This window comes from Sesamum indicum, linkage group LG9 (assembly GCF_026168435.1).
Source record: "Sesamum indicum cultivar Baizhima isolate 11 linkage group LG9, ASM2616843v1, whole genome shotgun sequence".
Lineage (NCBI taxonomy): Eukaryota > Viridiplantae > Streptophyta > Magnoliopsida > Lamiales > Pedaliaceae > Sesamum > Sesamum indicum.
Window position 1 is genome coordinate 3,004,001 of NC_142665.1, and position 137,570 is coordinate 3,141,570.

Consider the following 137,570-nt stretch of genomic DNA (forward strand, 5'->3'; position numbering starts at 1 on the left):
ACTAATAAAGGTTTAAGAAAAATTAGGAGAGAGAGAGAGAGAGGGGATTGATTCTTGATTTGATCATCACAAGCTTATTAGTTATGAGCCGATGATGTATGATATTACACCTAATCCCTTTCATTACATCCATCACAACCTTATTGTTATCTTATTGTGCATGAACATTACAACTAATCCCTTTCAATATTTTCAAATGGTGGGTTTAACATTTTAAATCTATACCAATAATAATTATTTGTGGACTCTTTTCACAGTTCATATGGAGCACTATTTGATGTAGGTAATATTTCATAGTAATCGTAAACGATAAGATTGAACGATTTATAAGTGCCAATATCTTATTTCTAACAATATGTCGTAAGCTGTATACAAAATTAAAGCAGTTAATATCTCACACAATGATGCATCAGTCAAGTCACAAGCTAATTATTATTCAAATTCTTAACTCTAATTCACGTGATTCCAAGAAAAAAAATAAAAAAGGAAAAACCCTTACATGAGTGATTATTGGTCAGCCTCACCCTCGACGTGAGACAATGGTGAGAACCTCTGGCACTTAATTAGTGGCTTCAAACAAGCCCTCTCTACTATCCATCCCACTATATAAGTAGTATAGTTTCTTTAGAACTGTACAAAAGCAAAGCACAGCACAAAGGGCCGAAAGCCAAACACATACATAACGCACACAAAAGACAAACATCAGAATGCCGATTTCAAGAATAGCGGTGGGAACTCCGGCGGAGTTCACTCAGCCGGACGCCGTCAAGGCCGCGGTGGCTGAGTTCATCTCAATGCTCATTTTCGTGTTTGCTGGTGAAGGCTCCGGCATGGCTTTTGGTAAGCTAGTCATGACTGTAACATGATCAACTTAACATGAACTGAGAGGAAATAAATGAGAATATTTAACTTGATGATTGCTTTGCTTCATTTTTCATCAACAACAGCGCAGCTAACTGCTGGTGGACCAAGCACGCCTGCTGGCCTCATTTCGGCATCCATAGCACACGCTTTCGCCCTCTTTGTGGCCGTTTCGATTGCAGCTAACATCTCCGGTGGCCACGTGAACCCGGCCGTCACCTTTGGTGCCTTTGTAGGTGGTCACATTTCATTGTTCAGAAGCATTCTCTACTGGATTGCTCAGTTGCTTGGATCAGTTGTTGCATGCTTGCTACTCAAGTTTGCCACCGGTGGACTGGTAAGATCAAAACTATGGAAATTTCTTATTCACTCTCTTACGCATGACAAGTATAATACATTTGCATCAGGGTCAGGCCATACCGGGTCTAGAACTCAATTTCCTGAAAACTGTATAGACTACAATCCTGACTAACAATTTTTGGTCACCCTAACTGCAGGAAACATCAGCATTCGCGCTTTCATCAGGCGTCACAGAGTGGAACGCCCTGGTCTTCGAAATAGTGATGACCTTTGGGCTAGTGTACACAGTTTACGCCACGGCAGTAGATCCCAAGAAAGGCGACATAGGGATCATTGCCCCCATCGCCATCGGCTTCATCGTCGGGGCCAACATCTTGGCTGGTGGGGCGTTTGACGGGGCATCCATGAACCCGGCGGTGTCCTTCGGCCCTGCCGTCGTCAGTTGGACGTGGAACAGCCACTGGGTGTACTGGGTCGGCCCATTTGTGGGCGCAGGAATTGCTGCTCTTGTCTATGAAGTCCTCTTCATCAACCAGAATGGTCATGAACAGCTCCCCACTACAGATTACTAAGGGATCGATATATGTATTTGTCTTTTCCTTACATTTACAGTGTTTGTTCCCATTTGCTGACGGTGGCTAAGGCCACTGGCTTTCGTCGTTTATTGTCTGTTTTATCAGTTGTCTTGCTTATATGGAATCAATTCTGCCTTAAATTTCAGCCTGTCAGTTTGGAAGTATTTTTAGTTAAGTATAACATAATCCGATTAATTTAAACATGGATTAATGTTGGATTACTAATTGCAAACTCGATAGTGGAAGTTAGGTGGGCCAGTTAATTAGGGATGTTTGCGTACACAGAAAATTGTGAGTAAACAATAGTAAAACTTGATAATATTTGAAGATTAAAAAAGTCGAGTTGAAGTGTTTGGAAAAAATAACTTTTAAGGATAAATATACTGCACTCTTATAAAATTTGCTATAATTACACATAAAATTCATAAAATTTAAAAAATTACTAGTAGCCCTAATGTTTATTTATGACTAACCCAACAAAGAAGCAGGGTCCTGAACCAATGAGCTGGGCATCGCTAGATCAAGAGCAAAATAGGTGAACTAATCAAGAAGAACCAGATCCCTAGCTGGATCAATGTGGGGCATGTGGCTTAACTAGGGAAAGACATGCGGACAGCTAAAGCAGCAGACGTGGAATTATGTTGGTTCGCTTTTAGTCCTAAGCATTTTTGTTGGCACAAGTTTTGTCATAAGAATAGTGTCAACCAACCCCCATGTAATGTGTATCCTAGAAAATTGGCGAAAAAAGAAAAAGACAAAAGATTCTCCGAGCTATTTTTGTGGCAGTAATAATTATTCAAGAGTTATATCACATGGGATACATACTGACTATAAAAAGTAATTCAAGGGGTACGATGTATCTCGAAGAGGTAAGAAGAAGAGAACAGTGAATTCAGCATCAGCAACCAAATTTGGTTTCCTGGGGTGGCGGTCTGTTGGCTGTTGCTGGTAAGTAAATGTGTTTAAAAGAATTATGATTAATTACACCTTCGTCCGCTATATGAACACAAGAAACAGACATTATCCTTTAAGGAAAAACATTATCCTTTTCGCATTTTTAAATACCTATTGGTACACTGAATTTCGGGCTTACCGTACATTTTTATGATATCAGAATGAACTTCAATCCTCAGTTTGGCTTCTTCTTTTGTTGTTTACCCAGCTTCGACCGCCGTTGCTTGAACAAATGAAGGTAGAGTTTCATCCACAAAAATGGATAGCTGAAAAGCAAAGCCTGCAACAGAAAGTCGAAATGATCAATTCTATAGAATTAAATGAAAGAAAAAGATGCTTAAACAAGATGCAAATCTACCACCGGAATAAATTGCTTTCCATGGGACAAAAGGTGTTGTAACATAAAATTTTCAATAGGATTCAGAGGGTGTTGGGGTGAGCTTATAAGGCTTTCCAAAAAGTTTGTCACAAAATATTTGGTAATTTTTTCTTTTTTTTTTTTTTTAAAAAAAAAGGATTTCAACCTCCAAAAATAAGATAAAATAAGATGTTGTGAGCTTATAAGTTCTAAAAAAAAGTCAGAAGCTCCCAACTTATTTTTAAGATCTTAATAAGTTTTTTCAAACAAATTACAAATTTGTCATTACTAACATCTTATAAACGCCATCATTTTATTTTATTGAAACACTTCAGGAAGATGTTATAAGCTCCAAAAACATCTTGTGATCTCTTAAAATAGCTTCACCAAACACCCTCTTAGTAGTACTTCAGGAGTTGGTAGGTCTCACAATTGAGGACATTGAATACATACCTTTACGAACTTGTCATAGCTGAAAGGGAGGGTATCCGCGTAGAGGTTTTCCTTCTTTATAAACGGGAGCGCTTGGTACATGAGCCACACTACATTGTAATAGTGTAGATGGATAACCATTTTAGTTCAGATAGTTTGGAAAAAGGACCATTTAATATGAGTCATGAGTTGTTAAAAAGGCTTACTTTCTCCAGGAAAAAGTCCAATAGGGTACAACACAATGAAAGCATTGTACCTAACAAAAACAAAATGATAATGCAACTGTAATTAATCAGATATTGACAAGAGCATCTTTTGCCAACCATGTATATTAGTAACTAGACTCCATGATCAATCAGAAATTGTACCTGATAAAAGTCATCCAATTTGGAGAACATCCCAGGCAATTCAACGCATAATGTGAATACCTGATTATCTACTCCGGGACACATTATATGAAAAGTCATAATGTGGCGTAAAGGATGGTCGAGAAAGATAATGGACAGATCAGGAAAATCAAAACAAGTAAATGCAGATAAGAGAAAGGCAAACATATAAAGGCTCAGAACTCCCAGAATACCACTTGAAGTTCAGAGACAGCAGACTGCGAGATTAGGATCAGTAAGCCAACGCACTGGGCATAACTAACAAGAAAAATCTCAGAACGTCAAGAATCAGGCTCGTCAGACGTAAAGCCTCAATTTTGCATGGTCATTGAAACGAGAAGCTAAAGAATCAAGACATTTTTTCTCCATCCCTTTAAAACTATAGTGTTTATGAACATGTTAAGTTGACTTCTGGAAGAAATTCATCACCGACCTTATGGATCATTCTTCAACAATAGACTTGTAGATAGTGGTACATGGAGAAAGCTTTAAATGGTAAAATATGTGAGGAAGAGCGAACAAATAGACAATCAATAAGATAGGGAAATTCTAAAAGATTTTAGTGGTTGGAATTGAAAGACTTCTTGGATAAACTTCCGGGCATCCAGCAGTCACATGATTCAGTATAAATTAGTCATCATGAAGCATTGGTCTCACCTTTTTAAGTTATATCATATCGTAAATCAAGATTCCTGACAAAGGCTTATTTACCACCCTCCCTGTCCACACTCGAACTCGAAAGCAATCTTTTGATACACACAAACATACATACAGCGCCTCATCTCTGGCTCAAATGATTAGGATTTCCTATTTATTTCATTCTCAATGTACTAAAAACATCAGGAAACATTAGAAGAAACAAAGTAACTATCCCAACTCACCTCGGACAAGCTCCAGGCGACAAAAGTTATGAAGACTGACGGTAATTCCTGAACCTACATCAAGAAATAGAAATAAACTCCCATTCTTTTCCTTGAAATACAGACTGCACCAATTAATACAGATGCGCAAATTCTTTCATCATTCACACATTTTGCATAGATAATGAACATTCTATACGAAAACTCTTAATGGGAAATCAAATTACAGGATCCACCAGCACAAACCTCATGAATTCGACGAACAATAGCAAGCAAAAAGTGAGTCCTTCCACCCCACTGCATCAGAGGAAGCAGAGCGCCACTAGGAACAATTCCTTGAAAAATCAATACCCGAAATTAAATCAACAAACGCCATGTCTTCATTCAAAACGCCAAAATAATTTCATCTGAAATTTACCAATTGCCCCATGAATAACCTCCAAGAATGCAAGAGTTTGCAGCAGGCCTAACAAACACCAATCAAGAAAAAACAAGCATGTATAAACACTCCAATTTCTGCAAACAAACACGTAAGAACTCTCATCCCTTTCAATTACTTTCTGGGCACTCACAAATTAACTCGCCGGCAGAAGAATAAGCGCCATGAACTGATCTTGTGGAGACGAAGTTGCTCAGAATTCTGAACAGAGATAACGCCCTGGAAATACAGAAAGATGGTTAGCGTCACTCACTCTGCTCTGCTCGCTGCGTCTGTGTGCGTGAAATTGAGAAATTCTTTACCATCCCAGGGCCTGAAAGAGATTGTAGAAGATGAGATAAACGTCGCGCAGTTGGGACATTTCGAGTGTGTGCAGTGGAGCGTGGCGTCGATTAGTCCAATGTGGTTCGTTGAACCACACTGTCCTATACTATATGCTACCAATTTTTTCCCATCCAAGAAAAGAAAAAAGAAAAGAAAGTAGTACACCTTTGCATGGGCATAAGAGTACAATTATTTTTTGGAAAAGGATTTTACTCGTATCATTATTTATGTGATTCGATCTCCAAAAGTAGTAGGTTGCTTTATTTTTGGGCTCAATGGCAGTGAATAAGGGTAAATGAGTAGGGCATTATCAATGCCAGATTATTTTGTCAAGAGTATTTTTGTTATCGTTCATATTTTAGGAATGTAAAGATATATAATCTAGGAGTACAAAGTGTATTTAATCCATTTTAATAAAGATGTTAATTTAAAATTTAACTACAATATGTCTTTACCTAATCAATTATAAAAAATATGAACCCAAAATTCGTGATCTTTTTTATTATTAATTATTTCAAAATCAATTGTGTAATTATCTTACCGAATTGGGCCTAAATGAAATAGGAAGATACAATATGATTTAACACGTAAAATTTAATATAGAAAAACATTGAGATAGTATATTTATCTTCACTCTCACTCATAATTATTGACTTTTATCCGTTTGTGATGTTACAAAAATTTGTCTAACTATTACAAGAAAAACAATAAATATGGAACACAGTCCACTTCATGGTTTTAGCTAAAAATAAAGATGGGAAAATGTAATAAATGTCTTCATCATTTTGAATCGAGACTTGGGCTTTTTTAAAAAAAAAATATTTTTTAAATCTAATCACGACTCGTTATATTATTATTATTATTATATTTATAAAATATATATTAATATAATTTATTTATTTTTTAATAATAAAAAATTAATTAACCCTCTTCCGTTCTCTCCCAAAACGATCCTCCTTCCTTCCAATTCATCACTTGGAGCCCATATTTAAATTTTTATACATAAAATATGAAAATATATATTTACTTTTATATAATGGTGATACCATCAAAATTCAGAATGAATGATTCGAATGTAAAATTTACATGATTTATCTATTTTTTAAAATTTAGTGGGAATAATTTATATGAAATCTAGCTGCTTTGTTTTGTACCACGAGGCTTTAGAGATGTAAACTCTATAAAAATTAAGGTAGAATACACTTTGCCCCTTTAATTATTTGTCATGTAATATTTATTATTTTAAATTAATAAATGCAACACTTATTCCCTACAATTAATTTTTTAAATAATATTATTCTTATATTATATATATATAGTTCAACGATTCTTTTAGTAATTTTGCATTTTAAATTTAATTAAAATTATCTTGATTAGAAAAAATATCTTTTATTTATAGTAAATTAAAATATAAATAACGAGTTAAATAGTTCAATTTTTTTACAGACTCAAAATTAAGTAATGAATGATTACAATAGATTCTAAAAAAAACTTATAAAAAGATTTTATTAATTTGATAATAAAATTAAGTTATTAACTATTTATTCTTTTAGATTAAAAAAGAGTAATTACATATTGATTTTTTTTAACATATTTTCTTTAAAAGTTATGATAAAATATATTTATTTTTTATTTTCTATAAATATTTAGCTTTTGATTAAGCATATATATTTGTTAATTGCATTGAACTAAATATATATATATATATAATATAAGGGCAATATTGTCTAAAAATTTAATTATAGGGGGTAAATATACATTTATTAGTTTAGGGAGGAAATTGTTACATGAAGAATAGTTTAGGAGGGTAAAATGCATTTTACCCTAAAAATTAGGATAAATTACGATGGGCTCTTTTGAAATTTGTCATAATTATAAATATTTTTTATTTTCAAAAAAATTATAAATACACCTTGAAATTAGAAATACTCTAAAAAAAATCCCCTACAATGATATTTGTTAAGGAATTTGTAATTTTAATGAGGTATTATAATTTTTTTTAAAAAAAAAATATTTATAACTATAATAAATGTTAGGAAATCAGGGTGTAATTTTACCCAAAAAATTGTTGTTGGGCCTTTACATTATAATTTGGCATAGAAAAAGAACACGAGATATATATGGGGCTCCAAGTGATGAAGCCAGTGGCAACGCCATTGTCAAGTGTAAATATATAAAAATTAGGGATTTACACTCTTCTTTCACAAAATTTAGAATAATTATACATGAATTTTTTGTTATTTGAAAAATTATATTTAATATCTTTGGACTTTACTTTCGGCTAACAAATAAGTCCATCTATTAGGTAAATTCATTAAATTTGTTGATATTAAAAAAAAAAAACTTAATAAAAATTGATAGTTACATCTTAATGGGTTTATATTGCAGGACAAATAATTTTTTTCTAACTAAATTATTTTATAACAGTGAAAGATATACCTCATCACATACATCGAACTATTTTATAGCATGGTAGTTATGACATTAAAAATGAAATAATAGCCCATTTGGTCCTCATAGTTATCAAGAGTAGTAGGGGCATTTATGGGCCTATATTGTAATTGAAAGGATATTTGAATTGTATTTGAAAATAGGTTTGAGTTTTCTTTTTGTTTCTTTTCTAGCTCGCTCTTAAAATTAGATTGTTGTTCCCATTTTATGGTTGTAATAATTTTATATATGCTGCTGGTGAATATTATAATTGATTTCTTAAATTTACATTTAAAATGTTTTAGTTATAGTATTCATAAATTTTAGTTTTGTCTCAGATTAATCCTTTTGACCTTTTTCTTTGGCAAAAATGTGGTTAAAACTTGAAAAACTGGCCATGAGACACATGTCTTAATTTGCAGGGTAATTTTATCATTATGTTTTTTTTTAAAGAAAAATTATACACAATCTACTCGTGTTTTTCAGACAAGTACATTCTGCATTAAATCAAAATACACGCCCAAGTCGTATTTCACGACAATTTTGTGTTCTTTAATGCAAAATTTTTATGAAACCCATGCCCAAATCATGTTCCACTTACAAGGCAGTATTTTCCTCGCAAAGCCACTTTGTTTACCATATAATTCGAGAAGATATTACATTGTTTATTCATAATTTGACCATGACTAATCAAAATGCTTCATAATATATCTACAATCAAAGTACTTATCACAACTTCAAATTGTATGATAAAATATTCACCCTCAAAGGCCTCTCTACTGCTCTCGAGGAACAATTCTTCAGAGTTCACACCCAACTATCATTTCTCCCATATTTTTCTCATCTGGAGCCAACATATTACATCCCTGTGTGAAAATATTAATAGGCAAAAATCATTAAAAAAAAAAAAAGGCAACCCCGACTTTCAATTGGTTTCTTTTCAAAGTTCAAATGAGTTGTGTTGTCTTTTTATATATTCAGAGAGATAGACAAAAAAACCTCCTTAAAACAAGAGAAAAGAAGAGCAACGTTCAACGGGACTTCTAAAAACAAGGCAATGTACCTCCACGAGGTTAGAGGTAATGAGCTTCTTGGTGAAAAGGTTAAAGAATCATGTTACCGTTTTTGTATTTAGAAGAAAAATTGTGACAACAAGGCAATATATGGATATATAAAAATACTGGCAAGGCTTCATGCAGTGGTGACAATTTGATGAGTTACCACTCCACGTACGAGGAGAGTTGTTATATGTAATGAAAGCTCCCAATCCCCAAAGACAAAGGCACCAAAATCCAAATTAGAGAAAATTCGAGAGAGGAAAGCACATGCAAATGCAATGCTGCCAAATGCCAAAGGACAAAGTTCATCAACTCTCTTCAACTTCAACGAAATTACCATTTTTTATGAAATTAGTGCTTTTTTCACATTTTCAACGTAGTACGTACTATGAGTATGAGCCCCCCATTACATTACATGTGACCCTACACTACCATATACACATATATATACATTCTATACCCTGTCTTTCTCAGCCTCTAATTCTTCAGTCTTTTTACGTATACAAAGATTAATTAATATATGTAGTAAGGACTAGGAGTAGGGGAAGTTTTAGCCACCGCCGAACTCGGGCACACCTCAATTAATTATATAGTACGTGCAATATACTTGCGTGTGATTAGTATACAGTCCAGAAAAAATAATCAATTAATGCACTTAATCTGTGATTGATGATTTGATTCGACAAAACTTGATCCAATAAAAAATTCCCTAAAAGTAGATATATCTATCTATTGCATTATCTGGAATTAAAAGTTACAAATTCTAACTTATCATAACATAGTTTCTCTTGCATTTAATCAAAAAATAATTATTGAAAAATCGCCGGATCGCTTTAAAAAATTAAATTTATACTTGAGGAAATGCAGATTTGAAGAGCGCACTAAATACATAACTAGAATCTAGTCTGAGAAGATGGAAAAGGACATGAATGAGCTCCAAAGTCTCATAGTAGCTGTCCACTTTTAAGTACAATTCTATGTTACGTAGTAATATTGCTCTAAGAGAGGTCCGTGACAACGACGCCTCCTTTCCTAGCTGTAGTTGAGGAGGATTGAGACTTGGGTTTTCTTGGTATGCATTTCGTTCTCACCCCCTCTATTTCTTTCTCCCCAACTTCCAAATGTGGCCTCCTGCAAACCAATAATCAAATTACTCACAATATGGCAACTTAATTCCTAAGTAGAAATCCATCACATTTTTTTGAGTTTTTTTTTCTTTCTATTTCTTGATAAATAATTAAAAATAAATGTTAGAAATCGAGATAGAATTTTCTTTAGGTCACATAAATAGGAACATAGGGACGATGACATCCACAAACTCGTCAGATAGATTATCCCACCAGATGCCCTATAATTGACCAATTGCTGTTAAGAATTTTGTTTAACCATAGAAGAATCAGTATACATCTTAGAATGAACGCTTAGCCCCACCAAATGCCAATACACATTTATCTCCAAAAAATAACATAACAATCATTCGAAGGCACGCAGTGGATACAGGCAATATTCAACCTTAAGAAGGTGACCCCAAAATAAGGGGGAGTGTCGTGGTCCGGTTGGTGAAATGTTGTTTGTGTAAAATGCCCCTAACTGTATCTATTTCCTCCTCAAGTAACTACGTTTTTTCCATTAATTAATTTTACTGGTTCTGATGAGCTATTTTCTTCATTTTTATTGAACTATAACAAAAAAATGAAAAGAAAAGGGCTTCAAGGCAAACAAATAAAATTTGTAGGTATGTATTGAATTCACAGGACTGCCCTGACGACAAAGGAATCAACCAGAAAAATAGGGCATGTGATGAACTGCACCTGAGTCAGAGACAGAGCAATTAAACACACAAAAAGGATACTATGCTATGCAGCAGCTGCTGAAACAACATTGTTACTACGTAGATTTCAAGCGTACGGACAAATAACTCACCCATCAGCAGTGTAAGAAGTGGACCTGTTCAGGGATGGAAATTCCTCCTCCTTTTTCTCCACTAAGCTCCCGCTCAAGTACTCCACCTTCCCCCTCCCGCTCTCTGCGCTTCCCCCGCCACGTGCCACTCTCATCTTGTACTGCCCCATCAGCCCCTGCACCTGCACCTGCCCCGCCCCGCAGTCCTTGAACGGCATCGAACCGCAGGATATCAATTGCATTAGAACCGATGATCTGCACCTCTGGATGTCGGGGTGGTCCTGATGGGTGTTCGTCGCCGGTGGGTTCTCGTTTGCCTTTGCTGCGCTCACCGTCGGCCGCCCGTCGGCTTTCATTAAGGTTTCCAGGGTTTCTGGGCTGGAGTCGGAAAGCGGTGGTGAGATCTCTATCTCGCACTCGTCCCGCTGCTGCTGCTTATTGCCGTTCTCCTCTTCCGATATTTCCGCGGGTAGTCGGAGGCGGCAGCGGCGGCGGTTTTCGTCTGTTTGAGTGGAGGCGTCGGCGGCGGCTGACTTGCCTGAGGCCTCGGTTGTGTAAACGCTGTACTCGAAGTTGATGGAGCTGCAGGAATGGTTGCGGCGTCGGCTGTCCGCTGCCTGGAGGCTGTCGAGATCGTCGGCGCCACTTCCTTGGGTCTCAGCCGGCGGCGGAGGCGGGGAAGAAGAACCCGCGTCCAGCAACGCCTTCACCGGAAGCTCCGATCCTTTGAGAACGTACTCATGGCCGTGCGCCGGGTAGATGAAATCGTTCTCCGATAAATCGTGCCACACGAATCCATTCTTGTAGCTCCTGAATCATCGTTCAAAACCGAATCATTCGGTAGAAAATTAAACCCAATGTTTTAAAAAAAATAAACGTACCGTTTGCAAGACCAGGAGTACAAGGAGGCCATGGCTTTCCCACGAAGAACATTCAATCGGCTGATCACGTCTACACGAAATTAACAACAAATCAAAGAAAGAAAGGGCAGAAAATAAAAGAAAAGAGTGAATTACGGGGAGATGAATTAAAAATTACCAGTGAGAAAGAGGCCTTGAGGAGAGGACAGAGGCACCTCCATGAAATGGGGGTGTTGAAGCTGCCCATTCCTGCACAGATAGTACAAAACAGGCACTCTTTTGCAGGAGGTGGCGTTATCATGTGGTTCACTCCAAAGTATAGTTCTTCTTCCGTCGGGGCTAATTTCTCTTTGCTCTCTCCAATATGTCTTGCTTAGCTGATGAACCTCATCTCCCTTTCTTCCTGACCCATCGGAGCTCGACGTCGCCATTCTGAAGGAATGACAGGATGGTAGCTAGCTAGCGAGAGTCAAATCAAGTACATTTTACTCAGTGTGGGTGTGTGGGTGAGAGAGATGGGGTTGAGGCATGCATGGTGTATATAGATAGATAGGTGGTGACGAGCATGGGCGGGAGGGTGCGTGTGAGAAGGGGAAGAGTGGAACGTGGATGCCGGAGACAATAGCTACCAAACAAATTATATATTTGCTGATTTCACTACATATTCCGCTCCCTCTTTTCAGATATTTTCTTGTTTATTTATATTATTAAGTTTTATATATACATAAACTATTCTTTAATTATACAAATATAGTAAACTTTTTGCTGCCTTAATGCCCATATATATACAATAAAACAAAACTACAAAATCATCTAAAGGAAGTGAGTAGTAAAGATGCACAGTACTCGATTAGGACTAAGCTAGTCTTGGGATACTTGGGATTGGGCCTATCTATTGGCCCGGGACCGTATGGTGTTTGAGTTAATGGGTTTAAAATGGACCTGCACTGATCATGCATGCGAATTTGGACTCAAAAATGGACTGAATCAAGGTCCATTTAAATGCTCAAAATCACACCAAATATGACCATGAACAATATTGGGTTGATTCTGAGTCGGATTTTTTTGAACTGCTTTATGTCGATTTTAAACCAACAATATATACTTGGCGCTCTTATATGTTTGTGTTCTATTTTGCTACGTAAGTATAACTAGTTCTAATATGCTTGAATCTATTTTATATCTAATTGATTTTTATTATCGATTATTTTATTTTAAATTTTAGACTGGTTATCAATTACTTATCTTTACATTATACAGATTGAATTATTTAGAGTTTTTTTTTTTCAAAAAAATGAGGGTTTATTTTTTCCCAGAAAACTTCAACTTATTTCAAGTTTAAATAAATATTTATATTTATATACACACACACATTGGTTCATAGATGGCTTAGGAAAGTTATCGCAATATTTTTTGTAAGAATTATTAAACTGACAATTGCAATTTAGTTATATTGCAATTTAGTTATATTACAGAAAACTTCTCAATTTTTTAAATAGTTATAATAATTATTTTCTATTTTCGGATATTCAAATTTAATTTATTTTATTATACTTTATTTAATCTAATAAATATTAAAAAATTACATTAAATACACATATTAAGCGTGTTTCAGTTGCTAGTGATCAAAATTCGTGTACCGACATTTATTCTATTTTGGACTCTAATGATAATGTAAAAGAAATTCTCCTTTGTAATTTAGTCCAGGAAAAAATAATGTCTGAAATGCCTATCCGTTTTGGGCCCAATAGTAATTTAAGGGACTTTGTTTTATTTTCCTCCAAAATTATGGTCTGTTGGGCTAGAAGAAAACATTCGTTGTCCATTGGTTTCAATAAAAATAAAAGTATAATAAGCTAACATGGGAAAGCAGACCAATTTTGACTGGCTTTCCTACCTTTTTTTTTTGGGACAAAAGAGGTAATCATATTATTACATTAATATTTAAAGAAATTAAGCAATATTCAATATATTAATATAACTAAAAATTATAAAACAATAAATTGACATTAAAGTGAGACAAACAACCATGTTCAGTTCTCCATATAGTCAAGGCGGAGAATATAAATATATATGAATTGATGGGTCCAAATGACGGATGCTTGTATTGGAATGTGGAAACTCACCTATATTATTTTTATGGGCAAAATTATTTCAAAGTGCTATATATACGGATGTTTTTGTATAAATTATTGATACGCAATTTTTTATTATAATTTATAGGGATCTATATATCCTAATAGAAATCGATTTTGAATTTTGAACAATTTTATATATAAGAGAATCTCTAAACTATATTTGTGAATTTTGCATCTTCTAATTACCTTCTATTCATATTCCTTCCAGGAGTGCAATAGAAAGGTATTCCTAACATCCTCTACTAGGATACTAAAATTTTCATATAAGGCCATTGACATGAAAAGCATGAGAATCTCACACATATTTACAATACATATTATAAGTTTTATTCAAAAAATGCTGGAAATCCTGCTTTGTTTTTCCTTATTTCTCATATGGGATCGAGTTAATATAAAACTTTTACTATCTTTACTATTAATTCAAGTTTCACCTCTAAATTATTTTTACTGACTTAAATATCAAATGACTATACTCAAGACCTTTCTAGTATTGTTCTTCCGAGCTTGTAGACATAGGTGCACTTGCGCGATTTAGACTTGAAACTACAGTTAACAGAGCTTTGATCTGTACTGAACTGAAATTCAAACTTCAAATCAAAGTCTCTAAATCAAACTTCTTGTTACATGCGATGCTGAACAGTAAATTAACATCAAATTCCACTATCTTGTAAGAAATTTGTATTGTTGCTAATGGTATTATTTTTTTAATAATGATATTTAATATTAAATAATTCAAATTTTAATAATTTAAATTAAGTGATCATTTAACATGATTCAAATTACAAGGAAAAATTTATGGATTACAAGTAATAAATTTTAAATAGCTCCTAAAGCAAAGTAGCTATACACTATAGATTGGGGGTAGCTCCCTTGTTTTGTGTAGCAAAAGAAATCCCTTTTAGCCAAGTATGTTCTAGATATGAAAAAGTCATACCATCCCCTCACTTTCATAACACAATCATACTAATTAGGACCACAAAACCTTATTCACTTGTCTTATTTGTTATGGAATTGTAATAATTAACTTAATTGGAGGTGACATATAAGTGGCCAACATCCATCATATCGTTTCTGTCTTAATCCTTCCAATCAAGATTTGCCCTTTGCTTACCCTTCCATATTTACCTTTTAATTTGATGTCGTCCACACACCTCAGTAAGGAAATAGCAACATCCTGCTACAGTTTTATTTGTCTGGATTTCAAAATTGGGAATATGAACAACTTCTGTATACAAGTCTTCGTATATTTTTGGCTTTTCTTTACTTTGTCTTATATAACATGTATAATTAAGAACCAGCATTTCTCCCTTTATACGTATGCTAAAATTTTCAATTATTGAACAAGATGAGATTCAAATTTTAAATTTTCAGATTAGTTTAAGTAGCACGTTTCTATAGCCATCTAATTATACATACATACGAACATGTTTTTAGATGAGTAATTAAATATCTTTTCTTGTTAAAAATTTTAAATTTTTATGTTAAAATATTAGAGTCAGGCAGATAAAAGATTTTAAATTCAGATAGAAAAAAAATATTCACATGCTAGGATTTACTAGAAAAAATGGGTGGGGCAAACCCTTATCATCTATAAACAAAAAAGTCGTTTTACAAATATTAAATAGTAATTAAAAAATTTAAAGATAATTACACTGCTTCCCCCAAAGTCTTGATATGATTATATGGATACCTCTTGTGATTTGAAAAATTGTATCTAAAATCACTGACGTTTGATTTCATCTAACAAATAGATTCGTCTATTAGTTAAAATTCACTAAATTTGTTGATATTAGGAAAAAAAATGAAAATTCATATTTATTTTTAATTGACTTATTACAATTTTATTACATATCAAACAAATTTTTTTCTCTAGTCAAACTGGATTAGACAAAAATAAATATCAAAATATTGAATATATTTTTAAATTATAAATATTTATGTATAATTATACCTAATGTTAAAAAGAAAACATATATAAAAACCAGTGTCATTTAACGGTGGACGATTGATTACTCTTTATAAGTGACGGTAATTAATGAATGATGAAACATGTAAACCTAGACAAATTTAGAGGTGCAGACATTTCCTGTTTCAGGGTCTAGGGAATGCTCTCGGACCCACCAACAGACCCTCCATTGTTACTATAATCAAACAATCCCACAAAGCAAATTAAAAAAAAGAAGAAAAATTAAGACGTCGCTTTCATTGATGTTAGAAAAAGAGAGAGAGAATTCAGACATCGCTGTCGTTGATGTAACGTCTGTCAAGTTGATTGGGCTGTCTCCATTTTCCCAAATAAAGACAATCTACCAGGATCACTAACGTTAGTGCATATCAAACAGACGAAATGAGCCGTCCGTTTTTCGTGCCCAAAAACATTTCTTGCCACTTGACTTGGCTTGTAAGAGAAAAAGAGAGAGGATAGGTTAGGGCACTTGCCCACCAATTTAATATCTTATCATCACCATCATCATCACCATATATATATATATTTAAATATTTATATCACTTGCATTACTTATCGCAATCCTTTCAATTTCCCCAATCCTCACAGCTAATATTGTTCATTACCTCTTAGTGCTACACTGTTTTCATGCCATGTGTAATGCATTTGTGATGGATAACCATCCTATACCATTTTACGTGTTAAATCTAATACTTGTCTTGAATTTAAAAATCAAAAAAACAAAAGAAGGATTTCCTGTTAATTTTTGTTTTAAAAATAAAGTAATTTACAACTATTTTCATGCCATGTGTGGTGCAATTTGCTATGGATAATCATACCATGAGATTTTAAGGGTTAAATGCAATAGCTCTCTTTAAACAAAAAAAGAAGAATGATCAATATGTCGTATTAAATTTTTTGAAAAAAGAAGTAATTTACACTTTTTATGTGCATATATTACTCGTAAAGAATATATATTGAATTATCTTTCTCAATTATGGTCAAACAATCAATTTTCAATTCACAGGTATATAATTAGGGATCTTTGTCATAATAATAATATATATATATATTTTTCATAATAATGATAATATATATATATAAATATATATATATATATATGGTTAAAAACAAGTAGAAGCTTACCCCCATATATGAAAAGAAGAGCAAAATACCTCTCTATGTTTTTAAAAATGAAGCAATTTACTTTTTTAGACAGGAAGGTAAATTGATCTATTTTAAAACACACAAGAAAGTAAATTAATTTTTTTTTCTTTTGCTTATTCGCAATATCGGAGAAGGTTTAAATTACATTTGAACCCATTGCTTATTTAAAAGTTAAAGGGGGGGGGGGGGCAATTTTGCCTATTTTAGCATTATGGTAGGATAAGTATGTAAATAAAAATATTTGAATATTGAATTAAATGCATATTTAGTTTATTACTATGGTTTGAAAAGATCAACTGAAGTCTTCATTGGTTGTAACTTGTAAAGTGCATTGTCAAAACTATGTAACAAACAAAAGTGGATATATGAAAAAGTATGTCAGTCAATATGATTAACGCTTTTATATATTTTAGCTGTATCGTAAATATCATTTCTGGTAACCATTTTGGAGGATTTGGGAAGAAAATAATTACAAATATTTTTAATAAATAAAACACGTCTTGGAAATATATTTTCATTCAAATTTAATCACTAAAAACCATCTAAAGTTTTTCATGATCGTGGCAAAAGAATTTCTAATTATTTAAACTGATCATTTAGAGATATGTGTTCTAAATCGAAACCCTTTTATTAGATAGAAGTGGAGGCAGCTCTATTTTGAGAGCTTTAGTGTCCGAGGTACACGGTGAAATTTTAAATGATCATAATTAATTTTTAATTTAATAAAAAGTTATACTATGGATCTATATATTTATACGATCTTATTTTTAAAGAAAATCTAACCCTTCATTTGTTATTGTAAGGGGATACTGTTTGTCATGAAATTTTATAATTTCGACCATCGTCTCGACCATTATTTATATTATTTTTCAACAACTTTAATTAATTCCCACATCCTTGTAGCTTTCTTTGGATAACATATTTTACCAGATTCTTTGCTAGTATATTAGGATAGCTTCGGCAAAGGAATTTTATAATATTTTTAGAGATAGACCATCTGTTTTGAGGGCTATTAGAGTAGAGGTTATTACTCTCTTTTCTAACTACCTACAAATCCTAGGACGAGAAATTATAGGTATATAGGTATATTATTCACTTTATTGGTTTTTGTGCGAAAATTGAAAATATGTTTGGATTAATTATTTTTAAATATATGTATATGTATTTTTGATGTGACAAATGACCAAATTGATTAAATATGTGAAATTATAAAATAATCAAAGTGAGTCTTGCCATTTGAAATAATTTTAATTGATTTGAAACAAGAAAAGACATGCTGATAAGATAAGACAAGTATGACAAACCCATGTGACCTATAATTTCAAAAAATTGAGAATTAAAATAGGAATGCATTCTCAACGAAAGTATTTTGACCAAACAAAACCCCAACTATCCAAATAGTGAAAAAAATCTCATTGAAAATACAACCAAACAGGCAAGTTTTCAATTATTTTCTCAAAATTTTCCACACCATTATAAAAGTACTACCCCAAACTTCCTTTGTCTTATCTAAATTAAATTTTAAAGTAACTTACATCAAATTACATACATTTGTTGCCTTTTATAAAATTACAGGTACATTCTTTGAGAGGTGTTATTACAAATTCTCTTAGAACATTTGTATAAAATTTCGTCATAACGAAAATAAAATTGAAAAAAAAAAGTTGAAATCTCAGTATATGAAGAAGTACCTACATATACACAATTTTATTAATAATTTGCATAAATTTGTAAAGAGTTGTTTTTTATGTTTAAATCAATTTAATTTGAATAAATTATAGTTCAAAAACAAAAACTGCAAACCCACAAGGAAAACAAATTCATGATTTTTCTTTAATGGAAGTAATAAGTACATGATTAAATAAATATTTAAATGAATTGAGCAATTAAAGTATTAGTCAATGAATACATCAATGTATAATTAAAAATTATAAAATAAATTACAATAAATTTATACAAAGGGAGTAAATACTCATATAATTAAATGGGTCACGGAGAACAATATTTTAAGCATTCAAATTCTAGTGATGAATGTGGTATGCTTATTAAGAAAATTATGGGTATATAATAAGAATACGTGGTATAACTGCTTTTGAATATTTAATCTTAGATGGACAACGTATAAGACACTGCAATTATTACAAAATATGTAACTTGTATCTGACACGATTCTTTATCATAAATAATTGTTTTTTTTAAGAATTTTTCACTCCCACAGTTGAGGACTAACAACCAGTACCACCACATAATTCCTCTCACTTCCCTTTAGTTTGTCCATCTCAAGGGAAACTCTATATATTTGTTAAACACGTATCCTCAAATAAGTTTGGGGGTATTTCACTTGGAAAAATAGAATTGTTTAAATTATACTACTTTAAAGTATATATTAATTAGTATACCTGTACAACGAGTATTAGTCGTTGTTTCTGTAGGTGCAGTCAAAATATTAGTTATAATTACAAATTATAATACATATTTTGGTTATTATTAAAATTATGATAAATGTTAATTATTCATTGTCAATATTTAAGTTTTTGTATTTATTATATTTGATATGATAATAAGTATTCAGTTAACATGATTTTAAACAGTAGATATTTGTAACTTTTGGAGTAATTCATTAATTTGTTGGTAGTCTTCTAATCTTCTTATTTGGACCACCCTCTACTCTAATAGAGTTATTTTCACCATTAACTGAATATATATATATATATATATATAATTATCGATGATGTTTAAGTTTGGTTTAATAATGTCTTAATATAGTGATTGAGATTCTATAAATTTGAGATCATGGACTCAAATTCCACCAAACGCATAGGTATTTATTTTACTTTATGTAAATTATTGTAATCTATTTATGGTCATATTGATGTATTGGTTAAATAAAAAGTTATTGTAATTTGTTATTTACTGTTTTTAATATATTGATCTATTGGTTGAGTCGATGTAATGCTAAAAAATAATGTCTTAGCTAGTGGTTAGTACTGAAATTTGAACAAAGTTGAGGTCATGGATTTGAACAAAGTATAGCCTCTACTCTCTTTCTTACTTTTTTGTTGGATAGGTCGGTATAATTCGAGGTAATTACAAATTTGCTGTTTTTATTCAAATAAAACATAAAGTTACTAGCGTATAGCTTAATCATCGCCCTGAATTATTCAAATCGATGTAATGTTGTATTTGAATTATGAGAAAACCACCATATATTTCAGGTCATCAATTTGCGTGGTATTTATTTTATTTTATATAAATATTTAAAATATTTTTATTACTTTTTAATTATATTAATGTATTAATTAAACTAATAATGTCAATTAATTTATTAAAATATTAATATAATTATGTACGTAATTACTGTTTAAAAGTCAAAAAACCTTAATTTCAAATTCATCTCTATGTATACGCCACGTTGCATCATGCACACCGTATGTGTCACCATCTCATCTCATCATTGCTCATAAATTTACTTATCTTTCTAGATTTTATTAAAAAGGAGTGTTTAATAATTTTGATATGTTAATTTGTCTTCTAATTCTTTTTAACATTATCTCATCAATTTTTTTTGTACATGATCCTCTCACTACAAAAAGAAACAACATTAACCACAAAAAACGATCCAGCGACTATTTGAATGTTATTACTAACTGTATATTTAATGACGACATTTTTTATGACGACATTTGAATGTTATGAAACGGTGGCTTCCACGTCATTTTGGTGACTCTTTTGGAACACCCACTTGACCACAAGAGCCCCCAAAAGCCAGGAGCCCCCCACCCACCCCCCAACCCATATAAATCACACACACTGCAGATTGTATAGATTTGTGCAGTTCATCGTGAAGGGTTACGTCCACGTACAATAAAATAAGAATTTCGATTAGATTTGATTGATCACAATATTAAATTAATTATATCATAAATGTTTTTCTACTTAAATACACTCCACATAATAAGTATGTGAATAATTTACGTGTGGTCACCATTCATTCAAATTAAAATTTCCATCATACATAAAAGTTAGTGATAGAGAAAATAAATCTAAAGGGTTGAAGAAATATATATATTTTGAAATATCCAAAAAATTTCTACGAAATACAAGAAATCTTATAGCTAGACGTCCATGCTGGAAAATATATAATTTTTTTTTTGTCATGACTTACCATGATTAATTAAGACATAAAGCAAAAAATTGTGACGACTTCTAATTAAACATGATAGTGCAAAGATTATTAGTTATAATTTTTGTAGGTGAGATCAAAACATTAATTACGATTAAAAATTATGATGAATATTTTTATCATAATTAAAATCATTGTAAATATTAATTAAAAAAATGATATATATATATAAATGATATGGTATTAGATATAAAGAGGTAATGGGTATGAAGTGATGCAACGGATTGAATGATGCAATATCCCACATTTGAATATTTGTTGGATAGTGCTGTCATATTCATATAATAATAAATAGCGATATATAGTAGAGGTATGTATGTATATATATATATTGGAGAGGGTGCCAGTTTGTTTCCAACTGTAGTGCCCATATATACACACATTTTGAAAAAACACATATCCAACGGTGCCACACTTAGGAGAGTAATAAGTGAGTTGATCCTGATTTGATGAGGTGGCTGCCTCACGCCTTTTCATAACATTAATCGCCCCTCGCCCCACCAACCATTTTCTTAATTTCTTAGGCTTCTCCCTCATTTTTCCCTCATCTCAATCAACAAACTTTCTCCCAATTAATAAAAGTTTGCTCCTGTAGTTTAAAGAAAATAATATATTAAGGATAAAATTTGTCGGAAATGCAAATATGACCGGAGTTTACGGCTCACATGACAAGCACACGTCAAATTCCACCTAAGTTTTGAAACTTTTGATTAATTTTGTCTTTAATTACAAAATTACAGATGTGGCATAATTGTAAGGCTCACGTGAGAAGCACATGCCAAATTCCGATTATAGTTGCCCTTTTTTTTTTTAACTACAAGCTCAGCTTAATTGTTGAATTAAATTCCAAAAAAAAAATAAAAATAAAATTGCAACCCCTTAAGTACAAAATCAAAATTGTCATTTTCTCCAATTTTCACTATTGTTTAATTTATATATATTTTTTATTTCTAAGGTAAAATTATTGCCAACACCCCCCTAAATAGCTAAAATTACTTATCAACTTTATTACCCGCTATTCAAATGCGATCCACGTGATGTATATATATATATTTGATGCTTCACTTTTTAGTGATACTTTTGGTATAAATGTTTCTATTCTGAGTAAATAGAAAATCTCAAAGCAGATTACGAATATTACATGAATGGAATCCAACCAAACATGCACATTAATTTAATTAATACTCCTAATACCTCACATTAATAAATATATATATATATATATGTGTGTGCGATGACAGTACTGTTTTTATATATGAATTAAAGAGATAAATACACTCTTTTCTCCTAAAATTTATTATAATTACATTTAAACTCTTTATAATTTGAGAAATACATTGAAGACCATTGAAGTTTACTTTCATCTTATAAATACATTCCGTCGTTAGTCAAAATTTCTGAATTTTCTGATATTAATAAAAAAAAATAAATGAAATTAATGTTTATCCTCAATTGACTTATTGCAGGTCAAATAATTTCTTTTTACTAAATTATCTTTATAACGATGAAAATATATCTCGTGATATGCATTAACGCATGAAGACGTATGAGGGTAATTTAGTCATAAAAATATTTATCCGACTTGCAATAAGTCAATCGACGGTAAATATTAATATTAGCAAATTTGATGAGTTTTAACTAATGAATGAACTTGTTTGTTAGACGAAATAAACCTTATAAGTGCTAGATGTAATTTTTTAAATTATAAAAAAATTATATTCTAATATTGGAGAAACGGGTGTAATTATCCGTAAATTAAAATGTAGGGATATATAGGCGGCTAGCTGCCCCTTTTGTGCCTTGAGTATATGCTTGTGTTTATCCTTTAGATTTTTTTTTTCTTTTTTTAATTTATGTTTGTCTTGTTTGATTATTATTATAAAACTAGAGTTGAAAATCTTTTGAATGGTAGGGCAGAAAAGGAGCACAAGATAAGTTTGTTGATGCGTAATTAAGATAGTGTTTGGCTGAGTTTATCTTATAAGATGTTTTAGAGCCTATAAGCTCTAAATATTTGTTTGGCTAATTTTCTTTCAAATAAGATATTTTGAATTTTATAATTTTTTTTAAAAAAAAGATTAACTCTTCTAACTTCTTTAATAAAATCTTATAAACTATATAAAATTAATATGTCATAAGAAAAAAATATTTTCATTCATGCACTTATATACTCTCCCTCTCCAGCCAGCCACACACACACTCTCGTCACTCACTCTCTCTCTCTCTCTCTCTCTCTCTCTCTCTCTCTCTCACACACACACACACACACACACTCCTCTCTCCAAGACTTCAAAACTTTTCTTTATTTAATTTTTTTAATATTTGAAAAATAAAAAATATTTTATTATTTAATAATAAATTATTATAATTAAATAAAAAAATTGATTTTGATACTATAGTTACTGAAAAATATAAGTTCAAGACATTATAAACTATACGATTAGAAATAATCATTGCATTAATAAAACAATATTAACTATATATATATATATTAATATTCGACTAGCATGAATAATATATTATTTTATTCAAAATTTAGCTAATAATTCGTCATTTTTTTAATTATTGTAAAAAGATTATCTATTAAATTTTTATTTAAAATTAAACTAATGTGCACTAATTTATGAAAGCGTTTTAAAAGTGTTTAAAACAAAGTATGTCAAAAAAATAATAATTTATTATGTCCATAACAATTAAAAATCTTATTATGTCAAACACCCTAACATCTTATAAAATGTTTACACGTCTTATAAGCCTTAACATCTTATTTATTCAAATACTTGAGGAGCTTAATTTTAAAATAAAATCCAACATCTTATAAGCCCATAATACATCTTATAAGATGTTTTAAAAAAACTTAGCCAAATACCCTCTAAACTTATTTTTGAAATTTTGAAGACACTGTTGAGCGGTTGTTGAGATGAGATTTTAAATTTTTTAAAATATTTGTAAAATATTTAAGAGCTTATAAGGTTTTATAAAGTGTTTATTTGATTTGTTAGAAATTAATGAAAATTTATAAATTTTACAAATAAGATATTATAAATAGCCTATAAGCTCTTTTATAAAAGTAAAACTTTCTAACTTATATTTTAAATTTAAATATTTTAGAGTAATCCTTCAAATGAATTATAAAATCACCATCGTTACTATAATAATTTATAATTTATAAGCTACATCATCTATTTTTATTCAAATACTTTAATATATATTTTATTTTTAAAATAAGATTTGACATCTTATAAATTCCAAAAGAATCTCATAAGAGTTAAGAACTTATAAGATTTGTTAAATAAACTCAGATAGTATTTGGCTAAATTTATTTAAAACAACTTATAAGCTCACACATCTCATAATTAAGATGTTTTTAAAGCTTATAAGATGTTAATTTTATTTTAAAAATAAGCTCTTGAAATGTTTGATCAAAATAAGATTAAAGATCTTAAAGATGTTACTGACGACAATTTTATAATTTTTTGAAGTAAGAGCGATAAACTTTTTATTAATTCAAATTAAATCCGATCACAATCATTCATATCGAATATCAAAATCTAACAATGACTACTGCAGTAATATCAAATAAATTAAATCTAACCAACACCTACATGCAGTAGAAATAACACCTACTCTTCAGTAGAGATAGCATCCCACGCATATCGTGAGGTTCGAAACCATGACCTTAGAGTCTCAATTTCGTCAATTAAGTTAGGCTTCATTATCGATAAATTTGTAATTATTAGGGATAACTGCTTTTAGTTCTCAAACAATTTGAGGTTGCAGTATTAGTCCTATCATTGTTGTTTTTTTTGGCCTTTTTAGTACTTTTTTTAATAAAACTGTTAAATTTTAACGGAAATTCCATTTGAAGAGAAAAAATAGTCATTTATCATAACGGCTACCTTTCCCCATTCGGATGAAAATTCTGTTAAATTTGACGATTTTATTAACGGAATAACTAAAAACGTCAAAAAAACAACAGTTTAAGGATTAAAATTACAACATCAAATTATTAAAAGAGCAAAACTACAAAAATGACTTTATTTGAAGATCAGAATCATATCAATAACTTATAAAATATTTTAAAAAACATATAAATTGGGACAAACGGGTTGTGCAACAAAGGATCATGTATGTACGTATACGGCCTTTGCAGAAATGAAGGGCCATCAATAAGGAAATGGCGTGATGAGATGAATGGATGGAAATTGGAAAAGGGTGAAGGGGAAGTAAATCCAAACATGCCCTAAAAGGCCATTCCGTTTATGTGTTTCTTTATAAATGGTATCACCACCTTTACGTCCAACAACACTAACCCATATATATTGTCATCTATTTTATTCTTCCCACTGTTGCCTAGTAAACTATATGTATGGTGTCACATGCAAGTTGCAATCCACATACACACACATACATCTGTGTATAAATAAATAAATATTAATTGGTTTCAGGAAAAAAAATGTATTTTTAATCCTGTAAGTAAGGGGTTTGTAATTTTGATTATGTTCAAATTATTAAAATTTTCAATTTGGTCCGTTACTTTAACAATTATGATCTTTTTAATACGTTCCGGCCAGTTTGATCCAAGAATTCCACGATATATATCAACCATGTCAGCAGTCCAACATATTTTTTTTATTAGGAAATAACTTAACAAAAATAAAATTACAACTTAAAAAAACTTGTCATATCATCAAATGGTAATTATCTTTTTGCCAAATCATCTTCTAAAATGCAAAAAAAAAAATATATTTCGAACTGTCATGTCATCAATTTCACCAAAAACCTTAATTTAGGTGTTGACATAGCGAATAAAGTGGAATTTTCCGACCAAATTAACCGAAAATGACTAAAATTGCCACAAATTTTAAAATTACAGGACTAAATTGTAAACTTTAATTTAAACAAAAAGAAAATTGACATCCCCTAATTTATGATACTAAAATTGTATTTTTCCTTAACTGGTAATGAAATAAATTTTATAAACAATAAAATAATTATATGTTGGCACAAACATATTGTAGAGATATTATATGTATATGTGATACGTATGCCTCCGTGTGCACCATGAAAGTGGCATTCGTTTCTTTTCTTTCTTTTTTTTTATTTATTAATTATTCTTTTTATTATTGAAAAATATCTAGCCCGGTGGTGTATCTTTTTTCGCAAAAGGAAGCAAGTAATGAGAATTATTCAAGATTTATTCGAAATTATGAATTTTAAATTCTTCAAAATAAATGATTTTTTCAATATGTTTGGACAATTCTAAAGTTAAAAGGATTTCAAGTTATTTCGATCTAATTTTGGACTAAATTTTGATGAATTGGACAGATTTTATATTTTTTTCAAATGAAGTTATTAATTTTTTTTTTCAAATTGTTGAATCCAAACATTACCTAATATTAATATTTATCAGCCCAACATATACATACTTGGACTGATCAAATGAGTGTAGCTCTTTTCCTGTAAAAGTTGCAAGAAACGTTGGACGCAGAACCTAGAAGTGATTGATCTCTGCAGTCCTCCATACCAATCGTGCAAAGTAATCGTGGATTGAAATGATTGGACTGGAGAAATCATCAAAGTCGTGAAAACTAAACAGCAGCAGCAGCAACAACAACAAAAGGAAAAACAGTTAATTAATAAATTAAACAAGAATGTAATAAAATGGACAGCCACTTATGAAAGTTGCGTCAACATATCAACCACTTATCTAAAGCAAAAGAAAACCACTTTATAATGGCTTGCATCATATAGCCATTTTGTCCTATCAACCATGTCAAACAAATCATGCACGCACAGTTACGCCACGTGTAGGGCGACGATCCCTTAACCCGTACACAATTAATTAATCCAACCATACAAATAAACTATACACACACTAGCACACATCAAATCTTGATAAACTACTAGTATATATACAAGTACCACGCTGCCCATAGTTGCCGTGTAGACGACAAATAGGCAAGAAGAGGGACAGAAGCCGGAAAAACCCAAAAAAAAGAAAAAAAGAAAGAAGACGAAAAGGGGAGGATATGGAGAAAGAAGAGGGGACGAGGAAAGGGCCGTGGACGGAACAAGAGGACGTTCAGCTGGTATTTTACGTGAACTTGTTCGGGGACCGACGATGGGATTTCATAGCGAAAGTTTCAGGTTTGAAGGTGGCGGGAGACAGACTATATAGGTAGGCTTGTCTTGGGCATGGATGCGTTATTGCAAGGGGCACAAAAAGGGTTAACTGCCTGATAACTTTGTGTGTAGGTCTGAAAAGAACAGGCAAGAGTTGCAGGTTGCGTTGGGTTAACTACCTGCACCCTGGACTCAAAAGGGGCAAGATGACCCCTCATGAAGAGCGCCTTGTTCTTGAGCTTCACTCCAAATGGGGCAACAGGTTTTTTCCATTTATTTATAATTATTGCTTCCTTCATGTCTATCTACATATGTTCTTCATCGATCATCAATCTGTTTTCTTTGTCTTCATTTTAGTAAAGAAATTCTCTTTACAAAAGGCAGAAAAGACAATGCCATCTCTCAACTTTTAATAACAATTAATTCTTTTTTAAGAATTGAGGGGTTGCGTTGTCGTTTTTTGTTTAGAAAAGTCTGATGTCGATTATTATTTTTATGCAACCTTTTTTTTGTGCTTGTAATGTAATATAGCTATCATTGATATGCATACATGTAGATGGTCAAGAATTGCTCGGAAATTACCCGGTCGCACCGACAATGAAATCAAGAACTACTGGAGGACCCATATGAGGAAAAAGGCTCAAGAGAGGAAAAAAACTAGTATTATTTCTCCAACGTCGCCCTCATCCTCGTCCTCCTCCAACTCCAATAGCCCTGCCGTGGGATTCGAGCCCATGATTGAAACCGAGGGGCGAAGTTTTTACGACACGGGTGGGGTGGATATTGCTACCGGACAAAACAACAGCGGAGTGGAGATAGAAGGAAGCGCCGAGGTTTATTCCATGGATGAAATATGGAAGGACATAGAGTTGTCTGAGGAAAGTAGCAATTTGAGAAGCCAAGGAGTGATGAGCAGTAGTACCCCTCCTATATGGGATTTTTGGGCAGCTGACTCACTGTGGTCCATGGATGGTCAAGATGCTGCGAGCAAGATGGATTCTTTCCCTTTTTACTACAATCATCTGACTGGCTAACTAGAAAGTTCATTCATTTAAAAGGAAGACAAGAATTTGTTCATACAACTTAGCCTCTATATATATGTCTTAAGGAATATTAATGTCCCAAGTTCTAACTCTTTTTTGTATAGATTTAGGGTTTTCTGCAGCACGTACGTAGTCGTCAAGTACTTTGTCATCAAGTCGTTGTAATAATTATGGTTCGAGTACTGAGTAGTTTAATTTGTTAGTACTGAGTGGTGGGATTTGACTATTTTTGTTAGTAGAACGAGCGAATTTAAATAAAATAATCTCCTATATAAGGAGGCATCCACTGTGTAATCATATATTTATAAATAAATGTATCAAGAAATGTTATGGGCCATATATATATATATATATATATACAGTGTAAAGATAGGAGTATTATCAATTGATGGTTTTAATGGGTTGAAGTATTTGACATGTCATTTGATTGAAGTTTGAAATTTTGAATTGTCTGCTGGTGGGTATCATATCATTAACAAGTCCATTAATTTCTGAAACATTCATAATGACAATTTTTTAATAAATTAATTAATTTTAATTATCAACCGTTGCTAGAAAAAATAACTCAATAAATATAAGAAAATTTTGATGACAAATTAAACATCGAATTAATTTACAAAAACAATTCTTGTTCAAGTCGTTGATAATTTATATTATTCAATATAAAAATTTTACTTGCTAAATAAATTTAGCCATGATTTATTTAGATATTTTGTTGCTAAATTCATTAACAAATAAATTTTTTATAGTAAATAATGCAAATTAGCAATGAAAAGTTTTCTTCCTAATTAATTTGATGTTGATTCTTTTTATGGTTATCGAGCTGTTTTTTTAGTACGACAATATATTAATTATTACTATCAAATATTTAATTATTGATCATATATAGGAAAGCAAAAACCACGAATATTAATTTGAGATATAAAATGACACATAATCAATCTCAATCCAAAAAAATAATTTTCGCCGCCGTTAATGATTAGAGCAAAAGAAAAAAAAAATAATCGCAAATACAAATCAATTATAGTTTCACAATGATTATTAGCCTTTTTTTAATTATTTTTAAAAATCATAATGAATATTGATTAATCGTGATAAAAATTCAAATTTAATTTAATTTAATTTAATCATAATTAATTATATTAATTTATTATGAATTTTAAATCATAATTATTTATAATATAGCGAAAACTTAATTTCGTACCTTGCACCACTAAGATATGAGAATTCCCAACTTGGCCCACTGGTAATAAAGTTTCTTTTCGCATCTAATTAATATTCCAAAATCCCTCTCAAGAATGAAATATCTTCTTCTATATTCCATTCAAGTGATTACAAAATTTATTTCTAAAAAGCACATCTGATTATCAAATAATTAAATATTTATAATTATATTCAATTATTTTTGTTTTTTATACACGTTGCTTGTACAATTACCACACAATAATATTATAGTAAACTGTGTCCTTTACTATGCTCACCTTTCTACCACAATAAAATAAAGTTTGGCACATAAATTTGTGCAGATAAAATCAGATCCGGTGCATTAATTTAATTCAATTTGTTGATAATGATGAGTTTTTAAAAATATAATAATAAAGATGATGATGGATGTTAATTAGGAGTTTGTGCCAGTGGTCCTGCTCTCGCCGGGGCCACTCCCAAATCAACTTACCAAAATAATCTTCATTTAATTATGTGGCACTACTTTTTATAGTTGTCTCAACATTTCATTCCTATTATTTGTTTTGTCATTTTGGGGAAGTGATACTTTTCGTTATGTAATTAATTAGTATCCTTTTACTTTTTGTTTTATTAGTTACAAAAATTTTATTTTTAGTTCCATAATTTTAAAAAAATAATATTCATAATCTCATGGTACGTATATTTTTTTAGATACTTTAACAAAAAATATCGTGCACTTAGTAAGTGGCCATTTGGAGAATTTAGTCGGATTGATTACGAATTTTTTATTTTTGATTCTATAACTTTCAAAAAGTAATACATTTGATCCTATGACTTTCAAAATAGAGTATTTAACAATTACGTGATATTTTTTAATAAGTTATATATAATAGAAAGGTAACCAACTTTGTTAAAAATATGAAATTAAAAATGAAAATTTTACAATTAATAAAATGAAAACTAAAATTCCTCCAAATTACGAGACGATTGTTGACTCGTTATTTCCACTGCAACTCTGGTTTTTTACTATAATGTATATTAATTTTCTTGTGTAGTTTGATGTGGACTGGGCAATTATTACTACGCTTTATGAAAAAATGCACATTGATCTCACATATCATTATTCGATTGTACTTTCAATATAACCATTAAGTTTCGACGAAATAAGCACTTGGCCGTTAACTCTCACTTCTGGCATGCTGCACAATAACTATCATATTTTATAGAAAAAAGTGTATCATTAATCCCACGTATCATTACTCGAATGTAGTTTTCTGTATTGCCCTTAAATTTTGGATAGAATTGGTCGTACGGGAGTATTAATCCCAGGTAAGTTTTTTATAAGCTACAATAGTAATTACCAAGTCATCAACATTCATAATCATAAATCATTCTCCTAAACTCAGTGTATAGTTGAATTAGAAATTGAGAACTCTACAAATGGTGATTTTCTAGAAAACAAAAACGCAAAACCCAAAAGGGAAAAATTGCAAAATAGAATTCTCTTTTTCTTAATCCCACATTTTAAGGGATACTGCAGTTAGTACTAGAGTTCCAAAAAATACTAGAATTCATAAGGTGTTTGGAATATTTGGATGAGCTTATAAGAGCGTGAAATTAATATCTCCCAAAACGCGTAATACAGTCAAATCATGTAAGTCGCATATATTGAGAATTCTATGAATTGTTTATGAAATATGACACTGTATTTTAAATCTTGAATTGTGTATTACTATGCAACTTATGTCTCCTAATTCTTATGCGCACATATTGTAATGACTTAACTTTTGTATCTGATGCCACAATATTGTATATGAATATGGTTCAATGAGCATTGAATAGCCCACTTGACATAATTAACCCAACTTAAGGAAGCATAGCCCATCAACACGATTTTAAGATTGGCCCAGCAAAAAAACGTCGGCCATAACTTAGCCATCTGGCTGCTGATCGACCAAAATTCTTGGGCTAGCTTATTACTGCATGTATATGAAGTCTACTATTCTAGTGCAGTAGTTTTTTTATCATTAGACCAATTTAAGTCTTCTATTCAAGTGGTGTACTTCATTTTACACATCGAATGATACACGCTCGCAATGTACATATATGAGATTTAAACATATATGTTATTAGGTGTTAACTGAAAGGGTATTAGGTGTTGGAATGAACTTGCATAAAACAACTTAAAAATTCCAAAAATTATTTGATTCAGAAATAAGTTGTTAAATTGATTTGGATAAAACATGATCATTCGACTTATAGATAATGAACAATGGATATTGTAACTTATACGGTCAGATTAAAGTTTACAAGTCCTAAAGATAACCATTTACTCTTGGATGACCTTCATGAAATTGTATCAAGTACTTCAGTCCAACACCAATAAATAACATGCATCTCAAGAAGCTTCTATAAGCTGAGCCAAACTGCATTGCTTGACAAACTACACACCAACACAGTTAATCGCAAGGCATGGCAGTAGAACATGGAAGGCCAGCCAATTACCATGCAGATGGTATCTCGAATGACAAAATTGGCTAGTACACCCAATACAGAAAGTTGATATCACAATAGTAAAGAAAATAATTTGCATCAAGAAGTTAAATATTCCTCACTGTCAACCAAAATTTTTGCTTACCATCATAATTCAAACAGATTGTATCAGCAAAACAAAAGATTGAAACTGGCACTTCAAATAACTAAAATCCTTAAATGTTTTCATTCCATAAGGTAGATCAAAACAAGCCGCATAAAAGTGTCCCCAGAAGCAACTTCAGCAGTAAATCCTCTTCCGGTAGAGAAAAGGGAGTCCAGAGTACTTAACTTCATGACTATTAAAACGAGCTTCTGTGTCCATTACTAGTAGAAGAACCCAAGTACTTTACCTCCAACATTTTTCCTACGAGCTTCTTCATGATCCATGATTCCAGCAGATGTTGTCAGCACAATGTAACCGAACTGCAGCCAAAAGGCGAAATGATATTAACGCAATCCAAATTTCAGTTCAAATGCAAACTTGACAACATCAATTTACACACAAATTTTTACTTAGGATGGAAATTCAGAGATCTAGAACTCCCATTGGAAAATATAAAACAGTCCTGTTTAGGTGGATATCATTGCAGTGATTTAGATTTTATATTCCCACCTGTCTTGATGGGAGCAGTCTCGCAGTCCATGGCTCAATTTCCTTGACACCAATATCGAATCGAGGGCTAATAACACCACATTTGTTCAGTCTACCATTCAATTCAACCACAATTTTCCCAGCTCTGTGGTCATCAACATACTCAAACTCTCCAATGTAACCTGTAAATCCAATACAGAGAGGCAATGCATTAAGCAAAAGTTAAAAAATTAAACAAAAACTAGTAGTTGTGTAAGAGAAGGGGCAAACCATGCTTCTGCATGACCAGAAGAAACTTGATAATCACTTTGGAAGAAGGCCTAATCATGACCTGTCGTTTCCCTCTTTTCTCAGCATTGTACATGCTCTTTAGAGCATCATTCAAGACACTAACTCTCACCATCTTCCAACCTAAGCTGATAGAGAATCAATAGCAAAATATTAGAGCGACCAAATACATAGCATCTATACTTTATTAACCTAATTATAAGTTAAAAGATGCATCAGCGAAGCTACAGATATTTCATCGCTGAAGGTTATGTTATAAGCTTACAGATAACTTCCAATTAATCTACCTAAGCATACATATTGACGTAACTACAACTTTTTGAACCCAAACAGAACATAAAAAACTCACTCCTCAGTATGTCCCAGAATTAGAACACAGATCCACAATTACAACATTCATTCGGCGCAATGTATACATGATTTTCCAAACACAATAGAGTTCATTAAAATTGAGTGGAATCAACTGAAGGTCGGAGGTGCCCTAATAGCCCTTCAACACCATAATTTTTTTGTTTTTTCAATTGCTATCCACATTCATGTCTAAATTACAGGAAAAAAGAAAAACAGTCGGAGATTTCAAACAAATTCTATAACAAACAGCAAAAGAACTGTTTAACCAAGGAGATTGAACAATAAAATACGGAAAAATCAACTCGCAAACGGAATAATATTTGATGAGTAGCTCACCTCAAATACAAGCGGCGCCGCTTACTCTTTGCGAAGTTGGTGCAGCTCCAACACAGGTGAGAGAACGAGAGACTGAAATAAGTCGATTAGGGTTTGAGAGTTACTTATATACGTTGGAAGCCTTTTATACTGGTGTATTAAAAAATAGTAACTATAATATTAATTTTATTATGAAAATAAAATGATTATACTGAAAATAATAAAATAAATTAATTCTCAATAATAAAAAAAAAAAACTAACGTCTCAATATTTAGCATTCAACTAATAGTTCTCCAGTGGGTTGAACAATAATACTCATAATTGTAATTATAAACAAATAGTTTTAAAATGTTACTAAATATATGATGCGATTTTCCTAAATAAAATAAAAATTAATTTCTTTTTTATTAACTCCATCTGAAAACTTATTAAATAAATAGAAATTCATGGAATAGATCCTGACCGTGTTCGGTTTCTTTTATTATATTAGTTTGTTTAATTCATACTTAAATTTATTCTTAATACTCTTTATTTAAATAATAAGCTAATTGTCATTTAATTTACACAAATCAAATTTGTTATAATTTTATTGATATCGATGCATTATTTATTTATTTTAATTGACTTTTATGCTGTTTAATTGAGAATTATATAAAATATAATATCAATTATAATTAAATTAACTCGTAGATAACAAGTATCTCATATTGATCTATTATTTATTTAATTGTTTTTTAATATAAAAAAGAGATTAGTTTTTCCATTAAGCTACGAGTTGCATTTATATGATTAGTTATAAAAATAAAAAAACTTAGATGTCATATTTTTTTAAAAAAAATTAATTCGATCATAATTAAATGTGAGGAGCACAGCACAAATGCTACTGGCTACAGCCAATAGTTAATTTTCCAGTATCGTGTGTCGTGAGCACCCGATTCTTCTCTCATCAATATATTTCTTTTTTATCATATCATGGCTGCAGGTGTTGCTAGCATGCGCCCGGGAGACCAAGGCGCACCCACGCTCGATATATGTCGCTAAAGTATGCACTCGAAATAAGGTGCGCACAATAGCAACTTCGGACGGTGCGCCTCTCTCCCTCTTCTCTCTCTCTCCTCTCATCTCTCTAAAAAAGTTTAGTTGGGTTAATTTTGATTATACGTATAGCTGTGGGTAATACACGTACAAAATTCATAAACGACGACGTAGTGAGAAGGGAGAGGGCACCACGGGCGAGGGTCAATGGCCGCACCACCGGCGAGGGCACGAGCAGATTACGATTACCTCATCAAACTTCTCCTCATCGGCGACAGCGGTTCGTCATCATTGGATATTCGTTTTCTATATCTTTTTTCCGTTTTATCGATTCTTAACCTTTGATACTCTAGTGATATCTTTATTCGCGTCTTGATTGATTGTGTGAAGCTAGATATTTCTGTGAAAAAAGGCTGTTTTTGTTCGGATCTGTAGCTCCACGATGGTATTCTTTTGAATAAATTTAATTTTAGTCAGTTTGATTTGGATATGTTCATGTTGAGTTCGGATTCGGTTTGAATGGAAAAAATTTATATTATGGAGAAATGTTGTTGGGATAGCCGTATTTTATCATTGTATGGCGAGTTAGTGGAAGTTAAGAAGAATGATGAATCTGTCCGTTTAAATTGGCTGCTTCTGGTACTGCTTTGGTTTTAACAGGAGTTGTAGGTATAAATTTTGTCTCCTGCTGTTACGATGGGTGGCTTTGCATTGTATTGAATTGGTGAACAATGTAAGTTTTTACTTCTTCTCCCTCTCGAGCTCAGGCTTGCTTTATGGTGGTACTACTGAGCTCTTTCTGTTAAAATGAGTATTTGTGATCTTATAAATGAGATTTTCCTGAGCCATTGTCTTGCGTGCCTCGAGTCTTCAGTTAAGTTAAAGGGGGATGTAGAACTTAAACCATCTCATTTTGGTGTAACTGTATTATTTTGTACTTGAGGTATTATTTATACTCTTCACACAGTGCCAATTATACGTGGATAAAAGAGATATTCCGGTTCTTATTTGCCTACCTTTTTGTTTTGCATCCTCTAGGTGTGGGTAAGAGTTGTCTTCTTTTGCGATTCTCTGATGGTTCTTTCACGACTAGTTTTATTACCACCATTGGGTAAGTTATCTATTGCCAAATACAAGTATTAACTGCTTGGTTGCGGTACTGAACGTGGATATAATTTACTCCTCAGAATTGATTTTAAGATAAGAACCGTTGAACTTGATGGCAAGCGGATCAAGCTCCAGATCTGGGATACAGCTGGGCAAGAACGATTTCGAACAATCACCACAGGTAAGTTCTTATTGCCTTTGGCAGCAGCAGTTTGGTTTCGGATATATTTATTCTCTTGGGCTTTCAGGGAGGCTGGGGAGGGGAGAAAAGAAATCTAGAGGCCCATATTAAAACATTGTCTTCTTTTCTCAATACTTTCCTGAATGATCATTAGCTTTTAGTTTCTTGTTGATGAGACACAAGACATACATTGGATTGGATTTCCATGATATTTTCATTCTTCCCTCTAACAATGATTTCAAAGGATAAGATTTACATGTTAGATTGATGAGGGAAACAACTTCATTGCTTTGCCATTCTTCAACATTTATCAGAATACCAACACGCGTCATAAACAATACCAGCTTGCTTTCCATCGTTTAGAGAATCAGTAGTCTCTTTTACTCTCTTCTTTCCAGCGTTAAGGAATGCTTTATCATCTGTATGTTTATGAATCACATTTATCACATGCAATATAAGTTCAATTGTATTATTCTCTTTCTCATAATTCTCGACAGCTTACTATCGTGGAGCAATGGGTATATTGCTGGTTTATGATGTCACAGATGAGTCGTCCTTTAACAGTAAGGTTTCTTTTCCTATCACTATATGCCCTGATGGTTGGCATGTATATTTTTCCTCTATGTATCTTTAGTCTGCTCCCGTCCCTTCCTCCCACCTATCCTCCCACCTATCCTCCCTGATCCTTTAGTCCACTTCTGTGTATTGTATTTGGAACATGTCGAATGGGTATATAATTTCTCCTTCCTAGTTATTGCAATTGTTTATTTCAAAAAGTCCTACTAGAATTTTCTGAATTATCCCTATTAGAAAAGTTGAAAATCATATGAAATCACAGGGAATACAATCTCCCTGAATCTTCTGAATGCCTAGACGGATCCTACCCCTTAAAAGGGGACAACAAAAAATGCATATATAATTATATATAATGAGTACCAAAAATAGGAGTCTAGAAGAGAAGTAGAATTAGATCGAGTCCAATTATTTAATGTTCTTTCTTTTTGTTGTTTTCCTTAAACATCGTATCTATTTGGTACTTGACCAACAATATTTCCCTGTGAATTATTAGTGGAGTTGAACATGCTGGCTTCTTGGTTGCTTATACTACTGATGAAAGTAATACATACTTCTCTATTCAGACATTAGGAACTGGATCAGAAACATTGAACAACATGCTTCTGACAATGTCAACAAAATACTCGTAGGGAACAAAGCTGACATGGATGAAAGCAAAAGGGTATTTTCCTTTTCTAAACTTGAGCTTTTTAGTGTGTTATTTCATGTTTTTAGTATATTTATGTTGCTTATGGTTTAGGTCTTGCGAACCCTATGGTTAGCTTGTCATTTGTCTTTGCATGAATGATTACCTTAATGTAGGAAATACCAATCCGAGTGATGTATTCTGGAAGATAACTTTTTCAGATAAAAAGTTCTGCTTAGGGGTTGATTTGGAAGAGTGCAGTTTCACTTCAGCGGTGTTAGACTAAGAGGGTGGTTGACTTCTTTCAAGAATTTAAAAAAGAAAAGAAGAGAGATTTGGATATAAGATTTTACTTTTTAAAATTTAAACTACTAAACTCTTTGTGTAAATAATGTTTTAACAAGTTATGATAATTTTGGAATGTTTTTGGTCAAATCATGAGAGGAATCAAAGATGAAATGGTAATTTACTAAGTCAGTACAAATGCTTATAGGTTTTAAAGGCCGCGCTGAGCTTGCGATTTGTCCCTGAGAAAGCTCTTGAAATGTTGGCATTCAAATATTGGACTTATTCACTATTTTTTTTAATCGAGAGGGAGATTAAAGAGAACAGAAGAGAGGATTTCAGTACTCTGTTCAAAAAGTGAGGGTCTAGTATATATTTTCTATTAGGAAATTGTGGTTTTAAAACATCTCAAATAATGAAATTTTCACATCAAATTTGTATAGATTTTTCAAGAAATCAATTTGAGATATAATCTCACACATCCTAATTGGAAAAGAAATGTTGCAAAAGGTTGACACCATGCCCTAAAGTCGGTCCTACCTGTTGCTTTGTACTGGTGGTAGATATTGATTTTGTGATCCAGTACTTTTGGAATATCTGAATGAACTTTTGATTGTTTTCTTTTTGTTTTCCAAAATAATTGGAACTTCTAATTTTCATCCTTGTTTAGGCTGTTCCTACGTCCAAGGGCCAAGCACTCGCGGACGAGTACGGGATAAAATTCTTTGAAACTGTGAGTATTTGGGATTACCAGTAGAAAGGACATTTATCGCACATGCAACTGAAAATGCATCTTTCACTGCAGAGTGCTAAGACAAATCTTAATGTGGAAGAAGTTTTCTTTTCTATAGCTAGGGATATAAAGCAAAGGCTTTCGGATTCCGACACCAAAGCAGAAGTAAATTACCTGGTTTACTTTAGTTTGATTTTTAAGATGGTTGCAAATTTACTAAGGTCCCTTTTGTTGACAAACAATTTTTTTTTCCTCGTTTGCAGCCAACAGCGCTCAAGATTAATCAGGCTGACTCAGCTGCTGGAGGCAGCCAACCTGCACAGAAGTCATCTTGCTGTGCTTCTTGAATGCTTGGAAATGATAAACGATTGAAGGCACTTAAGTAGGTGCTGCACTGTTGAGAAGTAACAGAAAGAAAAGAACTATTGTGGTGAAATATCTCAGTCCTCTGTATTTTCCTCTTTCCCGACTTGTTTGGTTTGTTGATAGGTTCTTATCATTGGGAAAAAGAGTTGAATTTGGTTGTTGCGTTTTGCTTTAGTGTCCTCCTCCATTTGACCTCTTATACCTCTAAAACATCCATGCAGACTCATACATTTTCTGCATATTTCAGCTCTAACACTGTATGTTAGATAATAGTCCCCTTTATTTATGTCCTACAAAATTTATGCATTCGTCCTCTGTTTCAGTCCGTTGGTTTAGGAATCGTGCTTATACTAGTCCATTGTTTTGGTACAACATTTCTAATTCAGTTTCATTTTTTTACTTTTGATTCACATCATTGGCTTTCTGTATCCTTTTAAATGTAAATTATGTGTTGGGGGAGATCTCATGATATGAATATGGAGTTTAATTACTGCTGACTAATATTAGCAAAAAGGAAGACTCATTGTTGTTCATGTGGGTTTGAATCACTTGGATCGTGAGTTTTGGGATCAATGAATGATGGTATCGTCAAATGTGATTTTTACAACTGATGAGCAGATAAACTGTTTTGGGAATTTTACCTAGCCTGTGAATCTCCTTTAAGCTTTATACTTTCCTTTTTAATTTGTATTTATGGCCACCACATTTTGTTATTGTCCCAGTAACTCATGTGGATAGAAATCATATCTACAGTAACTCAAAAATAAAAAATAAAAAAGAAACCATATCAACAACTTCAGGTATTTCTGATGTAGGACGACGAAGACGAGATCTGTGTCTTGGCTGATTTTCTCTTTTGATTTTTGTTTGGGGCTATTATCTTCCCCAAACCATTTTTTGCTTTTGGAATTGAAAGAGGAAAAAAAGGAGAAAGAAAGCCTAAAGCCTAAGAAAATTGTTAAAAGAAAAACAAAAATTGCTTCTTAATTGCATTTGTTTAATTGATAAATAAGTGTTTGTTAAAAATAGACTTTGCGTATGTTTGGATTTGTTTTTAAAGGTAATTTGAAGTATTTTAAAATAAGTGGTGTATGTTTGTTGTTAGGATTAGGAGATAAAAGTATTGTCAAATCATATTTTTTTTTATATATATTATATTAATGTTGTATTATTTAGAGACAAGAATCACTTTTTATTATCAAATTATATATTTTTTTATATTATATTATATATATAAGTGTGTGTATATATATTATACATAGAAAGTTCAAAACCAAAAAAAAAAAATTAAAATTCTTTCAAAAATTGTTAGTAAAGATTTGAAATCCTTAGATTCAAATGCAATCTTATAATATTTTATTATTTCACAAAAAAAAGTAATAATAATAAAAAATTATGAGCTTTATCACCACCCACTAGGATTAATTATATTTTACCTTTCTATAAAAATGTTAATAGGTAAAAATCACCCTAAATATTAAAAAAAAATGAGAAAAAATTCTAAATTTTTTAAAAAAAGCTCATTGCCACCATGTCCCTCCCTCAGGGTTTGGTTACACACATTTATGCATGTGTAGTATATAGTCCTGCTTTTAAATTATAATCTAATTTAATTATATTTTGTAATTTATATCAATCATTCATTAATATGACACTAACACCTGACATAGTGGGCAGCATTGCCCCTTTTATTAGAAGTTTAAGGGATTGTTATGGAGTGATTTTTTTCCTATCCTCAACAGATCACAAGAAAGGACCACTCAGCACAAAATTAAACTTTCAACATCCCACATAAAATAACTGACCCTTTTATTAAATTCCACAAAACCATAAGCTAAATGTGCTTTCTTACAAAACCCATTGAAAACAGACCTATTCTCATTCGTTATTTACCATGAAAATGTTGTCTTCATACTGCTGCTGTTCCTCCTGCTTATTGCGTAACATCCAACAAACTAATACTCAATGTTAATTGACGTCGTCGTCCCACTCGCTCGTTGCTTCCACCTCCGCGTCCGTCAATCGGCGGGAGAAACGACCGGGGAGGCGGCGCCAGTAGATAGACGGCTAGACGACCTGCATTGCTTTAAACAAGGTTCAAAACAAAGAATTTTGATTTTCTGGCACGATTTCAAGCAACTCGCTACACATAACACAAAATCTTCGACTGAATTCTGAGGATCATCGGCCACACCTGCATCCACAAATAACGTTATTAGCACTATCGCCATTGCAACTACCACTCCCATTCTTGAACCTTTCATGTTTCTTTTTCTTTTATCTTTTTTTGTTATTAAAATTATTTAATGCAGAAGGAAAGATGAAAGGCATGAGGAGAGTATATGCAGTATTTATATATATACACAGTTTCTGAGTTCTTAGGGTTTGTTAATTCTGATGATTTCACGAAGGATTTTATAATGATATTATTAAGTGTAATTCAGTAGTGTGTGGGATTTTGTTAATTGTCTGTGGGAAGGAATTAATTAATTAATTATGTGGATTATTTTCTGATTTTGATCTTATTATGAAATAAAATAATAAGAAGAGACAATATTTGATACATGTATATATTCAGGCAAATCTGTGGACTGGTCATATGTTATATATCTTCTTCTTTTCAGTCAAAGAAATAAAATTCACTGTAATCCTAAGATGTACTACTGCATCAGCATGAGTAATAAATATTCTGTAAAATTTTGGCAAAATTACTTTTTTAAATTTGGAATTATATATGGGGTATAGAAAATTTAGTTCTTTATCTTCGGTAATTATAAATTTAGTTATGCAATTTATACCTTCACACATTTAGTTCAGGGCCTCATGTATTTAGTAAAATGGACGTGCGTTGTATCTGAAGTATTTTTTTTTTAAATATCTATAGAATTTCAACAAAAAAAATAAATATATATATAATTTTGAAATGCGTTTAATTGTAGCAAGAATTAATATATTTTTTTATAATGTATATGCACTAAAAAAAGTTTATGTTTCCTTTAATTTTCAAGCATTACATTTTTTTATTCTTCTAATTCATTCTTAAACCTAATTCATTCTTAAACCATGTTATGCAAATTGATTCATTACTTTCTACATAAATGTATGCCTGCTTGATATTTACACTTGCTTCGTGATAATCTTTCTTGACATCAAATTTCCAGTTTTTCTATAATATACTTTTTTATTTTAATTATTTATGTATTTGTATAGACTAATTATGTTTTTGTAGTCCCCTAAAAAAATATTGACAAATATTTAAATTTTTATTTGCAATTAAAGAAAAGAAACATCTTTATATTGCTTAAAGGGGTAAAGAATTAGATGCATATAATTTTTTTATATTTTATGTATATTTGGATATAATAATTATTTCTGGATTATTTACCTTAAATGGATAATATCTATATATTTTAGAAGAAAAGATTAATATTTTATCTCTTACAAACCACATGTAAAATAATGCTATTATTGTTCAATTATTTAAAATCATCGAATGACTTCTTTTAATTAATAACTTTCTCGTTTTGCTAGAAAATTGTTAAGAAATAATGACACTTTATTTTTTTATAAGATTAAATAAATAAGAGATATAATAATCATTAGTCCTCGATGAATTCACCTTTCACATTTTTACTCTTTGTTTCTTTTCAATTCTTTTTATTCCGTGTAAAAAGAATTTCTATAAAATGAGGTCTATGTGAGTGTTCATTCTTTTTCAATACAAAATTTTGAAGTTCAAACTTTGTTCTACAAGAATCAAGATATTACTTAATAGTATACTAATTTGATATTTTCATGGCTAACGGGGTTGGAAGATAATTGCTAACAAAGAAATTTCAGGGCTTATGACCCATCTTCTCTACTTGCATTGAAAGAAAACTAAACTCGAAGCCCAACTATCTCTAAACCATGTTCATATTCTAGCCAAAATTTTGAAAAGAAGTGCCGAAAAGAAAGTTACTGACGTGTCCAGAGTATGCGGATTGCAGCATGGCGATGCACCGACAAATCATATCTTCAAGATGGCAGTCCTAACTATCAAAATCTAATTTACAAAGGAGCGCAGTACTATCCATATATATGCACGTGAAAGATGATATCCCAATCACATTGGTTATATTTCTCAGTTTCAGTCGCATAAATTTAGCTCTTCCTTTGCATAAATACTCTGATGCTTGTGAGCGACTGCTTTGAATGATTCTGGAACAACAAGAACTAGGAATGAGGATTCCAGAAAAATAGAACATTGAGATGGGATAAGAAAGTTCATACCTTTCCAAGCAGAGGAATCTTTTTGATTTATAACAGAGCCTGTCAGAGTCTGAATGGCATCAATTAACATAATTTGTGGAGTGGTTTTTAACTCCTGAACTATCTGGTGGATGGTCTTCCCATTCTCCAAATGTATGTGGTTGTTGGGGTGGCTTGTCTTGCAACCGGCATGGCGCTCAAACTCATAAGCATTAAGTACCTATACAACAATCAAAATTGTTCAACAAGAGGTATGAGAGGTGAAAGACACAGTGAATGAGGGAGAACAAGAAAGATGGTGTACCTCAGAATAGTTACAAGATTGACACCCACAGAGATAGCCAGAGCCCTTTATAGTTCCATGAAGCTCCTTGTAACACGTAAGAAAACATCCTTAAGTGACATAAACAACAACAAATCTCAATGAAGAAAGCAAAATAGTGTAATAGAATTACCTCCCGTGATCCAGAAATGTATCGAACCGACACCCCATCAAGCATACCAGTGTTCAATAAACTCTTGACGTTAGTCAGAAAACAGTGTGGCGCTTCTTTCCTGGCAGGTTTTTTCTCTGACTTACTTCTATATGTAGATTCCAGTCTGGATTTGGGCACGGGGGATGTGCTCACAACAGCATTGCCAATTGGCACATCTACCTCCTTTTTGCTAGGCATTTCAAATCTTCGAACTGAAGGTTGTTCATACAGTAACGAATAGCTACTAACTGGCCTTGCCAGAGCCTCCATTACATCTTGATAACTGCCACAAGGTATAAAACTTGAGCGCCGTTTATTATAGGAGTTAGTCATTGAAATAGAATTGTTAATGCCTTTCCTAGAGACCAAATCCATCGATCTAATATCGGCGACTCCATTGTCATAGGAATGTCTCACCAACGTGCTTCCACCTTCCTTACCACAGGATCGTCCCATCAATGTGATGGTCTTTTCACTTCCCCTGGTGTATGCCTGATCCATGGATACACCTAGTTTATGATCCCCACATGAATGCAATCTGTTTTCCGACTCCTTAACTTGATTAACCTCAACCTTTCCAATTCGGACAAAGCTTACTCCTCTATCCGAATCTTTCATAGCATCAGAAACTGATAAACTGACAGATGAATCCTTCTCAAACTGTTCATCAGAAACTCTTTTCTTCACATCCGAACCATCTGTCTCAAGAACGATCCCACATCCAAATAACTGATCCATGTCTTCATTTGGCACTGATTGAAATCCAGAAGAATTTTCCTGAGGGAATGCATTAGACATGATGATCCGTGATTCAGGCGTGGTAATTGGAACATCAACAGCCTGTTTTTTGCATGGAAATGACTCTGTCCCATAAACATTTGATATCCACTGGCCGCCACACTCAGGTTCCTGCCTACATGAGTTATCCAGAAAAGCATTTGGTCTCTTATAACCTTTGTCCTGGAAAGACTGCAAACAGGGCAAATTACAGGTACAGAATGCCATGAATCAAACTGGATAACAGCAGCATATGAAGAACATTATAAATAAGTATCAACTTGTTAAAGGACAGCTCATCCAAAAGTTTAAGTCGAGAATTATTAATTATATTTGAATTTAGGACCTGTTATTTCACATTGCTTCAATACAAGGTCCAACTCATAAAAGAATCATGTAATATTTAACTAGCTGTTGGACCCGTGTCCCCTGGGCCAAATATATATATATATATATATATATAGATAAAGGTAAATACAAAATTTATTCTATTTGTAAACAAAATGATATTTCGAATTTTACCGCAGACATTTTTCATACTCATAAATTCTTCATTTATAACTCGGTTTATTGCGATGGATGTAGCATGACTTCGTATTAAGAAATACCCCAAATTACACCTGGAATATAAAATTAATAAGCAACTCACAACACAAAGAAAAAATCCAATAACTAAAAATAAGAAATCCACCAAATTAGAAAATATCAATGAACAATCAAAACCACATATAATTGGTGTTCAATATAAAAGTACTAAAAAATAAAAGAAAAGAATAGAAAATAATTGTATACGCGCATTTCTTTACTTTTCGCCTTGCTGCTTGGGCAATCTAATTGTAAAAGTCTCTATAATCTGCAATTCAAAAAAAAAAAAAAAAATCGTAATTTTATTCATCAAAGAAAGCCAAAAGCAAAAAATAGTAGAGAGGGAATGATTTCTACTAAAACCTACGTACAATTCCGTGAGTGCTCTTCCAATTCTTCTTCTTTTTTCTTTCAAAAAAACTCAGTATATTTTCACATGCCCCCTGTCCTTTCAACTCTTTTGTCTCTACTTGGAATCCTCCATACACACTTCAAATATGTGTTCCAAGTGTACAATCTTGACAGCACACCACATCAAGAAACACTCTCTCGTCTCTCCCATGTAAAACAATTAAAAAACAGCCCTCCCGACCTTAGTTTCTGATAAACCCCATTACCACCGAATTCCGAGATTGTACAGTACATAGCACTGCCCATACCTCCAAAACATGATTTTGAGATTCATCATTGAGTTCCAAAGTATATTTAAGCAACCTGCAAATATAACTCAAAAGGAGAGCGTATACATACCTTAAGATCATCTTCAATTCCTCGATTAATCGTCGGATTTTGTGGGGGGTTCAGTTGTTATCGTTCTTTTAGGGGAGATTCTGCTTGGGGTTCGAGAATGATTTGGGGGGGGGGGGGTAGGAGACGTGTGATGTATAGTTTTAGGGTACCTTAATAAAAGGTTGTTATTTTTGTTAACTCAATAAATTGATATGATAAGTCAGTTGTCATTTTTTTTTCTATAAATTTAATTTATTTATTTTGTTAAAATAAAATTAGGAATGAATTATACAATAACATAAAGGGTAAATTTGTTAAAATCACAAAAAAACTTTCATTTTAAATAGTCAAAAAATTACAACTTAATTGATAAAGTTGAGACCTTATGATTTTAAAGGTTATGAGTTCAAATCCCACTATATACATGTACGTTGTTTCCACTTTATAGTATATATTATCTTACAATTAATTTATTTCACCTGTTTAAAATCAAAGTAGACACAAAAATCTTTTATTTTTATTTTTTTTAACTTTTTTCTTTTTTATCCATAGAACATTTAGTATCATTTACACCATTTTATTATGTTTGAGTGGGGTATCAAATGTTAGCTTTTGATTGTTCTGTCAACAAGTGTTATCCATGAGACTGTTGTTAGCTTTCCCAAAATTGGTGTTCTGTATTAATTTATCGCAATTATTGAATTAAATTAATCATTGTTATCTCTTCACTAATATGGGGTTTATAAAAAGTTATAATTTGATGTATAAATTTTATATAAAGTGGATGATATTTTCAAAATATTCTTTTTAAATGACATAACTTGAAATGGAGGATTGGAAATATAACTTTTTTTTGTAAGAAAATTATTTTGTTCCTAATTGTTATTTATATGAATTGAATTTTGGAATCAATATAGAAAATATATGTAATTGTCACATTATATTCAATAAAATTATGTGTATAAAAAAGAAAAGACTAGTGTTGGACTTGGTCACAGTCCGACATAAAAGCAGAACACAGGCACAGAGTTTGGGACACTGACACATCATTCCACAAGCATGGAGGAGCATCGCCACCACTCCACCCTCTCACCCTCAAACTCAATGCTCGTACCCTATGCCCACCGCCACCTCGCCGTCTCCTCCCCCTCCCGTTTCAGGATCCCCCGTGGCTGGGGAGTCGAGGAGGTGCCCCGCCACGACGGCACCCGCTCCGACATGGTCCATCCCATCATCAATTCTTCTTCTTCTCTTGTTTTTTCATGCCCTGAAAATTTCTTGGCTTTCCGGAATTTCTTACTTTCTGCTGATATTTCTGCATTTCTTGATGTATATGTGCAGTATTACTACGAACCAGGGACTGGAAGAAAATTCAGGTCCATCAGAGAAGTTCAGAGATATCTGAATGGGGACTCGTATCCCTGTAGATCCACCAGGAAACTATCTCTCCGTAGTCATGTTGAGTTGAGCTCTGCATTTTGTGTTTTTTTCCCATGTAATTTCCTTTTGTTTTGGTTCATTTACCCTTTCCATGTGTTGGTATTATGCAGAGTTCTGGGTATCGGAGGATGCTTTTTTCTGGTGAAAAGGTAAAGACTTTGTTTTTATTCTGACTTTTCTTTTCTTTCTTTTTTTTTTTTAATTTATGACCAATTTAAATAAGGGAATTGCTTGAAATATTGTAATTATTGAAAATGCAGTTGATTCTTTTGGGATGTTCAGCTAATATATAACTAATAAGTTTCTGAAATTGATACATAGTATTTGTTGAAGTGTTGAATGGAAAAGGTGATGGAAGTTCAGTTTTCAGCACGTTTCCTTTTGTTTTCACTTTCTTGCACTAAATTCCTAATTGAATTTTCTATTCCAAATTCTATTGCATTTTCTATTATATTTAACGTATACATGTATGTGTACAAAATCTTTCTTATTTAAAATAGATGGACCTGTCTTTGAACATCTTGTGTATGTGTTAAATGAAATAGTAGATGCAATAGGAATTGCAATAGAAAATCCAGTCCGACATAACAGCGTTACAGTGTTTGTTGCCTTGAGCTTCAACTATTTTCACGTCATGTAGCATCATTTTAAGCCTATAAAGGATACCAGAAAATGTCAAAGTTTGACGCTCTGGCTTCTGCCCATTATCTTCTGAAAAATGACCCAAACACCATATACTATATGTATATAAGACCTATGATAAAGGATGTGGACAGCATTTAAAACTTGTTGATTTTTGTTTGATCACTGATGATATTAGTATATGTTACTGATTTGTCTTCAGAGTTCCCGGTGTCGAAGGATGATAGTTTCTGGTGGAAAGGTTAGCACTCTTCTATTACTTGTTTCTCAACTCTCTTTCTTTCATTCGTTCTAATCTTGTGTATGCAATATGCGGGCTTGTATGTTTGGTTACCAAGTTCTGGCAAGGTCGATATTATGTATAAACTTTTGCCTTCAGAAAATATGAAGGATGCCTATACATTTATCATGATGTTACTGATTGGGATAGTTATAAAGCTTATAAATATTGTATTTAGAAGTATAAAGATGATGAAAACTTGCTTTCGCCAATTTTGTTTTTGTTACAGTTTCGTTTGAACTTGGATTCAGACAAAGGAAGAGTTTTCTCTATTGCTATGGTCTCATTATGCATTAAAAAAATGTTTGAATCTTCAGAAAATTCGATTATTTTTATCGCAATGTGTGTATTAACAATATAATTCTTAACCTTGATGAGAATGCAAACACAGTTGTTGAGATTGGACAACGAACTAAGCCAAAGTCATTTAGCCGTTACGGCTTCCCAGAGGGCTGCTCCGGCTGCACCCTTTGTCCTTCCTGATGGTTGGATTGTGGAGGAGGTGCCCCGTAAGTACGATCACTGGACTGACAAGGTAATGCGTCTCGTGTTGGTTCTAAAATCATTTTTTTCCAAATAAAGCAATGTTGTTTGTATGACAAAGTATTATTCTTTGCTATAGACTATATTTATGAGAAATATTTTAGAAAATAAAGGAAGAAATTCTTTCTATGTTAGTTAAGATAAACGTTTTGCTCGAGACTATCATAAAGAAATTCTCTTCCATATTATGTTTTGACTCTCCAACTTTTGTTGATCTTATATTAGTTAGTGAATTTGACAACAGAAGTAAAGATAATTATATTTTGTTGGGTGTACAGTATTACTATGAGCCTCATACTGGACAGAAGTTCCGATCCCTGGTTGCCGTCGAGAGGTACTTGACGGAATTGGAAGAAAATGAACCCTTATCCAAGGCTCTAGAAGAAATAAAGGAAAATAAGCCCCTCTCCAAGATTTTTAAACTCGAGAATCATGCAAAGGTGAGCTGAAGATACAACTTAAACTGGGATTTCTTAAATTGCGATCGACGAAATCTCATGACCACATTGTTCATGTCGTTGTTAGCACTCGAGCCCAAGGAAGAAAAATATCTCCAGGGAGAATACTCAAGCTTCGTCTTTCGTTAGTCCGCCGATGAAAGTCAATTGGGTTCTTGCTAGTTCACGAGGAGATGCATGGAACCCCTTCATCTCTGAGGCGTTGGTACCAGACTCTATTAAGCAGCAATGGAGTAATAGATTCATGCTATTCATGAACGACGGATGCGGTAATTTTCAAAGTTCCTGAGAATAGAGGTAAAATTGGTATGTCGAAACCCGATTTTCATTCAATGTTTTCTGATATGTTCATGTCCGCCATGATGAAGCTTTTGCACTTAGATTACCTCAGAAAACAGGCCAAAAACATCAAGAAACGTATGACTTTGGGCCGTGCGAACATTGTCGGATCTCTTAACCTTTCTCTTCATTTATGCAGTCAGTGGCTACCCTGAAGACGACAATTGAGGATACATAATGCTAGAGCTCTAGCTGATGATGGTTTGTGTACCGCTGCCGATGTTGTAGTCTACCTTAACGATTTGTGTTGTACATTCCTGAAGACTCCTGCGATTTCTGTTGTAGTAACCATGTAAATGCCCCTCTTCGGTCCCTCTTTAATTGCTCTAATAGTTGGGTAGCTATGAACTTGGTAATGTTTGCGGTTGTAGTTCAGAATGGTTCTCTATGTAAAACGGATCGCTATGTCAATTTAAATTTGATCTATTTTATTAATTTAAATAAGTTATTTATTTTATTTTTCTTCTATTTTATTAATTAATTATATATAATAAAAAATTAAATTAAACACACATCAAGTATGCCATTGCTAGTTTATATTAAATTTATAAAATGACTTACAATCTAAACAATAATTTACAAGAACATATGAACTATTCAAGACTAATCATACAAGAATACATAAGTATAATGCTAAAACTTTAGTTTAGTCCTGTCTGAAAGTAGTTGCCCTTGTACGCTCACAGGTCTACCTAGTATTTCAACAGCCCCCTCAAAGTTACTTGAGAAGAAAATACATTTCCGATCGGAGTAAGCTCTTTAGCCTACCTATTTCGGGCTCAGCCAGTAGCTACACCGTCAAGTCGCTTCTTAGCTGCTTATCGTTTGTGTCCCTCCCTGAGGGTCACTTCAGTCCCGAACATGAATGATTTTGTTCAGCAATAACTATTTACCTGAAAAATACATAGATAGCTTGTCCCTCAAAATCGAACCTGCTTTATCAATGGATTCGCAAACCTCTTGCTTGTATCCTGGATCATGGTGGAGAGAGGAGGGTGAGGGCAAATCATCTGAAACTTCGTCTTCCATGTCTATGACGATGTTGTGGAGAATGCAGCAGACGAGGATAAACCTAGGCAACTTGTGCTTGTCGGGTCTCCACATTTCCCCTCGGATCATCCTCCAAACATCTTTTAATCTTGCCAGTGCCCTTTGAGCGACAACATGTGTTGCAAGGAGCCTCTTATTGAACTCTGCTTCAGTTTCAGAAAGTTCTTTCCCTTGATATGGAGTCACAAGCCAAGGCAATAATGGAAACCCTGAGTCACCAATTATATACTCTGTTTCTTTCGATAAATGGATCTTGTTCCCATTCAACTTCTCTCCTTTTTGGCACAGTTTGAAGAAATTTGAACTCTGGAGAACTGAAGAGTCATTCATCTTTCCAGGCCATCCAGTGACTATGTTCCGGAACCTCAGATCAGGGTCGACAATTGCTTGCAGGATCATGCTGTGATTCTCCTTGCGATCAAGCCAGGTGTTGGCTTCCGGATCAGATGAGGTCAACAGCATGGTTATATGAGTGGTGTCGATTGCACCACAACAATTTGGGAGGCCTTGGATTTTCTCAAACTTGCTTTTTATTTCTGTAATTTCTTGTTCTGTGGAAGGCCATTGGAGGTGCTGAAGGCCCTTTTCTTCAATGGCCTCAACAAAGCGCCATGTCACCTGAGAGACGGTTGAATGGTGTGCCCCAAATGAGTCCCCAATTGAGATTAATGAGTTCCCAGAGCCAAGCCTTATTAGTGCTAAGGCCACCTGATCATTTAATGACATTGGCTTGCCATTTGTAAAAGCAAAATGTGTTTTAGCCGTCATATGCTCCTTTACTAGTGAACATATATACTCGAAAGTTTTTCTGGACACTTTGAAAGTAGATTTGAACTTGTCCAATAGCTGTGAAGACGAAGGATTGCCTGCAGACAGGTAAAGAAGATTATCCAATCTGAGATGAAAAATGCAGAAGCATCAGAAAGCACAAAAATTTCCACAAAGAATAACGAAATTAGGAATACTCAACAAATTAGCATGTGTCAGATGAATGAAAAAATCCACCATGAAAAAGGCAGTTTCAACTCCATTCAACATCAATGCTTTGAGCAGTACAACGAAGAGCTTGATGATCAAACACTTGTCCCCGTTTTTGTTACCCCTGGTACAAGAACAAAATAAAAGCTTACCTCCTGATTCCTATATTACAATCCTTAACTAATGAACCAGGAATTAACAGGAACACCTCTCACTTCAATACCAAACCATGCAATTTTATCTTGCAGATAAAAAAGCAACTCCATTTTAATTTTACTGCCGAAAATCATAAGGGGAAAATAATTAAGCACATTAAAACAACCCTGATGACAAGAGTCTCCAGACACAAAGATGAGCTGGCCATCAATCAGATTACTTTTGATTAACAATAGAGTGTATTGTCAATTATCTGCCTAATAAGCATTGCTAAACTTAGTTTTCCAGTAAAATGGAGTCCGTGTCTTGAAATGAATCACTCCATAAAATCCATCAAGTATTCCTGCTTCTATTTTTCAGTTACTTCATTTAATACTCTCATATTATTGTATCATTAGTTAAAATAACTCTATCCTCCTGGTCTTCTCATAATATCTACATGCAAAATGTTTTTCATGTTTTATTTCAGATAACTTCCTCTCTCTACAAATGTCATATGACCGAGAGGTAAATTATGTTCATGCTAACATTACAGTTTCCACATGTTTAACTCAAAGTGAAGCCTATGTTGTTGTCTGCGGATGTGGGATAAGATCCCTTGACTGATAGGCATATGCTCATGATTATGTGCGATATCTGGATGGGAATGGGACCATAGAAGTGGAACTCCAATAAACCACAACAGTTAGCGAATGCAATTGTCTTATTCCCAATGAGCTTGATCTGAATCTAAACTTTAACCACAATGCTCTGTTCATCTTGAATGCAAAATGATTACTCAAAAGAACAAAAAAGTTATAAAGCTTCTTTGGCACACCATCCTTTGGAAAAATATTGCAAACAAGTCCTTGCAGACTTTCCTTTGACCAAAAACAAAAAATAAACAAAATCACTATACAAAACACCAAGGAGTCTTCCAGCAAATAACTGTTTCTTCTCTGACAACACTGATTATTTATGAGCAAATCACATGATCCCATTGGTTATGATGGCTGTTCCATCTAATCTACATTTTCTGAAACTTCAATTCTTAGAAAGCTTCTTTTACAATTAGACTGCTCTTTATCTAGCAAATGCTGATATGCCAAAATACATATTCCTCCTCCACCAAATCCTACCCTCCAGTAAACTACTCATGCAAACAAGTCTATGTAGTGGGATAACATACTTGAGGAATGTGATGAACTTACATTCTTTTATGGGTAGTTCCTACTGCTATTTTATTAAGGCATCAGTGCTTAAACTAACGTCACACTATTAGGCAAGATTTGAATGAATTGTATCAGTAAAGTGCATCAAGTTAACAGTAGTATGAAATAACTTCTTTTAGTACTCAATGGATTACAATGTACGATATGAGAAGTATGAATTACTTTAGGCTGCTCTCAAGGACATGCATACCCGATGGAAGATTTTCATATAAACTCTTTTTCATAATAAAGCAGCATGAGTTTGTTATCCAAATTTGACAAAACAAAAAATGTTGAAAATTATCATAATAGTTCTGTCAGAATAGATGTCGAGCAACAAATGTACTTTCCTGATTTAGGCACTGCAGTATAAGCTGAGTTCTGCCTTAAAAAAACTCAAGGCTAACTTGCATGCAGGTAATGTATGTGATTATATAGAGGCAAATCAAGTAACCTACTCATTGAGAGACGAATTTTGAGTTGTTTAAGCAACAATAAATTAGAACAACCTCCATATTTCTAGTGCCATGAAGTATTATATCTTGAATGTTGAGAATTGACTCAAAAATTCAGAACAGCTAGTAAATCAGAATCCTACTTGACCACATTAATCTGCATTTTGCAAAATTGAAAAGCATAGGATAAGTGAAGGTCGGGCAAAGCTGAACTGCGCAAAAGAAGAATCTTAAACAAATCAAGCACAAATGATATGCACACCTAATAATACTTAAAGCGATCAACTGTACACAAAATAGAACCATTCAATATAACGACATTCATAACATTGCAAATATACAATAAACGGCTGGAAAAATTGTTTTTAACCTTACCAGCAATTATCTTTGATAAAATATCCCAAGAGTCAGTAGAGCCCTCTTCTGAAGACCCAGAAACCAAAGAATTGTCTTCAGCTTTCTTCTCCACTTTCCTTTTCTTTTTATTCCCTCTCAGAGGTCCCATGGGTGTCAGTTGAATCAAAACCCAAAAACTGCCAAGCAACCTCAAAAAGTGTCAGAAAACAACTACTTAGCATTCACATTTAAATCTACTCATTTGTGATAAAGGAAGATTGAATACGAAGGACACAAAGAGATCTCAAATGAATTATGAAACAAAATGCATGGACGTAAACATATATGTATATCTGTATAGGTCTGCATCTGCAGGTGATTAGCTACAATTAGTCAATGGTGAGCTCATGTGCGTGCATTTTTTTTTCTTGCCCTTCTTTTTGGTGTTTCTGTAGGACCTGCAAATTGAAAAAGGTTATGATATAGGAATGGAGGAATGGGACTTCACAGGGAAAGGGAAATCTGAACAAGTTATTGTTATGTTGTAATTTGCTCAAGACAACTTCGCAAAGACATGTTAGTATGGACATTGGTAGAGGCTGGGAAGACAATAGTTACATGAATTCGATTTTTTACAGGGCTAGAGACAGGTAAAAAAAAAAAAAAGCAAACAAGTTTATTTCAAAAGGTAAAAAGATGCTTGAGGAAACAATATATGACGCAAGTATGAGATAACCTAACAGATCACTTCCAAATCCAAAGTAAACCACATTGGAGCTCCACCAAACAACAGCAAAACCACAATAGTTTAACTCCAAATAAATAGAACTTGAAAAGCTACATCCATAATAACCTTAACATTAACTATAGATAATCCATTATTCATCAGGAATATTCACTTGATACAAAATGGCAAACAAATCAGCAACACAATAGGACCACAACAGACACAAGTATAAAAGTCAAGTGCACAAATGACAATATGTCGCCTTGCGTTGAATCCGCATTCTTAAAGACATAAATATTTTTATACAATGTGCATATGAGTTCCTCTACAGGAACCTTGAAAGAAAATGCTTAAGATCAACAATTACTAAATTACTTCCTCCCTGACTGCAACCAGACAAATCATATGGTTAACAAAAGAAACTCCAGTAAAGAGAACTCCTTCAGCAACACCTCCGCGACAGTCTACTTCCTTTATCAATGTTTCCCTTTCACACAAATCTCGGCTATGCAGGAACATGTTGCAATCTGATGATAATAATATCACGAGCAGGCTAAAATACGTTCACAAACAAAAATCACGCATTCACACCCAGAGCTAGAGGCACGCTCACTAATCAACAAAACTATAGCAGAAAGATTCAAACTTCGATGAATGAGTGAATTACTTGGAAAAAGCAGGTGGCCGCCACTTCGAGCTGGGATTGTTTGTGTTCAGCGCCAATGGAAGTGAGAGATTGAGAGAGAGTATTGAAAGCGCTGCCCTTTGTTTGGGTTCTCGGAGGAATGCTTTCCTTGAGACTTGTTTTGCTCCACAATGCTAACTTATAAATAATAAGCTACAAAGTATAGATTAATTATACCACACTCCATCCCTCCACATAATCTAATATTTTATATTATATATATATATATAATTAAAAAAGAACAAAGATAAGATGCGTAATTAATTAAAATAGATAAAACAAATTAACTTCAAATACGATAGAAAATTAATTCTAATGATACGGTGGTGAAATAAATATTTTTAACATATTTTAGCTCACATATATTCCACCGGTTAATGATAGTTACTACAGCCTCCTCCAATTTAATTAATAGTACAAATATTTAATATGTTGACTAAATCAATTTTATCTTTCTCTCTTCTTTTCGTTCTACCATATATTAAATTAATTGTTGAAAAATTTTAATTATTTATATGAACTTGCGCCTTTTAAGAACTACACTGCCCAAAAGAGGTCGCGAAGCCCAAATTCAGCTCATCGGCCCAAGAGAGGTCGCAAAGCTCAAATATCAACCATGATGAAGACAGCCCACTAGAAGATTACCACTCGATTGTATCTTTGATGGATAAAGTTGATACCACCAAAACTTCCTTAATTTTCACCAACGTCCTTGTTAATATGATATCGGTAGATCTCGTTTTTGTTATCATAAAACTATATGACATGGCAAATAATTTGATAAAATATATTACAATAAAATCGACATTCAAAGGAATTTGAAAATATCTTAATCACCCTCAATTGTATGCTTGATTTTCTCATCACATTCCTGTAAATAGGCGAGTAAGTTAAGGTCTTAGGATTTTTAATATAATATGCATAAAAAAGGATTTTTAATATAATATTTTTCTTAAAAAATAAAAAAATATTTTTTTACCATATTATATATATATTAACATCTATATAGATAAAACCAATAGATAATGGGTAGTTTATGACAGTTAACTTGAAGCAAAACCCTTATCTTTCCTATGCATATATATATATATATATATAAAACCACCACTACTACTTTCTTCATCAACACATTCCATTTTCCTCTCTCCAGGGATTTCCAACTCCCATTTCAAGAAGAGTTGATAATCTTGGAAAATCTGCAAATGGGAAGGCTATTCTTGAGGGAATTCGATCAGCCAATCCCTGATTACCTGATGTGCGGGTCTTGCCAAACCCCTATTGCCTTACCAGAAGACTTCTACTGCTTCTCCCCAGTAAAACTCTCCCTTATACTTGTGTGTCTTTCCAATCTCACTACTGTTCAACATTAATTCTTGCATGCTCTTAATCATTATAGGTATAGAATTCATGATTGATCATTTGTTCTTGTGGAATTTTAATTCTTGATGTGGATGTGCATTATGTTTTGCATGCAATTTAGGTGAAATTAATGCTTCTTTGATATACATCGATTGGTTTCGTCTGCAGGACGAGGTGGGAGTTTACGGCCTAGTCTTTCAAGATCGTGAGCGTAGGATGTAAGACCTCGATGTCGTATATATATTACTCATTTTCATCATCTTAATTAAGATGATAAAATCGAAAAGAAGTTAATATTTTTGTGCTTCAAGCCAATGTCTAACAGTCTGATTCATGTACGTCGTACGCATGCAGCATCAACGTGCTAGTCGACAAAGCTGTCCGCCATCGGCAGGTTGGCGGTAACAAAGTTGCGGATATCTACTGCATAAAATGTGGTGAAGAATTGGGCTGGAAATATGTAAGATTCTAATTCGAGTTGTCCCCCTCTTTCCATTGTACTATTTTTCACGTTTCTTGATATCGTCATGCTGTGTGTTTGCAGATTGAAGCTGACGGTGCGCAGCTGTTTATCCGAGATGGAATGGTGCAATTAAGGAAGTAATAAGCCGGCCGGGAACTGTTTGTATTAATAATTTTGTGTAAGCATGGCGATGATGAGTTTGTCCTTACAATTTTTGAAATATATTGAGGTACAGGGACAAGGTGCTGAGGAGACATGGCGATCTGATCATAAATGGAGAGGCAAGAGAAGCTGTACAATATCACATACTATACTGAAGAAGTATTCAAATTCTGATTTCTGGATTTGACAAGTGGTGCTGTGCTGTGTAGAGTCCAATTCTCCATAAAACCATGTATAGATCCTTCAAATCAGTGCTGATGTTGCACTTTTACAAGATCATTATGTTGTATATTTCAAATGCTTATCACAGTAATGCCCCTATACCCTTTTGTCTTGTCTTGTATTATTTAATTCATTGCAAAATAATAAATAACATAATCATATATCCAATCCAAAATAGTAAACAAGGTTATTAATTATTTATCATTGTAACCATTACAATAAGTACAAAGCAAACACTTTACATATGTAAATATTAAATCATCTCATCCCCATTTTATTTAATTAATATTCATCCTACGTACTCATATCTATATATCGTCCATTTATTCCATACATTAAAAAAAAAAAACAAATCCCTTGATGATGTGGAGTAAATGCCCGGAATTAAGTATCATCACCTTGACACTTTTTTTACAAAACTCATATTTAACTAAAATTAGGTTTCCTAATTATTCTGAATTAATTACTATACTATGGTGAATGGTGATAATATATATCTATACTATATGTTAACGGAGAGTATCTTTTTTGTATCTTTTTTATTTTTGATATGTTTTTTTTTCACCCACTAACTTCAACATTTCCCTTATTATCTACAAATAATAAAATCTATTTTTTAAAATAGTTATTTATTTTAGTTATTTTTTTTTTCTTTCACCTACTCCAATTGTCCTCTTTCATAGTTATTTATGTTTTTATCGTAATCATTATTATATTATCATTTTTTTCCTACAACAAAAGAATTAGTTAATAGTAATTAATTATTTTAAATTTTTTGGGCACATAAATTGGATGTGCCACATATAACTAGTTATATATTAAGAGAGAGTACGCTTTTATATCTCCCCCTTTTTTTGTTTGCTTTTTTTTAATATTTAATTTATTTTTTGTTTATAATTTATCTAACTTCTCATTTTTTGTCTGCCTCTAATTTAATATATAATTTATTTTTTCATCATTTTTAATATTAACTTATTAATATTTTGTAGATATATGAAATAATAAAAAGCTTCTTATAAATATTTTAAATACTATTAAAGAATTTGCACATACATTGCGTGTCCATAAATTACTAGTAAAATGATAATTGATTAATCACTTTACCTTAGAAAGGGAGAAGCAGTTGCAATATACCCTCCCTTTCCCTATGACGTGGCGGTAGTTATGACAGTTAAGTTGAACAAAGCCCAACTTCCCCTCATAAAGGAATGACTACAAACACAGCTTACTTGACATTCATTTCCTTCCCTTTCTTGGAAATATTCAAATTCTTGAAATCGCAGCTTACTTGACATTCATTCAAGAATCAGCTCGTTTCTATCAAGAATTTGGCTTTAGACGTTCCCATATAGCGAGGATCTGCAAATGGCAAGGACTGGTTTGGTGGTGTTTAATCAGGAGTATCCTGACTACTACATGTGCAAGTCGTGTCGAACGCATATTGCCTTGGCAGAAGACTTCATCTCCATCGATGCAGTACGTAAAATCTCCGTCTTAAGTTACTGTAATATTAGCGTTCAAGAATTCCGGTTTTATTTCTTCTTAGATCAGTTTCTTGATCTAATTGCTTTTAAGTTCCATGGTCCTTTGCTTCTTCAAGAATTCTCATACTCTCTGTCATGTTTCAATCTGTTTTTTTCGGATGCAGGATACTGAACTAATTGGCGCAACGTTTGATAAAGCGTAAGATCTGAATGCTGCAGTAGTCGTATTTTCATTCATCTGGATAAAGTTGGTTAAACAGTATGAACTTAGGGAAAACTTGATGTGCTGCAAATTAAGTTTCTCAATCGGGTAAATGTATATATGTATGCAGTGTGAACCTGCGAGTCGACGGACCAGTTCACCACAGGGAAGTTGCTGGCAAGACAGTTGTTGATATCTACTGTGTCAACTGTGATGATAAGTTGGGCTGGAGATATGTAAGGATTTTCATTTTGTTTCTAAGTCAAGAAGAGTCTTTATTAAAGATAGCTCTGTTTAGTTCAGTATCCTGGACACGAAAAAGGAGATTGAAACAGGACAGCAGGAATGCAAGATATATATTTACTAGATTTTGTTTCTAAGTCAACTCAAGAAGAGACTTTATGATGCAGATTCATGTTAATGGGGAGGAGATTGCTCTTGAAGATGACAACGTGAGGCTAAGAATGTAAGCAATTAATGAAAACTATAGCATACCACTGAATGTTTGTACGTTGTTATAACACTGTCAGTTCCCTTACAAGTATTGTTGGGAAACTATTTAACAGGAAAAAACTCGTGAGGAAGTATAGCAATCAGATTCTGGATGCAGAAACCATGTCTCCAGTCCGTGAAGATCCATAATACTGTCTGCAGTAAGAGTCTTGAGAGGATGGATAGATTGAAGAACTTAGCTGAAGTTCGTCTACAGTCATAAATTTTACTTTTCACTGAATTTAGACTTTATTCCTTCACATTCAGACTCTGTATTTTTCGATTCTTGCAGAGGAAAACCCTCGTTGCAGCAAAGCTTATCCTCTTACAGATTGTGTTTTCAAATTTGAATTGAGATAGTATATCCGAAACAGTTTTCAGGTTAAACTTTCTTCTTCTGAGATACTCACTTAGCAACAAGGCGTGCTTCTCATTTTTACATGGACTCATCTGTCAAATATGTACGAAGAAACGTAAAAATGCATTAGCAACCCATTATTTGGTGCCTTTCTTTAGCTTGCAAAACCATACAGAACAAAAAATAAATCAAGATGGCATATTTTGAGTATGTTATACTACTTAAGCTACTTTCACTGAAGCATTTTTTTGAATCACCTTGCAATTATCAAGTTCCGCTTGATTGCAGATGTTTTGATTCTTTGATCTCTGTAACCCCTGCACGACAATGAAGCATTTCGCTTTATAACATCCTCTCTCTAGTGAGGCGCATTTTCTTTAGGACAGAGCCATGAGGCTAGAAAGCCAACGCGGACAATACCTCATGCTAGTGGCCCTAATCATGTCGCATGCTTCATTGCAAGCCAAATTTTATCAGAAAAGAGAAATACAAGAAGTTGAAAGCATGGAAACTGTGTAACAGAAGTTGGTGCAGATGAAAATGAAGTGAAGTTAATGCAAAACTTAAAAATAAAGGGTCATTAGATCCATCAATGTACAAACAGTTCCCCAATTACACGTATGCGCACGTGTATGCAGTGTCAACGTGCAAGTCGACGAACCCATTCGCCACAGGCAAGTAGGTCACAGAGTTGCTGCTGATATCTACAATTTCGAGTGTTTTAATTCATGACAAATCCTTCTTGCAGTTAATGTTATTCGCAATATGCATTTCCTGCATGCTGGAAAGGCATGAATTCCAAGTCCCTTTTAACAATATTATGAGTGTGGACCAACTCAATGTTACATTATATTTCCATCCTCACTATATATAGTTTTCTTACAATTTTGCAATATTGTACAGACATTGTAGTTATATATAGTTGATGTCTGGCCATATGTTATAATCGTGCAATTATTCTATCCCAGAAGGAAATTTTTTATCAACGACAGACATAGTTATAAAGTTCTCTAAGAATCAAACCGCTTCTAATCACAGTACCAATCAATGCCTAATTCCTTGAACTACTAAACAAAAACCATACATATTCGTCTAAAAATGTGCGGCAAGCAAGGTGGTGAACATGCAGTACAACCATAGCTTGAGAACTGAGATCAGTTCAAAATTCAGTAACAGCATGTTCCTCAACTTAGTGCTAGTATCACTATCTTTTTTCTTTTTCCTAATACCCAGACTTTTAAATCTTTTGCTGAGATGATGTCGACGAGGTGAGGATGATGAGTGAAAGAGAAAATATAGATGATTGCTTGTATACAATGTGTTACACCCTCAGATATGGTGGCAGTTGTGACAGTTAAGACAGTTAACTTGAAACAAAGCCCATCTTCTCCTCATATATAGTAACAACACACACTCCTTTAGAGCTCAGAAAACTGTCTTTCCATCATCAAATCTGCATTCCAATCAAGAACAAGCCAAGAATTTGGCTTCAGAGTTTGCCTTGACTATCAGCAAATGGAAGAGATACCTCTGGTGCATTTTGATGAGTGCTACATGTGCAAGTCATGCAGAACTCATCTTGCCTTGGAAGCCGACATGATCTGCATCCATGTAAAATTTCTGTGTTTTTTTTTTTTATTTCTGTGTTGTTCAAGAATTCCATTTTCCGTCTTATATAATCTTGTTTCTCGTTCATTTTCTTCCAGAGAGTTTCTTGGTGTCAATGGCTTTACAATAAGATGGATCTTCAAGAATTTCTTGGACCTCTTGTTTAGTTGAATATAATCTGATCCTATTTGGGTATAATGGCTCTAAAACGACACGCTGCAGTGCTATAATTTACGAATTCTAGTGAATAAATCAACTGATAGTGTTGTTCTTGAGCATTTCTTGGAATGTAATAACTACTGATGAGACTGTTCTTTTCTTGAATGAATGAAAAGTTACAGCACGAGAGCATCCTAATTCACAAGCAAATATTTAGCATTATCATAAGACTTGATTTCCCAATTTTTCATCAGTCGAAAAATGATACACGTTGGTCGTTCTTATGATGAGACATCAAAATATGTGCGACAACACTCTACTGTATCACTTTTTTTTCTCCTGATGGCAGAACGCCATATATATATATATATATATATATATATTTGTATAGTGCTAGTTTCACTAGTAGATGGTTCACTAACTGGAAGACATTTGATGATTTGGCCTTTTATAGAGATACCGGATTCTTCTAAAGGTAGATGTTCACTCGAGATTATTGACCCATCAAGCTTTGTCCATTTTTTGAGAGTTTTTTGAATGACTGCTAATTTGTCATTTCCATATGTTTGGTATAGATAGGAGAAAAAAGGAATATTTTGTTTAGTATATGAAATGTACTCATACCATTCAGATCTGATGTTTGCTCTTTGGGGTTCAGAGAAATTATTCATGAACCATTTTCTATGAGAAATATTTTCTTCAGAAAGAAAGTCTTTTTTAAGAAATTCTTTATCTATTAGAAATTCTTTGGTAATGGTAAGAATTTGCGATGGTGCGGAATTTGGGGAACCAGTTTCCTCATAATCTTGGTATATTGTTTGTGCAAGGTTTTGATCTATTCTTATTCTTTGAAATTTTGAGGTGGTAGGTCTAATTGTTTCAGATGTTGAGTGTCTGGAGGGGGTGATAGGATGAGAGAAGGATGTTCTATTTGTTTTTAGTGAATTATGTCTACAAAATTTTATTCCTACGGATCCATCTTGATGTTGGGTAATTTGATCAATTTCTGAATTTTCTATGGGTTGAGTTGGGGGAATTGATCCTGGTGGTAAATTCCATGTTTCTGGTAAAGTAACATTTTTCCATTCTATAGTTTTTGGAACTAAAAGATTAGATTTGGCTCTATTGATTTCCCAAAATATCGTTTGACCTGGTGATTTAGTGTGTGATATGGCTTGAATATCTAGGCCAGTATTAGTAATTTTGTAGTGTAGCCTATAGAATATTTCATAGATATGAGATCCAGATTTCATTTTGTAATTATAATTTTTTACATTTAAAGTTAAAATATCTAAAATATGAGGATCATTAAGAGAAATAGTGAAATTTGGAAAGGAATTGAAATAAATTGGGCCATTACAAAGACTAGTTCATGGTTCAAATATGGTTGTTATATTCAAATTATTTTTGGTTTGTGATATCCTGGTACAAAATGGTATCAGAGCCATGCAAATCTTGAGTATATCCATATTTAGAAGTTCATAGTTTGTGAATCGAACTTCGACACGTTATAAGTCGGCTTACTTGACTTTATTGTGCCGCAATAAATCGTTGTCTGATTCGAAAGATCAAAATATGAAAATCTAATACTATGGATAAATTCATAAAAAGCATGAATTTTGGAGCCTCATCATCAGGGGACAACCAAGAAAATTCGAATATAATTACCACAGGAGAGACACTGTGGGAAGACAGAGATCTATTCGATTGGAAACCTCCCAAAATCAATACTAAAGAAATTTATAAAAAATCATTTATTGATTTTAAGTCAGCTTATACTATAAAAACAGAAGAACAAGTTTTACCCCTGGTATCTGACCAACAAACATTACATTTATTTTCAAAAGCTTCTATTATTAAACATATTAAAAATGGATATAAATTTCTGCATATTGGTCTTGTTCAAATTGCTATAAAACCTTTAACAAGAGAAGGATTAGACACCAGTGTGTTTCTAGCCTTAAGAGACTGTCGACACTTAGATTTTTATGATTCCTTACATAGTTTCAAATATGGTTGTTTTATTCAAATTATTCTTGGTTTGTGATATCCTGGTACAAAATGGTATCAGAGCCATGCAAATCTTGAGTATATCCATATTTAGAAGTTCATAGTTTGTGAATCGAACTTCGACACGTTATAAGTCGGCTTACTTCATGTATATATATATATATATATATATACACTACGCATTCTTCATCTTTCTTGCCTGCAGGATGCTGCAGGACTATGTGGAGGTCTCTTCACTAGAGTGTAAGATCTGAATGACACATTCGCCGTTTTCATCCATATCAGAAAATTATATGAAGAGCAATCTAACTTAGTTTTTTTCTGCAACGATGCCCATTATATTCTTTAAGCATGAATCAGCAGCCTCTTTTCTCTGGATTGTATTATGAGCGGATTTCGCACTGTTTCTGAGTTATGCATGTATACATACATGCAGTGTCAATGTGCGAGTCGATGAACCTGCTAAGCACTTTAAAGTTCGTGCCAACACAATTGCTGATGTCTACTGCCTGAAATGTGATGCTCGGCTGGGCTGGAAATATGTAACATTTTAAAAGATTCTCCTGTTTTAAGGCTTTCTGTTTGCTGTTTTCAAGGTACTCACTAGATTTTTCTAAGTCGAGAGACTTTCCATTACAGGTTGAGGTTGATGGAGAGAAGATTAGTGACAAGGAGGAACATGTAAGATGTTCAAAGATTCTCGTCTTTTAAGGCTTTCTGTTTCCTATTTTCAAGTATTCACTAGAATTTTCTTAGTCAAGAGACTTTACGTTGCAGATTGAGATGGGTGTGGGTCAGATCCTTCCCCAGAGTGAAAATGTGAAGCTAATAGAGTAAGCTATTAAGGAAAGACCATGATATATAGTAATACTGCCAATTTTCTAATTGCATGTATTGTTGGGAAACTATTTGACAGGCAAAAGCTCTTGAAGAAGCATAGCAACCAGAGTCTAGATGCCGAACTTGACAGGCAAAAGCTCTTGAAGAAGCGTAACCACGAGGAGTCTAGATGCAGAAACCATGTCTCCAGTGGATGAAAATCCATAACTTCAGCTGCATAACAAGTCTTGGGAGAAGGGATAGACTGAACACCTTATGCAAAGTTGGTTGACAGCAATATCATTTTACTTTCACTGACTTCAAATTCTGCAATGTTCTGGTAAACATTTTGGAGACAAAATGTGTCCTACACATTTGCTATGGATGGAGCCAGTTGAGTGCTAATGCCGCAGTTTTACTAGCTTTACGATTCATAGAGCTGGCCAATCACTTTGGCTAAGCATTCAACTCTTTTTGATAGAACCATGGTTTGGACCTCAATTTAAACATATATCCAGAAGAAATAAGATGAGAGATTCATTATTTGAGCACTTGTCTGACTGATATACTGGAAGTTTGGTTTCATGATTAATCATCAATGCAAACTATTAACACCACTGATGAGGATAAACTTAAAAGTAAAGATTAAGATGAACATGAATGCTCAGGAAAGCAAATGACAGCACCTGCACACAGCAAGGTAACCAATAAGCATGTAGCTGAATAAACCATGCCTTGAGATCACCATCATAATATTTTTATCAGGCTATATCTCTATTTCATCAATGGAATAATAGTGGCATTAAACAATTTCGAGCAAACCAATGAAACAAACAGTACTGTCTTTTAAATTCATGTTGCAATGGTATAGGCTCGAGTCAGCAAGCCCCACAGCAGAGCCCAGTACTATCCCAGCCTCAACAGAAAATATAATGGAAGTAAAGAAAGATAATGGAATAATAGTTAAAACACCAGGGATAGGTATCCATTGGAAAATAAACTTGTGTGTGCATCATATTCCACAAAAAGCTACAAGAAATAGGCAACTCCTGTTGCAGGAAACAGTTTATCATGGGTTGAAATAGTCAAACATAAAACATATGAACTTAGACAGGGTGGCACTAGCCTTGAAACCAGAATAAAGATTAACCGAGAAACTTCTTGCTGGCGTTTTATTTGTCCAGGAAAAATCCAATGGCAGTTGCCTCAGCCTTTAAGATGCCCCTCCTTTAGCAAGGTCCTCAAGTGCCTTTGAAATCTGTTGCTCATTTAGACCTTCCAACCGTATTCCCCTTTCGATGCCCATGTCTATACAAAAGCAGAAGATTCATTAATTGAGGTTATTGTAATAATGAATCTATCTTGATATGTATAGTATTGTTTTTCCAAGATACAGCTAAAGAAGAAAATAAAGTGGCCAGGATAAAATGTGAAGCACAGTTCAAATTACAGTGGAAAGGATAAGTCCCATTCTATATAGCCCAAAATTCAAAGGAACATGCTAATTACCCCTGGCAACATACCTCACTGAACCAAAAACATTATAAGATTTCAGTCTTAAAACAAACTCCCCAAAATATCCACTCAAATTTCTAAGGTGACTGAAAAAACATAAATTGAGATCTGAAAGCAAAAAAATAGCAAATTACCATATCTAGCCCAAAGCTGAGGCTCGATACCAGTGGCCTCACGGATCAAAATAGGAAGCTTAGGGTTTTTCGTCTTCAGATCCTTGTAATTATTCTCAATGAAAGCTCTGCCAAAAATAACAACAAAAAACAATTAAAATAGACAAACAAATGGGTTCATAAATTTGAAATCAAAAGCAATTAGAACGAACCTAGTAGAAGAGCTGGAAGGAGAATTAGGAGAGAGTAGAATGCGAAGCTCCTTGAGATTTCGAGAAAGCTGACCCCTCCACGCCATTGTTGAACTTCTCTGCCTCCGCCTGTGTATCGTTTTTCTTCTCTTGTTACAGAGGAATATAGGGGTAAATTAAATGGAAGATCTTTACTATAGCACTCCTTCCACTTTTGATGAATCTCGTTTTACTCCCTGTGTATTACTTTATATTGGCATAATTACAGTTTCCTACTCTAAAATTTGCTTAATTACAAATAGATCCTGAAAACTTTAAAAAATTAAATCTAAAACTTCTAACATTTATTAGACTGATCGATATAAAATCAGAAGAAAGTCTCAATTTTTCACCTTATTAGGGTTCCAAAAAGGGTACATAAATGTCCTATTATGTTTGGATACACCTATCCTATCAGTTATTGTAATTTTATACGTAACTTTGATCATTTGTTGTACTTTGGATATCATTATTTTTAATTAAAATTTACAAAATAATATTTTTAAGATAGTGTGATTTTTTCGAATTTCCTCTAGGGTTTATCCAATTATATTTATATCTGTTAAAATTTTAATGTTTTAAATTTGAAAAAAACAAAGTGAATTTAAGTTCAACAATATCAATAAGTTCCATTTCGAATAACTTAAATCAAAATTAATATTTAAATTAATTTCTTATATTATATTTTTTATTACTTCGTAAAACTAATGAGTATTGTCATTTTATTACCACAATAATATGAACAATCAAATAGTTGTTGCATTAATAAATGGTTAAAATGCATAAAATTTTCCTATATTTTAAAAGTCCGTTAAAACTCCCCCATCTTAAAAATAGGCGAAAAATCCTTCTCTGTTTTATTAGACGTAGTTCAATCGCCCTTTTTCGTTAAATCTAACTAACGATTTTAACTTTTTTATAAAATAATTGGTTATACCCTTATTTAATATATATTATTTGTTATTTGAATGATTGTTGGACCTTCTTTAATTAAATAATGATCCTTAGATTTGGGCGACGTCGTCGTCGCTCTGCTGTAAGGCCGCAACCCCCATTTTTTTAGTTAAAAATAATTTTAAATATCTAATTAATTAAGGATAGTTTTAGATTTTTTGAATTTTTAACTAACTAAAAATGACATTATTTAAATTTAAAATAAATGGTTGAAATATTTTTTATTATAATTAAAGGAAAATTTTAAATTTCAACTTTATTAATTATAAAAATTATTTAAATTTAATTTGTTTAGATATTTTTAATTAGATAATAATTAAACTTTTAATATTATATAATGTTTACAATTATTAACATTTATAAATTTTGAGATATTTTAAATTTAAAAAATAAATTTACTATATCAATTTTTATACTCTTATTTAAATTTAATATTTCAATTTAAAATATAAAACTTCAAAAAACATTATATAATTCTTTTCATATTTTTAAGTAAATATATTTAAGAAGTTATTTAATTTTGTAGATAGATGAAAATACAAAAAAAAAATCACTCAAAACAGTAAAAAAAAATGTATATGTGAAATATGTAATCATCATGGGAGTATTTTTATCAAAATCATCAAAAAATAAAGTCACGAATAGCTAAAAAACACTCCAAATGCACAAGAAGCATGTGTAATGCACCTTCTATTAAGTACTAACGAAAGGAGTATTTTTTGTTGAGTTTTACAAAATATAGAGATGTTTTAACCTATTTAAAAAATATAGGAAGTTTTTAGTTATTTCAACAAAACATCGAGGTAAGATGTATTTTAGCCATTAATAAATTATAGGGAGTCTGACCTTAAAATTACAAAATTTCAAGTGATACAATTGTAATGTGACGAATTTTGGAGGACATTCTTGTAATTTGAAAAAAATACGGAAAAAATGTGTGTACTTTTAGTATTAGGAAGGTACATACAATTTCATATTGGACGAAATTTACCAATAACTAAATCAAATACTAAAGGGTATATGTGTAATCTTAGACACAATCTATGTTACCCTATTAATTAATATAATCAACCTGATATACAAACGTCCCAATATTTCCTACTCTATATATATATATTCTTTTTTCAATTTCTCACATTTGGATAGATAGTACACGGTTTACTTTTTACAGTGTGTGATTTATTACATAATACTTAAATATGTTTAAACGAAACAAATAATCGTGGAATTTAAGGTTGTGAGGTATCAACCATACTAATTGAATAAGGCCTCATTGGCAAGCTAGTACAAGATTTAGAATTGCAAATTTTTCTGCAAGAAAAACTCTGATGACACTTGAATGAGAGGAAAGTATTTAAAACAATCCCTATCCACCCTGAGATGATCTGATCTGTCTATGCTCTATACATACCTGCATTCTTGGGGCTCAGCTTACTGCATAACATTTCAATGCATAAACAAGTCCTGCTCATATTCAACTCATGCATAAATACACTGATGCAGACTGCCACTGAATAGCCAAATAGTGAAGCGGCACAATGCTGGTTGATAGTGCTGAAGATAGAGCGATGAGAATGAAACAACTCCAACCATTTCAGTGTTTAATCTGCATACTAGTTTACACAGAGCCAAAGACAAAGGACAATTGTGAAGCAAGTATGTTCTACAAGACCGACTACACAGATTAAATCTTCTTCGCAATCTTCATTAGATGAAAGCCAAAAGTGGAAGCGGAGAGGGATTATAGATATAGGAAAGACGTTAATTCTGTAACTGTTGATGCGTTTGTCCAACAAACGAATGTCTGGCAGTGATCTGAATATGGTCTGCATCTATGGTAAATCCTACAACCAAGGTAAAGTCAGAATATGTCTTTCTCAGAGAAACTATGTATAGAAATTATAAAGCATGAGATCGTCAGATGTGTCTGCCATGGATAACACAAGTAATGAAATGGTGAAGGAGATAAAAACAGAGGATGAATATTACTTTTGGGACTAATGAAGCAAGAGTGTAAAATGATGCCATTTTGTAAGAATCTAGGGGCTCATGTGCAGCAGGCTACGGGTCAGCAAATTGGATAGTGATAAGCTACCCAGTTGTTGGAATTAACGAGGGACAATGATGATGATGATGATGATGAGAATATAATGAAATATCGTCAATTTCATAGTTATCTCGACTACGTTGTTTATGTAGAGACATGAAAAAGTACCAGACATGAATCAAGGAGGACACTACTCAATTTTATTGACTCTTCTTCCTCTTTACCTCACCTCCCCCTTGCCTCAATATCTTGCATTTATTAGGAGATTCAAGAGGCAAAAATGATAATAGACCTAATGTAGTTCAAAGTAGCAGTATTGGCAATAATATGGGTAGACATTATTCCAAGAAGGCAGCAAACACTGAACAGAAGGAGAATAAGGAAAGTTCGTCAGTGAAGCCACAGGATATTGAATTTAATCCAGTGACAATGTCCTGGAAGAATCTAGAAGCACAGAAAGGAACACACGGCAGGTTGCTAATAGCCAAGCATGCAAGTCCAATTATCAACATTAATAATCAGATTATGATCAACCATTAACAGATATTGTATTATTTCTTGTAAGTGAATTGGTCATCTATGGAAAAGCAAGCACCAGGTGGTCAAGCATAATCATACCTGAAAGTTCCCTCTCATCTCTTCAGCTTCCCATCAACCTCATTTCTCATTTCCGGAAGTTGCTTTACCCTTTAAAATCAGGAAAAATCTCTCAAATGATTATATTTTAAAGCTCGATGAAATCAGGGTTCTTAGGAAGTAAAAACAAAAGAAACTAACTAAACGGACTAAGCTATTGAAACCAGAGAAAACGGTAAATCTAGTTGCTTAAGACTGAGTTGAATAAACGTAAACTGTAAACTGACCTTTATAAACACTAAATAGGAAACAAAATTAAAGAACATAACTGTAAAGATTCCATAGTTAAAGAAACATGAAAAAGTAAATCTAAGATCATAAACTTAATTCATTAATATACAAAACCGCAATAATGTATAGGATTATCCATGACAAAGGGGGCCAGATCGCTCCCTGTATTTGAATTGCCATCAGGATTCCATATTCAAGCCTTTCAAAAGTTTATCTTGTTCTTGCCTCCTGCTTCCCACACCCCCCTCCTGCTGCCCCCCCCCCCCCCCCACACCAATTGCATGTGTATATTTATTAACATTATATTTTTTCTCCCGATTACAAGCACGTTGTAGACTGTCATAACAGAATCATTTAATACCATGATCTTCTTAATTTACTATATTTAGGTTTGATATGAAATGTTTCCTTTACTTTTCAGGATAGTTTACCTTCTGCAATCCAAGCCTACAGTCCAAGTTCCATATCATTCAACCGTGCATTTCCTATGCCCAGTTGCTAACATAAAGTATGTGGGCCGAAAGCTTGATCAAGTTAATGCAAGGTTTTTAAACACAAGTGAAACTATCTGCTAATATAATACAAACAGTGAATTGAAGGAAAAAACAAAATATTTTTGAATTACGAGACCATGAAAATCCACTCATCTATTATTCATCTGGGCAATAATTTCCCAAGAGTTCATTACCCTTACTCTGATCATCCCCCTAAATAACACTTTAGAATTTGGTGAGGAGTGGCAAGATGCTATATGAACTATGAAGCAGCCAGTTTCAATTGGCATTGCTAACAAATAACAACTAGTCTGCGAAGCAGCAAATAGCTATCATTTTCTACCAGCAAATCGGTGACCGTAAAAATGCATTGTTAAGGCAGGAAACATGGGGTGCCAATGAGAATGTGAAAAAAAATCCAAACTTGATTTTCACATACCGAGCAAGTGAGATTCAGAGCAAGAAAGAGGGAAAACAAAGGTTTATTAACTAATAAAGTAACAGCAAATGGTTGAGAGTGGCAGACCTGACTGCCTTGCCGTTCCCTTCTATAAGCATAATGAATGTGGATATTTCTGCCGTCCAGCAACTACAAAAGCATACAACAAGCAGAAAAGAATTACTAATGATGCTCAAGAAATACATATAGGCATGTAACAAAATGCATAGCTGAATACTTGAACATACCCGACCATCCATTTCCTTTAAGGCTTTGTTTGCCGCCATCTCAGAAGAGTAATGCACAAATCCATATCCTCTTGATTTCCCACTTACACGGTCACATATCACCTTAACTGCTAAGCATATGAATCCATTTCACATTCCAAAATAATCACCAATATGTCAAAAGGTAACATAATAGCCTAGTGCCTACCTTCAATTACTTCACCATATTCCTCAAACGCACCCTTCAAAACACTTTCATTGGTATCATAAGAAAGCCCTGGAGATAGCAGTGTTTCCTTTTAATTCAGTGACAACGATCTGAAAGTTGTAATATACATACATAAAATTATTTAAAGAAAAACGAATTTTTGAACCCATTATTGTGTATTAGGTACTTGATGCCAATTAAGGCACTAGAAAACTGAAGCTGTGGCTGGAAGATGAGATTAAAGTGGAAATTCTGGTGAATTCAGCAGTTCAAGGTAGAAAAAAGAAAGGAGTCAGATAAAGAGAAAGAAGAAAGATCGGGATTAAAGAAAGCACAGTAGTCACACAAAGGCACAAAAGCTTCATGGAAAAAATAGGGAAGACAAGTACGATTCGTTACCTTCAATCTAAAGGGTATAATCTTTCAACATTGGAATTCAACAGAAATCGAATCTGATTTTCCAAGTGTCTTGGAAACATAATTCTATCTTGCGAAATCCAATTATAAGAGCTACTCCAACTATGCAGTTAGTTCAAATTTAGAATCTAACAAGCTGCTAAGAATTTCAGCCTTTCACAGGGCATTTAATGTACAAGTACTGAGGAATGTCATTCATTGATTACGGCAGGAAAATTAATCAGTTTCCTAAGCCATAAGTAAAATGTTAAAAACTCACTTTGTTCCTATGCTGAGCATCAAAATAGCACCATGCTTTAATGAACTTGGAACTAGTGGATCTGAGATCAACTTCAAGCAATTTTTATCATGCATCATACAGAAAAGCTACTAAACAACTATCGATATTTTCAAACACGTATAACAATCTCCTACTTTGAACGTCAAAAAGTTTCTGTCTCCCATTCGAGCATTTTATCGAACAGGCAAGAGAACCACAATTAAGAACCAATCATCAATTCAGCAAACCCTTTGCTCTCATTTGCGTTAAGGATTAGAAACCTAGTATTTCAGGACGCGCATTGCCCATTTGCAGATGTATGTGCAGGGAGGGAGAGAGATAATATAGATAGATAGATAGATAGATAGATAGATAGATAGATAGATATATATATATATATAGAGAGAGAGAGAGAGAAAGACCTCCAACAAAAAGTCCCGAGCAAGACTGCCGCCATGTAAGCCATCTATGAGGGGGAGATTTGAAGGCGGAATAAACCCTATTCAGGGCATGCATCTGCATCGGTGAAGATTCGAGCAAAGCGAGAGTAATGAGAACTTTGCGAAGTGTTTCTCTCCACTAGAAAATACTTGAGCTCTGCATACGCAGCTTTAATAGTATGAACAATGTTCATATGGACACATATCATGCACCATTTTTCATGCTTCTCTGTATATAATTCTTCAGCAGCAAAACCCTAAAATGAAGCAAACTAAAAGCGCCATAACGAAAGAGAACCGAGAGTTCAGGTTTGAAACTAAACGATGATTGAGGTGATTTCAGTGGACATCTAAATGACACCCACCTCAAAACCTAATTTCAGTAGTCATTTATAATAATTAAAGCGCTCGAGTTAATATTCGTAGCACAATGCAGCCAAAGATTCCCTCATTGAACCCTAATTCTACCAAACTAATCTCAAAGACCCAAAGTCGAAGCAAGGAATTAGGAAAAATAACAAGAGTAAAGGAAGACGAAAATGTGGTTTAATCAACTGGATTCACACTCCACATTGGCCCTAAACACAGAATTACAACCTTACATTTCTCTTTCCTTCCAAATCTACTGAGAGCAGTCTCTCTAAGCCACACCCATTTGAATCTACTGAGAGCAGTCTATTTAAGCCAAAAATTACACAAAAGAGATAAAAGCTTTGTGATTCACATCCATTTGTAACTAAGAAGCAGCCGCCTTCGGTGACTTGCCAGCCTTGGACGGCGACTTGGGCTCCTTGGTAGCCTTATCTCCCCCTGTTTTCTTCGGCAACAGCACCGGATTGATGTTCGGAAGCACACCACCATGAGCAATGGTCACACCCTGCAGCAGCTTCCCAAGCTCCTCGTCGTTCCTCACAGCCAAGAGCACATGCCTCGGTATAATCCTGTTCTTCTTGTTATCTCGCGCCGCGTTTCCAGCCAACTCCAGTACCTGTAATTGAAAACATTTCCAAAAATCACGACTCGAGACCTAGAATCATTAACATAAAGAATCTTACCAATGTAGATCCGAAAGAGGGCTCTTCTTTTACAATACCTCAGCAGCTAAATACTCGAGAACGGCAGCCATGTAAACCGGAGCTCCGGTGCCAACCCGCTGGGCATACCGTCCTTTCTTTAAGTAACGTCCGATTCTACCAACAGGGAACTGCAGACCAGCCCTGACAGACCTGGAAACAGGCTTCTTCTTCGGGCCGCCGCCCTTTCTTCCTCCAGCGCCCTTCTTCACTTTTCCGGCGGCGTCCATGAAACGATTATTCAGCCCTTGAGACTAGGGGTACAGAGAGAGGCAAAATGGTAACTACAACTGGGAGAGGAGAGAGTATCTCCCTGGCGGAACGGCTGTTTCGGAATGACGAGTGATGAAATGGGGCTGTCTTTATACAGTGGTGATGCTGGCATCTGGCTTGAAGGGTGGAGTAATGCCGGCCGTCGATTCAAGCTCAATCCATGTTAGGTGAAATAAACCAATAGGAAGCGAGTTCTGGAATTTAAATTTTTGGGTTAAGGAATTTTTTGGTTCGCTTTTTCCCGCCTGGAAATTCATCTTTACTTTTGAAAATGTGGGTTTTTTTTTATTTTTAGAAAAAAAAGAAAAAAGCACTGAAAATAATATATTTTGCTCACAATAATTTTATAAATACTAACGATTAAAACACATTTGATGCGGGTGTATAGTAAATTTTTATTATATTTATCAATTGAATGAGAAGAATAAATTAAAATAAGGAATTGATCAAAATTAATCAAATGAATTAACTTTAAATGTCGCATTATGTTGTTTGAATGTAATTAATGCATAGCTGTGAAATGAAGCCCCAACATATTTGTAGAAGTCCATTTCTCAACTCGCACGATCAACGCATGGATTGGCTTTCTATTGAATGAGTTGGGGATTCATGATTAACAACTCGAATTATCACATCAGGCATGTTAGATTACTAAAAAATCTTATATATTTTTATTTTATTTTTTATTGTTTTAACATTTCATATTTGTTTTAGGTCAAATTTTTCTTATGGCACTTTTTACTATTTACCCTTCTCGCTATTGATTATCCTATTTGACCCTAATTGCCTTAGTAGTATGAAAATGTCAGTAGTCTTCCCCCATCATGTTCTTCTTCCTTTGAACAAGTTCACTTAGTTTTGCAACTTGAAGTTGATTTAAATCCCTGTTTTGTGGTTCATTCCCACGCCAATATGAGTTGCAAAACAAGTCGAGGCATGGAAAATAACAACTGATTAGAATTAAATTTGAGGTTCGCTCCTATTAATTTTAGTAAGAACAAAAACGCAACCCAACCCAACCCGTCATGCTTCTAGTTGATCAAAAATCCACCCACCCCTGCCCTTCATTTCAATTTTTGAAATTTAACATCAAACCAACCAGAATCCAGACTCGATAGATTTAATTCGTAAATTTTGAATATTTCTTCTTTTTTTTCTTTAATTTTTTAATATTTAAACTTCAATAAGCCATATAATATAGGAAATACACAACTACAATCGACTGACAATGATTTACCTAAATTTAGCAAGTATTATAGTTGATCACCTACTAATTTAATGGTGAGTTTAATGACTTTTATAGTATGTAAACTTGAATCGGCAACATAATTAGGACAGACCTACATGAAAGCTAATTAATTTTGATTTAGACACCAAAAATTGTTCCTCCACTTCGCAAAATGTCAATTATGGCAATAAATTTGCATTAATTAAGAAGAACTGTAGAAAGTTTGTTGCAATTTTAGAGGAGAACAATAATGAATCTATTTATGCACCTGTTTATTCTAACTCTTTAAAGAAAAAAATTATTGTTTATTGGCACTGTACTTTTTCCATAATAGCACAATTAGAACCCTAAAAACGGCCCCATTTGCAAAGTGTCGTATTATTTGGGTAAAATAATGTGTTTATTTAAATACAAATTTAACGATTTAATTTAAAAAGTCGTAATTTTTTTTATAAATATATTTTTTGGATATAATACTATTTATTTAATGACACATTTCTAATAGACTCTCGTAAAATTTATTAAAATTTTAAATACTCAATAATTATTTGAAAATTGTAAATACCCTTGTAGAATTAACGATTGTCTAATAAATTACCTCAATAGAATGAATTATAATGGGAGCGTATTTGTTAGAGAATTATTATTTTTTAAGAAATATTTATATTTTTTAAATAATAAAAAATATTTATATTTATAATAAATAAAGTTCATCGTAATTTATTTTTTTTAAAGAAAAAGAATTATCTATTAATATTTGACATAAACGGTTACGTTTACCCCGTCAAAAACTAGCATGTAATGAAGTTGAACAAACCGACTTCCTAAAGAGTAAAGAGTGGAGGTGGTAATATAAGGGGGAGTCTTGCAAAAGGACAATTTAGCCAAGCAAGCAACTAAACTACAAAAGGCGAAGCGGAGCGTTTCAGGGGCACGCTCGACATTTCAACTGATTCCCTTCCTCCTATATTTGCTTTTCTGCAAACGGAGTCATTGGTAGTCTCATCTTTCTCTCTCCCCTAAATATCTACCACCAAAAGAAGCTGCGTACTTTTGCAGACCTAAATTTTCTCTTTCCGGATTCTTGTCAAAACCTCCTCGATCTTCTCCGATCAATCCTCGTTACCATGGTAATGATTCTTGGCTTATTTTTTTCTTTGAACTTTTCTATCCTTATGCTATCTTAATTTTTTCATTTTTTGTCGTTTACGTCAGAATGATTGTCCAGTTGATTAGTGGTACCTTTTTTTTTGTTTTTTTTTTGTTTTCTTATGTCCGATTTATGATTTGTTGTATGTGGGATGAAGAGAGCAGAAATTACAATTATTTTGGTAGCTGGATTTGAATGAGCTTCTTTGTTTATCCCTTTTTTTTTCATTCGTTTAGATTCTTAGATCTGAATTTCTAGTAGTTTTGATTGTGTATTAGGAATTTTGCATTGGTTACAGTATTTCTAGGCCGATCTTGGATTGGCTGACTTGCGAATTTTGTTCCTCAGGCTATTGTAGTGTTTAGTTAATTAGGATTCAATTTCGTGACCTTTTGGCCGAAATTAAATAGGTGAATCAGCTGGGTGCTAAGTTAAATAAACGATATGGGTCTGATATCAGTAGTTTGTTTTTGAATTTTAGGAAAATATAATGTTTACATCTTTCTTTTCCTTTGTAATTTAGTTGTTTTATCCAAGATCTCCTAGATGATGCGACATGAATAATTGAATTAATTGAGACGAATCATCTGAAATTTTCTTTGCCCGTTCTTTTGGCAATATAACCAACTTGGACTTTTTCCTCCTGATGTGTAATCCCAGTATCTGTATAGTTCCAATATGGGTTTAAACACATGACCTTCCTACGATTGTAATCATAGAACTCCAACTATGCACATGAGAATGCTCTCGTTACCACTATGGCATACTCACTAAAATTGACCGGTCCTAAGCAATTAAGTACTTCCTTAATTACTTCCATTCGATGAATCAATTTTAGCAAGTGGATCATTCATTTTATGCCAAAAGATAATGGGCCATAACATTCTCATTTGTTGATTCACATAAAACTTTTATGTCAATTTAAATTACAATAAGTATGTGGAGACATTACATACATTTCAGATAATTTAACTTCATTATGCAATTATATTACAGAAATTCCACTTGGAATGTATTTTTCTTCCAGTGATATCACGTCTTGAGCATTTATTTGATCCATCTTGATCTTGCTTGTAAGATGCTACATTTGTGTAATGGAATGGTTCAGCTAGAAAATGCAACAAGAATGGTTCAGAAACATGTCTAGTTTTTCTTCCCGACCTGGAAAATTAGTGGATCTCTGACACTTTTACATGGATCATGATATTGATTGCCATTAAATGATAGTACTCCAGAAGGTTTTTGATTCTCTTGATTTCAATATTTTCCTTGTTTTGTAAACTCTGAACTTATTTGTTATGTATAGGCCAACGCAGCATCAGGAATGGCAGTGCACGATGACTGCAAACTGAAGTTTATGGAGTTGAAAGCTAAACGGACGCACCGCTTCATAGTATTCAAGATTGAGGAGAAGCAAAAGCAGGTTATGGTGGAAAAGCTTGGTGAACCATCTGAAACTTATGACGACTTCACTGCAAGCCTTCCTGCTGACGAATGCAGATATGCAGTGTTTGATTTTGATTTTATGACTGAAGAGAATGTCCCAAAGAGCAGGATTTTTTTCGTTGCGTGGTAATTTCCCTTCCTGGTGACATCAGTTATTGCTAGTCTCCAGTCTTTGTGTACATTGTCTCATCTGACTATGTTGTGTATCAAATCTCTCTGCTAAGGTCCCCTGACACTGCAAGGGTGCGGAACAAAATGATCTATGCCAGCTCCAAGGACAGGTTTAAGAGGGAATTAGATGGCATTCAGATAGAGCTGCAAGCAACTGATCCATCTGAGATGGGTCTTGATGTCTTCAAAAGTCGTGCCAATTAAATCTCAGGAGTTTCAGCAAAGCATGTTCCAAGCTTTGCTTTCCTTGAGAGAAATGTTAATAGTTTGTTGAACATTGGTACTTGGCCAAGCTATGATATTCCTATGTTGTCAAAGTTTTATTTCTCTGGTAACGACTTCATCTCTAGAACAAATTCTGTGGTTTTGATCTTACTCAACTATTTTTCGGGTGTGGAATTTATTTTATTAATCGCATGAGGCTGGATAACCATTGTTGTGTTGGTCGCTATATTTCAGAAATGTATTATTGACTTGACTTATTTGGAATCCTGATTTCCAATTGTTACACTGAGTTTTGTATGGCGGTACTGGATACAGCAATGTACTCTCCCAAGGTAGGCAATCATCATGATCCGTATCAAGGATAGCTTAGCTTGGGTGTTTATTTGCTTGCCATGCACCTTTATTCATGTATCTACTGTTACAGAGTGTACCTAACACACTGAAATGCTGGCAGTATTGTTGAGCCCGTTGCACGTATATGTAATACACCTTCAACGGCTTCTTCCTTTAGCTCTCTCAGCCCTTTCTGTGGTTCAGTTTCATGACTCCAGAATGACTATTTTCTTGTTACCAATTGTATAATTAATCGTGAGATTGCAGCAGCACTAAGACATGGTCCAGTGAAGGTGAAAAACTTAAGTAGACCTAGAGCATCATTTTCACCATTACTAGTCAGACTATTAAGGTGAAAAATTTAAGTAAACCCTGAGGCACCATTTTCACCATTATTAGTCAGTGTATCAACAATGTCTCGATACAAATTCGTTTCTGCATTTTGTTGTTCTGAACTATGATGATCCAATCTCGACTATTAATAGCATATTATTTCTGAGTCAGAACATGCAACAAACAAAGGAAGATCACCATTGTTGTATATTTGCAAGTTGTCACAGTAATACCTCCAGAGGGGGATACACATAATCTTCTTTTGTTTTGAAGCAACATTGTGAAGTAGGATCATATAAAGTGAAATTAGCAAAGAGGCAATGACGCATGCAATTGGATTTATGATCGATATAAGATAAATAATAATCAAGGATAATTAGAAAATAAAATTAAATGGGTCTTTGAGTGTGTTCGGGTTTGGGTTTAATTTGTGTCAAATCACCTCGGACCCAAACGTATAATTATTCAATTAATTAATTTATTTTTTATTGACCCACTCCACTTGTTCAAAAATCATGATTTATATGTATGGATGTATTTGTATTCGAATGCTTAATATCCTATTTTGTTTATTTTTCACACATTATATAATGAATATTAGCGGTTATGACTATTAGATTTAAAACAATAATTATAAAAATTACATGAATTGATTCATTAGCAAGTAGTAATACTGCAAAATTCCTTTATCATTCATGTAAAAAATGTCACGTGATCTAATTTAAAATATATATATTATCATAAAATTAAAAAATAAATATAATTGGGCTTGAGACGAGGTAACAATAGGGACCCAGTGGGTTTTGAATTCTGAACCGAGGAATGATTTTATACTGTGCATGGCATAATCTTAGCGACATCATTCTAATGTATACAAGTCTGAATGAATCGACTTTTAATAAAGTCATCTACATAGTTAATGAGATTTTGTTCAATTGATGAAGTTTAACTCATGACTATAAAGTCATAGGTTTAAATTCAAAAAAATTGTAAATTTTACTATATTTTAATAGTAATTGTCCGTCAATTTTAATAATAATTTTTAATTAAATATAATAATAGATAAATATTATATGATTGTTATAATTATGAGTAGTTGTCAGATATAAATATTAAATATTAGATATTAATAATTATAAAATTTAATAATTATTTCACTTAAAAATATTAATAATAAAGTCGTCTGCATAAAATGAGAGTGGAATTGTTGGTAAATAATAAAGGAAGGGAAGGGAGGCAACTAAACTACAAAAGGCGAAACGGAGCGTTTCACTTTCAGGGGCATCGTCGACATTTAATATGATTCCCTTTCTTCTATATTTGCTTCTCTCTCCAACGAAAGTCATTGCCACTCCCATCTCAACGCGTTCCTCTCTCCCCCCACTAAATATCTACCCCTAAAACAGAATCACGTCCTTTTGCAGACCTAAATTTCCTCTTTCCGGATTCTTGTCAAAACTTCCTCGATCTTCTCCGCTCAAACCTCGTCGCCATGGTAATGATTCTCATCAACTTTTTGTTTATCTCTTATATCCTTTTGCTATTTATTTTTTTGTTTTCGTAAACATACATCTTCAGTTGATTATTAGTGCTGTTGTTTTTTTTTTAATCATTTTTTTTCTGTCCGATTCACGATCTTGTGATATTTGGAATGGAAACACAGACTACAATTTTCTTTGGTAGCTGGATTTGAATGGATTTTTTTGTTCATCCCCCCCCCCCCTTTTCTTTTAGATTCTTAGATCTGACTTGAAGTTGTTTTCATTGTGTATTTAGAATTTTGCATTGCTTACAGTATCTCTAGGCCGATCTTGGGTTAGCTGACTTGCGAATTTCTTCTTCAGAGTATGCTAGTATTATGTTATCCAGGATCAATTTTGTGAATTTTTGGGGGAAATTAAATGGTTGAATTTGCTGGGTGCTAATTCAAAAAGTGATATGGGTCTGTTTCAGTAGATTCATTTTGAATTTTAGGTAAATATAATGTTTACATGTTTCTCTTTCTTTTGTAATTTAGTTATTTAAGCCGATATCTCCTAAAATGATGGAATAAGAATAATTGAATTTATTAAGACAAATGATCTGACATTTTCGTTTTCCTTCTTTTGACAATATAACCAACTTGGACTTTTTCCATTTGATGTGTAACCCCAATGTCTATATAGTTCCAAATTAGGTTTACAGGTTTGTTTGCATTCACCTTCGTGAGTTTTCCACTGACAAGGACCTCCCTGAGGTTTAGATTCTTGGCGTGAAGACCCTTTTCCTTAGTTGACTGTTAACTGTGAAGTATAAGGCTAAAATAGTACTTTTACTCAAACTCAATATTAAATAGAACTGTAAAAAAGAGAAATGGGTTTTCATTTGACATGGGGCTTAGCATCACTAAGACAGGAAGAAGATAGTATGATCATATTCATTCATTTAAGTCACAAAGCAGTGATAAAATTAACCAATTCAGAGTTCTCCAGCTGTCGTGAATGCTCCAAAATTGCTTTGCATTTTCACAGGATCATCCAATAATTCTTCTGGAATGTGAGATGGTCCAATAGTCCTTTTCTCTGTTTTATTCTATAAATCTTAGAGCTCCAATGACATTTATGGACTTAATTAGTTAGTTGTGGCATTGAAAATTGATCATTTTTAATTTTAGTCGTGAAAATATTTGCTTTTCTCCTCTAAAGACCATCATAAAATATACGGAATACGCAAAGAGTTATAGTACCAACCACCTTAAATAAATAACAACATGTGAAAACCAGTAAGAATAAGATACCCACTAGGATGGATATGCTTCATCAGAAAGTCTTCTCAAAATGTGGCACATGTTGCATCAGCTACAAAGTAATGAATTATTGATACACATAGCAAAAATTTTATCTTGAAAATGCAAAAATATAATGCGGCTGGCTTGACAATGTCAATCAATTATAGTCACAAAATTTACAAGAATGTTGTCAAGAACAGAACTCATTGTGCTGTCAACATGGGAATCCAAGAGCTAAAGGACGAATGCCCTGCATTAGTTAACTGATTCAGTCAAACCTCATGAAAAGAGATGACGGATTCACAATTCAGTACATATAAGCAGAAAAAATGAAAAGAATAGGTAATAATAGATGGATTTGTACCAGGTAGCAACCATGTTATCACGTCCTTGAGTGTCATGTGAAACCTATAAGATGAATAATGTCATTACATGAATGATATAGATTACGTTGATCCAATAACTTATACGTGTTATACATGTAAATCAAATTAACTAAAGCAGGTATAGACAATGACCTAAATTGTGAACTTGTGTAACATTTCTTTTGTTTTTTATTTGATTCTTGGGTCTTCCTGGACATGTTCTCCAGTAATGGTCAATTCCTTTGTATTTCCTACAATGGACTACAGCTGCTTGTCTTTGCCCCTCATTTTCATTAATGGAATTATCAAAGGATGCTCCACCATAAGCCAATGAATTTTATCTCGTCGAGAATGTATCTTAACCGCATATGTCTTCAAGTATGCAGGCTTAGTGAAACGTGGATGGACATAGAATAGTGGATCAACTTGTTTATGATGAATGCAAGCCATCTGGCTTGTAAGCCACGTTGCATTTGTGTAATGAATGGTTCAACTGCATATTGCAACAAGAATTGTTCCGAAACATGTCTAGTTTCTCTTCCCCGCGCAGATAATTAGTGGATTGCTGACACTTTTACATGGATCATGATTATTTATTGCCATTAAATGATAATACCCCTGCAGGTTTTTGATTCTCTTGATTTCAATATTTTCCTTGTTTATAAACTCTTAACCTATTTGTTATGTATAGGCCAACTCAGCATCAGGAATGGCAGTGCATGATGATTGCAAACTGAAGTTTATGGAGTTGAAAGCTAAACGGACGCACCGCTTCATTGTATTCAAGATTGAGGAGAAGCAAAAACAGGTTATTGTGGAAAAGCTTGGTGAACCATCTCAAACTTATGATGACTTCACTGCAAGCCTTCCTGCTGACGAATGCAGATATGCAGTTTATGATTTCGATTTTATGACTGAAGAGAATGTCCCAAAGAGCAGGATTTTTTTCGTTGCGTGGTAATTTCCCTTCCTGGTGACATCAGTTATTGCTAGTCTCCACTCTTTGTTTACATTGTGTCATCTGACTATGTTGCGTATTAAATCTCTCTGCTAAGGTCCCCTGACACTGCAAGGGTGCGGAGCAAAATGATCTATGCCAGCTCCAAGGACAGGTTCAAGAGGGAATTAGATGGCATTCAGGTAGAGCTGCAAGCAACTGATCCAACTGAGATGGGTCTTGATGTCTTCAAAAGTCGTGCCAATTAAATATCTGGAGTCTCAGCAAAGTATGATCCGTGCTCTTTGCTTTACTCAAAAGAAATGTTAATAGTTTGTGAACTATGGTACCCGGCTAAGCTATGATATTCCTATGTTGTCAAAGTTTTATTTATCTAGTAATGTCTTCATACCTAGAACAGATTCTCTGATTTTGATCTTATTTTATTATTTTTCGAGTGTGGAATTTATTTTATTAGTTGTGTGGGGTTGGATAACCATCATTATATTGGTGTTTATATTTCAGAAATGTTCTTGACTTCACTTATTTTGTTCACTGATTTCGAATTGTTCTACTCAGTTTCTATGGTGGCAAAGTTGCTGGATGCATCAATGTCCTCTCCCAGATGGGCAATTACCATGATATGTATTGAGGATACCTTGAGTGTTTATTTGCTTGCAGTCTTTTCTATTTCTGAACTGTTGCAGAATGTACCTAACACTGAAACTTTGGCGGTATTGTTGAGCCCATTGTATGCTGTGCTGTAGGGCATTCCTCTTACCTTCTCTGAATTCCTTCTTTTGGTTCAGTTTCATGACTGCAGAATGACCATTTGTTTATTAGCTCTTTGAGTTCATGCGAGGGATATTGCTACAGCAGTAAATTTAGAATCCGGGTCATTGTGTGTTGCTTTATTTCCATACTGGAACCAAGAGGTAGGAACCTGCTGGGTTGTCATGTGTATATAAGATTTGAAGATAACCGTAAAAAGAATCACATATCTAACAATTACATGGCGATGATTTTCATATAGAAAGTCACATCGAACTCTATATTTTGTGAACTTCAACTTCAATTACATAGTGTAAGATGCCACATTGAAATTTTGCTACTTTCCAATATTAGCCAGAATACACTACAGCCAGAGAGGTAAAATTATCTTCTATCTTCCCTGCACTCTCATCTCAATTGAGGACTGAAGTCCCTTGGGCATGTGATTATTCAGTCGACACAATCCTACCTCGAGGGCTATATCCTTTGACGGAAGAAATTATGGTGGTTCTGTAGGTTATCTTTGCTAACCTTGCGGAGACTTGGGGGCTTTAAGTTGTTGCCAACATACCAATTTTGGCGTAATGATCATAATATTGTATCTGAATCATAGAGTAGGCATTCATGTGCCACTAATTAGCATTTCCTTGCAGAGCAGTTTGCAATTCTCTAAACCTGCTTTATGTAAGTCATTAACACCATCTTGTATCTGAATCATCGAGTAGGCATTCATGTGTCACAAATTAGCATTTCCTTGCAAAGCAGTTTGCAATTCTCTAACCTGCCTTATGTAAGTAATTAACACCATCGTGTATGAAATACAACCCAGATAGCGGTTGTATCAAGGGGCAAGCTACTTGCCCATCTCTACCATCCTCATTTAGTGTAATTCTGAAATGTTTAGTCATTATATAGTTAGATATCCTCTTCACCAGCTTTCGGTGCCAAAAAATATCAATCAATATGTGCCAGTGATCTGCCTTATTCAAGAAGAGAGAACTGAGAAAACCAGGTGGATACTAATATAACCCTCCAATACAAATACACACCCAACCAAAATAAGCAATTTCAATTGTGAGACAAAATTTTATTACCTATGAATCATGAATGAATAATTACATCATGTATAACCCCACTGCCATGTTACTGTTTCGCGGCTGGTCTTTGACTTCACCAGGCCTATGTTGGTAATCTACATCCTTCTCTAATATATTCTATGTTGTGCAGTGTCAAACTATATCCTACAATCTCTGAAACTCCTTAGCAAAATCATGACCTGAAACCTTTACCTGTGCCTTGCGATCAAAATTGAGATCACTAGCGATGAATTGTATGAACAAGCCTATGCATCTGATACCAGGAATAATACACATTGTCATTCACTATGAGACTAGCTGGTGGGTGGCTGAGATGATGATCCTGGCAAGCGTGTCTGGTGCATAAGATAAGCATAGGTAGCCCCAGTTAGCTTTAAACCTCTTCTTATCATATCGTCATGCAATTCAAAAGCCTTGCGGAATTCACCAGTACTGCAGCATGTATATATCAGAAAATTGTAGGCCAGTGCATCAGGCTTAAGATCCCTGTTTAGCATCGATTCCCATAACCTGAAGGCTTCTTGCAAGTTACCCCTCCTACAATATTCATACATTATAGTCGAGTAACTTATACAATCTGGAAATATGCCATTACGTGTCATCTCAACTAGAGTCTGAAAAGCTGCCTGAATTTGACCCAACTTGCAAAAACCTCGAATTATCATATTGTATGTGACCGTGTTAGCAAGCAACCCTTTAAGCATTGCCTTATGTAACTGTATAGCCTCTTCCATATTCCCTTCTCTCGTAAGATGGTCAAGAAAGCATCCGTAAGTTATCTCATTAGGATTTATGCCACTAATCAACATTTTATTGCATAGAATATCTGCCTGTTCAACAAATCCTGCCTTACATAGGCTATTTATCATTACAGTGTATGTCACAACATTTGGGGTAAACCCTTCATTGACCATAAGATCCCAATGAGCCATAGCCATCTTAAGATTTCCAGCCTTCCCATACTTGTCAATCATACTAGTATAGAAAACATTATCAGGCCTCAATCCCTGGTCATGAATCTCCTTCAAAATGCTGATCAATAATTTTGTATCCTTTTGTTCAAGAATTCCTTGAATAATTATAGCATAGCATACAAGATCCATGCCAATACCTCTTTCCCTCATCTCGTTACAAGCACTCAGTGCATCCTTCAATCTTCCTTCTTTGCAGTAACCATGTAAAAGTGCAGAATAACACAACTCGTTCAACTTATGATGTTCCTTCTGCAGGTCATCCATGAATTCTTTGGCTTCAGACACCTTACCTGTAGAACAAAGCCCGGTGATTAGGGGCCTGTAGGTATACGTATCTGGTACAAGACCCTTCTTCACCATCTCATCAAATAACTCAAAGGCTCTTGCTATATTACCCAATTTACAGCTTCCGTCTATTAGAACATTATATGTTACCTCATTAGGGGCGACATTCATTTCCTGCATCTCATTCAACAAATTGTATGCTTCATCCATCATATTTGCATGAGAAAGACCATGGATAAGTGCCGTGAATGTCTGAACATTTGGGGAAATCCCTTTTCCTGTCATCTCGTGATAAAGCCGGAATGCCTTATTCACTTTTTTATGCTTACAGTAGCCACCAATTAATGATGTATATGTCACAACAGTGGGGCTCAATCCTTTTTCATTCATCTCAATACACAGTTTCTCGGCTGCACTCAGTTTTCCCAACTTGCATTGCCCGCTGATTAACATGTTATATGGGTAAACTGTTGGTTTAATTCCAGCCCTGAGCATTTTACCAAGAAAGATGATGGCTTCATCCAGTTTTCCTCTTTTGCAGAACGAATTGATGATGATGTTATAAGTTATATCATTAATGAGCAACCCCTTTTCCTCCATCTTCGTGAAAAGCAACTCTGCTTCTTCCAACTTTTCATCTTTACACAGAGAGTGAACCATAGCATTGCAAACATATAAATTAGGCATTTCCCCGAGTCTCCCCACCTTATCAATCAAATCGTAAGCAGTATCAACATCCCCTTTTCTTCTCATTCCATCCACAACACTCGATAAAGCCTCCTCACTAGGAACAATTCCATACTCTACCATCTCATCCACCAAATCTCGTGCAATCCCAAACTCATCCACTTTACATAATCCCAGCACCAATGTACAATAAGTGACTACATCAGCTCTCAAAGCCTTAGGTGCCAACATTTTCTTAATCTCAACAGCCTCCCAGACTCTCCCACTCTTACACAGCCCATGAATCAACACATTATATGTAACCACATTCAATTTGCACCACCCATTCTTCTCAACCCAACTAACCATTTCCTTTGCTCTATCATAATCCTTCAACTCACACAAGCTCCTAATAACAGCAGTGTACACATAAACATCTGGTTTTAGCCCCGAACGGACAAACATCTCATCAAACAAGCTAAGAACCATATCAAATTTTCTTATTCTGATCAGTCCATTCAACACGGCACTCAAAGTCCTCACTTCCGGAAACAAACCGCATCCCTTCATTGACTTCACAACCAGAACAGAATCCAAAACTCTCCTACTCTGAACATAGTTTTGAACCAGCAAATCAAACCCATACGCCGAACAAAAATCGCTTCTTTTATAAGAATCGCAAAAAATCCGAAAAACGAAACTTGGGTCCTCCTTCCTTTCCAAAAGGGTCTGCAAAAGCGATGACGCCGGCCAGTAAAGCTTCGACTGGACTAAAGAGTGAACCAGCAAGCAAAACGACGCCGTCGAATGGCGGAAGTTCTTGTGAAGTCCCAGGAAATTGAAGAAGCGGAGAGCTAACCTGGAGTCGTGGACATTCTGGAGGATGAATTTCTCAACGTGAAGCGGTCTGAGGCGAGTGGAAATGGACGGTTTGTCGAGAGAGATTGTCCAGCTCTGCTTGCTCCGCACAACGTCATTCAGCATCGCTAGGAAATTTTCGTCATCGTCTTTCGGGCGGCGGGATTGGGCGGTGGGTGTCAGTTTGGAGATGGGATTTGGTGTTCGAATGGGCGGCAGCCGCATTTTTGAAGAGATTTTCAGGCGGCCATTGATTAGCTCTGAATTTAGGGAAACGCCAAAGGATTGAAGGTTGATGATGATAGTGATAGTGCTGCAGACTGCAGTGCTGGGATGAAAAAGAATACCAAGAAATGGGAAAAGCTCCCACTTCCCACTCCGTGTAATGTATTTACAGGCAATTGTGGTACACTTATCTCTGCAGAGTGTACTACTCTTCGGTTGCCCATCAAACTAGTAGCTGCCACTTTCATTTTCACTAGGAATACATATAAATAAAATATTTGAGAGTGCACACACCCAAATAGGCCATTAATTTCTTTCTAACATACAAATATGATAAATAAATTATAATAACCCATATTGATATATTGAGCAATAACTTAATTTAATTAATATATTGTTAGTTTATATAAAATAACATAAATACCACAAATTATTTGATAACTTAATATTAAATTTATTTATAAGAGCTGGATGTTAATCTTAATAATTAGGTTAAGATATAATTAGAAATGGAGTTATTGTGTCAAATGTTGTGGCTGACAGACACGGAAAAGACCGAACTGGCCAATAAACGCAATCCCGAACAAAAGATCCGGATAATATTTCGTTGCCTACTCCACTCTACCCCTATCCCCATTCATCCTCCACAATTTTTTCCCTCAATATCCGCTCATGACCTGAACTCCTCTCCGGGAATTCCACTTCCTTTCCCTGCCCCTTCTCCTCCCCATATTCACATGGCGAGGACTTTGATTTCCTCTCCTGCCTTCTTGGGAACTCCTCTTCCTTCTCTGTCTCGCCATGGATTCCTCCCTCAGGGCAGGCCCATCAGCACCAGAGTCAAATTCAGCCTCCATCACCTCCCCCCTGTTCATCATTCAGTTGATTTCAATGCCATCTTTGAGCGAGCTGAGAGCTTGCTCTACACGCTTGCCGATGCTGCTGTCGTTGCGGATGGCGGGGTGGGGGCGTCCGGCTCCCCTGCTGCTCAGAAAAGTGGAGGGTGGTTCGGGTTTATTTCCGATGCCATGGAAGTTGTCTTGAAGGTGATTGGTGATTTTAAGCTTCATGGGCTTGTTTCTAGACTATCTTGGTAGCTTTCTGTAGCTTCTACTGTGTGTAAATTATAGTGCAGTGCGTTGGCTTTTTCCTCTGCCAGTTATCGTGGTTTCTACTTCTCCAATCATGTGGTGTTGATTCTTTTTTATTTCTGTTGCATGAGAGATACATGTGTAACTGCACCAAGCCATATTTTCTATCTAAATGTGATCTGAATGGCTTCTTGGGTGACCGTATCTCTGTCATGCCTAATAAAGCCCCAGTTTTCTGTTTCCTGATATTCATAGAGGTGAAAAGTACTTCCTTATCTTCTGAAAACCGTTCAGTCTCATATCTAGTCAAAATTAGATACCTTGCACATCTAGAAGAGTCGGAATATATTGATCTTCTTACCAGAATGCCTTGAAGCGTACAGTTAACATGAAACCTATCAAAAGAGTTTTTCATTGATAGCATGGAGTCTAAAAGTCAAAACTTGAAAGACCACGCCCATATGCTTGAAGCCATGAGAATATCTCTAGTATTAGGATGTTGCAGTACCACCATCTAGCCTTTGGTCGCATATTTCTGACCACATCAATCCTTCTTGCCATGGAATATCATGAAATAATGTCCACACATAAGTCAATGCATTATTGGTAGGCCTTAGAAGTTGCCCTGCTAAACTCACTGTTGCCAATAATTGATTTTTTCTAACAGGAGGATATGATCATACTTGCGCATCTTGATTTCAACTACATGCAACTTGTTCTCCTTTTAGATTTCGACACTGTTTTCATTCGTCACTTTTTATGATTTTCCTATTAGTCTGATGCTGGGATCATCACCTTCAATTAACATGCGGCATTGGGATTGTAGATTAGAACCAGGGCATTCGATCTAGGTAATTTTGCAAAGTGCTTCACAGCTGTCCTGATACTTCTTCATACGCCTATTAGACCTATGCGAAAATACAAGATCCAATTCAACATAGCGCTCGAGCAATTTGAAAATGAAGACTATTGTACACGTGATTAATATGATAGGAGTTCTCATTTTTTCACTGCGATTCCGAAAATGCTTGTTCAAGTACACATTGAATTATGCTTGTTCAAATTAACTCAAGTATAGGAAACCTTGATTACATTCATTTCTATTACTCCAAAGTTCAGGTTTTGTCCTCAGGCTAAACTCTTCCACTCTCCGAGTGCCTTATACTATTTGTGGGAGAAACGGTGTTTGTTTATTACTGAAGCTTCTTCAATTCTCAAGAAGTCATGCATCAAGCAGCAGTCTGCTAGTCATTATTACATTCCATGTCACCTTTTTTTCTGAAACTTGATATAATTCTTGAGCAGAAAGAGGGAAGTCTAAATGTAACTTGCAATTCCCACTGGATGTTTTAAAAGACTAACCCATTTTCCCTGACATCTTGTAGTCTCTCAGAAGAGATATTAGTCTTTCGGTAATTTGGCGAATGAGAATAGCAATTGTTCTTCTGAGTCATAAATCTTATATTCATTCATCATTAAAAGACGCTATTGCCATTTTCTTCCACTATACTGGTTTCATTTTTTTTTGCATTGTCCAGATCCTACTTGCAGCACCAAATTATCATTTTATTACCCACGGTCGTGTTATCTATAACAGATGATGAACTTTGCATTTATATATATCCTATAGAGGGTGTCTTTATAGAGCTTACAAAAAGTGAGCAAACACCAAGCATGGTATACACTCATGCTCGGTGATAAAAGGTCAATTTTGAGCTGTTCCATAATAGATGTCAGCAATAGAGCAAGAAGATTCGACTGTTCTCTGGCACTTCAAAAATCAAAGATTTGTATGAAGGCATTAGTAGATTTGACGAACACCTGGTTTACTTGTATCAGGTACTTAAGGATGGACTTGCAACTGTTCATGTGCCATATGCTTATGGATTTGCCATAATATTGCTCACAATTCTTGTTAAAGTTGCCACATTCCCTTTGACCAAGCAACAGGTAAACATTGGTCATGCAACTAATAAGTGTATTAACATGTCTGCTCTAGACACCTTTCTTGCTTTTTGGGCTTCTCTCTGGTTATTTCCATTTTAAATTTTGCTTTTGATATTAGTATAATAATGTGTATTTCCTTTTTGGTAAGGTTGAATCAACGCTAGCAATGCAGAATCTTCAACCAAAGATCAAAGCAATCCAAGAGAGATATGCAGGAAATCAAGTGAGCATCTTTCAGTGTTCTGTCATACAACTTATTGATGATCATGTTATTTGTGCGTGAGTAGTGTTCAATGAGAGTCTTGAAACTGTAAAACCTAATTAAATGTAAGTTAATAGGTCATTGATTGTTGTGATTATTTTGATGCAAGGGTGATTTTGTGAACAGAAAGACAAAGTAGCAGTGTAATAGTAGTTTGAAGGGATGGATTGTTTCATGTTGTTAAGGGATCATTGACTTGGGAACAGTAGTTGCAAGGTTCTATCAAGTTATCATTAATTCTATTGTTTTCATACTGAGGATTTTGGTTAACACTTGCTTTGCTTGGTGTGAAAACACTTTACCCTTGGTGAATTGTTGAAGTGCTCTTAATTCTGGCCAAACTAATAGAAATCTAAATCAAGGTGATTTCATTTCTGTCTGGTTTCAAATTGATGTGTTTCAATCGGTTGGCATTACTTGGCAATTGATTAGTGCAAGTCAGACAAAAATGATGCCAATAAATTGGTTTTCTTTTTCCTCCTTACCATGCTTAACTTGCCGTTCAATTTATCAATCTCCCTTAAGTGTGTTTGTCCCAGGTTCCAGGTCCATGATTTATTGGTTCATCTCTAATGGTAGTTGAATTAGTTCCAGTTTGACAGGCATGCGGTTTTGTAGGGAAAACGACTATCATTTGCTTTTCTGTTAAGAGCTAAACACCAAACATAGAACATATCAAATAGTTATATATGATTCTTTGTCATATCAAATGAGTACAAATTTCATTACCTGTATGGGGGTGGGGCTGAAGTTGGGTAATAGGGTTTGAGCTGTAAGTGCTGTAAATCTTGCTGTGGATCTCTTTTTGAGCCGTGATATTAGGAGATAAAATCTTTAGCAAAGATGTTATTACCAGTTTGCCACCTAGCCTAGGTGGACTAAATATGTATATTGAAATTTTACAGGAAAGAATACAACTTGAAACTTCTCGTTTATACAGACAGGCAGGAGTCAATCCTCTAGCAGGTCTGTTTTAATTATCAGTCACATTTCTTTCTATAGTATTGTAGATACAAACATGTTGGCGTAACCTCTCTAGGTTCTGTGCTTGCCTTATAATAAATTGGTAGGTGCATAGACTATGTGGCAAAAGCTCTATTTTTTCTTAGCAGACCATGTAAAATGTGGCTGATAATATTGTCACGCCTTATCCTGCTTAGCAATGTACTCATGCTTTTTGCAACCGTAACTGGGTATATATTATGGGGCTACAAAGTCGCCCTAGTTTACACTTCACATATTCCGTGAACTAGCAATCCCAGCAGAGTTATCTCATTTGCTGTGTAAACAAGTACTATCCAATGTTGATTTTTCTGAATGTAGTCAATTGCCTCTGAAACTGTTCACTTGATGTTCACCTGAGAAACTCCTCCTCTCTGGCAATAAATTTCCCTGTTGCTATTCTGGTCTGTTCCAATAAATATAATTTCCATTAAGTTGTTCTGTTTTGTCTATTGAATGGATTGAAACAGGATGTTTTCCAACGTTGGCCACGATACCAGTCTGGATAGGCTTATATCAAGCTCTTTCAAATGTGGCAAACGAGGTACACGAGAAGCTGTTATTGTATTTGCACACATGTCCTTACTTGATATGTTGTAATAGAGCTTACTATGACATTATTGTTTTGATTTTAATCTAAATTATTACACAGGGACTGCTAACTGAAGGATTCTTTTGGATTCCTTCTTTGGGGGGCCCAACAACAATTGCTGCTAGGCAAAGTGGATCTGGAATTTCCTGGCTTTTCCCGTTTGTGGTAATTCAAACTTAATGTCCGTGGAGCTATTAACTACCGTCGAATTTACTTCTTTGCCACAGCATTTTGTTTCTATCAGAATCTACAGCACTTTTCATCATTTGATTAGTTTCTTTCCATGACATTGTATTTGGATTTATGAATTTGGAGGTAGGGATTTGAGATCCCCTTTAATAAATCCTTTGGACTTATTTGGATAATTCCATATTAGAATGAATTTCAAATCTCATTTTTTAACTTATTTTGTGAATTGTTGATGGATTTTAAATTCTGTGAATATGGAATCAGTTAAAATTCTTTCCTTAAATCCTCACCTCAGTCCAAATCCTTTCTGACCAGGAAGATATCCATGTAAGTTAAAGATATGAATTGTTACTGCATTTGTGGGATTATTACAATAATATATATCCTCCATTTTCTCTTTTGTAGGATGGCCATCCACCACTAGGTTGGCAGGACACTGCAGCATACCTTGTTTTGCCTGTTCTTCTTGTTGTATCACAATATGTGTCAATGGAAATAATGAAGCCTCCGCAAGTAAGTTCTAATGTTGTTTGATCTCTGAACTCTTAGCTGTTTCCTTCTACATTGCTGATACCTTAATCCTGTGCTGTAGACAGATGATCCGGCTCAGAAGAACACACTTCTTGTATTTAAGTTTCTTCCGCTGATGATAGGCTACTTTTCTCTGTCTGTTCCATCTGGATTATCGATATACTGGTAATTTTGATCATTTATTAATCGTATTTACATGGCTGCTGTTTTTGAGAAGTATACTAAATATGACAATGTTTGAGCATGCCACACTCAGCTATGTCCATTATAGATTTTTGACATTATTCTTTCTGTAGAATCTAGGTCCAGTTTGTAATCGATCAAGATTGTTATAATTTATTGTTGGGCATATGCCTTGATAAGATAATTATTGGGACTCTTTATGTATTAGATTCAGAGGTTTTGAAATGACGTAATTGGCTCACTTTCCAGTTTTCTCTTCAATAGTCCATCACTCCATCTTCTGGAAAGCATCCCTAGACTTGATCATGGTCCAAATGAACTTTAATCTTATTATTAACATTAATCCACACCCCCAAACACCAGTTGATTCTTATTAGTTAAATGTGTACAATTATTTCATAAAATTGCCTGTGCTATAAGTAGAACTTCAATAGTGATTGAACTGAGATTCTGTTGATGTAGAAATGTGGAACTTTCTTTGAAGTATAATGAGACTTTTGCTATAGTGATGAGTGAGTAAAATTGGATTCCGCCTGCCCTGTTGAAGCAGTAGATAACGGTCTCTATTATCCATGGATGGATTAGTAGTTGTCAGTTGCTAAACACCATTTCAGTATCTGACTGCAACATCTAAAGTTGAACAGTGTATTATTTTTTGCATGTCAAGCCAAGAAATAATGCGATCATGTCTACCTTATGGCAATATTACTTCCATTTTTCAACTTCCAAATTAATAGGTGTATTTGGGTACAAATAAAGTAAATAGAATAAGCAATAGGATACCTGAGAGATGGACAGAGCAAATAAATGTAAAAGAACTAACTTAGGCATATCGAATGAAAAACAACTGGATTTGCCCATTAGGTTTACTATTGAAGGTTCACCAAGAGGCTGAGATTAAACAGCATGGAGTTGAATAAAGTTATTCAGCCAATTCCTTCCAAAATGTTGGCTTTGTTTCTGTTGGTATTTATACTGTTTTAAATTCCCAAGTATATGCTAAAATCATACATCGATCAAAGTTTTAGCAAGATGATGTGGAGTGACTTCTTGAAAAGGGTACTTCCTGAGAATCTGTTCAGCTTGAGTTTCTGAATGACGGCACACAATCATCTCTAGTGGCATTTCCCCCCCTAACTATTTGACCAACAATTAGCTAATAGTAGCATTTGTTTACTATGGTGCGGCTTGGTTCTTGGTTTTGGGTGGTACAGATTTGATTTATTATGTATTGTTCCATCTATTAAATTGAGAAGTACCGTGAAACCATGTCATTCAACTAACAATGCTCCGTGCAGAAGTGTAAAATATAAGGTAGTAGACCATCTTTTGAGTAAGCAGTAGGTGATTCACTTGCTAAAGTACTATTGTGGTAGGCCTATTTAAACAATTGGTATATTCTTTCTTGCCGACATGCTTGGATAATGCAAGCGTCTTATCCAGATGTAATTTGCAGCACTAAACACAGATGTATATCTCCGAGTTGGTATTTTTACAAGCCTTTATTTGGAGCATCCACGTAACTGGTGATTATTGGCATCTATGTTATTGGTTGTTAGGTTCACAAACAATGTGCTTAGTACCGCACAGCAGGTATGGTTGCGCAAATTGGGAGGTGCAAAGCCTGTTGTCAGTGAGAATGCTAGTGGGATAATCAGTGCTGGACGTGCAAAACGATCAGGTGCTAAGCCGGAACGAACGGGTGAAAGGTGCGCTTTTGAGTTTCCAAATTCTTTGCCTTCATTTCGTTGACATCCCTGGCTGAGTACAATTATTTCTGAGACAGATTTAAACAGCTGAAAGAAGAAGAAAAGACGAAAAAGACTAGTGCACTTCCTGTGGATGATGTGCAGGCTTCAACTGCATCTGATTCCGAGTCTGAATATGACTCAGACGATGAAACTGAATCGAAGGTAAACTTCAACTCGTCATCTTGCAAGAATTTATTTGCTGAAACTCTTGTTTATCAATTCTTACAATGTTAATATGTCTTGTGAGACTTTATTTCTTGCTTCCACAGAAATTGATTCAGTGTTCAAACAGATAAAGCGAAATGCCTCCATGACAATTACTTTGTTGCTTTCCAGCTTTTGGTTTGAGAGATTGACATACCTTTAACCACCTTCTTATTCCTATCCCCAACTTGTTTGATCAAATTGATGATTTCATACACAATGTTGGAAAATTAACATGTGATAGACAACTCATGGGGGGTGCGAATGTATTATGAGAAATTTAAAAGTAATTGACAATTTTCCTGCACATTGTCCTTTAATATGCACTTGATTTAGGCCATGCCTCACCTTTTTCCTTGAAGAAAAGGTTTAGGAAACCTCACTAATAACTACTACCCAACGTTTCTTCCATCGCCTTTTCGGGATGTATTTATATAGTGTTCCACTTACTAATATGTCAATTTGTTCCGAAGTGACCCTTGTTAAAAAGTAACCAGCACTAATTTTAAAATGTTGCTCTTTTTTATCTCAAAATTGTAAACTTATACAAAAGGTTTACAGTTTCTTTTCTCATCTAAAATATTGTCCCAGTTAAAACCAAGACCTTTTTATTGGGATGGAGTGACTAAAAATTTCTGGTTAAATTTGAGATAGAGTGAGCTCCAATCACTATTGCTGGTAATCATTTTATTATGCCATGTCAATGCGCTTGGATATCCTTTACATAAAATGCATGCATCTTTTACATATGTTCATAGATACATATATATACTAAAGCATGCAAATGTAAAGCTACTTATTGTTCCATACCTCGGGGTAATTTCACAGTTGGTTCTTGTGCGATTCATGTCCTCAGTGGGTACTTAAATTTTATCATGACAGCATGAGCATTAAAGTTTTGTGATACCATTTTAAATAACACATGCTCTTCCGGATTATGAATATATATATATATATAGATATTTATATGATGATTTCAAAGTGTCATTTGGTGTTTCCAGCAGGGCAAGGAGGTTCTTGAAGAGGCATTGGCTTCCAGCAGTGCCAAACCAGTTCCTTCTGGGCCTAGGAGAAGTAAGCGATCAAAGCGGAAGCGTGCGGTATGACACTTATAATCACATTTTGTAGTTACGGTGGATCTCTATTGTATACTTGTCAAAATTGCAAATTGAAATATAGCGGCCATTTTATTGCGGGTCATAGTTTAAGGTAAAGCTAATCATTTATTTGTTAGGTTGAGAATCTTGGGTATCCTTGCCATTTGGATTGGTGGTTCAAGCAAAGTGTTAGCTAATTTGTATAAAAATCAAGAATTCAGGCGGCACATATTTATCATAGAAACATTGGATGCCTCATTGTCTTCCCTGACTACCAAGGAAATAGTACCTGTACACCTAACATTCTTCAATTAGTAAGATACTATGCTGTTAAACATCACGTAAAGGGTGTTTCGGTGGATTTATAAGCTTTTTGAAACATTTTATGCGAGATTAAAAAGTTTATAAAAAGTTACAGAGTGTTAGGTAACTTTGTTTTATAAAAAATGCTTGTAAGTTTAAAGAATGAGACCGGCAAGCACTTATAAAGCCATTTTTTTAAAGAAAGTAAGAATCCTAACTTATTTTTAAAATATCTAAATATTTAAAAGCTTATTTTTAGATAACACTTGAATGGCACTGAATGGCCATTTTTTGCTTCTCATTTGATGTCACTAGTTATCGTGGCACGTTGTTTCTGCGTGTATAAGATAATAATTTTTCATGTTTTAAAATCAATTTAAGTTAAGAATATTATCATCATAATAGAAAAATTAGTACAGTGATGAAACAAATTATCATATGTGAATGAAAATTGCCTTTCATTTTTTTATTAATATAAATGAAAATATTCTCAGTTGCAAATGAAAATTTTCAAACTCACAAGAAACCGGAGTACTGTCTATGGGTTATATATATTGTTACACTCTGATCTTTTCTTTTCTTTTTCTCTCTAAATGCATATTCTATTTAGAGATGCAACATTTATTTTATGAATCAACAGAAGTTTTAAGTGAACTTTCAGTTTCTTTCACATTTATGGTCAAAATTTCATCATTTTTCTGTACAGAGAGTATTATACTTTATCGCATAAAAATGAGGAGTTGAAGCATTTAAACAAGGATTTAAGAGATGGTGATAAATTCTGATTTTAGTACACATGATGAGTGTAGCAACAAAATTTTTCATATGAATACTTTTTCACATAATGTCAACATGTAATTACAATCACATTACAACAATTTGTTTGTGTGCTTCCAAAAAGTGCAACGCTTACCACCTTTGCTTTATTATGACACCAAAAGAAGGAACCAAAAGAAAATAAATTGAGGTATCCCAGTAATGATCTAGACATAATCTATACTTTAATTTACCATTTTCATGTGATTGTGCTAAGCAATAAGCGTGTTGTTGTTAAAGTTCAATTGAAAGATCTAAGAATTTTTATTACATAACAATAATTTTGTTTGAACTTGTTTGGATGATTTCATCTTATAAAGGACTGAAATTCTTGAATTTTTAGTTTGTCTTCCGAATTGATAGGGAAAATTTTGTCTTCCACATATCATAATCTAAAAACTAGAGCACTTGGAGTTTCAAATAATGTCATGAAAATTTGACTTTCATAGCTATGACTTACCTAAGACCAAACATTTTAGAGTAACTTTGCACTTTTCTAAACCATAAAAAATAAATTCAGAGAAAGAATTTAGCACTGCTCTATAGAGTAACTGACCTCGTCTCGAAGAACGCTAAACTCAATATTTTGAAAAATACAAACTACTTTGAACATAAAAGTTAATATATAATATCCAACCTCCAACCACTCTAAACAAACATCTTTTGTTCTAGACACGTTACTTGTTGCAATCTCATTAGGTTGTAGATGGTGGACGATGATTTCCAACAGGGCTCGGTCCAGAAGGCGTCTTTCGGACCTTCTTTTCGTTTTCATCTCTCACATTTCTCTGTTCAAGAACGCAAGTTCATTTTTTAATCGTTCATCGCCTTTAACATGTAAATGGAGGAAAAAGATGGCTAATTATGTGCTTACCGTTGTCCTCTGCATGTCACCACTTGTAGTTCTTGTGTTGTATGAAGCGGAACGGGTCTTGGGACTAACTGCAAATACACAAGGAGGTCATAATTCTGGCGTCCTCACTCGAAAGTTAGTATTTTACAATGATAATCCTTTATTTTCTTAGATGACTAGACCTCTCATCTAAAATCATAATGTTTACATAATACTCGAGATATTTGTTACAAAATTTGCTATAACCACCCAAATGCGTGGCCCGATTTGCATAGGTAACTCATGTCATGAAAAATTTTCGTTGCAAAAGTCTGTCACCGTTGAAATTTGTATTTTTGACAAAATTTGTTGCAAAATCTGTCGGAATGAAACATTTTTTTTCCCTAGTGAATGTTTAGGAGTTCGATATAATATTAATGTTTTATTTTCTAAATACATGTGATATTATTATGCATCTAATAGCAGATAAGAACTTAACTTTTTTTTTCTTTTTCCTTTTACTGAATAAATTTAAATGACGAATTCGTGTGAATTTAAGAAAAAGATACAATCAGTAATTACACTAATAAATTCTTGTGGCGATTGTAATCCTATTCTAAAGTTAGCAGCTTTTGAAGGCAACAACGACGACATTAATAGATCAAAACACAACTAACTCGACGCTCTATCTTTTTTCTTCTGTGTCTGTGGGAAAAAAGGGAGCAGGAGACAACATTAATATTGTGTTTAAATTGATGAGTTCGCAATCAGGAATTTCAAATCTCGAATAACAAATTTTTTCAATTTTCATGTATAATTCCACACTACAAACGACTTCAAATACTTCAACCCTCGTCGTGAACCATAGTTTGTGAAATATCAAGAAACTTCAAATTTTGAAATTATTTTGCTAAATTCTTCATTAATACAAATGTAACTTAAAGATATCAATTTATGTAAATAATAACAGGTTAGCAGATGAAAGTTGTGAACAAATATTACCTGATTTTGAATCTTGAAAACTGGAGAATGTGCTCCCAATCCCATAGTGCAGTTGGAATGCCACCAAAATGAGCCATAACAAGAGAAGAGGGAACAAAATCTGTATTCTTCTCATCATCCTAATTAACCAAAGATTATAGCTAAAGAAGAAACGTGGGCATATGTGTAGTAAGTAGTACCACCTGCACAAGGTACGTCGGCTAATTATAACCAGCGTTGAAGAGCATAGAATGCAGTTCAAAAAGACGGACCAAATTTTCTGTTGCAAATTTTATTTTATTTTTTGTTCCATTCAATATATACACTCCACGTATATAAGAATGACAACATACTTTTTTTTAAAAAAATTTATATACATGACGTGCGTATGTTGAATGAAATAAAAAATAAAATAAAATTTTAGAATAGAAAATCAAATTCGGTAAAAAGGTGGTCTGGTTGATGAGATTCTCATTGTAATTTGACTTCTTTGGCCTAATCATTATTGCATCCATCATAAGCTTGCGTTGAATTCTTACACCTCATCATTAATGCATCAACTCTGTGTGTGTTGTGTTGTATGTTTTTTGCTTCCCATGGGTGACTCATTCATTCAAGTTTTGAAAAAAAAAACTGTTCATTTAAATTTAAAATGAGTGCAAGAATTGATTGGAAATGGAATATGAAGGGAGAAATGCAACAGACTTAGTAGATCTATATATAAAATCAGGTTGGTGGGCAAAAACTAGTGTTAAAGAGGTGGTTAGCCGCCAACTTGAGAAAATCCCAGCCCCGCCTTTCCTTTACTTGTGCCGTGTGTCATAATAGCCAAAGGTGTATGTTCTTCTACCTCCCCTCAGCCAAGTTGACAACATTCTAACACTCCAATTGGGCTGGGCTGACTCTTTTGGACATTTTCTGGATAGTTTGGGCTGTATGGGCTACATCCAATGACTTATTTTGGACATGTTTCTAATAGTCATCAAATAAATACTTAGATTATTAAAAAAAAATTACTGCATAAAAGATTCTAATGTATATGTATAAATTGACATTTAAAATTAAGTATACAAATGAAATTGAGAGTATGATGGTGCTAATAGTAGTAATGACATATTATTTACATGATACCACATCACTGACGAATGGAATCCAATTATCATGTTCGTTTCCCAAGTCATAATATCAAGAATCATGCATAAACATCTTATCTAGGTATTTAATTGTTTTAACATAAACACATACATATACATATACATAAATATATATATAAAAAGACATACTTTGACAATGAACAGTAATTTTTGTCTCCCAAAACACAACATTAAACATATACTATTTATTTTAAATTATCTCAAAAAATAAATCTAAACATACATACTATCTCTAACACATACTTATTTATTTTTGTTTTTCTCTCTCTATCTCCACAAAACACTTAAAAAACGAATTCAAACACTACGTTTGTTTGTAAAATTAATTTATCTATAAATGCTTTTACAGTTAAAAATTAGAAATAAAAATCGAATTTCATTTTCTCTCTACAAATATTATATATTATCCATTCTTTCACAAATGTTTGACTTTTTCTCTACTATTTATTTTAAATAATTCGTTATCTATCTATTCTAATTAACTATTAAGTTTCGAGGCCTTGAAGTAACTACTTTGATAGACAAATTTTTTTTCCTAAAATACCATTAGTTTACTTATTTATTTCCTAAATATATCTCTCTCAAATAATAGTTTTATCAATAGTCATACATTCATACACATCTAAAAGTTAAAATATTTTTGTAGTTCTAATGAAATATTTTTTAATTAAATAAATATAAAAAATTAAATTATATACACGTATCAGGTATGCTTTAATTTATTAAAAATAATGTATTCATACACACAATGAATGTGTCAAGACTCAAGGACCTCTGTATTATCTATTTATATCTATATTATATATTAAGGAGAACATTTTTCTGGTGTCTTCTTTTTTTGGTATATTTTTTAATATTTAATTTATTTTTTATTTATTGATCTAACTTCTCACTTCTCCGCTATCTTTGAATAGTTATTTTTTTTATAGATTTTTTTATTATTTTTTTTATATTTAACATTAACGTATTATTTTATATATAATTTATTAAAACATAAATATCTTATTTTAAATGGTTTGTCGCAAATTATTATTAGGTATAATTAGATACAGTCGTTCCTACAATAACCAGTTAATTGACCATCAAAGTCAGTCACCATTAATCAATCTAGTTATACAAACATTGATCAACGCTTGATGAAATCTCCTGTCGACTTAGCCCTCTCTCTTTATACGCTGTTGCTAAGATCGCTTTTTTGACCCGTTCCCGACATTGTTGGCTTTTGACTAAGTTAGGTGAGGAGATACTTTATTTCAGGGTTAATTGCAATTTATCCCCCATAATATCTACAAATGCAAAAGAACCCCAATCAAAAATAAAAGAACAAATCAATCCTTATATTTTCTCAAACCAGCTTGAGCACATATAATCATATAGATGCAACACAAATTTTTAAATAAAAGTCAATATGTGATTAGAAGGAGAGCAAGTGATCAATATAGGGTGAAATATAGATAACCACGATATCGCTAAAAAAATATGTAGATTATTTAAATTAAACAAATAATTATATTAATATTTAAGGATAAAATTGATAATTTTAAAAAAATTAATATTTCAATGTCTTAAACGGCTAAATATGAATAATTTTTTTTTATATTAGTATAAACATATATAATGGAAAAACACCTTAAAAAAGTGGTGTAGACACACACTCTATGCCATTTTTTTTTCCTCATTTTTTATGTATAAAATATTTTTTATATATTAATTTGTAAACCGTTAGATCTAAATTATGTTCAACATTGTTTGAGGTACAAATAAATGATTCACAATGTCTTTATACTTAGCCATCTCACATGGGTGTCTCAACGAAGTATTTTTAATTTTTTAAACAATAAAGGAATATTTATAATTATGATAAAGATCGAAAAATTTGTTTTAATTTACGGTATTGAAAAATAAATATATGAATCAAATTTGAGAACATTATTGTGTTTTCAAGCTAACCAAGACAGCCTAACACAGAAATAACGTTTCCCATTGTTTTGCTAAAATTAGCTTAATTATTAGTGCCCAATTTTCCCATCTTCCAGAGCATACTTCAAAATTTTCCAAAACAAACTTATCCAAGACCACTGGGAAAAACAAAAGCAAACAGACTATCATCATGAAAATATAAATCGAAAGATTATCGTTATAGCTACCCGACATGATTACCAGAATAAACACACAAATAAGATGTGTAATGCAGCAGCATATCTTAAATAAGAATAAAGACGATTTTTCCAAGAAACCTGGTTAATAATCAGATATTGGATTAAGCAATTCTAAGATCTACCATCTAACGCCAGAAGTCAGGCTGTGAGATTCTCACCCTCGGCCCCATGACTTCTTGGCATAAATTCAGAAACGCCGGGACAACAGCTATCAATGTTGAGAAGATGGGAAAGCCACAACTCGAGCTAAGACGATAATCGATAAAATCTGTGCATAAATTTCATTCTGCTACTAATTAGGATCTCAACTTAATCAGTATGCCAGCACTTAGTGTTGTCCAGTCAAAGTACCTCATTCAAGACAACACAAATTCATTAGGAGGGCGAAGGCAAACAGGAACTTCATGCTCCTCTGGTCCCGCGCGATGTTTGGGCACTTTGATCTCAAGAACTGTTCCACTCTTGTCAAAGTATGCTTCAAGCTTCGCATCATCAGGGATCCGAGTGGGCAGTGGGATTTCTCTTCTGAACTCCCCCGGAGGGCAGTGCTCTGGAGCTGGATCACTGAGCTTGAATGTCCGGTCGCTTCTCTGAATAAACGGCATGCATGCCGTACTGACAGATGAGATTTTCACCACACCATGTGTGAGATGGTTCCACCAATGGACTTTCACCTTTTCAGGATCAGCAAAAGGTAAAGTAACGAGTATCAAGTATCCTTCTTCATCCTCATAAATTGTTTTAGCTGCCGTAACAGGGCCATAGACATTTCTCATGACCCCAGTAAACTCACTCAACCAAGGAGGTTCAACAGGATGGAATTCTGCATCTTGATGTCGATCTCCATTAAGATTATTAGGCAAACAGCACTCTTCATCATTTCCATGCGAGAACAGATCCTTCCTCTTCTTGGTACCAACAGATGGGAGATCCATCCCGTTGCCATTTACATGGTTTGATGGCTGAGTTGATAAATTCAAACCTGACCCATTAAGCAGTTTCTTTGCAGGGGGGTGGGAATTGTGATTCTTCAATGGAGGAAGTGGTCTTTCAAGCTCAAAATCTGTGTTTGGTAGGTTCCTCCATGAACTAAATTCTTTTGCCTCAGGCGGGATGCAGAAGTTCAGATCTCTACCGGTGAGTTCCACCCACTTCTTCTGTTCTTCCTCGTCGAGGCCCATGAAATTGGGTGATGGAACCAGTTCGATCCCGTGCAAACACTGTGGGTTAGAAAGTCCTCGGTAATGCTTTCTCTGCATTTTATGAGACCGGACAAAACCCTTATCAGCACTGAATGGAAATGGACGCTGACCCTGGCGAGAGTGGCCATTCATGTAACTTCTCAACTGCATCTTACCTAATGCATTCTCAGGCCTCTCCTTAAAAACCCACATATATATATTTTCCATATCATGCTGCACCAGGAAGACGTCGAGTTGAAGATCAGACTTATCAAAGCCAGAAACCCCATTACTATCCCAAACAACGTTACACTTTGATTTGTCCTTTAAAACAGGCTTGAAATAGAAACTAAAGAAGAACCAAGCACCCCACACACTATCCAATCTCTTGGCACACTTCCGCCCATTTTTAGGCAAATCAAGGAGTTTATCCGAGTCATTAACTTGGTGTCCGAGCCCAACCTCAAGCATATCAAAAGAGTCGTGGTTCCATGGCTGTGGGGGAGGGCTTCGCTCCACAGACAACGGAAGATTAATATCGGGCGGCCCCGAAAGAATAACTTGCCTATTCATATCGCGATCAGGCTCCTCATGACAGGTGATCGAATCCATCGACAAAAATGTTGATGGGTGATAATTCTCAATACTTAAGCTTGTCAACAAATCCTCCCCCATTTCCCAAACCTTTATCCTCTAAACAATTAAGGGTTTTTATTCAAGCCAATCAAAAATTTCTATATTCAATTACACCCCTCGCCAAAATCAAGAAACAAGGCACCTCCACAGAAGCCCCACAGCGAGGAACCACTATAAAAACACCGCAGGACTCATCTTCCCATAAAGATACTCAATCTTTAAACTCAAAATGAATAAGGGTTCTGACAAGTTTATCAAATTAAGCAGTTGGGCAGTCACCAAGATCAAATCTATGAATACTAAACCGACAATAGAAGAGCAAAAAATCTCTACAGTCAATCAAGAGCTTCCACGAAAGAAACAGGAAACGGCAACAGGGAGAAATGCCCCATGACCCAAAAAAAATAGGAAAACAGAAAAACTATTACCTTTTGGTTAGAAATCCACGAAAAAAATGCTGAAGATCTTAGCAAGAAATTTCTGAGCAACAACCTACAACTGAGAGAGGGAGGGTGGGTTGAGGCTGGAGGTCGAGGGATTGAAATTAAAGGGCAAATAAACGGTGACGGATTCCGTTAGGGAGTACGTCTCTGATAAGAGGTGTGAGAGGCTGACGAATAGACGATAGATGTTGCTCTGTGATAAGCGCTTGTCAAGTGGACCTGAACCACTACCAAGAAAGGGATTAATTGCACTAACGAGTCCAAAAAAATTAAATCCATCTCATTTCAGTGCTCAAATTTTTAGTTTTTTTTCTTTTGGTAATTGTGGCCCATATATTCTGGTGTAAAAATTTTAAAAAAAATATTAAGGTAATTCAATTGATGAAACTAAAGCCCATGATATGCGGCCTATATGGGTTCTAATCCACTAATGTTTATGTATTAAGTTATTTTAGTAGTAGTTATTATACTTTTTTATTTTACATTTTACCGACGAATCCATCCAACACGTGTGCATAATTTAATAATTAAATATGAAGAAAAACAAAAGAAAAGAATAACTTATCAAAACAAAATACTAAAAATGTAGATGTTTTATTTTAAGGATATTTCAGTGAAAGCACATTATTTTCTTATTATTAAAAATCAAAGTTGCTTTTGTAAGATGCTCACATATTCTTACAAGAGTGTTGCAGTCATCCAAGCCCAAGTGTAAGGTGCTGAACTTTTGATTGGGTTTGAAATCTTTTTAGATCAACTCAATTAGAGTGTTCATTTTGGGGGCCAGCCCGAAACATTTGTGACTTACTCCATACATAAGTACAGCTATGAGATGTGTTTTCTTCCACATCAAATGGGGCAGTTTGAAAAGATCTTGGCTTCTTTTTTTTTTTTTTTTTTTTGAACTTTGGGATGAAAATAAAAAATACCCAGCAGCACCCACGTTTTTATCTATCTCACTTTATAATTATCCATCGACTCCTATTAAGATTGTGAAAGATTTCATCCTATGACTATCAAATGCAAGTACCGGTGAATGTCTACTGATCTATACGATTCTTGGATAAAAATTAATAATCTCAATTGGTTGTGATATCGATTGATAAAGTGATACATTAACAAATTTTAGAATTATGAAGATATAAAATTTCATTATTCTAAATTTCAATCTCTAAACCTTATCCCATAGAACCACGAAAAAGGAACAAAAATAAATGGATGGAAACAAATAATGAAAATAATACATTTTTTATACTAAGGCTTGGGGTGGGGGCTACGCGAACACGCAAGTTCTTACTACCATAGATTATGACATAGTTCATCATTTGATCTTAAATAAGTACCCCTCCCCAAGTGCAATGGAGGTCATGAACCTAGGTCATAGGCCTTGTTGATCACCGGTTGACCCAATCAAAGAATGTATGTTTCAAGTTGTGATTACTTTGGCTAATTTCTCCCCAACTACTAAGACAATGCGGGATGCATGTGGAGTTTGACTTTCTTATTAAGTATATGTTTTATTTCAATAAATTGTCATTGATCATAGTCCTGATTTCTTTATGACATCCCTGCACCATTTTGCACAGAATAAAATAAATTCTTGTGAAGGTATTAAGAAGTAGACTGGATTTGGTGGAATGCGACAGGCCAATAGTGCGAAGCCAAAGCAACACTCGAGAGTCCCAGCAGCAAGCTGCCCTGATGGGCACTCCCCATAAGAAAATTAGCCAAAAGGCCGAGAAAGGTATGATTAATTTGGTGCAGAGCCTAATGTCTTGTAGCACCCGCAGCCCTTCCGTATCCTTTGTTCAATTCCGATGTCGGGGCTTATTTTTGTGGCGTTAAGCTTATTAGCATCGTTTATCAAGATTCAAAAGTTGGAGAATACGAACTGAAGTCTAAACCATGGCGAGGACGACAGATTTGCAGCTCCGAACACGCACCACACCAGAGTAAGTTTTTCACGAACGAAGTGATGCTTGCTGCTTTTATTAGTTGAAAATTTCTGCCTTTTGGTTTTAGTTTTCAGATTTGGTGTTTTCTCTGCTGCCGAAAAAAATTTAAGTATTCTTATTGCCTTCTAACTATTCTCTGTTGTGAAAATTTTTATGTTTGCTGATCCCCAAAAATTCCTAAGAATACTTGAGTGAAAATTTTCATCATTGAGGCTGTTTAATGTCTGGTGAGAGTGTCAAATTTTGCTGAGAATATTTTCGAATGTTTCAAATGCGTGTTTCAGTTGATTTCTTGTTAATTAAAGCTGACTACTGATTTTACAATTTTCTGTTGTGTTTCTAGATTCAGTTGATGAGGCTACCTGTTTCATTCTCAAACTTCATCACTGCTTCCCAATTTCATTTTCATTATTATATCAAATACACTGATTGGATTTTCCACTGTACTTTTTATTTTATTTTATATATACAAATTATGTGTATAAAGATAACGCCAATAATTTAATTTAAAATTTTTATACACTTAAATAAACAGAAGAAAAAATGCAATAGAAATTATAATAAGAAGTCCAATTGATCAAATACTGAAAATGTTGGATATTTATTTATTTTTGGGTCATATTAAATCATTTATAGGGGGGAAAAGAAACTGTACTTCCCTGTTTTTTACAAAAATTTAAAAAAGAAAAAAAAAGTTAATTAGTTCCCTCTTCCTCTTTGACTTTCTGCCATTGGGACCAAACGACATAATTATTAGTTGAGATAATTTTAAGATGCAAAATTCCCCCACCTTTTGGGAGACATTAATTGAGTTCAGCCACAAGCACTACATTTTGCAGTGTTCATCATTGGGATGCAACATAATTTTTTTTTTTTAAAAAATATTATATAAACAACTTGCAAACAGAATAATTTAGTTTTTTAATTTACGCAACTCATCAATTATTTACAATTAAATCGTTAAATTAAGTGAAATGATTTAAAAATTCTAATATTTATGGTTAGAAATTGAGAAAAAGAAATAGTACTAATCAGCTATTCCTATGGTTAACTCTTTCTTGTTTCCATTTTTTGTTTAAAGCGAGTTTTCCAAATTTATCATTTTTTATCTGCAAAGTGAAGCGATTATTCACTATAAGAAAATGAATTATTTTTTACACTATACATCACTACGATTAAAAAATTACGATAAATAAATGATGTCAATTATATTCAAATAAAATCAATGTGAAAAATTAATTTAACCATGATCAATTAAAATTTATCATGGTCTATGGACAAGAATATTAGCCATGGTTCAACGATTATATATTTCTTTTTTGTCACGCCTATAAAAACAACAACTAATAGACATTGCATAACCGATGTTAATTAGCTTTTGTCATAATTTTTTACTTTTGACCATGGTAATTAATCGGACAAAAAGTCCTATTTCTTTTGGTGTTTTCACCTTTTTCTTTTTTTTTTTTTTTACGAGGGAGTTGTTTTCACTTATTTAAAGTTGGTTTTGTTGCATTTCAAAATGCTAATCTAAAGTATTTTGTTGGAAAAAGAATACAAAGAACTAAACTTAATTTTGTTCCGATTAATATATTATTTTACATAATATATCGACAATTACTACAATATACAATATATGAAGGTAGTAATATGTTAATTATCAATTTTAGTGTTCTAAATGTTCTTGTGGATTAAAAATTATAATTTTATTTTATTTTTATCCTCTAAATAGATAATTTTTTTTATAACTTTTTCATCCACCAAGTTCGATTTTTTTACACAAATATTTAATTTTTTAAAAATAAAGAAAAAGAATGCAGTAATACCCTATTCAAGTATTATAGAATTTTATTAAACATTAGGGAATTATTTATAATTTTTCAAATAATAAGAGAGTATTTATAATTATACCTAAAAATAGGAGAAATTGTTATAATTTTCCTAAAAGATGATGAAGAGTGTATCAACTTCCTCTCCCTTAAACGGAGGATTGTCCAAGCCCTGATGGCTCAGTCCTCTACTCAACTTCCTCGGGGGTTAGGTAGGCTTCTTGACCTTTGTGAGGGAGGCAGGCCGGAGATTGTTACGTGGGTAGATCCGTTGCAGTGCATGATTAGTTCCGCAGGCTGGTGCATCTTCAAGTACTGCCTATAGGGCTCCGGGTGTTGGCTTCAAAATTTTGCTGAAATGGATTTATCAAAACTTTATATGGTTGAAGGGTGATAAAAAGTATAAAGTATTTTATACGTATATTTGATAGACCCATCTTGTCAAATTATCAATTACAAATATTTTGTTAAAAAAATATTAGTTACAATAACCACTTGTTGATGCACAATCAATTGGGTTCAGTCAGTCTTGCATAAGATCGAGTTGGCCCGAGTCAAAAAATAAGTAGACCTGACCTGAGCTCCATTGGGACAGTGTTGATTTTGGACCGATCCCAAGTATCAATATCTGGGACTGGCTCAGACCAATGGCCCCCGACCTCGTGATCCTAGGTTAGGCCTTCTGATCAATATCAATATTATTTAAGTTCATTATGCAGTTTTAACTACTTTTTCTAGTTATAAGTTTTTTTTATATAATTTATTATTTATGTTGTTTATAAGATAATTATAAAATTAAGTAATTATTCAAAATAAAATCACAATTTCATAAAACCAATAAATAAATAAAATAGGCCCAATCGAGCCAACTTTGGATATGGGCCAATTCAGGGTTTATAAATGGACATAGTTGAAACTTATTTAAAACCCAGACCATTCCAGGACCAATCATTAAATCGATTTTTTATCGGACTTTCCTCAATTAATCTTGAATCATCTCGATCCATTGAGCACCTTGATGATCACTATAAGGGTATTATTATCGATAAAAAATATGAAACAGTGAAGATCTTATCGATAAGGACAAATTGAATATTCACTGCAATTTTCAATGATATTAGCACTTTGGGGCCGTAAATACTTGACAAGGGACAATGTAAGAAAATGTGACAATTACAAATAGCGTCAGTGTAATTATAAAATATTAAAGGATAAATAAATCTTATTTTCCTCTTAAACTTCAAAATCAAATACATTTTACTCTAACTTTTATCCATCTTCATCCCATTTCAAATTTTAAAATTAAACATAACCCGTTAGCTCTAGTCCACTCTTTTTTCCCAATTCCCACACCCAATTTCAAAAGTAGTTCAAAATTTTTGAAGAAGAGAAGAAAACAAAGCCTCAAGATTTGGACACGCTTTATATACCACTTAAGATTTTGAAATAAGCCTTTTCTTCTGTGTTCTGCATTTTTGGCCTAATGCATGCTTTTGCCAACCCATGTGGGATATCCAGTGATGATGTGACCCCTCCAGCCATTCTACACACACACACACACTACCCTCAATTCTGTCACCCAGCCCAGCTTTCTGTAAATTTTGCCCAAATCCCATAAATGTCTTTCATATTAGGAATGATTTCAGACTTTTTCCTATTAAATCAAAAATAGCCCCCCAGCTTTCTTTCTCTCTCTCCACATTTCTTCTTTGCTTTTAGTATTAGGCAATTGCTTTCCCAAGATTTTCCTTTTTCTTTTACTTCTCCACAGGAAAAGAGATTCTCTCAAACCACTGCTGCGTGTATTTCAGGCAATATACCTTGTTTAAGCTCCTTAAAGAAAGCTTTTTTACCATACGGAATCGTATTCGCTTTGTGGAGTATCAGTATGTGAACTTGGGAGAGAAAAAGTAAAAAGCTGCTTGGAGAAAATCATAGCAGTATTTCAAGAAAAGCCCTGTTGATGGGCCTTGTAGCTATCTATTTCTTAGTTTTTTTCCAGGGAAGTATTTCTTGAAAAGTTTTTTCCTTTCTGTCTAATGCGCTTTTGTGTGCAGTGCATTCACAAATGTGAGGGACACTTTTTCTGAAAGCAAAAGAAAAAAAAAATGGGATCTTTCAGTGGTTTGGGTATTGGTTTGAGTTTTGTTTTTGGTTGCATCTTGATGGGGCTAGTGGGGGAGCTCTACTATTTCCTGTGGTGGAAGAAGAGAGTGGGCTATACAAGCAGCACCAGAGAAATTGAGGACTTCTCTTTTCTCTTTTGCTGGAAAAGGCCCAGCAGCACTTCTTTCAACAGTGCAGGCAGCACTCAAGAACTCACCAACTCAGTGAGAAACCCTCAAGAACAAGAGGATTTGGAGATGGGCTCAACCAAAGATTTGGAGCTCAAGGGGTACGGCGAGCAAGGGGTGGAGACGGAGTTGATGAGAATGCACAATCTTTGTGGGCCTCCAAGATTTCTCTTTACAATTAAAGAGGAGAACAAGGAGGATTTGGAGTCTGAAGATGGGAAATCAAGAAAAGGGTCAAGAACAAAGAGTTTGAGTGACCTTGTTTTCCCTGTCGACGGCACTCCTTTTCTCACCCCTTTGTCTTCACCAACTGTTAAGGCTTCAAACCCTTTGGATTCTTATTGTTACAGTAATCATGGACTGAACCCCCTGTTCGAGTCCCTGACAGAGGCAGAAATCAACAGGCTGAGATCTTCGCCACCTCCCAAGTTCAAGTTCTTGAAGGCTGCTGAGGATAAGCTAATCAGGAGGTTGGTAATGGAGGAAGCTGAGAGGAAAAGGGGCGTCAAGATTGAAGGGTCAGTTCAAGATTCTGCTGCCACTGCCAGAGATACTCAACAGAATTCAAGAATGGATTCTCAAGAAGAAGAAGAAGAAGAATATGTTTCGTTTGTTAAATTCAGTAAGCAAAGCAAGGCAACATTGAAAGCAGTTGTTGACAAGACATCATCCTGTGTGCAGTAGATCTTTCCTTGAATGTGTGTGTGGTCTGTCTAGGTTGTTTCCTATTCTTTTGTTGTTCAGTTTTTCTGTATATGTTCATTGGAATCAGAGATCATATTATTATTATTATTATTATTAGATCTGTATTTTGATTCTTGTAGCCCAGGCATCTACCAACGATTCTTAGAGAGCACAGGAATCATTTCAGCCCTCTGTCTGTCTGTGGGCGGTTTTGTATTTGGTGATTATTACATCTGAGTAATTAGATGATTGGGTTATTTGCAATCATCTCCGTGAAGTTTTGTGCTTTTCTCCTCTACCAACCATTCTTTATCTTCGTTCAACCAAATCAATCTTAGTATTAGTATAATATATCTGTTACATGAAATATCATTTTTTATAATATATTGTATTTACCATATAATTAATTTTAATTTAGTCAAACTCAATCTTATTAATAATTGAATTATCAAATGATAAAAAATATTAAATCGTCAAATCAAAAGAAAATTAATAATCGAATAATATATTCATATACATAGTGAAAAATATTCATAATAATTCAATCAACGATGATATACCAATGTTGGATGCCACATTAATTTATTTTATTCATTTTCTTAATTTTGTATTAAGAAAAAAAATACAATTTTACCCTTGTATTTTGGTCTTTCAGGAGGAGGTTCTCCGTTCTTGTCAAAGCACAAAATCTTAGGTGAAGTATATGGAAATAACTCTCAGATAGTTGTTATATACTTACTTTTTTTAAACGACAGGTATGTAATAATTATTTATGCATTTAATGTACAAAACATCGAATATAGTATGCATTTAAGTCATTTTCATTGGGTATTGATGCAAATTGACATAAATAATGTGATAAATTTGTTCAAATCCTAAATCCTTAAAAGTACTGCGGTGCAAACTTTTCAATTAATGCTTATGCATGACAACTAAGTAATTTATCTAACAAGTGTGCCACTTATTATGAATGTTTTGTCCATGCTTTGTCAGAAAAATGTGAACACTAATGCCATTATTGCTCAAATTTATATTTTATTTTGATTTTCGATTTAGGTTCATCTTGGCTCGACGACTGCATAACTGATTAACATACGTTTGTGTGTGTACGCGTACAAAACAGTTAACTAGCATTTAGGATGGTAATGTTTTTGTGCTGAGCAACCTCCTTTGATATTATATGTTGTCATCTCCTCATTTATATTTGGGATTCATTATTATCTCGCTTTTCTTTTCTGATTAAAATATTAAATTGAAATAAACTTGTTGTGGCTATCCCAATTAAGAGAATCTAACTGCAATCGAATATTTCTATCTCCAAAATTTATCAAGATATTGTCTAACTTGATCAGTGTAACCTCACCAATATACTAAAAAAATGTATTCTATCTTTCATTAAATGAAGTATTACAATTACTTTCATTAATTCATTAGTGTTAAATAACTAATATTTTTCATCTCAAGTTAATCACTAAAAGGTAAAAGTAATTTCACACGTTGAGCATTGGTAATAGTTTTTTAACCAATCGTTGGAGGCCTGTTCATCTTATTGGGTCCAGCAGCTCCAAGCACACCTAAAGCCACCTATTCAAAAGCCCATTAGGCCCTTAAGCCCCACCAAAAAGGTCCATCTGGAATTATCCACATTAAGGCCCATCAAGCCCAACTAATTATTCGAATATTTTAAGAGCTTATATTTAAAATAAAATTCAATATTTTATAAGTTTCTAAAAATATCTAATAAAATACAGCAACTTATAAATTTAAAAAAATTCAGCCAAACGGGCTCTTAATATTATCACTCAATTTTGCGTGTATCCATACCAAAACAAAAATGGACCACTCAGTAAATGGGCTGACAAATAAAACCGAAACAAGGGGAATAGCAGTCATAAATGGGGGAAAAGACAAAGAAAATGAACTGAAAAATCTTCTAACATTTTTCTAAAAATCCAAGAAACTGTGTTATTTTCTCTCAACTCAAAGCCAACTTGGTGTAGTGTGGCAACAAATATCATTTTGATTTGGCCATATGGGATTTAATTTATTTGGATTTGTCGCTGTATTCTTCATAATAATTCATTTTGATTTGGCCATATGGGATTTAATTTATTTGGATTTGTCGCTGTATTCTTCATAATAATTTAAAGGGATAATTGCAACTCTTCTTTGAAATTTGGTGTAATTATACGTAACTTTTTTGGAATTTAAAAAATTAATTTAGTACATTGAGATTTGTTTTATCTAACAAATAAGTCCATCCATTAGTTAAAGTACACATACAAAAAAAGGGATTTACCCCCTGATTTGTTACTGTTTAAATAAATTTTTTTATAACCAAATTACTCTTATACGTTTTCACATGTTAATGCATATGAAGATGTATATTTTCATCATTATACGAGTAGTTTAGTAAAAAAAAGAAATTTGTTTGAACTGCAACAAATCAAAAATAAGTCAATTAAGTATAAATATTATTTATCGTTCAATTTATTTGTTAATATCAATAAATTCAGTGAATTATGACTTATGGATAAATTTTTTATTATAAGAATGCAAATTTAGCGATATTAAATATAAAATTTTAAATTACAAGATATTGATATGCAATTAAATCAAAACATAGGGAAAAAGAGTTTAATTGTCCCAAACTTGAAAACGTCTTCATGTTCATCAGTGTCGTTGTGTTACGGAAGCAATAAGAATAGGGACCATCTGTTTCTGGAGTTGTTTGTTTCCAATCTTTCCACATAAACTTTTGTAACTTACAACCCTCACGGGCGGATGACAGATGTTGGTAAATCCGATGTAATAATGAAAAAATATAAAAAAGGATCACACGAAAAAAAATAAAGTACAATTTATTTCTTTATTATTTAAAAAAATGATGTAATTTACCTCCCTTCATAGGAGTGGAGGGTAAATTGCACATTTATTAGTGTCATAGGGATTATCTATCGTCAATTTTTCTTTATAATGATAATAATTAATGTACTAAGAGTAGACATTGGCCGGGTGTGAATCGATTATTAACCTATAAGTACTACTTTTTATATTTATTATCTAAGTAGTTAAATACAACATGGATTTGGATTGTGATTGGTCCATAATTAAGTAATGTAGAAAAAAAGAAAAATAAAAAGAAAGAGAAATCAAATAACAGAAACAAACGAACCCTCTCGCTATATATATTTCTGTGATTGGCCGTTGGACACGTGGAGACTTAGAGATGCTAGGGCGGCTGGATTTACCATCTTTTATTTCTGCTCAAACTACGTCTGATTTGGATGATAATACACGCCAGTTTATAATATTACTCGTGGAATTTAATGCAATTTATCTCAATATAATATTATAAATAAATAAATTATATTTTTATAAAAAAAATAGTAATATATTCTTTTTATATTTTTTAAAATGAAATAAGATAAATTATCTTATTTTAAAATACATAAAGAAGTAAGTTGCTATATTTTAAAAAATATGAAGAGTTAATTGCTATTTTTTTTTTCACAAGAAAGTAATTTCCCCATTTTTCACATGGGGTTTCTTGCAATTTTTCCAATACTAATACCCTAGAAGTCAAGGCTCAAATTGCATGAATAAGTTTGGAATTATGAGTCTGAATTTCACCATAAATATGTGTGGCACTTGTGTGAGTTGTCCCCCTTCGTATGAATAATTGTAATTTTATTTATTATTTTAAATTAATTGATGTATAAGTTGAATTAGTGTATTATTCAAATTATCGATATACTGATGCAATTATGTATGTAATTACCGCTTCAGAATTGAATAAAACTTATTCACGTTTATTAATTATTAAATTTTGAAATAAAAAGTAATTAAGTTGAAACATATTCCCTGAATATCATAATTTTTTTTGAAACAAATACTAAACAAATTAATTGATCGATTGTATATATAATATATTAATTAGGATATATATATATGTATATATATATTATACATTGATTATAACCTTCGACATTTATAATTATGCAAATATCCTCCTTTCTTTGTTAAATTACAAATATTGTTGTAGTTGTAATTATAAATAAATCTCTAAGTAAATTACAAGTACATATAACGTACTTATAAGTTAATAAAGAAAAATTAAGTATTTGTGTAATTAAACATAATTTAAAATAATATCGATGTATACTAATTCCAAACTATCAATAAAACCTACTTTTGTTGGTGAAGTTGAAGTCCCATTACTCCAAAGTCATGGTTAGAACCTTATCAATAATAAAACGTTATTCTACTTTAATAATAGCTACTAATTAGAAATAGTTATCTGATATTTAAAATTAATATATAATTTTTTATAATTATTGATAGTTGTTAGATATAGATATTTAATATTAATTATTATAATTGAGTTATTAAAAATAAAAAAGAATAATAGTTGATTACCTTCACTCCAAGGAAAAAAATAATAATAAATCCAAACTGAGAAGCTCATATTTAATTTTGCAGTGCTATTGGTCGGTCATAAGATCGCTTTCCAATATGGTTATAAAGAAAAAAAAACATGGTTTTTATTTTATTATTTAACCAGTTATTATTTAATCATTTTTTCTAAATGATTTTGGATAAATATAATAATATAATAATTCCAATCAACGTTCAATAAATCTAAAATTTTATTTCAATTAAATTACATAATTATTAAAATATACTTAATATATGGAGTGCAATATCCACAAGACGAATCTGAAATATTAGTACATGAATTTTCCAGACGTGTAGAGATAGGCATTCCCCCTACAATTCTTGACGTTGGACCATATCCTTCTTCCCTATATAGTTGAAAATCTCCACGAAATCTCAACTTTGCAAATTTTATAGATTATTGGCTCTAGATAATTAAGATCCTTATCAATCTTTTCATCTCATCTCGTTCATAAATCTCTCTCTCTCTCTCTCCAAAGGAATAGAGTTTATCAGAAGAACAACGTGATCAGGTCTATAGAATGGAGGGTGGCTCGTGGGCTGATCAATGGGACACCAGTTCAGATCCTCTGCCGGAGAAAAAGAAGAGCGGCGGCAGTGGGGCGGCGGCCAAGTATGGAAAGAAGGTGGGAGAAGGGCTGGGCAAAACGAAAGCGGTGGCGTCCACAGGCGTTAAGAAGGTTAAAGAAGGGACCTCTATAGGGTTCAGATGGATCAAAGACAAGTACCAGAAGACCACACACAAACATTGATTTGTTCTTCGTACTCATCATCATCATCATCACACACACATACATTTATTTATGTTGATTACTTGTTTCAGTGTGTTGATCTGTTCATATACATGAAATAAATGCTTCCTTTTTCTTTCAGAATTATTGATCATCCTTATGTTATTAGATTCTGGTATATATTTTGATTTAATTACACAAATACTTCACAATCTTTACAAAATTATAAGTACACCCTAAGAAAGTATTGTTGAAATTTACACTATGGAGTGTATTGATAAAGTTTTGTCATTGAATAGATGTACATTCGTAGTTAACTGCAAAATTGAGCAATTATCTTTTATTTTATTTAGTGAGATTATGGTATGAATGTTTGATAAATTTATGGTATTAATTTTGACTACTTCAGACTTACAACCAGTCCTTGATTGGGATCTTGGAGGTTCATACTTTTGGGTTTTCAAAGGTAGTAGTGAGAAAAACCCAGTTTCACATTTTTAAAATTGTTGTTTAGGATTTCATTCTTGACTGGTCTAATGGTAAAATTGCATCAAATTAGCACCCTGTGTTCTATCAAAGGTGCAAAATAATATTTATTTCTTAGTATCACGTAAGACGGTGTTTACTTGGTGTGATTTGTTTAATTACTTGTATTTTCTCTGCCAAGAGTCCGGCACGGAGGTTTTGTCGCTTCCGACTCAACAGAATGGAACAAAATTGGAAATTTATTATCATTTTAGTGTTGATTTATCCAGTTATGATTATATGGAGAAAATTATGTTTTTGATATCATATATTTGGAAATAGTTTAAAAAGGTATCAAAACATAGATTTTGTTTGCATTTTTGGTACTGTTGATAGATTTTTAAAGACAAAGTCAACTACGTTGCACGTAGCCGTTACGTCATACAATGGGAAAGGGCAAAAGATGAGAAAATTGTACTTTTGGTACCATAACTTAGAGCATCTTGCAATATTGGTATCATATTCTTTACCTCTGTTAAAGAGTTTGTGTGGATCCTTTACGTTCACATTCAATTAAATATGAGTTTGTATTATATATACAATTTTTAATTAACTCGATACAAAACTTGAATCGAATCGCGAACCAAAGATTGTAACTCGACTAATATACTGAAATTTTAATTAATTCAACTTTTGATTCGATTCGATTTAATTGGATTAACGGAATGAATTACACCCCTAGTTAACTGACCAATCACCTCCAACAATTTGTCGTTTTGAACAAGAAAAGTTGGCTTTCGCATATTATATATCAGAATGTTATGAGTTTTCGTGTTGATGGAATAAAATTTTCGTTTCTTGTATTAGAAAAATCCAAGTCAACTCACTTGTCATCAATACCAATTCAATTAATTACTTATAATCAAGTGTTACATAATTAATTCTTGAAATCCTTCAACCAGTTGGTATAACAGGTGCTTATTTAGTTTATTTTGTGAACTCGTAAACTGTTTTGAGTCTAGAAAGAACAAAACATGACTAATCAAAGTATGTGTTAAATAGTCGCACCATTTAAAAGTTTAAATTATTTAACAAAAGAATCATTCATCATTAATATTTCAACATGCCTCCTTCTTTTAAAAATTTAAATTATTAGAGAAGATATTCATTTAATATTAATATTTTAACTATACATAGTTTTATTAAAATATTTATTTTTCTTGAATTTGTAGTAAACAAAATCAGTTAGAATTCAAATTTTATTAAGGGATTCTTTAAAAAAAAAAAAGGAATTAGACACAAACATTTTATGATGAAAGAAGGAAAACCTCGTGTCGAAGTCAAATTCAATTAAATTTAATAAATTATATAATAATTATAATATATTTGTTAATATAATTAATTATTTTACATGAATTGTACTCTAAATTTATTATAATTAACGCGTGATTAATTGAGAGGGTAGTAGGTGGGACTTGAACTTGAATGGTTATCAGATCAATATTTTGATAATGACGACACACTTTAACAAGCTTGAAACCTGAAATTGGGACAAAGAGGAAGACGCCAATCACTCACTGCAAACCATTGACTCATACTTCCTTTTTTCTTCGGATAATTCTTTGACTAATGACAAATTTGTTTGAACAGTCAATTTCTTAAACAATTCAAGGGATCTAACTGCCCGCAAAATATCTGACTGCTGCCCGTTGTCGCGCCCTCTTCCCACGCGGACCGTCACCATCCGCTCCCTCATCACCCTTTCGCCTCCCGGGTAGCTACATATCCAAACACCCATTCACCATAAATGTACATACATAAAACTATGTAGAGCACTTTCTCCGTTGGCCGCCACCCACTACCTCCTCTTTCACGGTGGTGCATGTTTCAACGGGCAGCCGCGCCACCCACCTATACACAATACATAATATCGTATTTTTATATGTATAGTACAGTTTCTTGAAAAGGAGAATAATGGGTCAGGGGCTAAGTTGCCGAAGTAGCGAAGAGCAGGGACTGTTTAGTGCAGTTCAGTTGGGGGATCTGGAGACCGTAGAGGCAGTTTTACAAAGAGATTCAACTCTTATTCATCGTTCTACAGTGTATGATCGCAACTCAGCTTTGCATATTGCTGCTGCCAATGGCCGGATCGAGGTGGGTTTCTTGGTTTTATTTGGAAATATTTTTTTCTATGGTTCTTTAATTTGTATATGGGTTCTCTTTCTTGTGGGTTTCAGGTTCTTTCCTTACTTCTGGACCGATCTCTCAGTCCGGATTTGTTAAATCGACATAAGCAGGTCTCTTTATCTCATTTTCTGTGTGGAAATTTTGGAAATTTGGTCTAACTTTCTGAAAAGATTTTATCTTGATTACTCCTTTGTTGATGATCTTCTGATCATTGGTGATTGTGATGTGTATAGACTCCGTTGATGTTGGCTGCAATGCATGGCAAGATCTCTTGTGTGAGAAAACTAATTGAAGCTGGTGCAAACGTATGTGTAATGAATGCCTTCTTCTCCACCTGTTGATTCATAACCATCTTCCTGTTTATAAGAACATGGGATTTTGATTCTGGTATTTGGCAATGATCTGATAGTTTGGGAATTTAATTATGAACTGAATGTTAGAATTTATGACCAAGGCTAACCTTGAGTTCTGGGGTCAGATTTTAATGTTTGATTCGCTTAATGGAAGAACCTGCTTGCACTATGCTGCTTACTATGGTCATTCTGATTGCCTTCAAGTCATTCTCTCTGCAGCCCGCAGCTCCCAGGTCGCAGCTTCTTGGTAGGCTCTTCTTCTCGAATGATATCCATAATAATAAATCCACTACGCTTGATTGGATAATTTTATGTTTCAAATTATTTGAAATCCTTCATTCAAATTTTGAACTATTTTTAGTAACACTGTGATGGATTTCAAATCCATTTAATATGGAGTCACTTGAAATTCTTGAATCCTTCGTTTAAATCTAAATCCATCCATCCAAATGAAGCCTCTTATTCTCCCGGCTGATGTTATGCAAATGAAATTTACAGGGGATATTCTCGTTTCGTGAACGTTAGAGATAGTAAAGGAGCAACACCATTGCACTTGGCTGCCCGTCGAAGACACCCTGAATGTGTTCATATGTTGTTGGACAGTGGAGCTCTTGTTTGTGCTTCAACTGGTGGATATGGGTAATTTTCCTGATTGCAAGTCCTTCGTCTTGCACTTGTTGCACGCAAATTGGTTTTCTGATAAACTATTTATATATTCTACAGCTTTCCTGGCAGTACTCCCCTTCATTTGGCTGCAAGAAGTGGCTCTCTTGATTGCATAAGAGAGTTGCTTGCGTGGGGTGCAGATCGACTTCAAAGAGATGCATCAGGGTATTTTCTTGTTCTTCTAACAGTTAATGAGTCAGTCATATACAGAGACATGGGGTTTTTGCTCAATGCTCCACAAACTCACTTTTACTGAGAAAATTTCATGGAATAGTCAAATTATCAGAAACTGTATTTATCGAGGTCTAATACTGCTGATATAATTTAGGAGAATACCATATACAGTAGCTTTAAAGTATCACCATGGAGCATGTGCAGCTTTGCTGAATCCTTCATCTGCAGAGCCTCTTGTCTGGCCTTCACCTTTGAAGTTCATAAGTGAACTTAATCATGATGCAAAAGCTCTCTTAGAACGTGCGCTAATGGAGGCTAATATGGAGAGAGAAAAGGCCATCTTAAAGGGAACAGTTTGCTCATTGTCGTCTCCATTAGGTCCCGACTCTGAGACTGATGACAATGTATCTGAGGTAATTTACAATACTCTCTCAACAATGTCAATCTTGGCTGCTATCAATTCTGTGCTGAAGGCATGACAGCATTTTACTAAGACCATTTTATGCAGGCAAGTGAGACAGATCTTTGCTGCATATGTTTTGATCAAATATGCACGATTGAAGTTCAAGAATGCGGCCACCGGATGTGCGCACAATGCACGCTTGCCTTGTGCTGCCATAACAAGCCCAACCCAACAACTGCTTCCCGTTCTATTCCAATTTGCCCATTTTGCAGGAGTGACATTGTTAAATTAGTTGTTGCTAAGCATAAAACTGAAAACGACAGAGATCGTGATATCAACTCCACAAAGCCTCGAAAATCTTGGAGGTCCCGGAACTCAAGTGAAGGAAGTAGCAGCTTTAAAGGTTTATCAGCAGTGGGCTCGTTTCGGAAAATGGGCCGTGGCTCCATCTCGGGGAGGATTCTGGCTGAGAATGAATGGCTTGATAAGCCATTGAGCCTTGATATGTAGCATGGATTTTTGTATTGAGAATTTCAACTGGCAATGAATCATTCGGAGTCTGAGGTCCTACCGGCAATCAAGAGCTTCTTGGAGAAAAAATCAAGCATTTCTACACTTTTTTCTGTAGATTTGGAGAATAAGCAACTGATATTTGCAGGTTTGGGTTTGTGAAATTTGAGTGTTAACAGGTCAACTTGTGGACTGTAGTAGTAATATAGTTCCACTTGAAGAAAGAGTGGCGCTTTCAGTGTTTAGTTATTGAGAAATTCATTTCAATCTTGAAATAAAGAATCATTCCTTTCCTGATATTCTGTAGTACTTCAAACCTTCCAAGTGATGTAGAATGCAAATACAGCCTTAGTGTTTTCCTTATGGTTCTTTATAAGAAACGGATGGGAAGATTTGCAAACAATAATTTTGGAGCGTGGTGATCTATTTGTTAAGGTCAAAGGTTGTGGGGTTCAAATTTTTATCAATGTGTTGAGTGAGGGTAAATGTGCGTTCATACTAGTATTTTGTTCTTATGTTGTTCCATTTTATTTCAATTGTGTTGACCACCGGTTCAAGTAAAAAATACTATCATTACTGCCTTGTCCTAAGTTTTTTTAAAATATTATATAAGTTCCTAAATTTTATAAAATGTTTTAGAAATAACAATTTAATAAATAATCTTTTTACAATAACGAAAAAAATGATGAATTATTACCTAAATTCTTGAATAAAAATAATATATATGTTCTCGAATATTAATATAAATATATAATTGCTATTTTTTTTATTAATGCAATGATTAATTCTAGTCAACATAATATATAATGTCTTGGACTTATATTTTTTTAGTAAATATAATATCAATACAAATTTTTATTTTATTTAACTATAATAAATTATTACTAAATAATGATAATAAAAAAAGTGTGAGTGGAGTGTGTGTGTGTGAGAGAGAGAGAGTGTGTGTAAGTGTATGAATAAAAATATTTTTATCTTATGACATTAATTTTATATAGATTATAAGATTTTATAAAAAAAAAGTTAGAAAACTTATTTTTTTTTTAAATTTATAAGATCCAAAATATTTTATTTTAAAATTTTATAAATTTTTTTAAAAAATTAGCCAAATAAATATTTAGTTCTATAAACTTTCAAATATTTATAAGATATTTTGAAAAGTTTATTATAAGCCTAGCTAGACATCCTATTAAAAACTTTGGCCTCCTATGGGCTATTTTGTCTTGGATCCTATTTTTTTAGAGCATGAAAATAGAATAGATTCAAAATTTCGAAACATGGAGCAGTCTAATTTGAGGTAAAACATTAATTAATTACCTTAAATCAAAGCGAAGAAAGTCAACACTTACGACCACCTCACACCAAATTATCTTTGTGACTGACAAAGTCCACCAAAAGTCAAGACTACTTTAGACCCCCCCCAAGAAAATGAAGCCAGTCACTTGAGCTCATTTCCATGAATCTTACTTCAATCAGTCTCCCAATTTCCTCAGCCCACCGCCGAAAAGTCTTCCTCTCCCAACAAGCAAGGAAAAGGGTATCGGGAAACACTTGTCTGCAGCTCATTTTTCCTCGGAATATTCATCATCTGCTGCCGGGTATCACCTAATGGCGGCGCTCCTCACCCGTCCTCGTCCCCGTGAAGATTTCCTTTCTCCCTTGCCGCCGGCGGCTTTCCGTCATGGGTTTGGCGTGTCGGAGGGCGCGGGGGGAGGCGGGGGCACAGTCCATGTGGCGGTGGGGAAGTCGGTGGAGAAGATGGAGGCTTTGCTGCGGTGGACTATTAATATGTTTCCGGGATGGGAAATCTGTTTGCTTCATGTTCATCGTCCTTCTCCTCTCATTCCAACTCTATGTAAGCCCCTCTCTTTCACACACACACACACACATCCAATTTCATCTCTTATCACAATCTTGGGAGATTATTGTTATTTTTGGGAAATTATTGGGTTTGTTTTTTTATTTTTTGACTACTTGAATGTTTGGTTGCAATTATTTTTCTTTTCACTTCTTTAGAGAAAACCATTTTCGAGTGCAATTCTTTTTCTCTTCACTCCTTCAGAAATTTCGTTGATGGCGTCAATGGTTTTAAATGTTTAGATTTATTTAGAAATCTGTTTGATGAATATAATTTGATTTTTATATTAATTTAAATTATGTCTATATTTTGTAACTTTAATTTTTAAAAATATTGTATATAAAATTTAGGAAGAGGTCCACATTATAACTGGTTTTTCATGTATTTGTGTATCTTGAATTTTTATTAAAAGGTGTATATAAGATTGTAGGAAGAGGTCCCAAATCATGGTGTTTAACTGAGCATGTCGGGCATAGTGATATTCACTATAAAATATTTCCACCAATACTTATTGTATTGAATGCGTAATTAATGATAATATTGGTGATTGAAGCACTAACAAATAAATACTACACAAGTTGAATATTTATGCTACCTAACAAATTTCCTCTTATCAATGCATTACATATAATTACACTTGTAATCATATCAAAACCTACTAAAATTAATAAATAATTTTACAAACACGATGTGAAATCTGTAGTACAAATATTCCTCTATCCAAAACAAAAACAAACATATGTGTACACATCGCCGTATATCCTACAATACCCCCCCCCCCCCCCTCAAAAAAAATAAACAAAAAAGAAACTAACAAATCAAATTAAGATCACATTAAAACACAAACCATTTATATTTAGGCTTAGTAGTAAGTGTCAAATGATACATTTACTCATCATATAGAAGTTACATTAGCTGCTCCCCCCCCCCCCCATCAATAGTAAGTGATCAAATGAAGATTTGCTCATAAAAAAGAATTTGCTGGTTTTTCTTTCTCTTTCCGTTTCTGTCACTGGTTTTTGGTTATTATGTTATCAGTTGCTTAAATGTCATGTAGTGGGCAAATTGCCGGTTAGTCGAGCAAATCCTGAAATGGTAGCTGCATTTAGGAAGGAGGAGAAAGCAGAGATAACGAAGCTGTTGTCTACTTACTTGATGACTTGCAGCAAATCAAGAGTATGCTTCATCCCATATCTTATAAATCTAACAGTGCATTATTTTTCTGTATCATAGAGGATATACATGGTTAAGTTTCCACGTATTACTATCTATGACAACATGAGATAGTTTTGTTTTTCTAACCTATCCCGTTTTATATTTTCCGAGAGATTTAAATTCTGAATCTTCAGGTACATATTCAAAAATTTACTCATTTGTTTAGCGTTGCCATGATTAGTTCCCTTTCTCTTTCGTCAACAAGTGCAAGTGTTCTATACAACCAATTTTTCTACCGCCACCAGAATAGCTTCTGCCAATAATATCCAATTTGTGAATTGAATCACTGAACTTTCCAAATTCATTTGCCACTTGAATTATTTGTCGATGTTCAAGGAAAAAAGAAATAACTTGCCACCCCTGCTGTAAGTTTCAATTAACTTGAGTATCTAATGATTAGAATTTTCACGGAAAGAATTGTGCTGAACAATCACTAAGAAATAGAGAGAGCATTCATTATCAAATTTTAACATATTCAATGAATTATTTGTTATCAATTCAAATAAAATTTTCTCATACTGCGATAATGACCTCCAGAAAGATATATATATTTTAACATTATGCTTATATAGTATGAGTATAACTTAATGTTATGCAGTAGATACTCCATGATGGAAACAGAACATCTGGTTTTATCGAACACTGAAAATAACTTCTTTCCTGTTATTTGATTGAACTAGGAACGACAGGAATTGGCTTCTCTAAATCAACAGATTATACATTTAAGTCTTTTTCCCCATGTTCTGTTGCCCTTCTATTATTTGTTGAAATAGGATGGAAGAAAGGTTCTCGGTGTACCATATTGGACCTGTTGGCGAATTTGTTTCTATTAAAATTAATCATTTCCTCTCAACTTAAAAAGTGGTTCGATGTATTTTAGAATCGCAGTGAAGTCTATTGATGAAATGGTACATATTGTCTGCAGGTTAAAGCAAGCATTATCACAATTGAAGCGAATGAAGTTCAAAAGGGAATCGTGAATTTAGTTAATCTGCACATGATTAGGAAACTTGTTGTTGGAGTTATTCCCGAGTAGGTTTCACTTTTCTCCAAAGTTGCCTATTGCTCTACTTGGTCACTGTGAACTCAATTTATGCGATATGGCTGTTGACATCCTGCATGTCGATTGATTCTGTTTCAGTTCTTGCATCCTTCTTTGCAAGATTTTCCATTTATATTCTTTCATGCATGAGCAAGTTGTTGGTTCTGCACCCAAAATGATGCCCTTTTCTTTTGCCTTGGTTTTGAAGATTGAAGAGGATTTCTTCTTGAGGTTTATTTGTCCATAGATCAATGGTACAATCTGTCTTTAATTATTTGTTGGAGTTCTCACATATCCATACTTATTTTCTGTGAATAAGTTCCTATACGTCTGATTTGTATTTAATGGATCATCTTACCTCAATGGAATGAGAAGACATGAGATGTGAAAAATGAAATATGCCTGATATATGTTGTTGAGTACTAGGAATGTCGAGTTTATTTTACATCAAACAAATGCAGTTATTTATGAAAAACAAATGTCCTGACGAGCATGATAGTATCCTAGCTCTTGATTCTATCTTGTCACAATCAGATCTTGAGAATTGAATTGCCGCAATTGGATTCCCATATCTTGTATTCTATGCTCCCAAACCAGTTTACAGAGCCATATTCCTTCTCCTTCCTTGTATGAGTAGGGAATCTCTCCGCATTTCTTCTCATTTTCATTATCAGAAAAACTTTACAGTTGTTAAATATCAACCACTTTCTTGGTGAAAACCTATTCAGTGATATGAAAACTGACTCACGTTTTATGAATGACTTATTATGTTCGTTTTTATTAACCTGTCTTGGGCACTTTTTACTGCCTATGCTCCTTCAGTTATGTCCTTGTCCTAGTGCATCAGTAAAATGTTATATCTGATTGCTCCTGCTTGTTTTTTATGAGGATACTTGGAACAAAGATTCTTAAGGGTTACACTTAATAATTTACACAGTTTCATGAAAGGGAAAAGGAGCTCCTGCAAAGCCTGCCATGCTGCAAAATATGCTCCTTCTTATTGTGAGATGTGGTTTGTCAACAAAGGAAAGCTGATCTGGACCAGACAGGCTTCTGCAAACTCAAGCATTGATCTGTCAAGCTGTCATTTAGCTACTTCTAGTGCACAAAATTTAATATCTTGGTCCTTAAATTCTTGCCAGAATGAGGTTGGTTTTCCTTGTAACTTGTTCTATTTCTCCTGGGAAATTTATGCTGACATGAGATGTAAAATTGGTTGCAGGCAGAGGCATCTCAGACGGACTTAACTTTACCTACCATCTCACAATGTGTAGAAAGTAAATGTGATCCACTATATAGCCATAGTGTGTCCTCTTCAAGAAGCTTGAGCTCTGGCAGTGAATACGCTACATCTGTTGAACCAAGAGTGTCTTCCATCGGAAATGTGAAGATTGTGGAAGAGTGCTTATGCATTCAGCTTTCAGAATTAAAAGTGGAAGTTGATCAATCGAAAGATGAAACATATCTAAAGCTCCTAGAGCAAAGACAATTGGAAGCTGAAGCTCGGGAAGTATTAAATAAGGTGATAGTAAACTCACTATGCCTCATTCTTTTAGCTCTGGTGTTTTGCAAATGCATTTTGGTACCATGATCTTTTAATGTCAAGAATAAAGGTTTTTGTGGTTTTTGGGATTCTTAGGAAGCATTGATACCTTGAGCAAAATTATCTGTCTGTCATAATTTTGATAGAGTTTTTAATATGTTGTGGTCATCAATCTGATACAAGAACATCCTGTTATGGTCTCTTAGGTTAAAGCTTTGGAAATGGCTCATTCTCGTGAAATAGAACAACGGATAGATGCTGAGGATGCACTTAGGATTACAATGCAAGAACAAGAGAAGCTCTTAGAAGAAAGAGAGAGAATAACTCAGCAGCTCCAAAAGACCCTGCGGAATGTAGCTCTCCTGGATAGTCATGCACAGGAAGCAAACCGCAGATGTGAAGAAGTTGCAGGAGAGCTGAAGCTCATTCAGGCTTCCATTGCAACTCTGCGGAAGGAGAAGCAAAAACTTCAGCAGCAGAAAATTGAAGCCACAAGATGGCTTGATAGATGGAGAAGTCATGAACAGTGTGAAAATGCAAATGACAGCAAATTTAACAGGTTCAGGGGAGAGGTGGCTGAATTGCCAGAGTTTTTGTTGTCAGATCTGGAGGCTGCTACTTGCAATTTCTCTGAGAGTTTCATGATCGGAAAGGGAGGATACGGAATTGTGTACAAGGGGGAAATGTTGGACAAGACAGTTGCTATAAAGAAGCTGCATTCTTACAATATGCAGAAGCAAATAGAGTTCCACGAAGCGGTAAATCCTCTCTCTCTCTCTATATATATATATATATTTGTTTACAATACTATACCTATTTCCAATCCCTAAAGGTAGGTAATTGTAATGTTTTTCTATGGCGGAAACTTAGAGCACAGGTTCTTGTAATTTCAAAAAAGCAAAAGGTATACAGTCAGTAATTACACTGATTTCCGGGGAAGCTCGTAGTATATCACGCTATTTGTCTCACTCATGTGCAATGTGTAAAAGTCCTTTTCCCTTACACTTATAATTCTTTAACCACCCGTCATTTGGAACATGAAGGTTCAAGTTCTAGGCAAACTACATCATCCTCATCTTGTCGAATTGATTGGAGTTTGTCCAGATTCGTGGTTGCTCGTTTATGAATATTTGCCTGGTGGCAGCCTCCAGAATTACCTTTTCAACAACAATAATATCAGCCCCCTCAACTGGAAGACCAGAGCACAAATTCTGGCTGATATTGCTAGTGGCCTTCTATTCTTGCACTCTTTCAGGCCTAAAAAGATCGTACATGGAAACTTGAAGCCTGAGAATTTGCTCCTCGGTTCTGGAAACAGATGCAAAATAAGCGATTATGCTGATCATATGCTTACAGCCAACCAAACATTCCGCTGCCCCAGTTTTCGTCGTTGCACTGGATCTACTGGAGTTTCATTGTATACAGATCCTGAATCTCATAGAACTGGAGCAGTAAGCCATAAGTCTGACATTTATTCGTTTGGGGTGGTCATACTTCAGTTAGTAACAGGGAAAACTCATGGAGGACTAGTTGGCGAGGTGAAAAGGGCATTATCCAATGGGAAAGTAGCTTCCATCTTGGATTTATCTGCTGGAGAGTGGTCAGGATATGTTGCTCGAAGATTGGTGGATTTAGGATTGCAATGTTGTGAATTGAATGGCAGGGAAAGACCGGAGCTGACACCATCTCTTGTTAAGGAGCTCGAGCATATGCCATTCTTGGAAGAGCAAACAGTACCATCGTTTTTCTTATGCCCCATTCTGCGCGTAAGTAGCACTCTCACGTAAATAATAGGCCAAACGAAAACATTGTGTAATGAAATTTAAATAAGATTACTTTCATTCACGCCTGTCAACTATGGTCAATTTATAGAAATCAGATCATCTGTTTCTCATTTTTGTGTTGAGTGTGCTAATTGTTCCTGCACTATTTCAATTAAGGATCATGGTTTTACTACTTTCTGGAACATGGTAGATGGTAAACCTGTGACGGAGTTAGAGTTATTCCTGGATTTCTTTCAGCATTCCCTTTTGCCTTCTCTTCGATTTGATGTGTTCAATTTCATTTGTTTTGTTTCAGGAAATAATGCATGACCCCCAGGTGGCAGCCGATGGGTTCACCTATGAGGGGGAGGCCTTGCGTGGATGGCTGGAGAATGGCCATGAAACTTCTCCGATGACGAATTTGAAGTTAAGTCACTTAAATCTAACTCCCAACCACTCCCTGAGGCTTGCTATTCAAGATTGGGTTGCAAATCTTGAAATCACCTCATGATGTGTTTGTAACTTAGCTTGTAAATAATGCAAGATATGGGGAATCTGTCAAAAAATCTACTCATAAACTATTACGAAGATAAGTTGTTGACTCATTGGCATGTTATAAACCTTGTCAAAAAATAGGCAGTACAGAAGATTGAGAATTTTTAGGGAAGTAACCAAGTGGAAGAAGAGAAAAATTTACTAGGGAGCAAATGTAATCCTATTACTTGTACAGTTGAATAGAAAGTTCCTCCTTGTTTTGCTTCTCTCTTATGTTCTACATGGTATCTGAATTGATCTTGCTATTTTCTTAGAACATAAAACATAAATATTATCCTAGCCATGTACTAGATCCTGTCGAACCCTTTGATCATTCTATGGTGTAGGGTGCAGCCTCTTATCAATTATCACCATTGGATCGCAGGGGGAGGGAGTCAAAGCAGTTTTGGATGGATCGACTTGCAACCGGTCTATCCAAGAATTACATCAAAGCATGTAGAGGATTTATTTGTTAGTGTTGCTAAGCTAATTCTTTGAGAACCATTGGTTTTAGGAGTTCTCTCTCCCTGTCTCTCTCTCTCAAACACACACACGGCAATGAGCTGATGGTTGTTAGAAGTGAACTTGAAGAGGGCTCTCGACATAAATATTGGTCGGCCGTTATGATTAACCTTAGACATCAGTTCAGTCAGTAAGACATGATGAGATAGTATTCTGGTATTGCCAAATTAATATGACAGTAGTTATATTACAATAATTCCCAGTACTTGAACCACAAAGAGGCACTGAATATGCACATTCAACTGTGTTATATCCAAACTCTGCTATACAAAAGTTTAAATACATAGATTATTCAATATATGTTTCCAATCAGGGTCGTGTAAACTGAACAATAACAGCAGATGAGAAATCCAAAATTTCATTTTAGTTCTGTACTGAACAACAACAGCAGATTAGGAATTTGTCTTAGTTCTCAACAGCCTGCCTCTCGTCTGCAGATGAAAGTAGCGACACAGCTATCAGATTGTCAGCATCATCGAAGGGATGATTCTCAACATCATCGAAGGGATTATGATGATGTTGATGATCACCCATTGACATATTTATCCTGGCCTCATCTTTCTGCTGTTCCAACAGCGGCTTCGATTCCCCAGTGAAGCTCCCGCTTTCTTCATTTGGAGCCAAATTTTCTCTGGAATCGACACCAGTACTGGAACTGTCTGGGCTTAGATACTTGATTTTCTGGTTGAATTCTGAATTGCATCTCCCAAATGCTTTCTGGGATGATTTTGGCAATACATCATGCCCAGCGGATGAATCCCTGTGGCAGAAGCTGCCAAATCCTTGAATCCCTCTTGAAACTTTCCGGGCCCTGTCCCTTTCTTCTTTCAGATCAGGGCCTTTCTCCAGCAGCTTCAATATTCTTTCACATTTATTCCTCACAATCAATCCCCAGTTGAATCTGCAAATACAAAAAGAAAATTATGGGGCAATTGTGTTTTACCCCCTAGGAAAACCTATAGCACAAAATCTCCGTGAGCAAAGAAAACTACAATGTGAAGCCCTGAATTTTTAAAAAAGAAGCAAACTACCTCCTGTATCATGGAGTCAGTTGTCTTTTCTTTAAAATTTAAAACTTGTGAGTATCCAACTATTCCCATAATTTTCTGGGAGTGGGGTTTTTACAGTGTAAACAAGGGAACCAGGAGCATATTTCAGAGTAATGGAATACCCTTTCTCATCCACGTGCTGGAAACTTTCCATTTCTATAATAACATCTCTGTCGCTCTGAAACTCCTCTGCAACTCTCTCAGGCCCATGAGTCAACATGTGTTCCAGCACAATCAGAGCCCTGTATGATTCCCTCCAATTTCTCCTGTCAAATCTTATTAATCTGCGACGTATCAGAAGATCCAAATCAAGATCAAACAACAAAGAAACATCCGGGCTATGCTGTTTTCAACTATCATCAAGAAAATAAAAAAATAAGACCTTTTATGGAGAATATCCACAATCCTCCAATAGTCATCCACTTCGAAAGCCGCCCTCGATATGATCTTCAGGGTCCTGGAATCCGGCCCTCCTGGAGTCCCGTTTGTGGCTTCTTCCGCCAGTCTTCAAAAGAGAAAGAGAAAACACAAAACAAAATCACATGTAAGCCTACAATGGTTTCTTTCATGCTAAAACGAACACGGGATATGTGCATGTCAAACAGAAATTTTCGCAAAAGAACTTACAGCTGCACTGGCGTGACATCGGTCAAGGCGAGTCTAGCAGTTTTGATCTTCTCCTTGAAGAAGAAAGAAGCCTGTTTCTTGAATTCATGGAAAATAGGTGCATTCGTACTGCCACTGTCACTACTCATACTCCCCAGGATTGACATTTTCTTGATAAAAAGGTAACCATAAAAGCACTTTTTAGTTTCTTGCAAGAAATTTGTGGAACTGGAGTTGGGGTAAATGAGCCTTTATTCTGCAATCCAATTCAAAGGAAGGAAGTGGGACTGTTGCATATGAAATCGGAACAGAAAAGAAGTGGAGTGGGAGAGGCCAAGGGAGAGGGGCAGTTGCCATCTGGTGGCTGAGGGAGGAAGACAATTTCAAAGCAGGATAAATTTACTATTGTTAATGTATGTGTAAAAAGAGGGGTTTGTGCTTGTCTTGGAGCAGTCATCGGAGTTTGCAAGATGAAATAAAGGTTCTGTCCTTTTTCCTATATATAGATACTATAATTATAATAATTGATTCATGTGGAAAGATGAGATTTGAATTCAATCAGGCCGCAAAGTGTCACATCTCCAGTGGCTTTCATGTTTGAATTTGAAAATGGTGTAAAAAATTCATCAAAATATTTCTTATAATTATAAATATTCTTTCATAATTTTAAAAATTATAACTATTCTTTTACTATTATTGATCGTCAAATATATATTTCTTACAATAGTTAGACTGTCATTAGTTAAAATAAATGATAAATCTCAAAGAAACTCATTGCGATCTACTCTTGAAAATTTATGCATAAGGTGAAGCGTAGGTCTGCACGTATTCCTACGGCCTGCACGCATTCACTATACGTCTCTATCTACATATTCTTAAGGCCCTTAGGTAATATGGATCAATTCAAGGCTTTTAAACTCACCCAAAAATAAAAAATAAAAAAATGGGTGAATGGATCAACCCTCTTCACTGGAGACTTATAATTGATTTTAACAAATGAGTCTTGTTAATTGTTCTAAAATTTGGATGTTTTTAAGTTATTCTTTTAAATTATATGACTTAATGATTGGAATGTGGGGACAAGGAATTAAATTGAAAAAGTTAATGAGAAATTAGTGATCTGTGTAACATAATAAAAAACAATATTTATTTCAATGTAATTTTTTCATGCAGTCAATTTATATGCATAATTAATAATACATGTGTATGTACAGGTCAATCGATCTTTTACAGCATGTTCGACCGATCGGATTATTAACTGATCAATGATCTAACTGTTTGTTTGGTTCGATCTTCGATCCAATTTTCAAACATAGAATAGAATAAGTGGTTGTCTTGTGCAACAAAGATGGATGCTTTTGGTCTTTATTGTTTAATTCTTTGGTAAGCAAGACATGGTAAGTAATATTTGTGTATATATATTAGGGAAAGAATTAGATATAAACTCTAGAATATTGTGGATATAATTTACCATTTAAAATGATGCATGAAAATGAAACGCAAGTTGAAGTAGGTAGAATGAAGGTTTAGATAAAATGAGCAGCAGGCAATTTCAAACTCACATCCAATTCTTGTCTTTCTAGAGCCATTAGGTTAGGTGTTGTTTATATTAATATACATCTCTGACTTTCATGTCTCTTTTATTTTTAGGGTTTGGTAGTGATGGCCGACCTATATATATATACATATATATTTCATAGGAAATGCCCATGGTATACATGCTTCAATCCATAGGGTGATTTTCACCCAAAAGCGACACTGCAAGAAAATAGGGTTTAATATCCGATATGATTTTCGGTTAGTCTTAAGGAAATTAATTTAAATTAGATTTTTTATCTCATTTTTTTGTCAATATCAATAAATGCGCTAAATTTTGATTAACAAAAGCATTTGTTTTGTTAGATGTAAGCAAGTGTGGGGAGTATTAGATCACTTTTTCAAACTATATGGGTGTGTACATTGACAAGGCTGTCTGCGATGGACGGAGCCGTCTATCTGAGGATACAGCCCATGTTCTACTACGACGTAGTGCAGCTTTGCTCGACATATGTCTTCACTAGCATGGACTCTTTCTTGTGATTGGTAGCTGCTATGGTGGAGCAGATGAATTTATCAGCTTCACTTCGACAGTAGTCATACAGGTAGCTCCGAGGAACAGCTGATTGCTCAAGCTCTCCGTTTCCTACCCCACGCACCATATATAGGCTCAAGCAGCGACATCATAACAATGGATGGGATGACAATGCAGTGGAGCACGCTTTAGCCTCTTGTAAGTAGCCTCAGGATGATGAGTAACTAGATGAGTACCCAAAGTCTTTCAATTTTGATTGTAACATAATAGACATGTTTTGATGCCTTTATTATATACTTGTCGAGGTGGATGGAAAAAATTTGAAAAATTATAAAAAAATTTATCCACTTAGTCCATAGAAAAAATTCAAAAAATTATAAAAAAATAAATTATTTATTCATAATCCACAAGAATATTTTGATCAATTAAACATCGACATGTTGAAAGTTATATTTAAACTATATACTAATATCAAATCCAAGGAATAGAAACAAATTAAACATTTTTACAGTAATTTTGTTTTTTGGAGGACGCATTTTTCTAAAATATCTAAAGATATATGAAATTGAGCATTAATGATATTTGGGCTGGTGGATATGAGACTAGGAATTCCGAATTCCTAATAAGATAATTGATTATGAGACAATGATCTGGATACAATTAATTTAGAGAAAAGTGATTATAGCATGCATTTAGATTAACAATTTCATAAGTAATTTGATTTAAAAACAATTCTATAATTAATTATACAAATACAGATGGTAGCTAATTTCATGAAGAATAAAAGAGCAAATATACTTGTTGTAATAGGTAATTAGGTAACAAAATAAAAGATAGCTTTTATCAAAACGCGATTTTGATAGAGTTTAATTCAAAAAAGTAATTATTTAGAAAGAGGGCCAAACGACATTGGAAACTCTGTTTGCACTTGAAACACATGTTTGACCTACTCATTTGATTTTAAATTTTCAACTCCCTTTTTTATCGATATTTTGTGTAATATTAATCAATTTTAAATTCTTTATATACATATAATTACATTTAGACCCTCTCTGAATGCGAAATTACACTTCTCTCAAATAAATTTTGAAATTACACTTACATTTCTCCTAAAAAATTTTCATTTATACTTGATCCCATTTTGTTAGAGTTTAGATAAATAATGCTGATATTAGCAAAAATTAAAACATTCTCATGTAATATTGTACTCATAAGGGGGAACATATAATGTAAAAAGGGGTAAAACTGAAATTTTTTTTTTTTTTTTTTGCCAACGTCGATATTTTTTGTTCAAACTCTAATTAAAAGGGATCAAGTATAAACGGAGAATTTTTCAAAAGAAAATAAAAGAATATATATAATTTCACATTTTTATAGATGTCTTAGTTCTAAATGGAATTAACTCTCTCTCTATATATAATTACTCCTCTAAAATCATTATTATGAATCATTCTTTCAAATATTGAAACATAGCATGAGTGAATCTTGGATGAGAGGATTTCATGGGAATATTCTTATCTCTGAAATGTTGGTCCAATTTTAATGGACAAGATGAGAGTGAGGTGCATCCATATTACTAACAAACCTCATCTCCCACCTACACTGCATTTACTCCCCAATTTGCAAATTGGTTAGCCGTTAAGAAATAATTGAGTATTACCTGAGCGTGCAGCAGCGACAACCTCTGCCCTCACCTTCATCAACAAGTTTGATGTGATGTGTTCAATTTTCTCAAGTCTTTTTGTGACTTCTTTATCACATTGATGCATTGTTTGCAAGATCAAACAACATTTCAAGCCTTTGTCTTAACTTATGTTTCCTTATCTACACTAATACAAAGCACAAAATAAAAATAGTAAAAACTCTAAAAAATTGCAAACGCGCATATCTCTATCTTTCTTCATCTGTCCTCAAAAAATAAAGAGAAACAACGTCAAAATAGAATCGAATATAGCTAAGGTTCGTCTTTGCAGAAACACAACGCGCGGGTAAGGAAGTTAAGAAGAAAAATTTCCCTTCAAAGATGTCACTTATTTGGAAAATTACAATTATGTATGACAGTTTATGCCCCAGCAGCAGTTTTTCACCTTTACCAAACCCCTACGCCGCCATAGCCAAAAAAGAAAAGAAAAACAACTAAGTTTCTTTTAAATTCCAGAGCTTAGTTGTTGTTGTTGGTATAGAGAAAGGTGAGTAGGGATGGGAAGAGAACAAAATTGGGTGCCTGGATGATTTTTCAGAATAATACACTAGTAGTGTATTATTCTACTAACATGTTTTCCTACCTATGCACATGATCTCCATATTCTTCCCTCCAAAGAAATAACAATTATTGAAACGTCGTCATGGTAGCGGCGTCGATCCCCTTGTGGTATTTCGAGTAGTTCGTGGAAATCCATGCCTGAAACCGGGCACAAGCACAAACGAAACATGTCTTAGTTTTCCATAATAAGAAACAGGGTTATCTGCATTTTACCCCTATGAAGACACTAATAGGAACAGAACCCTCCAACACCGAAAAAAAAGAATAGCAATGCGCAACTCCTGAACTTGTAAGAAAACTGTCATTGCCCTTTTCTTTTTTAGTGGAGGGATTTTTAGTCAATTAGCATTTTCACAGAGAGGCCAGGACCGGTGCATTTAACCTTAAGAAGCAACACTCTTTTATCTAACTGAAACAAAAGACACATACCAGCTCTTTTTGCTGCACGGAATAGCAATTCTTCGACGAGATGCTGTGCTGGATCTCCTTCCGGGGACCAAGAGATGAAGAGTTCGACTTCAGAAATAGCCTCTTCATTTGTGAAGTACTGGTAAAGTCCATCTGATGACAATATGAGAAACCTGTCTCTTGGCCCTAATCTGTGATGGTAAAGCGACGGCAGGCAGTTTATATACGGGGAAGTTCCAACATAGTCAATTCTAAACATCTCAAGAAGAGCATTGTTCCACTTAGGCTGCAGAAACAAGATTCAAGTTAGACACAATCATTAGCATCGGCTGTGAACTGCATAGAGGGATAGATCAGCAAATACAACAAATCAGTGAAATAAGAAGAGTTTCTCCGATCAAAAGACATGCCAGAAATTCCATGACAAGCTGCATTAATTTGAATGCCAGTCAGGAAATTTCAGGGGGTTTCAGCAAACTATGCACAGTATTTCTTGGCCTTATTCTCAGTTATCTACAAGATGGGTAAAAGAAACTCATGGATTCCATCAGAAGAGATCCTAACCAGCTATATTTTACTTCAGCTAAATTTCAGTAATCTACTTTTCAGCAAATGGATGGCCATTCAATTCCCACTACAAGATTCCTAACGGCAAAGCGATAAAGTTATTGCAAGTATGATATCATCAACATTCTTTTTGTGTCCGGTCTGGTAAAGGTATGCACAAATCATAAAATACACGTTATTCATTTTGAACTTTCTACTAGGATCAGCTGCAGGGTAAAGTTGCATATTGCATGATGTCGAGATTAAAAATGCTTTATCAGGAAAAAAATGTCGACGGGGTCATCCACAAACGTTAAGAATATGCTTCTAAATATGGCAAGAAAAGCAGCTTTTTTTCTACCTCAGAAAGGCTTAAAAGTATAACTTTTGCTTGCAGAAAATATACTCCTACTCGTCGGAAGAAATTTTAATTTTCATTGGCGAATTAAGGAATCTGCTTTTCTCATGCAACAAAAGGAATCAAAGCTACATAATTCATTTTTCACCTACATAACTTAACCACAGAAGTTGACCTGAAAAATTCCATACTAGGACACACCTGTTTGAGAAAACCGGCACCAAAAGCTCGAGTGACCTTTAGTGAACCTTTCACCCGGTCATTGATCACAGCTGAAGCATCGTCAGGGTGTTCATTTTTAATTCTTGTGACTTCCTGATCACAATAAACAATAGCATGCAACAAAACGATCACGAATGTAAACAGAAAAAGACAAACTAAATCTGATCCG

At 33.8% G+C, this 137,570-nt stretch overlaps 23 protein-coding genes and 2 long non-coding RNA genes across 44 annotated transcripts in view; 12 read left to right on the forward strand and 13 right to left on the reverse strand.

Annotated features, from left to right (window-relative positions):
• Positions 1-625: 625 nt before the first annotated feature.
• Positions 626-1,881, forward strand: LOC105170382 (aquaporin TIP1-3). The gene is made up of 3 exons (XM_088884932.1): positions 626-840; positions 948-1,198; positions 1,359-1,881. Exons 1-3 carry the CDS (start codon positions 708-710, stop codon positions 1,731-1,733), a joined length of 759 nt encoding a protein of 252 aa, XP_088741058.1. The 5' UTR covers positions 626-707; the 3' UTR covers positions 1,734-1,881.
• Positions 1,882-2,606: 725 nt separating this feature from the next.
• LOC105176449 (Protein-tyrosine phosphatase-like, PTPLA) lies at positions 2,607-5,626 on the reverse strand. Its single transcript, XM_011099251.3, has 9 exons — positions 5,468-5,626; positions 5,299-5,384; positions 5,145-5,192; positions 4,973-5,061; positions 4,748-4,801; positions 3,849-3,916; positions 3,687-3,736; positions 3,502-3,590; positions 2,607-2,970 (listed from the first exon to the last, which is right to left on the reverse strand). Exons 1-9 carry the CDS (start codon positions 5,524-5,526, stop codon positions 2,866-2,868), a joined length of 648 nt encoding a protein of 215 aa, XP_011097553.1. The 5' UTR covers positions 5,527-5,626; the 3' UTR covers positions 2,607-2,865.
• A 4,179-nt stretch (positions 5,627-9,805) lies between these two features.
• Positions 9,806-12,354, reverse strand: LOC105170383 (UPSTREAM OF FLC protein (DUF966)). Of its 2 annotated transcripts, none has more exons than XM_088884490.1 (4): positions 11,918-12,354; positions 11,761-11,830; positions 10,925-11,689; positions 9,806-10,108 (listed from the first exon to the last, which is right to left on the reverse strand). In XM_088884490.1, the coding sequence occupies exons 1-4, from the start codon at positions 12,168-12,170 to the stop codon at positions 9,976-9,978; spliced, it is 1,221 nt and encodes a 406-aa protein (XP_088740616.1). In that variant the 5' UTR covers positions 12,171-12,354; the 3' UTR covers positions 9,806-9,975. The 2 variants fall into 2 exon arrangements, with proteins under 2 accessions (XP_088740616.1, XP_011089425.2); XM_011091123.3 differs by having other exon boundaries at positions 10,901-11,689; positions 11,918-12,352.
• A 14,750-nt stretch (positions 12,355-27,104) lies between these two features.
• MYB59 (myb domain protein 59) lies at positions 27,105-28,678 on the forward strand. Its single transcript, XM_011091124.3, has 3 exons — positions 27,105-27,322; positions 27,431-27,560; positions 27,855-28,678. Exons 1-3 carry the CDS (start codon positions 27,205-27,207, stop codon positions 28,330-28,332), a joined length of 726 nt encoding a protein of 241 aa, XP_011089426.1. The 5' UTR covers positions 27,105-27,204; the 3' UTR covers positions 28,333-28,678.
• Positions 28,679-32,141: 3,463 nt separating this feature from the next.
• Positions 32,142-33,752, reverse strand: LOC105170385 (small ribosomal subunit protein uS8). 2 transcript variants are annotated; one of them, XM_011091127.3, is made up of 4 exons: positions 33,629-33,752; positions 32,924-33,069; positions 32,675-32,835; positions 32,142-32,484 (listed from the first exon to the last, which is right to left on the reverse strand). In XM_011091127.3, the coding sequence occupies exons 2-4, from the start codon at positions 33,054-33,056 to the stop codon at positions 32,386-32,388; spliced, it is 393 nt and encodes a 130-aa protein (XP_011089429.1). In that variant the 5' UTR covers positions 33,057-33,069; positions 33,629-33,752; the 3' UTR covers positions 32,142-32,385. The 2 variants fall into 2 exon arrangements, with proteins under 2 accessions (XP_011089429.1, XP_088740546.1); XM_088884420.1 differs by having other exon boundaries at positions 32,924-33,064; positions 33,629-33,716.
• An 801-nt stretch (positions 33,753-34,553) lies between these two features.
• LOC105170386 (Ras-related small GTP-binding family protein) lies at positions 34,554-38,926 on the forward strand. The gene is made up of 9 exons (XM_011091130.3): positions 34,554-34,693; positions 34,776-34,923; positions 35,682-35,754; positions 35,831-35,931; positions 36,429-36,494; positions 37,071-37,168; positions 38,088-38,150; positions 38,223-38,315; positions 38,414-38,926. Exons 2-9 carry the CDS (start codon positions 34,851-34,853, stop codon positions 38,495-38,497), a joined length of 651 nt encoding a protein of 216 aa, XP_011089432.1. The 5' UTR covers positions 34,554-34,693; positions 34,776-34,850; the 3' UTR covers positions 38,498-38,926.
• Positions 38,927-42,339: 3,413 nt separating this feature from the next.
• Positions 42,340-45,485, reverse strand: LOC105170387 (DNA-binding protein). 10 transcript variants are annotated; one of them, XM_011091132.3, is made up of 7 exons: positions 45,356-45,485; positions 44,827-44,873; positions 44,543-44,640; positions 43,223-44,212; positions 43,072-43,137; positions 42,789-42,987; positions 42,340-42,716 (listed from the first exon to the last, which is right to left on the reverse strand). In XM_011091132.3, exons 3-7 carry the CDS (start codon positions 44,549-44,551, stop codon positions 42,646-42,648), a joined length of 1,335 nt encoding a protein of 444 aa, XP_011089434.1. In that variant the 5' UTR covers positions 44,552-44,640; positions 44,827-44,873; positions 45,356-45,485; the 3' UTR covers positions 42,340-42,645. The 10 variants fall into 10 exon arrangements, with proteins under 10 accessions (XP_011089434.1, XP_020552673.1, XP_011089433.1 ...); XM_020697014.2 differs by having other exon boundaries at positions 44,561-44,640; positions 44,813-44,873; XM_011091131.3 differs by having other exon boundaries at positions 44,813-44,873.
• Positions 45,486-46,319: 834 nt separating this feature from the next.
• On the forward strand, positions 46,320-49,493 carry MBD7 (methyl-CPG-binding domain 7). 3 transcript variants are annotated; one of them, XM_088884464.1, is made up of 8 exons: positions 46,320-46,555; positions 46,676-46,796; positions 46,883-46,923; positions 47,619-47,657; positions 48,088-48,231; positions 48,518-48,679; positions 48,765-49,003; positions 49,176-49,493. In XM_088884464.1, exons 1-7 carry the CDS (start codon positions 46,394-46,396, stop codon positions 48,984-48,986), a joined length of 891 nt encoding a protein of 296 aa, XP_088740590.1. In that variant the 5' UTR covers positions 46,320-46,393; the 3' UTR covers positions 48,987-49,003; positions 49,176-49,493. The 3 variants fall into 3 exon arrangements, with proteins under 3 accessions (XP_088740590.1, XP_088740589.1, XP_011089437.1); XM_088884463.1 differs by having other exon boundaries at positions 46,321-46,555; positions 48,765-48,994; XM_011091135.3 differs by having other exon boundaries at positions 46,322-46,555; positions 46,676-46,792; positions 46,885-46,923; positions 48,765-48,994.
• Positions 49,494-49,555: 62 nt separating this feature from the next.
• Positions 49,556-54,739, reverse strand: LOC105170389 (protein ALP1-like). Of its 4 annotated transcripts, none has more exons than XM_011091137.3 (3): positions 54,596-54,739; positions 53,241-53,398; positions 49,556-50,952 (listed from the first exon to the last, which is right to left on the reverse strand). In XM_011091137.3, exons 2-3 carry the CDS (start codon positions 53,368-53,370, stop codon positions 49,922-49,924), a joined length of 1,161 nt encoding a protein of 386 aa, XP_011089439.1. In that variant the 5' UTR covers positions 53,371-53,398; positions 54,596-54,739; the 3' UTR covers positions 49,556-49,921. The 4 variants fall into 4 exon arrangements, with proteins under 4 accessions (XP_011089439.1, XP_088740623.1, XP_088740625.1 ...); XM_088884497.1 differs by having other exon boundaries at positions 53,241-53,659; XM_088884499.1 differs by lacking the exon at positions 54,596-54,739 and adding an exon at positions 51,092-51,188 and having other exon boundaries at positions 53,241-53,381.
• A 10,169-nt stretch (positions 54,740-64,908) lies between these two features.
• LOC105170391 (NADH dehydrogenase [ubiquinone] 1 alpha subcomplex subunit 2) lies at positions 64,909-65,964 on the reverse strand. Its single transcript, XM_011091140.3, has 3 exons — positions 65,792-65,964; positions 65,601-65,707; positions 64,909-65,259 (listed from the first exon to the last, which is right to left on the reverse strand). The coding sequence occupies exons 1-3, from the start codon at positions 65,875-65,877 to the stop codon at positions 65,165-65,167; spliced, it is 288 nt and encodes a 95-aa protein (XP_011089442.1). The 5' UTR covers positions 65,878-65,964; the 3' UTR covers positions 64,909-65,164.
• A 2,368-nt stretch (positions 65,965-68,332) lies between these two features.
• Positions 68,333-72,530, reverse strand: LOC105170392 (glycine-rich RNA-binding protein 4, mitochondrial). 2 transcript variants are annotated; one of them, XM_011091141.3, is made up of 6 exons: positions 72,144-72,530; positions 71,046-71,114; positions 70,859-70,965; positions 70,698-70,760; positions 69,429-69,497; positions 68,333-68,607 (listed from the first exon to the last, which is right to left on the reverse strand). In XM_011091141.3, exons 1-5 carry the CDS (start codon positions 72,241-72,243, stop codon positions 69,468-69,470), a joined length of 369 nt encoding a protein of 122 aa, XP_011089443.1. In that variant the 5' UTR covers positions 72,244-72,530; the 3' UTR covers positions 68,333-68,607; positions 69,429-69,467. The 2 variants fall into 2 exon arrangements, with proteins under 2 accessions (XP_011089443.1, XP_020552544.1); XM_020696885.2 differs by having other exon boundaries at positions 70,859-70,968.
• A 155-nt stretch (positions 72,531-72,685) lies between these two features.
• LOC105170393 (histone H2A) lies at positions 72,686-73,581 on the reverse strand. Its single transcript, XM_011091143.3, has 2 exons — positions 73,255-73,581; positions 72,686-73,149 (listed from the first exon to the last, which is right to left on the reverse strand). The coding sequence occupies exons 1-2, from the start codon at positions 73,462-73,464 to the stop codon at positions 72,898-72,900; spliced, it is 462 nt and encodes a 153-aa protein (XP_011089445.1). The 5' UTR covers positions 73,465-73,581; the 3' UTR covers positions 72,686-72,897.
• A 2,124-nt stretch (positions 73,582-75,705) lies between these two features.
• Positions 75,706-78,010, forward strand: LOC105170394 (actin-depolymerizing factor 2-like). The gene is made up of 3 exons (XM_088884698.1): positions 75,706-75,865; positions 77,192-77,457; positions 77,556-78,010. Exons 1-3 carry the CDS (start codon positions 75,863-75,865, stop codon positions 77,704-77,706), a joined length of 420 nt encoding a protein of 139 aa, XP_088740824.1. The 5' UTR covers positions 75,706-75,862; the 3' UTR covers positions 77,707-78,010.
• Positions 78,011-79,726: 1,716 nt separating this feature from the next.
• On the forward strand, positions 79,727-83,304 carry LOC105170395 (actin-depolymerizing factor 2). The gene is made up of 4 exons (XM_011091144.3): positions 79,727-79,888; positions 82,217-82,482; positions 82,581-82,751; positions 83,042-83,304. Exons 1-3 carry the CDS (start codon positions 79,886-79,888, stop codon positions 82,729-82,731), a joined length of 420 nt encoding a protein of 139 aa, XP_011089446.3. The 5' UTR covers positions 79,727-79,885; the 3' UTR covers positions 82,732-82,751; positions 83,042-83,304.
• A 929-nt stretch (positions 83,305-84,233) lies between these two features.
• On the reverse strand, positions 84,234-87,630 carry LOC105170396 (Pentatricopeptide repeat (PPR) superfamily protein). Its single transcript, XM_011091145.3, has one exon. The coding sequence runs from the start codon at positions 87,336-87,338 to the stop codon at positions 84,624-84,626; it is 2,715 nt and encodes a 904-aa protein (XP_011089447.2). The 5' UTR covers positions 87,339-87,630; the 3' UTR covers positions 84,234-84,623.
• A 301-nt stretch (positions 87,631-87,931) lies between these two features.
• ALB3 (63 kDa inner membrane family protein) lies at positions 87,932-96,527 on the forward strand. 2 transcript variants are annotated; one of them, XM_011091147.3, is made up of 11 exons: positions 87,932-88,384; positions 90,269-90,379; positions 90,525-90,599; positions 91,544-91,604; positions 92,111-92,184; positions 92,293-92,397; positions 92,827-92,934; positions 93,014-93,117; positions 94,695-94,844; positions 94,922-95,048; positions 96,092-96,527. In XM_011091147.3, the coding sequence occupies exons 1-11, from the start codon at positions 88,076-88,078 to the stop codon at positions 96,194-96,196; spliced, it is 1,329 nt and encodes a 442-aa protein (XP_011089449.1). In that variant the 5' UTR covers positions 87,932-88,075; the 3' UTR covers positions 96,197-96,527. The 2 variants fall into 2 exon arrangements, with proteins under 2 accessions (XP_011089449.1, XP_011089450.1); XM_011091148.3 differs by having other exon boundaries at positions 87,933-88,384; positions 96,095-96,527.
• A 1,205-nt stretch (positions 96,528-97,732) lies between these two features.
• Positions 97,733-99,413, reverse strand: LOC148786821 (uncharacterized). Its single transcript, XR_016067468.1, has 3 exons — positions 99,141-99,413; positions 98,181-98,248; positions 97,733-98,094 (listed from the first exon to the last, which is right to left on the reverse strand). It is a non-coding gene; the product is annotated as an uncharacterized LOC148786821 (long non-coding RNA).
• A 3,039-nt stretch (positions 99,414-102,452) lies between these two features.
• LOC105170398 (uncharacterized) lies at positions 102,453-104,872 on the reverse strand. Its single transcript, XM_011091149.3, has 2 exons — positions 102,784-104,872; positions 102,453-102,700 (listed from the first exon to the last, which is right to left on the reverse strand). Exon 1 carries the CDS (start codon positions 104,286-104,288, stop codon positions 102,789-102,791), a length of 1,500 nt encoding a protein of 499 aa, XP_011089451.1. The 5' UTR covers positions 104,289-104,872; the 3' UTR covers positions 102,453-102,700; positions 102,784-102,788.
• A 1,201-nt stretch (positions 104,873-106,073) lies between these two features.
• On the forward strand, positions 106,074-107,138 carry LOC148786822 (uncharacterized). The gene is made up of 2 exons (XR_016067504.1): positions 106,074-106,644; positions 106,991-107,138. It is a non-coding gene; the product is annotated as an uncharacterized LOC148786822 (long non-coding RNA).
• A 2,795-nt stretch (positions 107,139-109,933) lies between these two features.
• On the forward strand, positions 109,934-111,731 carry LOC105170399 (uncharacterized). The gene has a single exon (XM_011091150.3). The coding sequence runs from the start codon at positions 110,585-110,587 to the stop codon at positions 111,452-111,454; it is 870 nt and encodes a 289-aa protein (XP_011089452.1). The 5' UTR covers positions 109,934-110,584; the 3' UTR covers positions 111,455-111,731.
• Positions 111,732-116,191: 4,460 nt separating this feature from the next.
• LOC105170400 (uncharacterized) lies at positions 116,192-116,787 on the forward strand. Its single transcript, XM_011091151.3, has one exon. It carries the CDS (start codon positions 116,434-116,436, stop codon positions 116,662-116,664), a length of 231 nt encoding a protein of 76 aa, XP_011089453.1. The 5' UTR covers positions 116,192-116,433; the 3' UTR covers positions 116,665-116,787.
• A 1,988-nt stretch (positions 116,788-118,775) lies between these two features.
• LOC105170401 (putative E3 ubiquitin-protein ligase XBAT31) lies at positions 118,776-121,698 on the forward strand. Its single transcript, XM_011091152.3, has 8 exons — positions 118,776-119,262; positions 119,346-119,405; positions 119,529-119,600; positions 119,774-119,895; positions 120,147-120,287; positions 120,372-120,479; positions 120,643-120,901; positions 120,997-121,698. The coding sequence occupies exons 1-8, from the start codon at positions 119,083-119,085 to the stop codon at positions 121,399-121,401; spliced, it is 1,347 nt and encodes a 448-aa protein (XP_011089454.1). The 5' UTR covers positions 118,776-119,082; the 3' UTR covers positions 121,402-121,698.
• Positions 121,699-122,800: 1,102 nt separating this feature from the next.
• Positions 122,801-129,583, forward strand: LOC105170402 (U-box domain-containing protein 33). 2 transcript variants are annotated; one of them, XM_011091154.3, is made up of 8 exons: positions 122,805-123,256; positions 124,317-124,435; positions 125,400-125,506; positions 126,454-126,664; positions 126,739-127,038; positions 127,266-127,817; positions 128,103-128,825; positions 129,139-129,583. In XM_011091154.3, exons 1-8 carry the CDS (start codon positions 123,010-123,012, stop codon positions 129,331-129,333), a joined length of 2,454 nt encoding a protein of 817 aa, XP_011089456.1. In that variant the 5' UTR covers positions 122,805-123,009; the 3' UTR covers positions 129,334-129,583. The 2 variants fall into 2 exon arrangements, with proteins under 2 accessions (XP_088741246.1, XP_011089456.1); XM_088885120.1 differs by lacking the exon at positions 128,103-128,825 and having other exon boundaries at positions 122,801-123,256.
• Positions 129,584-130,100: 517 nt separating this feature from the next.
• Positions 130,101-132,001, reverse strand: LOC105170403 (uncharacterized). Its single transcript, XM_011091155.3, has 4 exons — positions 131,555-132,001; positions 131,310-131,432; positions 131,050-131,211; positions 130,101-130,779 (listed from the first exon to the last, which is right to left on the reverse strand). Exons 1-4 carry the CDS (start codon positions 131,698-131,700, stop codon positions 130,284-130,286), a joined length of 927 nt encoding a protein of 308 aa, XP_011089457.1. The 5' UTR covers positions 131,701-132,001; the 3' UTR covers positions 130,101-130,283.
• A 3,592-nt stretch (positions 132,002-135,593) lies between these two features.
• The window catches only part of PLL5 (pol-like 5), a 4,031-nt gene continuing 2,054 nt past the window's right edge, over positions 135,594-137,570 (reverse strand). Inside the window, exons 2-4 of the mRNA XM_011091156.3 lie at positions 137,381-137,494; positions 136,297-136,561; positions 135,594-136,005 (exon numbers count right to left, since the gene is read on the reverse strand). Coding sequence (XP_011089458.2) covers positions 135,890-136,005; positions 136,297-136,561; positions 137,381-137,494 — 495 coding nt within the window. The 3' untranslated portion in view covers positions 135,594-135,889. The remainder of the gene's footprint in view (positions 136,006-136,296; positions 136,562-137,380; positions 137,495-137,570) is intronic.

Coding starts and splice junctions, on each gene's coding strand:
- LOC105170382 (XM_088884932.1), top strand. CDS start 708: ATGCCGATTTCAAGAATAGCGGTGGGAACTCCGGCGGAGTTCACTCAG. Junction 841..947: donor AGGCTCCGGCATGGCTTTTG/GTAAGCTAGTCA, acceptor CATCAACAACAG/CGCAGCTAACTGCTGGTGGA. Junction 1,199..1,358: donor AGTTTGCCACCGGTGGACTG/GTAAGATCAAAA, acceptor CCCTAACTGCAG/GAAACATCAGCATTCGCGCT.
- LOC105176449 (XM_011099251.3), bottom strand. CDS start 5,526: ATGTCCCAACTGCGCGACGTTTATCTCATCTTCTACAATCTCTTTCAG. Junction 5,385..5,467: donor CTCTTTCAGGCCCTGGGATG/GTAAAGAATTTC, acceptor CTGTATTTCCAG/GGCGTTATCTCTGTTCAGAA. Junction 5,062..5,144: donor GGTTATTCATGGGGCAATTG/GTAAATTTCAGA, acceptor TGATTTTTCAAG/GAATTGTTCCTAGTGGCGCT.
- LOC105170383 (XM_011091123.3), bottom strand. CDS start 12,170: ATGGCGACGTCGAGCTCCGATGGGTCAGGAAGAAAGGGAGATGAGGTT. Junction 11,831..11,917: donor TCAAGGCCTCTTTCTCACTG/GTAATTTTTAAT, acceptor AATTTCGTGTAG/ACGTGATCAGCCGATTGAAT. Junction 10,109..10,900: donor ACTTCTTACACTGCTGATGG/GTGAGTTATTTG, acceptor ATTGGTTTGCAG/GAGGCCACATTTGGAAGTTG.
- MYB59 (XM_011091124.3), top strand. CDS start 27,205: ATGGAGAAAGAAGAGGGGACGAGGAAAGGGCCGTGGACGGAACAAGAG. Junction 27,323..27,430: donor TTTCATAGCGAAAGTTTCAG/GTTTGAAGGTGG, acceptor CTTTGTGTGTAG/GTCTGAAAAGAACAGGCAAG. Junction 27,561..27,854: donor CACTCCAAATGGGGCAACAG/GTTTTTTCCATT, acceptor GCATACATGTAG/ATGGTCAAGAATTGCTCGGA.
- LOC105170385 (XM_011091127.3), bottom strand. CDS start 33,056: ATGGTGAGAGTTAGTGTCTTGAATGATGCTCTAAAGAGCATGTACAAT. Junction 32,836..32,923: donor TCTGGTCATGCAGAAGCATG/GTTTGCCCCTTC, acceptor TTGGATTTACAG/GTTACATTGGAGAGTTTGAG. Junction 32,485..32,674: donor GACTGCTCCCATCAAGACAG/GTGGGAATATAA, acceptor TTTTGGCTGCAG/TTCGGTTACATTGTGCTGAC.
- LOC105170386 (XM_011091130.3), top strand. CDS start 34,851: ATGGCCGCACCACCGGCGAGGGCACGAGCAGATTACGATTACCTCATC. Junction 35,755..35,830: donor AGTTTTATTACCACCATTGG/GTAAGTTATCTA, acceptor TTTACTCCTCAG/AATTGATTTTAAGATAAGAA. Junction 36,495..37,070: donor AGATGAGTCGTCCTTTAACA/GTAAGGTTTCTT, acceptor TTCTCTATTCAG/ACATTAGGAACTGGATCAGA.
- LOC105170387 (XM_011091132.3), bottom strand. Junction 42,988..43,071: donor AATCTTGTAACTATTCTGAG/GTACACCATCTT, acceptor ATTGTTGTATAG/GTACTTAATGCTTATGAGTT. Junction 42,717..42,788: donor AGATTCCTCTGCTTGGAAAG/GTATGAACTTTC, acceptor TTGTTGTTCCAG/AATCATTCAAAGCAGTCGCT.
- MBD7 (XM_088884464.1), top strand. CDS start 46,394: ATGGAGGAGCATCGCCACCACTCCACCCTCTCACCCTCAAACTCAATG. Junction 48,232..48,517: donor ACGATCACTGGACTGACAAG/GTAATGCGTCTC, acceptor TTGGGTGTACAG/TATTACTATGAGCCTCATAC. Junction 48,680..48,764: donor AACTCGAGAATCATGCAAAG/GTGAGCTGAAGA, acceptor TGTCGTTGTTAG/CACTCGAGCCCAAGGAAGAA.
- LOC105170389 (XM_011091137.3), bottom strand. CDS start 53,370: ATGGGACCTCTGAGAGGGAATAAAAAGAAAAGGAAAGTGGAGAAGAAA. Junction 50,953..53,240: donor TTTATCAAAGATAATTGCTG/GTAAGGTTAAAA, acceptor ACCTGTCTGCAG/GCAATCCTTCGTCTTCACAG.
- LOC105170391 (XM_011091140.3), bottom strand. CDS start 65,877: ATGGCGTGGAGGGGTCAGCTTTCTCGAAATCTCAAGGAGCTTCGCATT. Junction 65,708..65,791: donor CCTTCCAGCTCTTCTACTAG/GTTCGTTCTAAT, acceptor TATTTTTGGCAG/AGCTTTCATTGAGAATAATT. Junction 65,260..65,600: donor TCAGCTTTGGGCTAGATATG/GTAATTTGCTAT, acceptor GCTTTTGTATAG/ACATGGGCATCGAAAGGGGA.
- LOC105170392 (XM_020696885.2), bottom strand. CDS start 72,243: ATGCAGATGCATGCCCTGAATAGGGTTTATTCCGCCTTCAAATCTCCC. Junction 71,115..72,143: donor CTCGGGACTTTTTGTTGGAG/GTCTTTCTCTCT, acceptor TGCTATCTCCAG/GGCTTTCTTATGATACCAAT. Junction 70,761..70,858: donor TAAAGGAAATGGATGGTCGG/GTATGTTCAAGT, acceptor ATGCTTTTGTAG/TTGCTGGACGGCAGAAATAT.
- LOC105170393 (XM_011091143.3), bottom strand. CDS start 73,464: ATGGACGCCGCCGGAAAAGTGAAGAAGGGCGCTGGAGGAAGAAAGGGC. Junction 73,150..73,254: donor TCGAGTATTTAGCTGCTGAG/GTATTGTAAAAG, acceptor TTTCAATTACAG/GTACTGGAGTTGGCTGGAAA.
- LOC105170394 (XM_088884698.1), top strand. Junction 77,458..77,555: donor AGGATTTTTTTCGTTGCGTG/GTAATTTCCCTT, acceptor CTCTCTGCTAAG/GTCCCCTGACACTGCAAGGG.
- LOC105170395 (XM_011091144.3), top strand. Junction 82,483..82,580: donor AGGATTTTTTTCGTTGCGTG/GTAATTTCCCTT, acceptor CTCTCTGCTAAG/GTCCCCTGACACTGCAAGGG.
- LOC105170396 (XM_011091145.3), bottom strand. CDS start 87,338: ATGCGGCTGCCGCCCATTCGAACACCAAATCCCATCTCCAAACTGACA.
- ALB3 (XM_011091147.3), top strand. CDS start 88,076: ATGGCGAGGACTTTGATTTCCTCTCCTGCCTTCTTGGGAACTCCTCTT. Junction 90,380..90,524: donor TCCCTTTGACCAAGCAACAG/GTAAACATTGGT, acceptor CTTTTTGGTAAG/GTTGAATCAACGCTAGCAAT. Junction 94,845..94,921: donor CCGGAACGAACGGGTGAAAG/GTGCGCTTTTGA, acceptor TTTCTGAGACAG/ATTTAAACAGCTGAAAGAAG.
- LOC105170398 (XM_011091149.3), bottom strand. CDS start 104,288: ATGGGGGAGGATTTGTTGACAAGCTTAAGTATTGAGAATTATCACCCA.
- LOC105170399 (XM_011091150.3), top strand. CDS start 110,585: ATGGGATCTTTCAGTGGTTTGGGTATTGGTTTGAGTTTTGTTTTTGGT.
- LOC105170400 (XM_011091151.3), top strand. CDS start 116,434: ATGGAGGGTGGCTCGTGGGCTGATCAATGGGACACCAGTTCAGATCCT.
- LOC105170401 (XM_011091152.3), top strand. CDS start 119,083: ATGGGTCAGGGGCTAAGTTGCCGAAGTAGCGAAGAGCAGGGACTGTTT. Junction 119,406..119,528: donor TGTTAAATCGACATAAGCAG/GTCTCTTTATCT, acceptor TGATGTGTATAG/ACTCCGTTGATGTTGGCTGC. Junction 120,288..120,371: donor GCTTCAACTGGTGGATATGG/GTAATTTTCCTG, acceptor TATATTCTACAG/CTTTCCTGGCAGTACTCCCC.
- LOC105170402 (XM_011091154.3), top strand. CDS start 123,010: ATGGCGGCGCTCCTCACCCGTCCTCGTCCCCGTGAAGATTTCCTTTCT. Junction 123,257..124,316: donor TCCTCTCATTCCAACTCTAT/GTAAGCCCCTCT, acceptor AATGTCATGTAG/TGGGCAAATTGCCGGTTAGT. Junction 125,507..126,453: donor GTTGTTGGAGTTATTCCCGA/GTAGGTTTCACT, acceptor TAATTTACACAG/TTTCATGAAAGGGAAAAGGA.
- LOC105170403 (XM_011091155.3), bottom strand. CDS start 131,700: ATGTCAATCCTGGGGAGTATGAGTAGTGACAGTGGCAGTACGAATGCA. Junction 131,433..131,554: donor GATGTCACGCCAGTGCAGCT/GTAAGTTCTTTT, acceptor TCTCTTTTGAAG/ACTGGCGGAAGAAGCCACAA. Junction 131,212..131,309: donor GTGGATATTCTCCATAAAAG/GTCTTATTTTTT, acceptor GATACGTCGCAG/ATTAATAAGATTTGACAGGA.